The sequence below is a fragment of the Meriones unguiculatus genome, chromosome 4, assembly GCF_030254825.1.
Source record: "Meriones unguiculatus strain TT.TT164.6M chromosome 4, Bangor_MerUng_6.1, whole genome shotgun sequence".
Lineage (NCBI taxonomy): Eukaryota > Metazoa > Chordata > Mammalia > Rodentia > Muridae > Meriones > Meriones unguiculatus.
The window spans coordinates 45,863,184-46,007,362 of NC_083352.1; positions in this window are offsets into that span (position 1 = coordinate 45,863,184).

Below are 144,179 nucleotides of genomic sequence, written 5' to 3' on the forward strand. Positions count from 1 at the left end.
TATTACAAATAAACATGGTTGAACAAATGTCCTTGTTGTGTACTTGAGCATATTTTGGATGTATGTCTAAGAGTGGTATAGCTGGATCTTGAGATAGCACTATTCCTAATTGTCTGAGAAAGTGCCAGAATGATTTTCAAAGTGGTTATACAAGTTACCTTATTTTAATAAAAACAGTTGAGTTCATACAGCATCTAATGGAGTACTCCTAATGCATACTCCTATCATTTTTTTCTTTTCATGCACTTCTGTCTTATGTAGGATTTTATTGCTATAAAGAAACACCATGTCTACAGCAACTCTTATAAAGAAAAACATTTCATTGGGGCTGGCTTATATTTTCAGAGGTTTGGTTCATTATCATCATGGCAGGAAACATGGCAGAGTGCAGTCAGGCATGGTACTAAAGAAGGATGTAAGAGTTCTTCATCTGCATCAGCAGACAGGCATCAGGAAGTTAATCTCACACTGGCTTGAGCATTTGCGACCTCAAAGACCAACCCCCTTTGACCCAATTCCTCTAGCACTGCCCTACTTCCTGGCAGGGCCACTCTTTATGACCATCTTCTATAAAACCACACCTTTCATTCTAGACACTCTCATGGGATCCCTACACTAAACAAAAAATGACAGGCAACTAATGAATTCTGGGAGAAAGATAATTAACTCTCCCAGTAATTAACAACCTCTCTATTGGCTGTTAAATGTAGAAACCATTTGTACATAGCAAACAAATAGATTCAGGAGGTTGTGTGTACATATATTTGCATATGCATATATATGTATATATGAACACAAATGGTATGTGTGTATAACAATAATAACCAAAGAATTTGAGGTTATTAACTTGAAAGTGGCTGTGGACATGGAGGGTGTTAAGGAAAGGTAGCTGGAAGGAATTGGAGGAAGGGAAAAGAAAGGGCAAGTAAGGCAGTTCTATTTCAATTAAAAAACATTTTAAAATTAAAATAAATGATTCTAAAATGCAGCAAGCAATGTCTGAAGGCATGAGAGGATCCCCAGATAAAAACCCAGTGCAATAGTGTGCTATCTGTTTACATTAGTAGGTAGTATATGAGGCATCTAGCTACAGTAATAACAGGCTCCAGTTATAGAAAATGAAAGCTCACAAACATTCTCCTACATATATTAAGACTGTCAATTCACTTCTGCATAATAATTATATGTGTGTGCGTGTGTGTACCTTATATATAAAACCTAGGACAAAAACAACTAGCATTTTATTAGTCTCAAAACTGGGAATAACTATAGAAAAGGTATACGAAGTTGATGTTTTTGTTTGAAGATATATATGTACACTATCACAAAAATAAAACCATTTATCTGAATTAAAGGCATGATTCTCACAGTACTAGAGAAAAATCATGCTATCCTCACTAACGAAATTCAGACATTTATTCTGAACAATCACGGGAGAGCTTGAATTTTTAGTATTTTAGTTTTGAGAATATAATACAATCACAAAATTTCTCCCTTTTTCATCATCACTTCAAACCCTCCCATACACCCCTCATTGCTCTCCTTCAAATTCACAACCTCTCTTTTTTTTTCACTAATTGTTTTGCCTGCAAATATGTCTATGTATAAACATATATTCCTAAATACAGTCTGTTCAGTCTTAATAATATTACTTATATGTTTCTTTCCATCAATGCTAATCAATTAAAGAAATAAAAGGTAATGGAAGGAGTATGGAGACATAGGTAGGTGGGTCTCTGAGTTTGAGACCAGCCTGGCATCCATAGTGGATTTCAAACCAGCAGGGATTGTAAGTAGAAGCTAACTAAATAAGTTAATAAAAAAAAATTTAAACATAAACTAAAGATAAATTTAGTAACTACATGAACTAATTAAAGGGTTCCCTGAAGAAAATATTTACATTAAAAAGTAAGCAGTACTAAACAAAATATTTATAACCGTCTTTCTAAGGTCCAGGGAACATTGCAAATGAAAGGTTGGGAAGTATTAAGACCCCAAAGACAATGTATGAGGCTATGAAATCACATTCCCTAGACTTGATACTATTGTGGTTATTATCTTGCAAAAACAGTAGTCTCTGAGCCCACACAACTGACTCTATCATTAATAAGTCAAGGAAGGTGGAGGGGCTCATGGGCCTTACACTGTACCTCTGAACTATTGGCTCCTGAAAGACTGTGGGAGAAAAGATTTCACCATGTGTACTTGTGCACCCCATGAGTCTACCAGGCTCCAATAGAGAGCTGTCAACCTATAGTCACACAGACAGTCTTGGTTACCACATAAAATGAAGAGTCATGAACATAAGAAAGTTTTTGTGGCTGGGAGGAATGTTGACACTGATATAGAGAGGCAGAGGATGGGGATGATCAGCTGTATTATGTACATGTATGAAATTATCTTAGATCATAACTTAAAATAATGAGTATGTGTCCTGGGGTATACTTACCATAACCCTTAAAGTATTTTTAGTGATTTTTGTTTATCAATAATCATGAAAAAAAATAAAACTATCGAATGAGAAATAGTCTCTAAATACCTTATAATAAAACTGGGTGTGATTTGAGGTAAGTTATTTGTGGATGTACAATGTGCTCTAGGAATGCACCAAGGCAAGACAGAAGAGCTAAACTTTAAAGCACAGCTTTAGCATAAGATCCACTTAAATTTATCATGCATCTGTCACATGCTAGGATTAAAAAGAATGTATATCCTTTAAAGAAGCTGACCTTCTTATTTATATGACAGGAATTTCAGGCTCAGATTCAAGAATCTGTTTCAAGCTTCTGATTCTATAGCAGTTAACAACTTCTTAGCTTTCGGGTTTCCAAGAACACTATATGAATCTCTTTCAGTCCTATATGGAAAATGTTAACCATGTAACCTAAATTTTTATTGTTTATCTTTCTTTGATTCTTTAGAAACAATTATCCTTGAACAAGAATTAATGTGTCCACATTTTAAAAAATATCCACATATGATAAAATATATCTTTCTGCAAGTAACAATATTCAGCATAGCTCTTTGGCAGAACATTACTTTCATTTGGATCTCACATGGTACAATTTTTAACCAATATACATTGATAATAATTAACATAAAACCAGGCACACTAAGACTGCTAGAAAAAAAGTGGGAAAGAACTTTGAACTCTTTGGCACAGAAGAAAACTCGCTTAGGCTCTGAGATTGACAATTAACAAATGGAACTTTCTGAAACTGAAAAGCTTCTGTAAAGCAGAGGACACTGTCAACAGAACAAAACGGCAAGGCGCACACTGGGAAAAGATCTTCACCAACCCTACATCCGACAGAAGGCTAATATGCAAAATATATAAAAAAAAAAACTCAAGAAATTAAACACCAACAAACCAAATAACTCAATTAAAAAATGTAGTACAGAGCTAAACAGAGAATTCTCAACAGAGGACTATTGAATGTCAGAGAAACACTTAAAGAAATGTTCAATGTCCTTAGTCCTTAGGGAAATGAAAATCAAAACAACTTTGAGATTCCATCTTACACCCTTTAGAATGGCCAAGATCAAAATCTCAAGTGATAACACATGCTGGAGGGGATGTGGAGAAAGGGGAACCCTTCTCCATTGCTGGTGGGAATATAAACTTATACAACCACTTTGGAAATCAATGTGGCACTTTCTCAGACAACTAGGAATAGTACTTCCTCAAGATCCAGCTATACCACTCCTGGGCATATACCCGAAATATAGTTCACCATACAAGAACATTTGCTCAACTGTGTTCATAGCAGTTTTATTTAAAGAGCCAGAATCTGAAAACAATTAACAGAGGAATGGATAGAGATTGTGGTATGTCTACACAATGGAATATTACTCACTTATTAAAAAGAAGGAAATCATGAAATTTGCAGGCAAATGGATGGAACAATAAAAGATCATCCTGAGTGAGGTGACCCAGAAGCAGAAAGACATGCATGGTATATATTCACTTATAAGCAGATATTAGCCATATAACATAAGAAAACTATACTAAAATATACAGACCAAAAGAAGCCAAATAATAAGAAGGACCCTAGCGAAGATGCTTAATTCTCATTCAGAAGGGCAAACAGGGTAGGCAACTGAAGCAGTAGAAGAGAAGGAATAGGATGGGAGCCTACAACAATTGTCCTCTGAAAGACTCCTCCCAGCAGAGAATCGAAGCAGATGCTGAGATTCATACGCAAACTTTGGGCAAAGGAGAAGGAGTTTTATGAAAGAGTAGAAGGATAGAAGGACCAAGAGGGGACAAGAGCTCCACAAGGCGACCAACAAAGCTAACAAATCTGGATCTGGGGGATTATGCAACAGAGTTACATGGTGGGTCCACAAATCAGCCATGTGACTGGTTCCACCACGTGGGAGGTTTATTAAGGGATGGGGGGAAGGGAAGGCCAATCAGTTCATGTCAGAGACAGGTCCTGTTCCCATTACTATGGAACCCACTTGGACACTGAACTGCCATGGGCTACATCTGTGCAGGGGTTCTAGGTTATCTCCATGCATGGTACTTGGTTGGAGTATGAGTCTCAGGAAAGACTCCTGTGTTCAAATTTTTTTGTTCTGTTGCTCTCCTTTTGGGTCTCCTGTCCTCTCCAGATCTTACTGTTTCCCACTTCTTTCATAAGATTCCCTGCATTATGCCCAAAGGGAGCAGCCTTACCAGGCCACAGAGGAAGACAATGCAGCCACTCCTGATGAGACCTAACAGACTAGGATCAGAAGGAAGAAAAAGAAGACCTCCCCTACCAGTAGACTTGGGGTAGGGCATGCATGGAGAAGGGGAAGGAAGGGAGGGATTGGAAGGGGAGGATGGAGGGAACTAGAGGGGGATACAAAATAAATAAAGTGTAATTAAAAATAAAATACAGAAAAAAAAGTTGTTTTTTTTTATTTATTTAAATGGGCATTTTTTTTTTCAATGCAGTTTATTCAGGAACCTTGAACAATCATCTGACCCCTGGGAAAGCCAGCCCACAGCTTAAATAGCATCTGGGTAGCCAACCCCAGCATGCCACGTGGGCAATGCAGATAGGTCCACATACATGGAAGCAAGCCAGATCCTCAGCCTTAGTCAAATGTGGAGTTGTTCGTGACAGAGAGCACTCACCATCGGGAAGGTGGAAGGCAGAAACCAGCTCCATCTTTAAGGCTCGGCATTCCGCAGCTCTCTACAGTTCCCCCTTTTTGTTTTAGACGCATCAGGCAAGAGTAGAGGTCTGATCTCTGATATTAGAAATAAATTGGGACTTTGTACTGATGTTCATTTAGGTGTCATCCACCCAAAGAGCATCAGACCCGTCTGATACCTTTTTCTCAGAGGCGGGACCTGGGGCATCAACCCGCATGCAATCAGACATGCTCTTCTCTGGGTCCAAAGCAGCTGACCCTGAGTGCAGTGCTTAGCCTCGCATCCTGAGCATAACATTTTAGCTTTTTATGGTAGCCAACCATGCTTGGGGAGACTGTCCTGCTTCAATGGCTGTAAAGGCCTGAATGGTCATGGCTGCATTACACTGTTGTGAGACTCTAATCTTGCATACATACCACAGGCAAACCAAGGAGACCAACACCAGAAGGCCTACTAACGCTCCCATGCCCGCCCATTTCTTCAGATGATTCATGGCTGCAGCAATCCATGATGATAATCCTGTGGCTAGTCCTGCGTCCACTCTGGTAGAATTTACTGTGACAATGGCCACTCTCAGCTGCTCCATCGTAGTATCGAATTCTCCAGTCCAATTACCTAAAATATAGCTAGACAATTGTTTAGACAGATTCAGAAAAAAAGTTTTAATAAAAGGATTAATCTCCTGGAGTCATGAGTGATTTGGGAGGGTAATTTTGCAAAGCAATACACACACACACACACACACACACACACACACACACACACACACATGGGCACATGAATCAGGTTTTCAGTGGGGGCATTGTGTGTGTGTGTGTGTGTGTGTGTGTGTGTGTGTGTGTGTGTGTTCTGGTTTCTTATCTTGCTGTGTGTTTTTTCCTTCCATATACATTGCCACTACTGTCATTTCACACACCATTAGTTCTTCACCATTGCCGAACTGCACACAGTAACATGGCCTTGAACCAACGGCACTGTGAGCTAAATAAACAGCTTTCATTTATAGAGTAAATATAAATAAAAGTAAATACTTCTCCCCTAGAAAGCCGAGTGGGCACTGTCTATGACATGGACTCTGTTGCCTACTTCGATCACTTTGCCCTAGCCAGCCTGCCTTCCGTGGTCTTGGTAGATGAGAGGAGCTCAGTCCTGAAGCGACTTGATGTGCTGAGGAGAGTTGGAGGGCTCCCTTTGCTGAAGACAAGGGGAGAGGGAAGAAGGTGAAGAGGGTTGGAGGGAGGGACCAGGAGGAGAGGAGGGAGGGGGCTGTGATCATGCTGTAAAGTAAATATATAATTTAAAAATATTTTTTAATGGCTGGATCTTGAGGAAGCACTATTCCTAGTTGTCTGAGAAAGCGCCAGATTGATTTCCAGAGTGGTTGTACCAGTTTACATTCCCACCAGCAGTGGAGGAGGGTTCCCTTTCTCCACAACCTCTCCAGCATGTGTTGTCACTTGAGTTTTCATTTTGGCCATTCTGATGGGTGTAAGGTGAAATCTCAGGGTCGTTTTGATTTGCATTTTCCTAATGCTAATGACGGTGAGCATTTCTTGAAGTGTTTTTCTGCCATTCAATATTCCTCTACAGAGAGTTCTCTGTTTAGCTCTGTTCTCCATTTTTTAATTGGATTATTTGGTTTGCTGCTCTTCAGCTTCCTTAGTTCTTTATATATACTGGATATTAGCCCTCTATCAGATAAAGGGTTGGTGAAGATTCTTTCCCAATCTGTAGGCAGTCCTTTTGTTTTGATGATGGTGTCCTTTGATTTACAGAAGCTTTTCAGTTTCATGAGGTCCCAAAGTGGCTCAAGTACAGAATAAGGATATTTGCTTAACCATGTTTGTTGCAGCTTTATTTGTAATAGCCAGAAGCTGGAAACAACCCAGATGCCCCTCAACTGAAGAATGGATGCAGAAATTGTGATACATCTGCACAATGGAGTATTACTCTGCAATGAAAAAAAAAAAATCATGAATTTGCAGGTAAATGGTGGGACCTGGAAAGGATCATCCTGAGTGAGTTGTCCCAGAAGCAGAAAGACACACACGGTATATACTCACTCATATAGACATATAACATAGGATGAGCCTACTGAAATCTGTACATCTAAAGAAGCTAATCAAGAGAGAGGACCCTGACTAAAATGCTCATTCCCCATCCTGAAAGGCAAAAAGGATGGATATCAGAAGAAGAAGAAGAAAACAGGAAACAACTTAGAAACCTGCCACAGAGGGCCTCTGAAAGGCTCTGCCCTTCAGACTATCAAAGCAGATGTTGAGACTTTTGGCCAACTGTTGGGCAGAGTGCATGGAATCTTATATAAGAAGTGGGAAATAGTAAGATTTGGAGAGGACAGGAACCCCACAAGGAGAGCAACATAACCAGAAAATTTGAACACAGGGGTCTTCCCAGAGACTCATACTCCAACCAAGTACCAGGCATAGAGATAACCTAGAACCCCTGCACAGATGTAGCCTATGGCAGTTTAGTGTCCAAGTAGGTTACATAGTAATGGGAAGAGGGACTGCCTCTGACATAATCTGATTGGCCTGCTCTTTGATCACTTTCCCCTGAGAGGGGAGCAACCTTACCAGGCCACAGAAGATGACAATGCAGCCACTCCTGATGTGATCTGATAGACTAAGATCAGAAGGAAGGAGAGGAGGACCTCCCTTTCAGTGAACTTGGGGAGGGGCATGCGTGAAGAATCAGGGTGGGTGGGATGGGGAGGAGAGGAGGGTGGCGCTTATGGGGGATACAAAGTGAATAAAGTGTAATTGATAAAATTAAGTTAAATTAAAAAATATTTTTTAAAAAGTGACAAAAAATAAGTACTTCAATACTTCATTAAAATAGGGAGATATAACTAATTAAAAATATTTGACTGTTAGGACATTTCATACTTATTCTATCTTTAATTTTCTTCAACAATCTTGTTCAAGTTTCAGAGTACAAGTGTTTCAACTTCCTAGTTAAATTTATTCATACATATTTTACTCCTCATTTTATAAATCAGATATCCTCTTAATTTCCATTTAGTTGATTTTATAAGCCTATATAAACACATTTGCCTCTCATAATTCGATTTTAGATTTGACAGCTTTTTAAATGTTATTAATGCTAATATATTTGGTGGAATTATCAGATTTTCTGTTATTTTGGATAAAATGTGCCTTTATTTTCCTTTCTTTGTCTTGCCTTATGGCTCTTCCTAAGACTAGCAGTGCTGCCGTGAGTCACCCCCACCTTATTCCTGATCTTAGAGCAAAATCTTCCAATGATTTTGCTAATGACTAATTATGCTATTGACTGTGAGGTTTTTATATATGTTCTTTCATGTGTTTAAATAACCTTCCATATTCTTGAAATATTGGTTTTATATTGCAAAGTCAGTGAATTTTCTTATGGACTGTTTTTATAAAGTTCAAGGTTATCCTGTAATTTTTAACCCTTGTTTTATGAATATAATATTTAACATTTTTATGAGTTGAACAAACTTTGCATCCTAGGCTTAATTCTTGATAAATTTTTGATGTGCTATTGGATTTGGCTTGTTATTGTCTTGTTGAGGACTTTTGAATCAATAGTCATCAAGAATATTGACTGATAGTTTCGTTTCCCACCATATCATTTGAGAAGTAATTTAAATTTATTATCAAGTCATTCACATACTCTAGAATCTCATTCCTGGAGATTCCTACTTGCTTGTTTGCTTGGGTAATGTTTTCTCTTTCTTTGCATTCTTTGTCACTCTGTGTTGGTTACAGAATCAAATCCATGCATTTGAAATACATTGCAGTGTTGTGTAAGGAGTAGGTCGATGCCCAGAGGTACTATGAATTTTCTTACTAGCTTTGATGCAACTGTTTCCTAGATTTTTCTCAAAGAAAATTGATATATGTCATTGAGTCATTCTTTTCATGAGAGAAAAGAAAGTCTCAGGTTTCCTAGTCACCTACATTGTTGCTAAACATGAGTGGTATTATTTTTATTGCTAAGAAAAACCTCACTTACAGTAGCATTTAAGCTAAAAACAATTTATACTACAATAACTGAATAACCAATAAAACCGCCTGAAATATAGTGACAGAGAGAACATTTCAATAAAGCTATATTAAGTGAGTTAATTCAAAGCTCTTTTACTTCATTGTGTGGATTAGAGTTCCTAAATGAAGAAGGTAAATCACAGTTTAGGATCTTGAAGAAAATATTCAGTCAAGCCCTCGTAGAGAGGACATTACCCTGGTTTGCATCAAACACCTTTCTGTGAGCCAAAAATACTCTCTTGGAAAATAAGATTGTATTCTAAAGTCCATGACTGTTTTTGCTCACCCATGGGTATCATATTCATTTCACCTGGTGGTGAAATGGATTCACCTCAAGAAATGGGCTTCTGTTTGTATGTGACAAAAAAAAAAAAAATGGATATTCTTTTTCTGTCCTACTTATGGAAAGTTTTATAGCACCGAAGTATTTAATGCACCCTTAGTTCTGCATTCCAACAGAATCACACAAACCTAGACATTTTCTGGAAGTGATCAGCTAAGCCGTGTTGCTGGATTAAAATTCCTCTACAATGATCTCTTTTGAAACTGTTAAATTGTGTATACAAATAGTTCTTTTCAAAATGAGACTGATGAAATAAGAATATAAAAGAATAAATTGATTGATCTCATTATAACTATATGAAAACCTATAAAATGAATAGGACAACTTCTAGAAAACTAAAAAAAAATAATATGTTAATATATTTGGATAGTAATGAATTTTTTTATTTTCTAATATTTTTTTTATTTTTACAAATGAGCATCGAGTAATTTTACTTATATTATAGACAAAATGTGATAATCATTATTTTGAGATAGGTTTTCCAATAAGATACCAGAAACTCAGGGTTACACTAGATGTTAAGCATAATAGCAAGGATTTAAACAGGTGAATTGTGCTTCAAGCCAACAAATTAAACTTTATTTATTTGAAAATTAAAACATTATCAAGCATTGTGGGACTTGAAAAAGGTTCAATAGATCACACTTACATATTTTTTCTTATTTCTGTTTGTAAGTAATTCAGAATAAATTGTCATATCACTTAAGTATGCAATATGTGCTACTTGACAAATAGCTTGTGGTCAGGTATCAATTGCACTAGAGAGGAAAGGTTTTGCTCCTTAACTAAACATGGCTCCTTGTTGGCCAATAACTTCAAAAAAATAAAATAAACAGAAAATAAGTATGACTGTGAAATAAAACTGCACTAGCACTAAAAATAGATTCGTAAATCAAAGGGTATAATGTTGAATTCTTTTTAAGCTCTCTTTGTTTTTACATAAAGTCAGAACTGAGGCATCTACAGATGTGAAAAGCCCACAGCAGCTTCATCACATTATTTCTAACTGGGACTTGTTGTAACTAGTCTTGGTATTTTGATTTCAAAAATCTATGTTGGTTTGTTTCTTTACTGTAAGTAGCAGTTATAGCTCAGAATTTATTTTTACTATTGGAGTTGTTCCATTGTGAAGATTCTGTCTCGCTCTTTTCCTCTATGCTTCACAGTGAGCTAGAAAGGCAGGCTGCCAGTGGCTACGTGCTTTCTTGTACAATGTTATCAGAGTAATAAGGACGCAAACAAATGATGACTTAACATGAACTAATTTGGCAGAGAAGATCACATGTTTTAAAATTCTAACTTAGAATTTTTATTAGAGTTGTAAATTCACTGCTATGAGTGCTTCCTAGTCATCTGTTTTAGTCAACCCGATGTGATAACTGAGTCCAAAGAAAGAAACATGTTTGGCTCCTAAGTCACTTATACCGCAGTTGAAGAAATGAGCATATAAGCCAGTACTGTGCGGCACATTGTGTAATATATATGTATATGTATGTGTACATATATATACAAATTTTGCAATGAATATATATGGACAATAATAAGAAAATTTTCAAGTCAAGTATAAAAATAGTAAATTTGCTTATATCTGAAGTACAAAAGGCTTGGAGAATTTCAGACTTAGAGTTCACTTTAGATAAAACAAACAAACAAACAAAGCATGGCATAAAGATTGTAAAAGCCATAGAATAGGGGAAATTGCTCTGACACCGTGTCACCTAGTAACATAAGAGCCTATATGTGTATCACCAAAACACCATCCAAAGAATGACACCAGCAAGCATGGCAAACTAGATGGGGGGAAAACCTCAACCTTACATAAGGAATTACAACTGAGCCTGTAAAACTGGGAGCTGGGGCAGAAGTCCTCCCAAGGAAGAGCAAACCAATTTGTTGTCCAGTGCCAAATAGCCCTGAAAACACATATACAATAATATTTGAACTAATATGATGACTAAAACATGAACTACTGTGCCCAGATTTTCTTTGCTCTCCTGTGGAGCTCCCCTGTCCCCTCCCAGTCTTTCTGTCTCCTCCTTCTTTCATAAGATTCTCTGCACTCTGCCCAAAGTTTGGCTATGAGTCTCTGTTTTAATATCCTGCTGGGTAGAGTCTTTCAGTGGCCCTCTGTGTTAAGCTCCTGTCCTGTTGCCTGTTTTCTCCCTCTTCCGATGCCCATCCATTTGCCTTTCTGAGCGAGGATTGATCATCTTACCCAGGGTCCACCTTCTTGCTTAGCTTCTTTAGGTGTACAGATTTTAGTATGTGTATCTTATATTATCTGTCTAATATCCACTTATAAGTGAGTCTATGCCATGTTTGTCTTTCTGCTTCTGGGATACCTCACTCAGGTTGATCTTTTCTAATTCCCACCATTTGCCAGCAAATTTCATAATTTCCTTGTTTTAATTGCTGAGTAGTATTCCATTGTGTAAAGGTACCAAAAAAAAAAAAAAAAAAAAAAAAAAAAAAAAAAGAAACTGGGCACAGGGATCTTTTCTGAGACTGATACTCCAACTAAGGACCATTCATGGAGATAACCTAGAACCCCTGCACAGATGTTGCCCATGGCAGCTCAGTGTCCAAGTGTGTCCAAGTGATTGGAACAGGGACTGTCTCTGACATGAACTCAGGGTCCTTCTCTTTGATCACCTTCCCCTGAGGGGGAAGCAGCCTTACCAGGCCACAGAGGAAGACATTGCAACTAGTCCTCGTGAGACCTGTAGACTATGATCAAATGGAAGGGGAGGAAGACCTCCCCAATCATTGGATTGGGGAAGGGGCATGGGTGGAGAAGCGGAAGGGAGGATAGGATTGGAAGGGGATGAGGGAGGGTGCTACATTTGGGATACAAAGTGAATAAACTCTTAAAAAAAAAACATGAACTACTTTGGCATAAAAGAACTCCTATGAGCTGGAGAGATGGCTCAGAGGTTAAGAGCACTGCTTGCTCTTCCAGAGGTCCTGAGTTCAATTCCCAGCAACCTCGTGGTGGCTCACAACAATTTTTAATGAGATCTGGTGCCCTCGGCTGGCAGTCAGGCAGAGCATTGTATACAAAATAAAATAATTTTTTTAAAAAAAAGGAAAAAAGGGAGGATTTATTTTTTTAAAAGCTCTTATTTTAGAGTTTTAACTTATATTTTTTTAATTAAGGTTGTAAATTCATTACTTTGAGTGCTTTCTAGTCATCTGTTAATATATATATATACATAAATATATATAATATAAATATATATATTTGGGAATATATATGTAGATACAAATACATATATGCTTGTAATGACAATTAATGAAAGAAGAGTTTACAAATTTGGAGAGTGAGGAGGGCCATATGTCGAGGCCTAAAGGGAGGAATGGAGGGGAAAGTTTGTAATTAAATAACAATTGCAAAAATAAACAAGAACAAATAAAAAAGTCATGGGCTTTTGCAAGTGCCCTCAGGAACAGTGAATGGTGGTAGTAACAGTGTTTCTACAGCCTAAGTGTGTGAAGAGGGAAGGAAGTTGTAAACAGATTACCGAAGACACAGAGTGTCCCACTAGGAAGTAAGCATTATCTCGTAGACCCAGGGGAGCTGCTGGAGCATTAAAGCATTAGACAGTGGGCCTAAATGTATCTGGGCTTTACTGAGATAAATCTTGTGACAGTATGAGTGATGGATTAAGGGTTGAGAAATCATAAAGAAGAAGGTCAGTCAGAAAGCAGTAATCCACACCAGAAGAAAGAGGGAATTAAGGAAAGTCAGTGTGGCCTTACATGTGAGAGAAAGCCCACAGCCAAAAGACAATTCAGATTTTTTTTTAATGTGGCAACAGTAGCTGCATATATCTGTGAGCAGCACTGAGGTAAAGGGATTATCTGTGTTTATCTCATGCAATCTTCATCACAGTACTAAGAGACACATTTTATTTGCCATGCCTCTATTACAGGAAAGAAAAGCTAAGAGAAGTTAAGCAGCTTGGTGAGAATCACATTGCCAGTAAATTGTAGAACTGGGATGGAGCCTAAGTCTGATCCCAGAGAGTGACAAATCCCTCACATAAATAGTGGTGATTAGCTTAAATGACCAGAGGAAATGAGGAAAAGCAAAAACTACAGATGACCAGGCTGTTCCTGCCTGAGTAAATCAAAAAGCACAAGTCTATGTAGGTGAAAGCTATATGAGAAAAGCAGGATATGGTAAGAGGAAAAAGGAAAAAAAAGATAAGAATAAAGAAAATAAATAATGTTGGACCACATCACTTGGAATATTGAAAGACATCTATATGCTCAATAGGAAGTTGGGGTTTCATTTATGTTAGCAATACAGGACCGAGCTGTTATCAGGGATACAACTGAGGAAACGAGGTCAAAATGGCGCAGAGCTATATGCTGTATGGCTTTAACCAACAGAGCTGGAAACAATTTCCAAAGAAATGACTTTTTCTCCAGAACTTCCAAGAATGGTGTCCCTAAGAAGACAAAAAGAAAAGCCATTTAGAAAAGATGAGAACATTCAGAGTTAAGGAAGGCAAGGAAGAAAGAAAATCTTGAAAAAAAATTTGAAGAAAGAGGAAAAAAAAGACTTTCAAAAAGCATAGTTTCAAATATCAAAGACAGACCATGTTGGAAGGGAATGAGAAATGTTTGTTGGATTTGGCTTTTCAAGAGACTATTGTTGACATTTAAGAAAAATGGTTCAGGCAAAGAAAGGGGTTTGAAAGCACATCATTGTGATGTGAGTATTCAGGACTGCTGAAAAAGAGAGAGAGAGATTCCCTGACAAAAGTGTTTCTTTCCCCTGTTTATCTCTTCCCCAAATCCCATAGAAAAATGTCAAAAGGTTAGAGTCATCAGCTATAGTTATACAGAAACACTCTACATGATCCTGGGTAGAGGAGATTTTCTTCGTTTCTAGAGTCTGTTACTAGCCTGTAAGAAAAATCTCCATGCAACAGTGAAGAGAAAGCTTTCTTCTCACTTGTTGTGTTTTTCTTTTTGTGGAGGGTATTCAGTCATGATAGCCTACTCTATGCTGGTTTCTGTTCTTTCTCTAACTTAGGTACAGCCTATTTGTCTTATTTAGGAGGTCAGTCTGAAAGAAAAACCAGGCGCATTCACTGAGTCTTTGGGAACCAGTCTCTGGAGAGAAATAGTACTACTACAGCTGTTGTCCCCCGCCCCCAAGCCAGGTTTCTCATTTTCTTTTAAAAAAATTGTTCAACTGTTTCATGCATTTATCTAATAAATGTTAGTCAGTTTCACTCTTCATCCACAGTCTGATCTAGCTGAAAGCCTTCTTGACAAGTTCCCCACCACCACTATTTTCCCGTCTTCTCTTTGTATGTGGGCTTCTGAGTTTAGAGTTTCTTACCTGAGTGTGAGTGGGGACTTATTTCACAGACTCAGAGCACTTTTCCTGAGTGCATCTAAAGCACTCCAGGAGAGCAATTTAAAACTGAGGGATTGTTTTGCTCACAGTATTGGAGGGTACAATCTGAGACCACTTGGCCCCATGTGATCAGGAAAGCTGGACTATGTGTTAAGTGAGTTTCTCATAATAGCAATCAGGAAACATAATGAATACAAGAAAACCTTTAAACCCTTAAAAAAATGAATGAGTGGTATACTTCCTTCAATCAGGCCACATATTTCAGTTGCTAGCATGACTCAATAGTCTGTTCAAATTTTGAATCCATCAATGTATTAAACTTTTCATGAGAGCCCATGGAACCTAAATGGCCTTCAATACCCCCCAACTCACAGACAGAGGAGTGATTTACTATCTTATGGGCATTTTCAATCAAGTCAAGTAGAAAATCAAGATTAGTTATCATAGCAGCTGACCCAGCATCATGAAAGATACACAGTTTGTGGTACAGCTTTGAAGAAGACATTTGCCACCAACATTGAGAAATGAAATGTAATGTTGTAGCAATGTACAAACAAACCTGTAGCTGGAACTTCGTCATATTTTTGTTTGTTTGTTTGTTTGTTTGTTTTTGAGTTACTGAATTACAACCAAATGGCACTTAACCACTGGAAGATTATAACATGGGACTCCAAGTATTTTAATCTGCATCTGTGATACAGATTATGGTGTGTTTCTCTGTAGACAAATAGGCTTCAGTGGAGGTGTGCCATGCAGAAGGGTCTGGACAAAGAAGCTTGAAACTAACCCCCCCTATTAGTGGGAGAGAAGTCACTACATTTTGCCTCAGCCTAGAAATATCCTTGCAGGGGGTATGTGAGAGGACAGTCACAAAAGATGCTAGTGGTGCACAACACTTAGAATTCCATGGCAGCTAAGGTGAGAATTAAGTTTTAGAAAGACCAAGAGTTTTTCTGTAAGTTTGCAGACTGAGAGTTTCATGTGCACTGTGGGGTACAGCTCACTTTCTGTCTTTAAATTGCTAGCACCAGGTTCCAGAAGGCAGAAACAGACTAATAGTAGTAATAGGACACAAGTTATTCCTTAGACTCAGGAACAAGTGAGAAGATTGTAGCTTTATGAACCTTGTCTCCAGGCTTGAATGCAAACTACCCAGAGAAATACTGGATGGATTTCAAGCTGATATGATTATTGTAGTGCTAATGGGCAAAGTTTTCTTGGTACTTGACTAAGAAGTCTTCTCTAAGAGACACAAACGCTTTAGGAAGAGGTTTATTTAACACAACACAGCAAAACTGGGGCCCCGTAGACGGAAGTGGGCTGTTGTGGAGAGGCATGGCAGCATACAGGACTCTGCATGGTGGATCTTTAAGGAGCATTTCAGTTTATGAAGCATGTGGCATATTCGTAGGGATTAAGTACTCATTTTGCCCTTCAATGTAGGATAGACTAGGTCTCCTTTTTAGAGTATTTCTTCCTATGAATATTTGAAATGACCGTAAATGTGGGGTTGGGAATTAAAGAATGTGAAAAAAAGCACTGCAAGTGAAATAATGATGCCAAAATTGCTTCAAAGTGCAGACTCTGTTGGCATGTGTGGCACATGTTTAAGTACCCCGGTGTCTTAGTTTCTCAAAAAGTAGGAAGAGCCTAGCTATAGCTTTCAAGTGCATGTAAGCACAAAGCAGCATTTTGAGCATTGGGTATTGAGATATAGCTGCAGTTACCCTGGTTTCTTCACGTTAAACACCCTGAACATAGCTGCCAAAGTACTGCTGCACTTTTCCTCAGTTCTCTCATTTCTAACTCATCGCCTACTCAGTCCAGTAATAGGTTTTTGTTGGTTCCCTCTATTGAGGGAAACAACTGAGAAGAGTAAAGTCAGTGTCTTAAAGAACACTTGGAAGAGTCTTGAGTTCACCAAAACTGAAGGGAGAATTGGCTTCAAGGGAATCCACCCACACATCAACTCATGAGTACGCTGCAAATGTTTTCCTCGTTAAAATGAAGATGGAACATGATGAGAACCATCACCCGAAAGTCGGCTCTTAAGACAAAGCAATCCTGAGGGAAGTATAGTGTTATTAAGCACTGCATCACCAGCTTTAAGTATTTTTGCAGTTATGTGTGTGGTAAACACATGGGCAGACCCTCTCGGAGAGGCATCATTGACTTACCAATAACTCAAGACTCACAGAAAAAAAATTAAGTTGTGCTTCCTCTAGACATGGCAGGTGAAGTGCATTGAAACTGATGCCAAATATTCCATTCTTAAGCTGAAATTAGCAAATTGTAAACTGAGCTTATTTTGTACAGAGTAAGCACCAGTATCCTAGTGAGAATAAAAAAAATCAAGAAATATTTTCATTTTGTCTTTTATACAAGACAGTCCTCAATGATTGCTACCTATACCCAGCAATGCAGGCATTACTGGAGTTGCTGACTCATCACAGATGGAACAAGTCAAAAGAACCTGGTATTGAGACACTGGGATATAAATGACAACATGATTTCACTCTCTTATTTTGTCTTCTATCACTTACCTGAGGAAATAGAATTGCCATGTCATTATATAGCATTTATATAGCATATGAAGAGACTTGTGGGTGGGAAATTGAAGCCTTTACCCAGAAATAAATAGTAGGCCACCTATTACATGAGTAACTATGGAAATGAGACTTGTAACCTTTGGTTGCCTGCAGCCCTGAACAATGAACTGTGTGAGAGACACTGAGTCAGAATCAAAGAGAAAGTGCTTCTGGGAGAACTAGCCCCAGCCCTGACCCCTGCCAAGAAGGCAGCCCCAGAGAGCTGGCAAGCTGACCAACTCAGCTACCACCCAGGCTCACATCCAGGACTTTGAGTTCGTCTACCCCAGTTACTACACCATCTATTAGCTGCTGGACTGCATGAAGGGGCCGGCCAGTCCTGTGCAACCAAAACCACAAGGATGTCCATGACTGAGGGCAACAGCAGAATAAACGGGAGTCTGAGTAAGGGTCCAATATGGAGGGTGTAGCAGAATCCAGATGCCTTGAACCAGATAAATATTCATTGTACGTAAAGTTGAACAAATGAACATTATATCTGCAAGTAAAGTCGTTTGAGCAAAAGGGTTTACTGAATGAGACACTGCAGCTTCTAATACCTCTACAATGAATGCCAAGCAATGGAGAGGCTTGTAAGGTGGAGGAGGAGAATGGTTCATGCACAGCAGAACTGGAGACATAACAGCTGTGAGAGATGTGGGAGAAGGCACTGTTGATAGAGCAGCTGGCCATTGCCCAAAGGGGTTGGAGAGATGTTTGTTTGTTTGCTCTATTTTTATTTTTACTATTTTTTAAATTTTATTTAGACGAGGGAAGTTAGAAGGGTATAAGGCAGATATTGAAGGATTGGGAAGTGAGTAGGATTGGGATGCATGGTGTGAAATTCACCAACAACCAGTAGAAAAATACGCTTACAAAAATGAAAGTGCTCCCAGATTCATGAAAAAGAAAGAATACAATGCTACGAATAGGAAAGGTTTTCACACAGAAATAACTGAACCATTATTATAGTTTTAGCTAACATTAAACAGGGGATCAGCACTATTTAACTTGGAAATCTGTTCTAAAATCTGGTAATAGCAAGACTTTAAATTTGTACATGTGAGATGGTGTCATAACAGCTAGAGCAAAGACCTACTGTTAAAAATAATAAAAGCACAGTGATCTGAAGATTCCACGCCTATTCTCATGTTCCCAGATAGTTGACATAATTCTTCTAACACAGATGGAGAAGAATTGAAAAAAAATGAAATTTCTTTTCATTTCTAACTTCTAACACTTCCTGTCAAAAAAGCAAAATTTTACACACCCACTTTCTTAAAGCTGAATGGATACAGCTTCGAAACTCTCCTTGTAAATTTGAAAGCAAAAATGGGCTTCTACGAAAGCTGAGTGCTTCATATGATTATAGGATTTATGTGGTTTTTATTACATTTAGTAATAACATCATTAAATCTTATTGTGGAACTCTTGATATTTTACTTTCAAGAATAAGAATAGACCTACTGAAGTTGAGAGAAATGATATGATATACTTTCAATCTGAAATAAAATAGCCCAGCGGTAGACTTAATTAGTGAACCAGAACGCTCACTTCTGAATATCTCTCTCTCTCTCTCTCTCTCTCTCTCTCTCTCTCTCTCTCTCTCTCTCTCCAGAAAGCTTTCATTTATTTTCATTTTGGGTTTACCTTTGTAAATATATTTTTACATTATTTTTTATTTGATGCTTTCCTTCCACTAGGTAGGTTCTGGATCTTATTGGGGGCAAAAGCTATCTTTTTCATAAGTTGAGCCAAGAGAATAGAAAAAGAAGAGCTATGGCCCCTCTTTGAAAGAGCAATAAAAAATCATCTTATAAGTTGGCAGCCAGCCTGTTCTAGGAGCCTGATCTTTCACTAGGGAGACCTAATTTGGGGATTAGATGTTAATCTCAGTAAAAAAAGAGAGAGAGAGAGAGAGAGAGAGAGAGAGAGAGAGAGAGAGAGAGAGAGAGACTATTAGAGGGGATGCTGAAATTGTCCTTCCCCACAAGCATATTATTCCTGCCAAACAGGAATAATATGCTTTTATCTCTGGAGGTGTAGTGAATGATCTGCTGAACAATTTTCAAAAGGAAGTACTATTGTATTAATTACTTTTATGCCACTTTGACAAAGCTATCTGACAGAAACAACTTTATGGAAGGGAGATTCATTCGGGCTCATTGTTTTTCAATATTTTGATCTTCTATAATGGAGCAGGGTGTGGACATAGTTGTGTAGAACCAGGAGGCATTGAGGTTCAAGAAATTAGAGGCTGGACTATAACCTTCAAGGGCTCACTGTAGTAACCCTTCCACAAATTGTTTGACTCAAGCTCTTACAGGGGCTGTAATCTTACAAACTGGTGACAGCTGCTAAGGAACAAATGCTTAAAACGCAGAAACATTCCTCATAGAGGCCGTCTCTTGTTCCTCGGAAGTGTATTTTCAACATTCATGTCCCAGCATGCCTTACCAGGATGGGTGCATCTAATGCTGTAGCTGATTTACTAAATCAATTTGGCTTAGTAGGCAGCTTTTACCATGTACTTTGGTCAAACTAAAAACTCGATATTTTTATTTTCTACATATATTACTTTCTGGCTTACCTCGGCATTCATTTAGAATCTAGAAAAGAAGAAATTGATTGTATTCCCCTCAGGAAAATTCATGCTTCCATCAAAATTCAAATAACTGAGAGCATTTGCTTTGAAATGTTCAAACACAATAATATAAAATATCCTTTTAATTGTGCAATTTTCTCAAGATCAACTTGATAAGGGATTCAATCATTAAAAGAATGCTCCTTGAAGCATTGGTTTTTTTTTTTCATCATTTTTGTAACACAAATAACACGGAGAAAGCTGTAATTAATGACAGTATCTAGCCTGTGCTCGAAAGCCATGCATATATGGCTTTTAATCCCAGTTTTAGAAAAATCATTTAATAACACTGAAACCTGTTTGTTCTTGTTTCTTCAACTTTATCTGCATAATGAGAAGGACAAGATACTCTGAAGGGTTAATGTGTAGATAAACAAGATCTGTAAGCGAAGTCAAGCCAGGTGTCTTATATCAGTGAGCACCCAACTGATGGAAGCTGATATCATTAGAACATGAAGTGTATTTTGCTACATTGTATAATAATTCATTAGTCACAAAAACTTATACCAGCTTTTACCCAAAGGATTTTTACATTATAAACTTCTTGAAGCTATAATTTGCTTGAGATATTTTTACTCTCCAGAACACTTTCTTTTCTATTCAGCTTCTGGTTAGTGAGTATGTTACTTTCGGTAAGTGTCGGAGCATGTTCTTTCATTCTACTTTAAATTCATAATGTGCCATTTAAAGCTAATTCAAACATTTAGCCAGCCTTCACTACTTAATTTGTATGGATTTTGGATCTAGGAGGCAAATGGGGTCAGGGAATAGCAGACCTTATGGATGTCACCATAAAAAGTCTTTTAATGTGTTTAATATTAGGTTTGCTTGTAGGATGAGATGCTTACAGTACAACTTAATGAATTTCAGGTTTTTTTGCCTTGGTGAAAAAAAAATACTTACTATTTTAGTCCCTAAGGATTTGGGAAAGAAATTTTCTTGGTTAAATTATCTTGTTAATTGAACTGCAGATCATTAAGAAACCTGCTTTGAAAACAAAATGTTTATACTTTTGAACTTCTAAAGATGATCTCTCTCGTCTTTAATTTAGATCCGCTTTTTTTCAAAGCATAGAAGGATACCTATTCTATATTTTGTGCCCAAGGGGATTCCTTTAGGTTCAGCTTTTCTAAGTGGCTTAGGTGCTCTGTAAGAAACTTTGCTGGGTTCATGTGTTTTAATTTTCCAGTGTTGCAGACTGTAATTTTCAGATTGCTCCTACCTTCTCACCTATTATCCTCCTGTCCACAGATCTCCATTACTTTCTGCTAGGTCTACAAATCTTTAAGCAGCACAAATAACTCCCAAGACTAGTTCATATAACACAGCTGTCCAAGCTTCCAAATACAAACAGAATTTCTTGTAGAAACTACTTAAATTACTTAGCGATAGAATTTTGTAGATTCTATGACTCTATTCAAAATGGCATATAAATAATATTCAAACATAGACAATATCTTAACTGAGCATTTTTTTAATTTACACTTTCAAAGCTATTATTAGATAGATTATAATATAAATGCATCATGTACAAATTTAAAAAAAAAAAAACTCAAAAGAAGCCATTGTGGTAGCTTCAATGGAAAGAGAATAGTAGAGCACAGATGATATAAAAAAGAAAAATTGAATAATAGAGCAGGAATGATTAAGTGGGATAGGAATGGGAAGACAGGGAAGAGTAGTAGAGTATAAAAGAAGGGATAACTAAAACTAAAATTTGTTTTTTGAAAAAAAAACCATATTGTAAAAATATATAGATATATATATGTATATATATAGATATATATATGTATATATATATATATCTCAAAATGGGACAGCACTTTGTTCTCATGATGTTTAGGAGTAATCATGGGAACTGGGGAGATTTTAAGAGCCAGAATAGAGAGAAAAAGACACACAGAGAGAGACAGAGAGACAGAGACAGACAGAGATGAGAGGCAGAGACAGAGAAAGAAAGACAGGGAATGAGATTTAATGGAGTTAACCTTAACTAGACATTACATGCTAACATATTTTTATTTGTTATACGAAGTACCCAGAATGGATTATCTCTTCTTCAATTGCTGGCCAGTAGTCCCATAGACCCACAAGTATTACCGGCTCTTCTAATGATCTTTGTTTCCCTCTATAATTTGATGGCAATGACCCTATCCATGAAGATGCTTGAGCTAAAAGAAGATGGGGAAATGAAGGTGATATTGACCTGAAAGCGTCATCCCTGTTGGCTAGCTTTCATAGTGCTAGGAGGTGCTGTACATACTACAAGGGGAAAAGCAATCAATTGTACAATCGACTTGTGAGCTCTTTGAGCAACAATAATGACCACCCTGGCAAGATATTCTCACTAGTACACTAACAGCACAAGTTATATTTTAGTAACCAATTGCTTTCTGATTGGATTAAAGAACTTTTCTACAATATGGAACTCACATTGCGATCTAGTAGATCTAGAAGAGATTTTACTACTATTCCTCTGCTAAAGGAACATAGTATCAAACTATCCCTCCAAATGCATACCTTTATACAAATAGATTAGTGCTGCTCTCAACCCTCATCATCAAAGTTTCTTTTTGCAGTAGATGACTATCAATAAAGAGACAAAGACCTGATAATCCTGTAAGAAATAAAAGACTGTAGAGTATTCTGAGTAAAGTGAGACATCTATATCTCTTTTTTCTCTTGATGTTTAGGGATCATCATGGGAAGTGAGGCATTTATAAGAGCCATATGTAGTGGAAGACTACTGTGGAAAATGTTTTGCAGGCATTGCAGGGGCATTTTACACATGGATTCACAATGACTATGACAGTATGCACAAGACTTCCATAGGATCAAGCTAACCAAAATCCCAGCAGGGTTAGAGGGGGATTTCTAAAGTCCTACAGCTACCTGAAGAATCACTGGGAATTGATGGCTTCTTCTAGGGCATGGGAATTTTTAGTCTGTATCACAAATAGCACCTTTGATAGGTGGCCTATTCTTCAGTCCTGTGCACATAATGGCAGGGTTAAATGGTTCAGTAAATACATGAACTCTGTAGAAAAAAAGCAATGAGGAGCATGTGGGAGGAGTTGAAGAAGAGGGGGGTAAATTTGATCATATGTTATATGTGCCGTATGAATTTCTCAAGGAATAAATAAAAAGATGAAAGCAATAAATAGGCATTCTTGCTTTAAAGAAAGAAAACCGAGTGAAAGATTTTGTTAATTAATCATTAAGTTAAATATTTGAAGTACATTTGAATATTATAATCTTTCTCCCTTTCTAAAATTCTTAGATTTATTCTAAGTAGAACTGTTTTTTATTTCTTTGATAAAATAAGCAAAATCCTTTCAAACTCCAATAGCAATTCATTTATAGAGATAAACAAATTAATTGTTAAGAAAAAACTTTAAAGATGCTGTTTTTTTTCCTGCTGTATGGTTTTAGCTTCTTTGTAAAAAAAATAAAATAAAATAAAAAATAAAAAATCAGGTGTCCCTGGGTATGTGGGTTTATTTCTGTGTCTTTCATTTGATTCCATTGATCCACTATTCTGTTTCTATGCCTATACCATGCAGTTTTTATTACCGTTGCTCTATAGTACAGTTTGAGATGAGGGATGGAGATATCTCCAGAAGATCTTTTATTGTACAGGACAGTTTCAGCTCTTCTGGGTTTTTTTATTTTTCCATATGGAGTTGAGAATTGTTCTTTCAAGTTCTGTAAAGAATTGTGTTGGTATTTTGAAGGGCATTGTATTGAACCTGTAGATTGTTTTTGATAGGATGGCCATTTTCACTATATTAATCCTACCAATCCATGAACATGGGAGATCTTTCCATCCTCTGTTATCTTCTGTAGTTTTTTTCTTCAGAGACTTGAAGTTTTTTTATACAGGTCTTTCACTTGCTTAGTTAGAGTTATACCAAGATACTTTATGTTATTTGTGGCTATTATGAAGGCTGTTGTTTCTTTCTCAGCCCTTTTGTCTTTTGTTTTGTTTGTTTGTTTGTTTGTTTTGTTTTGTTTTCTGGTTTTGTTTTTTTTTTTTTTTTTAGTAATTTTGTAGCCAGCTACTTTTCTGAAGGTGTTTATCAGCTGAAGGTGTTCTCTGGTTGATTTTGTAGGGTCATTCATGTATATTACCATATCTTCAGCAAATAGTGTTTCTTTGATTTCTTCCCTTTTGATTTGTATTCTCTTTATCTCCTTTAGTTGTCTTATTGCTCTAGTTAGAACTTCAAATACTATGTTGAAGAGATATGGAGAGAGTGGGCAGTCTTGCCTTGTTCCAGATTTCAGTAATTGATTTAATTTTCTCTCCATTTAGTCTGATGTTGGCTATAGGATTGGTGTATATTGCCTTTACTATGTGTATGTGCCTTGATGAACATACTAAAATCTAGAGACCTAAAGAAGCTAAACAAGAAGGAAAAAACAGGATAGACACCAGAAGTGATAGATGAGAGGGAACAATACTGGAGCCAACCACAGACTAAGACTCCACCCAGCAGGGAATCTATGCAGATGCTAAGATTCACAGCCAAACTTTGGACAGAGAGCAGAGAGTTTTATGTAAGAAGAGTGATATAAAAGGACCCAGAGGGAAGAGAAGACCAACAAAGCCAAAAAAATAAAAATAAAACAAAAACAAACAAACAAACCAGGACCCAGGGGGCTGATGCATATACTTCAGAGACTGATGCATCAATCAAAGGCCATGCATACATAGGACCTTGACATCTGCACAGATGTACCCCATAGACAGCTCAGTCTCCATGTGCATTCCCTAGAAAAGGGAGAAGAGACAGTCTCTGACATGGAACTTTGTTGTCAGCTCCTTGATCACTTCTAGCCAGCCAGCCCACAGAGGAAGAGGATCCAGGGAGTCTTGGGACCTGATAGGCTAGAGTCAGACAGTAAGGGAGGAGGACTTCTCTATCAGTGGACTAGGGAGGGGGGCTAGAGGAGGTAGAGGGAGAAAGGGTGAGATTGAGAGGAGAAGAGGGAGGGGCTGCAACTGGGATACAAAAACCATAAAATTGTACAAAATAACAACAAAAACATCCCCCAAAGTCTATAGAACAAATTAAAGAAAAAGAAATAGCTTTGAGAGAATGTTAAAGATATATTTAATGTTTGATGGAAACTTTCTTTTCTGGTTCTTTATCCTCTCTCTCTCCCTTCCTCCTGCCTGCATTTCTTTCTCTTCTTTCTTTTACATAAAGAAAGCTAAGAATGCTTATATGTTGGTTAATCTTATAGGTAATAGCTAAAATATGTCTGTCTGTCATTATGTTAAGTGAAATAAGCCAGACAGAGAAAGACAATTACTACAAAATCTCAAGCATATGTGAAATACTTTAAATTATATGAAAATTTAATGATGACGATCAGGGGTTTGAGTGAATAAAGTTTTCAATCTCTGAGAACTGTAGTACTGTAGCATATAAATATGAATATGAACTTCTGCTGAGCTATTTTACAGTGTTACAACATATTTCAAAGATCTAGAAGAAAAATGGTTTTTGAATATTTTTTTCTGCAGAAAGAATAAAAGCCATATATTTTCCATAGAAAGAATAAGAGTCATATATTTAACTTGATTATGTGTAAATGCAAATACCATGATACCTCTTTACTATAAAAACTTTTGTATATTTACATATAAGTTGAAAATAACTTTAATTAGGGCCTACAGAAATGGCTCAGTTGTTAAGAGCACATGCTACTCTTCCAGAGCTATGGGTTCAGTTCCCATCCTTCAAGGTAGCTCACAACCATAAACCACCAACACACATAAAATAATAAAATAAACCTAAAGGTAACTTTAATTAATAAAATCAATATAAAGCTATGGCAGCAATAACAGAGGGATGCTAATCTTTCAAGTTCTGCTTTTCTTACCAACTTGGTCATCTACATATCAAGAACAGCATACTGTTTATAGTAGAGTAAAGCTAACAGTGGGAGAGAGAGTCCTGGATCTGATCTTGGTATTCTATTTACTGTGAGTCTGCAGGTAGACAGAAAAGTCTCAGTTTATTTCCACCAGTAGTAGATGTAAAAATGGCAATTGTAACCATTGGGTTATCAGAAAATTAAAAAGGAAATGCATGATGCCATTGACGCAGTAGCTGACATACAGTAATTGCTGAAGAAACATCATAGAAGGAAATGAACATCTACACAGTAGCAGTGTCTGATAAATACACTGGAAAACCCTACATCAATTGTCCAATTTTGTCATACCTAGTAACATTTTTCCCTGGTTTAATTTAAATTGCACATGTACCTATTCAGAAAGCTCTAATGTGCATGTTGAATTCTTCCTGATATTTCATTTTCTATTATATTCTGTGGCCAACATGGCAGGTCTTTAGTCTCAGAATTCCATGCTTCAAGCACTTTAATATATTAGTTGGGACAAGTTTTACTTTTTATTTATGTAGCAACACAAACATGCTTCAGATCAAGGTTTTCTTCTCACACGGTGAGGAAATATTTTTTCATCAGACCATTTTCAACCAAAAGTAAATTCAGAAGCATATTGACATGTTGCCGAACTCTTTTAAAGATTTCCCAGTACAAATTCAATCTGTGCTCAGCTTTTGAAGCTAATCAAAGGCTCTATCATTTTTTCTGCCAGTATTTAAAACTTTTCTTTTTTTACTGTGTCTTACTTTGCAAGATCTTTTGTCCTATGAGATTTTTCTTTTTTTTTTTATTAGTTCTCATCCTTTATTTTTTTTCATCAATTACACTTTATTCATTCTGCATCCCCCCATAAGCCCCTCCCTCCTCTCCTCCCAATCCCACCCTCCCTCCTCCCTCTGCTTGCATGCCACTCCCCAAGTCCACTAATAGGGGAGGTTCTCCTCTCCTTTCTGATCTTAGTCTGTCAGTTCACATCAAAAGTGGCTGTATTGTCCTCTACTGTGGCCTGGTAAGGTTGCTCCCCCCCCCCCCCCCCAGAGGGAGGTGATCAAAGAGCAGGCCAATCAGATTATGTCAGAGGCAGTCCCTCTTCACATTACTATGTAACCCAATTGGACTCTGAACTGCCCTGGGCTACATCTGTGCAGGGGTTCTAGGTTATCTCCATGAATAGTCCTTGGTTGGAGTATGAGTCTCTGGGAAGTTCCCTATGTTCAAATTTTCTTGTTCTGTTGCTCTCCTTGTGGAGACCCTGTCCTCTCCAGCTCTTACTATTTCCCAGTTCTTACCTAAAATTCCGTTCACCTGCCCAACAGTTGCCCATCCGGCTCAGCATCTGCTTTGATAGTCTGAAGGGCAGAGGCTTTCAGAGGCCCTCTGTGGTAGGTTCCTAGGTTGTTTCCTGTTTTCTTCTTCTTCTGATGTCCATCCTCTTTGCCTTTCTGGATGGGGATTGGACATTTTAGTTAGGGTCCTCTCTCTTGCTTAGTTTCTTTAGATGCACAGGTTTTAGTGGGTTTGTCCTATGCTTTATTTGTAATAGCCAGAAGCTGGAAACAACCCAGATGCCCCTCAACTGAAGAATGGATGCAGAAATTGTGGTACATCTACACAATGGAATATTACTCAGCAATGAAAAATAAGGAAATCATGAAATTTGCAGGTAAATAGTGGGATCTGGAAAGGCTCATCCTGAGTGAGTTGTCCCAGAAGCAAAAAGACACACATGGTATATACTCACTCATATAGACATACAACATAGAGATTTTTCTTTTCCTCGTTTAATCCAAGTCTTTCTTCTTCCATGCAGACCTGAAATCTCCTTTTAATTTCAGCATTTCTTATCTCTTCAAACAGGAATAATTTAGCTTCATAAAAGAAGCTATTCTGTCTATTTTTCTTTTTAATTGTTAAATACTGAAAACAACATTCTTGTCACTGCCCCCAGAAGATTCATTCACTTACCTGTTTTCTTCTAAATACACGTAATTACTTCATATAGTGTTCAGCACTCATTTTAAGCGTTTAACACTGAAGACATGAATCCTTTCCTCCATAATTTTTCAACCACATTTTTTTTTCAGTCTCCCAGTGGAAACTAATTGCTTTCACTCTATATTTCTGGGAACTTCATTTGAATTTCCAATTATGCTCTTAGTATGTAGGGTCTAGTATGATAGTTGTCTGGATTCAAGTTTGCCTGCTCATTTGAATATAATGCCCACAACTACAGCATCATGGCTTTTCTCATGCATCACAGATAAGTTGTAATGATGAGGAAGCAGGTATTCAGGAAACAATTGGCATTGCTCACGGCTGCCCAGCTCTGGACTTCTAGTTACGAGAGAAAGCAACAGCCTTAAAGGCTTTTGCTGTACTTTGGAGAGTTGTATTCCTCCTTCACCAGAAGGCATTGTTACCCTCTCTTACATAACAAAGGAAAAGTGACTCTAGGAAGCTTGTTGCCCAAGGGAAGAAATGTGCTACATGGCACTGGTGAAGCTCATTAGTAACTGCAAAGTCTAATTTCATGCAGGATTCTATTCTAACTATACACACAGTTCTATGGATTGTAACATTTGTATACAGTGGTCACTTTTACTACTCAATTTTAACTATCTTTTTTTGTTTGAGTAATGTGTCTTAGCAAGGAATAATGGCAATGAGTTTAATTCTCTTTATTTGTTGCTGATCTTAACTAAAAGAAAAAAAATGTGGAATCCAAGGTTACTATAAAGTCATGCTGCTTATTCTGGAACCTTCCCATAAGTGAATGTTTTGAAACAAAAGGTGTACACAACTCCCACAGATAAGGCATGCTATACAAAATACTGTGCAGTAATTGTCTACAGCCCAAACTTTGAGTTTTTTCCCTCTTAAAATTTCTGCTCCAATTCCAATCTTCAGAAAAACAATTAAACTGTCAAGCACAGGCCTTCTCATTCAGAATTTGGACCATATCCTGCCATTGATATTTATTTTAATCTTCTATTGATTTCTGTGGGAATTCTTCATGGAGAGTAAGGGCAGGATATAACTCTAAAGGAATTTCTGCAAAGAAGGTTCCCACTTTCATCTCTTTGTGTTTGATTTTTATTAAGTCGAGGTCATGACGCCATATATCTAAAAATAGGCCCATAGACTCAGGCTCTGATAAAGTCTTCTATTTTTGCATTCAGGCTGAAAGGTCAATGAGAGTGTAGAGTCTCACAGAGAACAACTCTATGGTATGTTATGTTAACCTTCATAGTTTTGTTCACTTTTCTTAAAAAAAAAAAAAAAGTGAAACAAAAATACATGTATATATTTTGAAAATGTAATTTTACCTTTAGTATCAAATGCCCACCTATTACCAGATTTGTTAGTAAAATGTCTGTCTGAACCATGATTAAAATAGGAGACCTACAGCCAATGAGTGGCCCAGCTTGAGATCCATGCCATGAGAGAGAGCTCACCCACAACACTATTAGTGATATTTTGCCGTACTTCCAGACAGCACCTACCATAACTGTCCTCTAAGAGGCTTCACCAAGCAACTAATGAAACACATACAGAGACCCACAGCCAAATATTAGATGGAGTTTGGGGAAATTCACAGAAGAAGGGGATGAAAGCCTAAAGGAGCCAGAGAGATCAAGAACACCATAGGAAAAACAACAACAACAGCAAAACAGAACCAGCTAACCTAGGCAAACAGGGGCCCACTGAGACTGATCCACCAGAGAACATACATGGGATGTATCTATTTCCTCAGCATATACATAACAGTTGTACAGCTTGGCCTTCATGTGGTACACCTGACAACAGGAACAGGCTCTGCATCTGCCTACATTGCCCACCTTTTGAACGCTTTCCCTTAACTAGGCTGCTTTGTTTTTTCACAATAGGAGAAGATGCGCTTATGTCAAGGCCAGTTGATGTCCATGGGCTGTCTGCCTTTCTCTGAGCCTCTTCTGAGGGGAAAGGGAGGACGGGAGGACAGAAGGACAGGAGAGTGAGAGAATGGTGGGGAGATGAGCTGACATGGAGAGACTGGATGGAGAGGAGGGAAGCTGCAATCAGGATGTAAAATTAATTAATTAATAAAAATAAATTAAAATATGAGATCTACTATAATACAATCATTGAACATTGTATCTGTGTTTTCCTTATTTCCTTCCAAGTCTATCTGAATTGCAGTGTTGTTGATGATCATGAACTGAATAACACGAGTTAAATAACAAAAAAGGCAAAGTATATAATATATATATATATATATATATATACAAGTATTTTCCTTTTGCAGAATGAATCCTCCTGTCTGTTATAAATGCTGTGGATAAACTTCATAATTATATATTTAACTGTTTAAATTGATTGTAAATATTATGCGGTGGAGGTAGGACTTAGTGTCTTACTGATTGCTCTTGTACCAAAGTCTCCACTGATGACTGACAAGGCTCTGGTCATCTACCATATCAAAATTTTATTCTCAGGTAGACAGTGGCCTGAAGCTCTCATTGCACTGGCAGAGACTATACAGCCAGTCCTGATGAGACCTGACAGGCTAGGGTTAGATGGAAGGGGAGGAGGACCTCCACTATCAGTGGACTCGGGGAAGGGCAAGGGAGGAGAAGAGAGAGGGAGGATGGGATTCGGAGGGGACGAGGGAGGGGCTATACCTGGGATACAAAATGCATAAATTATTACTAATTAAAAAATAATAATTAAAAGCATGCATCATGGTCCACCTTGCCTCCTGCAGTATCTTGCTTCCTTTTCATTCAGAACGAGTATTTTCAATCATATCTTCAGGCCAGCATCTACTTTCCAGAGAGCTCAAGACAGGCCTTCAGAAGGTAGTTCTCCTAAGAGGGTTATAAAGGCCTGATTTTTTTTTTTCTACTCTGGTTGCCCTACTTCCCTTTTCTTTTTCTTCTCTTTCTTTTTTTTTTCTCTAGTTTTTTATATCAAGATGTATTGCAGGTTCCCATGTGAAATGTGAATTATGTGAGCCTAATTTTCTTTGTAAGTAGTTTAGTTTTAGTTGTTGCTGTTGTTGTTGTTGTTGTTACAGTACAGAAAAGATAAGGGAAAAAGTGCAATCCTCAGAATGGGCTTTCGGCCTATTTGATAATTATTTCAAATTTCAAATAAGAAATAGAACATAGCACATATCAAAAAGAAAGACATAGATTGCTGATATCCTTAAACAGTTACAAACGGGAAAAAATGCTGTGGTCTACTCCAGAATAATTTTATTTGTCAATCTGGCCCCTAAAGAAAATGAACAGCCCTCAGAGGATATTCCAGACTTCTATTATATGACTGATCACTGCCACAATGGACATTCAATCACTGCAACAGAGGAAAAATACAGCTTCAAGAACATTGCATATGGTGTAATGACATATATGCTTACAGTGTGTTTTTCTTTCCCAAACAACAAAAATGATAAAAAATAATTTGCTCTCATTTGAAAATAAAATAAAAACCTATCTGGTGTTTATAGCTTAAGAAATACCTAACTATCTGTAAAAGTTTGGGGAGCTACAGACTGCTGACCTGATTTATCAATGTCATCATGTTAAACTTGGCAATGTGAGCAAAGGAAACTTGTAAAAATTGCTGTACCCGAAGATACAAAACAAAAGACTCACCAACAGGACATTTTTGTAATTCTTTTGCTTATTGTTAAGAAAAGATATTTCATAAGACCTTAAAACCTCATAAAAGTGTCAGTTCCCTGTGCCTGATGAAAGTTTTGCTTGAGCATTATTACTTACCTATATTTTAAACATAGTAGTAACTCTCATATGTTTCATAATGCTACTAGCATAGAGGTCATTGTAATGTCCTGAGCATTCAGGAGATTTCCCAAAAGTATGGCACGAAAGACAAAAGTTTAAAGTTGATATAACTTTGTGGTTCAGTAACTAAGGTGTACTATTTTTCTATCAAATGAGTAATAAACCTTTGCTATTGCCAGCTTTGGAAAATAGAAGAAAAAGCACAGGCTAAACCAGTACCAATGAAGTACACTTTATGCCAATGAAGAAACAGCATTCTGTGCAAAATTAGAATATAGAGTTATCAATTAAACTTTTGATAGTATATTCCATTCTGTATGCTTAATTTGACTTTTGATATTTCCAAGCTGAATAATTGACTATTAAACTGATAGGAGTTTCTACTGCTACATATTTTAAGCCTTGAATGATACTGGCATTTTTGTGACATGAACAGGCATCTTTTACTGCTTTTCAGGAGCTTTTATATGATCAGATGTGGTGGTCCACTCTTATAATATCAGAACTTAGCAGGCAATGATGAAAAGATAGTGAACACAGGAACCACCCATGGTATTTAGCAAGATCTTGTTACAAAAAAAAATTTTTTTCAGCAAAATACAGCAAAAATTTATCCCACCCTCAACTCATCACAGCAGCTTTTCCTGTAAGCAGATGGAAATGAACACAGAGACCCACAACTAGACAATGAGTAGGGAGAGACTTTAGAGCACGCAGTTCTAAATGCCCTCTTTTCAAGATTTGAGGATCTATGTGGAAAAAGAGACAGAAAGATCGTAAGTGCCAAAGGTAGTGGATGATTCCAAGGAAACAGTCTTCAGACACAACAGGACAAAATGAGCACGTGAACTTTTAAACATGGTGGCAATGCCCATGAGACCTGCACAAATTCAAGCTATGTGGGGTCCTAGCTCTGAAAGGAGGAAGTGGACATAGTGTCACACTTTTATCTAAGGAACTATTTTTAATTGATACCTGCTAGCAAAGGGGAAAAAAAAATTTCTCCAATGGAGTGTCATTGGGTATAATAATCACACTCCAAGGCAGGCTCCTAGTTGACCAACACAAAACAGACTCCATGTTTTGTTTTGCATTCTTCTATGTGTAGGCTCCTTTTATGTTTTGTCATTTGTTATATTTTTTATTTGATTTTTGTTTTTTAGGGGGCAGTTCTTTAAAGAGAGAAAGAGACAGAGCATGAAGTTAAGTGGGTAGGGATACGTAGTGATGTGGGAAGACTATGAAAGGAGCTGGGGAACATTATTAAAATGTATTATATGAAAAGAGTTTTAAAAAGATAAGAAAAGTAACAAAGCAAACAAGCAAAGAAAAAATTCAGTAGTTGTACTTCTCTATTCCTAAAAATTATGTTAATAGTAGCAAAACTTTACATAAGATTATATACTGAACAGAGAAACTCATTTGAACATTTTACAAATATGGCATTCACTTCTCTTACCACATAACAGTTAAGGAGCAAGAGTCTTTATATCTTGTTTTTAAAAAGAACAGTTGTTTATTATCGTCATCACCATCATCAAATCACTATTATTTGTGGTAGGTATTGCTTACAAAGTTGATTCAACATTGATTCAGCAAACACTGAGCCATTCTTGAAGAAATATGAGTATATTTGTAAATATCTTACATAGATTATGTTACTCAATATAAAATTTCAGGCCGTTTTCTTTGTTCATACATAAAAGAAAGAAAAAACCAAACACACACACACACACACACATACACACATACACACACACACAAACACACACGCGCGCGCACGCAAATGGCTCAAATGTTAAGTTAGGGGATGGGGAGATTTTTCGGAGAGTAAAGTGCTTGCTGTACAAGCCAAAGACATGAACACCATCCACCTAAAAAGCCTGGCATGAGATTTGCCTGTACTCTCAGTACTGGTAAAGAAAGAAAGGTCCTTGGGGTTTGTTGGCAAACCAATATAGCTCATCAGTGACTCCAGGCTTAAAATATAAGGTACATCAGAAGAAGAAGAAAACAGGAAACAACCTAGGAACCTACCACAGAGGGCCTCTGAAAGTCTCTGCCCTACAGACTATCAAAGCAGATGCTGAGCCTGATGGGCAACTGCTGGGCAGAGTGAATGGAATTTTAGGTAAGAACTAGGAAAAAGTAAGAGCTGGAGAGGACAGGGTCTCCACAAGGAGAGCAACAGAACCAGAAAATTTGAACACAGGGAACTTCCCAGAGACTCATACTCCAACCAAGGACTATTCATAGAGATAACCCAGAACCCCTGCACAGATGTAGCCCAGGGCAGTTCAGAGTCCAATTGGGTTACATAGTAATGTGAAGAGGGACTGCCTCTGACATAATCTGATTGGCCCGCTCTTTGATCACCTCCCCCTGGAGGGGAGCAGCCTTACCAGGCCATAGTAGAGGACAATGCAGCCACTTTTGATGTGAACTGATGGACTAAGATCAGAAAGGAGAGGAGAACCTCCCCTATCAGTGGACTTGGGGAGTGGCATGCAAGCAGAGGGAGGAGGGAGGGTGGGATTGGGAGGGGAGGAGGGAGAGGCTTATGGGGGGATGCAGAATGAATAAAGTGTAATTGATAAAAAAAAATATATATATATATATAAGGTAGAAAGCAACATAGAAAGACATCTGGTATCAGCCTCTGTCTTCCACACCCAAAGCCACATGCATCCCTGACACACATTTGTACACACATGTGTAACACACCCCCACACACATTTTTAAAATGTGAAGTTACTTGATCAAGGCCACCCACCTACAGGCTGCATATTTGTGGTTTAAAGCTCACACAACTTGTCCCAGAGTTGGAGTGCCTTATATAAAACTAGATTGCCTCCTGCCATATCTATTCACTGTCAACTCATGATAATTGCAATATTACAGCACATATGTTTTGGATTTCCTACAGAGTCCTGGATCATAATTCTCTTCCCAAGACAGGTTACAGAGACTAGAGTATCATTTTTCCCAAGGTTATTCACAGAAATGTTAATCTACCTACCTGTGTCTAAGAGTAAAGCGAAGACCTTGCTCATTCTAGATCCTGCCCCATACCTTATGATGGAGTGCTATAGAGGAAGGCCAGGGAGGACCTGAGTAGAATTGCCTTGTTGTTTGTAGTTTTCCCATGAAATCTATTCTTCAATGAATTCTTCCTAAAAATTTCTAAGGGAAAAGTTCCAGGGTCATTTAGAGGGCTGAATAGATGGCCCTACCTGGAGATGGAGCACAGGAGAGGCACATCAGCTTTGTGTGTCTCCATCCCATCAACCTTTCAGTTGAATCCCGCTGTAATGTCATCAGTAATAACCAGCAAATATTCGTCCTTGAGTTCAACCAGCCACTTGAAAAAATCAATGTGGTGGGTGTTGTGGAGACCTCAATTAATAGTTGGTATTCAGAAGTATTGGTATTGCAAAGCTTGTGACTGGCATTTGAGCAGCAGAAGCAGGGTTCTTACAGATGAGAACTAGACCTTTAGTATCTCATGCTGTTTCTGGGTACAAAAATGTCAAAATGGACTTATATTAGAGGCCCTCAAACTGTGTTGTGGAGGCATATTATTAGAAACTGAGTTTCATTTTGGCATTGATTTTCATAGGTATACACATTGCTGAAACAAGGAAGCAATCCAGGAATGTCTTTGAAATGTAACCAGTATAGATTTTTAGAGTCAGAAATACATGTAGAAAGTAGGAGATTTTATACAAATATTAGCATAGAGAAGAACTGCATTTAGTAACTGGGGAAATACCCATGTGTGCGGTTGTAGCCTTCAGTCAAACAAAATGCTTGGCCTGCACGGGGCCCGCTCTTGGAAGACCTAAAGGCATTAGAATTCTATACATCACCACATATTAGACAATACTGTTATTAGACAAATAAGGATCCAGATTCCAAGAATGTACACCGTAACTTTGTGAAACAGTACTAATTAAAAAGTTCCAAGGGATGAAATCAGTAGCAAGTACATGATCCTCAGTGACCTTTGAAACTCATGAATAATCCAGATGTATCTTAAACGCCCTCAGATCTCACCATGAGTTACACCATCATTTGGGGCCTTTAGATCATGTGGTTAGAGAATACCTGTTCTTCTTATCACACAAACAAAGGCTGGACTCAAATGTTTTTGGAAAAAAGCAAGTTACTCTCCAGGTGTGTCAGGAGCTCAGGGGAATAACCAAAGCAGAATTCAATCTTGGATTCTACTGTCTTGGCAATCTGTTAGCTTTGATTGCTATAAACTATAAACATGTGTCTATAAACACTTCTGTAGAAATCTGAAGTCAGGAGGCAGAAATATGCTTCAGTACATCAGGACATGTGCTAATCCTGAGGACCCAAGTTCAGTAAGCAGGACCCTCATCTCATAGTACAAGGACAGAACCAACTCCTAGGAGTTGGTTTCTGATCCTCTGACCTTCACATAGAGAGAGACAGAGACAGAGAAAGAGAGACAGAGGAGATAAATACATAAAGTAACTATTTAAAAATCAAATGAAGATTTGCAGTAGGCTAGCCATCAGGAATAAGTTTTAGCTATGTTAAAGCTACCCTTTTACCATGAGGACTTTGTTAATACTTTTTTGCAAGGTTATTGTTAAAAGTCACCATGGTGCCTTTGAGAAATCTCTGTAAGAAAATTCTCAGACCATTATTAAGTAGCTATTGCACTGTTTTGTATGTCTCTCGTCTCCTTCCCTGCAAAACACTCTGGGAATTTAATGAAAGGTTGCAGGACTATTGTGTCTCAAGCAGATATATCACCTGACCTGTCCTTTCTCAGATGTACAGATCAAGTCAGGCAGTAATGGGCTCACCATCTGTTTTCACCACAGGAATCCCAAGTTATCTAGCTAGCACCAATAGCCTTACAGATCAGCACAGACCTCTTTGATTATCACATAGTGCCTGATGCCACTCATCCTAATCACAGCAGTCTTACTTCTGATGATTGAGTGTGATCACTTGGTTTCTGTCACCCCAGGGGCTTCCTTTACCCATTGAAATGAGGTAGTATTTTCCCTTGCAACATCTTCCTGCAGCTTTAGCCACAATCAGTCAGGAGAGGTCACTGCTCTCAGCAGTATAGTTACCATGGCAGTGATGGATGGTTGCTCTTTCTTCATAACATTCTTTGGATCAAAGTCCAGTGGGGAGAAGCCAGCCACCCATGTTAAGTTTACTCTGTTTTACCTACTGATGTTTTTGGGGTTCTTAACTCATACAACTCCAAAAAGGTTTGCTTTTTCCATGTGATTTAGCAAGGGCTACTTGACACCAAACACTTATAATTACTTCCAGCTGTTAAGGTCATGTCAGATACAGAATCCTGGCACTTGAACGGATAAATTTAACCCAGTATAAATCTATGCTTTTCCCTTCCTGCCAGATAACTTTCCCTTAAATCCAGATAAATGTCCCAAATTTTTTTGTTGGTATGAATTAGAAAATTGTTCCAATTCTTTGGTAGGTAAGTCACATGACTGTAGTCTTTACTATAATCTCTCTCTCTCTCTCTCTCTCTCTCTCTCTCTCTCTCTCTCTCTCTCTCCCTCTCCTCTTCACTCCTACTTCTAGGCAAGAACTGGATATAATTTAGTTGTAGATCTCTAGTCAGCTTAGTGTGGTAGGGTTAACTGCTTCCTATTGAAATGAAATCCCCTGTAGCCAGTGGGATTCTGAGCCTTTAAACAAGACATAAGAGCCTCTTACAAAGTGAAAATGGGTTCTTTCAACTAATAGGGAAAGTTCACGGGGCTTAGAATACCTGAATTGCTTTTATCTCTAGATGATTCCCTTTTCAAGTCTAGTTAGTAATTCCATCACTATTAGCTATTGACCTAATATTCCCACAATAATTTTGTTAAATATATAAATTCAATTCTTGTACAAATTGGCTAAATATAATATATTATATATTTACTGCGTATTATAGTGTGTGTAAGAAACAAAACCTTAGGTCACATCATTGTCTGTGTGTGTGTGTGTGTGTGTGTATAGAAACATGAACCTCAAATCATTTAATCACACAAAGCTGGAAAGCTACAATTCTAAGGTTATCTATATTCTAAGGCTCTTTCACCTTAAGACTCTTAGAAAGACATCAATGTAATAAACACAGATAAATCCTAAAGATAAACTGTCTCTCCTCAGCCTCTTTATGCCATGTGGATGTGTTAGACAATATGACCTAGCAATCATGGATTCTGCTTAAATTACCTTTTGTATTTTTACTATCACTGTGCAGAGGGAATTTTTACTTTTTCTCTGGATCTTTTGCTTTGTTTTGTTGGGGTTAACGTATGTTCTTTTTATGCAGGCATGTAGCTTAACAGCTCTTCACTGTGGTCTTCCTAGTATGTCCCTGCTACTCAAAATCCATAGGTAGAGTGAGTGAGAAAAACTACTACTTAGAAACATGCACTATACCAACAGCACAGGCTCTAAGATCAACAATCAATAAATGGGACCTCATGAAAATGAAAAGTTTCTGTAAAGCAAAGGACACTACCATCAGAATAAAATAACAGCCTACGGATTGGGAAAGGATCTTCGCCAATCCTGTATCTTACAGAGGGCTAATATCCAGAATATTTAAAGAACTTAAGAAGTTAAACAGAAACAAATCAAGTAATCCAATCAAAATATGGAGTACAGAGCTAAATAGAGAATTCTCAATAGAGGACTACTGATTGGTAGAGAAAAACTTAAATGTTCAACATCCTTAGTCATCTGGGAGATGTAAATCAAAATAACACTGAGATTACACCCTTCAGAATGGCCAAGATCAAAAACTCAAGTGACAGTGCTGGAGAGGATGTGGAGAAAGGGGAACCCTCCTCCATTGCTGGTGGGAATGTAAACTTGTACAACGACTTTGGAAATCAATCTAGCACTTTCTCAGACCATTAGGAATAGTGCTACCTCAAGATCCAGCTATACCACTCTTAGACATACATTCAAAATATGCTCAATTATACCACAAGGACATTTGCTCAACCATATTCGTAACAGCATTATTCATAATAGTCAGAATCTGAAAACAATCAGACGTCCCTCAACTGATGAATGGATACATTTCGTTGTGGTACATTTACACAATGGAAAACTACTCAGCAATTAAAAACAAGGAAATCATGGAATTTGAAGGCAAATGGTGAGAACTAGAAAAGATCATCCTGGGTGAGGTATCCCAGAAGCAGAAAGACACACATGGTATATACTCACTTATAAGTGGATATTAGACATATAATATAGGATAATCATACTAAATTCTGTACACCTAAAGAAGCAAAGCAAGAAGAAGGACCCTGGGTAAGATGATCAATCCTCATTAAGAAAGGCAAATGGAATAGATATCACAAGAAGGTGAAAACAAGTAACAAGATAGGAGCCTATCACAGAAGGCCTCAGAAAGACTCTACGGAGCAGCATATTAAAGCAGATGCTGAGACTCATAGCCAAACTTTGGGCAGAGTGCAGAGAATCTTATGAAAGAAATGGGAGATAGAAAGACCTGGAAGGGTCTAGAGATCCACAAGGAGAATAACAGAACCAAAAAATCTGGGCCCAAGGGTCTTTTCTGAGACTGATACTCCAACCAAGGACCATTTATGGAGATAACCTAGAACCCCTGCACAGATGTAGCCCATGCCTGCTCAGTCTCCAAATGGGCTCCCTAGTAAGGGGAGCAGGGCCTGTCTCTGACATGAACTCAGTGGCTGGCTCTTTGATTACCTCCCCCTAAGTGGGGTGGGGCAGCCTTACCAGGCCACAGAGAAAGACTATGAAAGACAGCCCTGATGAGACCTGATAGGCTAGGGCCAGATGAAAGTCCCTTATCAGTGGACTGAGGAAGGGGCATTGGAGGAGAGGAGGGACGAAGGGATGGCAGGATTGGGAGGAGATGAATATGGGGGCCACAGCTGAGTTATAAAGTGAATAAATTGTAATAAATAAAAAGATATTAAAAAAGAAATATGCACTATAATAGTGAAAAATGAAAATTGCTTGAATGGTCTATCTTAATGAATAACTTTCAATCTCACAATATAACATGCTCTTGTTATATCATCACATAAGTTAACTATCCCTTGGATCAATTTTGGTAGGCTTATTTTTCTTTTCATCTTATGGTTCAATATTTTTCTTGGTGGCCAAGGTTTCGATATGAATGAAAAAGAAGGACATGAGCTTATTTTTAATCTAAATGTTCTGACTCTTCTTACCCTATGCAAGCGCAGTCAACACTTCTTGGATGCTTTCAGCAAAGGAGAAGTGATTATATATAGGAGACCAATAAAGATGGAAGCTCTAAAAATACTCTGATTCTGGACTTGGCCAGCTATACATCTTCTTCATAATACCAGTGTGCACATGCCTGGCAGCATAGGAAGTGCTGTGCTTTCCTTATTAGCTGAACTTTGTGCCAAAGTTAAATTCCAGTGAGTGAGGTTGAATCATGTGGTTGTGCTTTATTTTTCTCAAATTTGCCAAAATCTAAATACTCCTAAACAAAATGACATATAAAGCTATTCTTCTTCACTCAAATCTTAAACCCACGTCTCAAAGTGACCAAAGCCATACTTGCCCAGACCAGAAACAGAGAAGATGTTTCTGTTACCACAGGTAAGCTGCTGAAGCCTTTGCAAATGTGGCTTCAACTACAGCACTGGAATCCAGACAATTCAAAACCCTACTTGTCTTCCCTAACAAAATCGGGGAGTGGGAAAAGAAATAATGTTCTTTCTTCAGATCCAGCTCAATTCAACTAACAAGATCCATTAGCTCATCCTAACTACTGGAAGCCAGAGATTTACAATAATTAACATGATTTGGTTTTGATAATTTCTCCTGTCCATATTATCATGAATCCCCTAATAACAAAGGCAGTGTGGGTATGGTTTTGGGGATTCAGGATTCCAGCCATATTACTACTTTACTCTATGTTTGGAAACATGTAAACAGGAGACATAAATTTCCCTTGACATCCATATAAAATACATTGCTATATATTTGGAAGTACAATATCAAAGCTTAAGACAAAAGTTAAATGCATACTTTTTCCAAGCTTCTGGAAAAAAAAAAAAAAAACACTCATCAAATTCCCTTCAAATTAATGTCATTTTTATGTGGTTGGGGATTTTTGGAAGAAAGCAATGCCTTACTTTGGAATTTCTGTGAGAAACAGATGTCAACAGTAAGATAAAAGAACGAGCTGTTGATTTGGAATCTCAAAGACGAATGATAAGGCACACAGAGATTTGACATGGGATGAAAGGATCCAAATGGGTAAAATGTTCTTAGCAGGTTGCAATTGGAGACCTCCTGGAAACATTAAAAATGCAGAAAAGTGATTCTACCTTGGAGGTGAGACACTTGGTTCTACATCATGGGAAACATGACACACCATTGCCTTAGGGACTATCCCAGGAGTCATCAGCTTCTTATACTGAGAATTGCCAGGAAAATCCATATTTAGGCAGGTGTACGGAAGGTTGAAAGCCCTCGATATGGCTAGATGCACCAAGAACCCTGGTCATAAAACTATAAACTTTTGGTAAAGTTAGCGTGGAGCAATCAGTACCCCTGACCAAGCAAACATCACCTTAAAAGCTATTCAGTCCTTTTTGATAACTTTTATAAAATGTCTGATATCTTTTTAAGGCTATAAGCGTTATGCTTTAATCTTTGTTTTAGAAATAGGACCCATTTCTTTATACATAGTTCTTACTAAAGGTCTGTCCTCATTCTTCATGGAGACATTTCAAAGGGAGGTAATGAGGACTGCTTGTTTTACACCTACATTGTTGTGTTGTCAGTTTGGCAATCTGCCACATTTCATTCCCCTTTCCTAGAAAAGGAGCATTACATAATATTTATTGAAAGTTGATTAGGTCTCAGGCATTGTTTTAAGTGTGTAAATGTTTTAAATGACTAAATCCTAAAAATAATCCTGTCAAATCAACATTATTATTATTATGATTTGTTTACAGAGGAGGAAATATAGGGCGTAAGCACACTTTTGCAAGTCAGTGTGTGTGTGTGTGTGTGTGTGTGTGTGTGTGTGTGTGTGTGTTCTGCCTTCCTTTAAGCGCGAGGCACCCAGACTTCCATCTTTCACTGTGATCCAGAAAAAAACAACCTTTCACGACTATATCTGTGCAGACTGGCTCTTTTGTCATTTAGTCCTTTCTATTACATTCTATTTTTATCAGACAATGTTGTCGGCATACACTCTCTTTTGACTGACATTGGTTTTGTTTTGGAAACATGTTCCACACTGGATCTTCCTGTTCTGTGGCAATGACAGAAGATTAGACCCCCTTCTTCAACTGATTTTAGAATTCATGCTGCTGGTGTCTTAGGGCATTGCATTTAGATGATAAGTGAGGTACAGAGTTAACCAAATGGCTATCTTTTTATGGATAGACCCAACTGGTTTAGAGGATACTTAGAAAATGATAAGCATTGCAAATCCTCACCTCCAAAGAAATACAATTAGTGTAAGAAGAAATAATCTGAAATAAGATGTTTTGAACTATTACACAATTTTTAAAAACCGTATAATCAATAACACACATAGAGTTGCTCATTAGGAATTACATGATCTTTATATATTTTAAATTTTGATTTTTTTTTTGCTTCATCTCAACTATTTGCACTATATATTGAAAGGCAAAATTGGAAGTTTACAAAATTATGTATAATTTATTGTATATAAATACTATTAGCTAATCTATTTCTACAATATAATAATAAATGTTTAAGCATTTTGGGAGATACTTAAAATTTTCAAAACTATTTTTGAAAATTTTTGGAACATTCTGAAATAACAAATACTGTCAGAATCATTTTAGCTCTGATTTCTTTTTTATTATTCTCATTTTTATTTAAGGAAACATTAAAATTAGTGATGCTTTTGACTTAATTTTTAACAGGACAAGAAAGTTTTTTTAAGTTTTTATGTTTATAGAACAGCAGCAATCGAGAATTTTGTCTCTTGTCATTGATTTCTAACTAGTGACTAGACTAAAGTTCTGTGAATTAAAGAGGTTATGTGTCAGTAACTGATAGTAACATTTCTCTTGAGGAAAATGAAGTAAAAATTGTTAAATATGGCAAAACCAACAAATGTATATGTAGTCTGATTTTTGCTCAGTTTAGGTATACTCTCAGAAATGTTGAGTATCCACTCTGCTTTGATGAACCAAGTACAAGAAAAGTTTGTATGATGGTGACCAATCTGCAACTACAAGTGCATAGATCAGTGTATGGCCTGATTTTTGACAACTGTGTTTATTGTAATTCATCCTTTCAAAACTGTCAGAAATTCTTCTGCTGTTCACCAATTATAATCTCTAAATTATCATTTGTAATGCATACAATGTTGTCATTGTCCTTTTCTGTGAGTATGTGTACACGCATTCAAGATCTCATTTAGCACAGTCTATCTTCAAAACTCACTATATAGCCAGGGCTGGCTTGAATTACTAATCTTCCTGCCTCTATTTTCCCAATGCTGAGATTGCAGGCATGATCAATCACACACTGCCATCTTATGTTCTATGTCTAGAAAATATTTTCAGTTTTCCATTTCAATCTTACCACTCATCATACCCTTTCTGGTATTTGAAATAATAAAACCATTGAAAGTACATTACTAGTAATTATGAGCTTTAGAAGGCAGACACAGTTTGGAAGATTTAGAATCATCAGGAACAACTCTGCAAATCCCCAGGCAATCAGCAAGCAAAACCACAGAATGTTTATCAGTGTATCTAGACATGGGCAGGACCCTCCACCTACTAGTGTTTAACAGCCTTGGGTGAATACGTGCACCAGTGAACAAAGGAAAGTGAAATCCGACAACATGATAGGTTTTACAACGCTTGCAAGCAAAGAATGTGAGAAGAAAGGCAACTGGAAAGAAAGACCCCTCCCTTCTTCACTTTGATCATCCTGCAATTATTGTGGTATATGTTTCATATACTGTTTAGTTTGTTTCTATGCCCAGAGGACAAGAAGACATTTGGTAATATTATATTTTGTTCACAGAAAATATCACAACCTTGGTAATTCATTTGTAAACTAATGACATGTGGAGGAGAAGCTAACTTTTTTTCTTCTTGATGATTCTTCTCAATCAAACTAAATTGACTTATCTATCTAACTGTCCATGTTGCTTCAGTATTCCAATCATTTCACATTTATTTTAGTTAGGTTTTCTTGGGGTGGAAAATGGCTTATGTATTCCTTTTTTGTCTTTATTGTTTTGTAATACATTGTATTGTTCTGAAGTCAAAATAAAGAGACAATTATATTTAGAATACTTTTGCTACTAGCCCAACCTCTACTCCCTCTGCTCTCCCTACCCACATAGTGAGTACTTTATTTGCTCTTTTGATTTGCCTTCCATTTTTTTGTTTCTGACAGTATGAGCAAGTATATACACAAACACAGAGATCTGTATATATCTTCACATATACAACACGATTATTTTATGAACACTTGTGAATCTTTCACTTCATGCATCCTGTGATTATACGTGGCACTATATAAAGAGATACACTTCATTTTACTTTTATAACTGTGTAGGTGCATCATAATTCACCCCATACATTTCCCTGTAGAGACAATTGAGCTGTTTCTGGTATTTGCTATGAAAATATTGCTGCAAAGAATAACCTGTAAATATAGCACATTTTGTTAATTTTCAGCAAGTTCTAGACAACATATTTTAAAAAGAAAGCCGCAATTTGCATATAAAACTTGCAGTTTGCAATTTATCTAGGATAATGATCTTTTTATGCCTAGAGGGGATATTTCATGATTTAATGCAGGTATTTCTTGAAGAGCCTCACAGGGCCTATGCTCAGTGGGGAAGTGCAAAAGTAAACTGAGTACAAAAAGTAACCAAGACTCTGTGCGATATTCCTCACTGGGTGATAAATCCTGTGAAAGATGTATCACCGGTGGCCGGCTGAAGACATGAGAGAGTTAATAAGCATTAAATAACAACTATTACAGCACAGATGCAGAGAAGCTGTTTGCCTCCTAGCAGCCATTGAGAAGCAAACTGAGGTTTCTCAGATGCAATGGAAACTTTGCTGACAGAATGTGCTCAGGGAAGGTTGTAGGACCGAGTTTGAGAGATCTGTGTTTTTATCGTCTTATTTCATTTTTACTCAGTATGTCCTAAAATAGAGTTTTGAGGAAAGGAGCACGAAATATATGGTTCTGTGTTTGATGTGCTCCTAAAACAAAACTTTCTATTCAGGCTGCCTCTGAATTAAAGACACTGAGGTTAAATAATGTACAACTTTTATCTAATAGTGGTGTGTGTGTGTGTGTGTGTGTATGTGTGTGTTTTCAAGACAGGGTTTCTCTGTGTAGCCTTGGCTGTCCTGGACTCACTTTGTAGACCAGGCTGGCCTCAAACTTACACAGATCAACCTGCCTCTACCTCCCTAAGCGCTGAGATTAAAGGCATGCTATCTAATGGTTATTTTAAAAGGCTAGGAAACATTCTTAAGTTTGACTTACTATTCCATTTTGTTGCATTATTTATTTTTGCTCTCATAGCCCTCCCTGACTAGCTTTCATGGTAACAGAACACATGCAAGATTCCAAAGGAGGAAAGCAACCAATAGTTTTGTCCAATGAACTACAGCAACCACCAGCATGACACAATATGTCTAACAGTTCAATAGAAGCACACTTACCTTGACTGTCTGAAAAAAATAAAATAAAATCTCTAATTGTACTTGAAACCCAGAGAAACTTTTATCTTTTTCTCCCTACTCCACCCCAGTCCTTCCTAACACTTCAACACCACATAGGAGAGAAAGAGGGTTAGTGGGAGACGGGGTGCAGTTCTTTCTTAGCTGCTTCCTGCTGGTCAGGGTCACCAGGTTCTTTGGAGACTGTCCAATCCTCATTTCAGGAGATGGTTGTCTTCGTTTTTTCACTACAGCAACTAGGAGCAGCCTTGTTCTTTCTTTCTCTTGCTCTCCACAGTCTCTGGGCTCTGGCCCTTATTCTCTCTCTAGAGTCATCAGATTCAAACTATCTACAACTGGCAAAGAGCTCCTCTCAGAGCCCGCATGAGGCAAACAGTCTGCTGCTGTGGACCATCTTAACCAGTCTCACATCCCACATCTGGGACCAAAACACAAACGTTTATATCCATATTTTTCCCCTTTCTGTTTAAAAAACAAAATAACAAAAAAAAACCCTGCTTTTCTTTTAATATAAACAAAACTTCCTGTTGCTTTCATAAAAGGAGATAATCAAGGAACCAAACATTTTTATTTTTTAATCTTATTTTTATTTTTTTTATAACCTGATGACTTCCGGTTGCTCTTGTTTGGATCGACTCATACTTTTGCTGTTGAGCCTAGAGCTAGGTTCTTGACTGCCAGGAGTTACCCAGATGTTCTCGCAGAGAACCCAGAGCTGCTAGAAATAGCTCATTCGCTTCTCTGGCAGAACCTACCATATTTCTGAGTTAACACAGGGGCCATTTTAAGCTCTGAGGCAGCATTGAGCATTTCCATATCTAAAACATTCGGCAGCTACTGGGACAGCTAAAGGGTGTTAATCTCTTAACCTGAGGCTGCTCCTCTGGCAGCTCAGTTTGTTTAAGATTAACCTGTTTTCTTGAAACAGGCCTTTTGCCTTCAACCTTTTTGGCCCGTAAGCTTTCTGCATCTTTGGGCTCCCCAGTCTGCCCAGAGACTGTGGAAACCTGAAAGGGGGAACTTTAGAGAGCTGCGGAATGCTATGCCTTAAAGATGGAGCTGGTTTCCGCCTTCCACCTTCCCGATGGTGAGTGCTCTCTGTCACGAACAACTCCACATTTGGCTAAGGCCGAGGATCTGGCTTGCTTCCATGTATGTGGACCTATCTGCATTGCCCCCGTGGCACGCCTGGGTTGGCTACCCAGAGGCTATTTAAGCTGTGGGCTGGCTTTCCCCGGGGTCCGAGGATTGTTCAATGTTCCTGAATAAACTGCATTGAAAAAAAAAAAAAAAAGAAAGAAAGTGCTCAGAGCAGGGCTGAGCACTTGCGGAGAATTCTGGCTCTTAGTTGGCAGGTATTCTCCCTTTACCAATGATGCTTTCTGCCTTCCAAACATCTCAACGTCTACCGCTAATTTTCAAGTCACATTTTGCCAACTCTGAAGTGAAACAAAACCAGAGATTCCCCTCTGGGAGTAAAGCAGGAATGCAACCAGCGTTAGCAGCTGCAGTAAACCTTATGCTCCTATCCTGAAACGGTATACTCTCTCCATACCCTACTGTCTCCTGTATGGCATTAGCCATTATTTTAAGCCTGATGTCTAGGCGCCATATTACAGATTTTTAATTATCTCAGAACAGAAAACATCCAGGAAGTATCAAATAGGTAAACGCACTACACAGGAAGAAATGAAACTGACTCTGAAAACCATATCCAGAATTACAGGCAGTTAAGAATTCTCTTGAAAAAAATGAAATCACTTCAAAGAAGACAGAATTCATTTTCACCATTCTTTTCTGAAGTCATGTGCAGTTTACTTTTCCAAAACGTTTCTTTGGTGAAAGTTTAGGACTATGTTTCGTTTTTAACAGTACCAATACACGCAGCGCTCTGTGACTTGAGAATATTTCTGAAAATTGCTTGTATCTGATATTTGCGTTTTAATTTGATATGACAATCTGAATACATGAATAGGGTCACAAATTAGATCAAACTCTCAAATGGCATCCCTAATAAGTTCTCTACACAACATAAAATGTGAAGCACAGTATATGAAATAATATTAGCAAATATCTTTTTGTCACCATCATATTCTTCTTCCCTAGTTAAAACACTGTGGATTATTTTCTTATTTGGTTCCTTTTTTTAAACCTCTTTATCTTCTATTTTTATGAAAGGAGTGCAGTATAAATAAAATTCTTTACTACATCCAATTACAATTTATTATGTTTTATTTTCCTTTTTTTGGTCCTTTTATTTACTTATTTAATAACTTTACAGCCTGATCCCAGCCCCTTCCCTCCTCTCTTCCCAGAACCACCTTCATGCTCTGCTCCCTCCTACCCCCTCTTCTTCTTCTCAGAGAAAGGGAAGCCCCCAAGGAGGAGTGAGAGGAAGGATAGATGGCACTAGAGGGGTCAAGGACACGACAAGAAGACTTACAGAGTAAAGTAACCTGGGCCCATGGGGGCTCACAGAGACTTAACTAAAAACCAAAGAGCACACATGGGTTGAACGTATATCACATTGTATTTTAAATTCTTAGTATCCATTGGAGGTTGAGAATCAAGGCTACACTGACAAATTTCCATCTGTTTTCTATTTATATATATATATATATATATATATATATATATATATACACACACATGGCGGTATATATACCCATTTGTATAACAGAATATTTATAGTAAATACTCCAACAAATATTTTTAAATTTTCTGTTGATGTTATAGAAGTGCCTATCAAGATATAAATGATAGACAATCCACTTGTTCTATATAGTTTCTTTTTGGGAGTTTGTGGCCACTTACTACCTACAAAATACTGTTGCTTTAAAGAAAAAAATATTTTCTAAAATATGTATATTCTTGACACTTTATGGATTCTTTTAATAAAATACTTGATCTTATTTTTCTTTCAATTCTGAGACTCTCTTTTATTCTTCTTATGTTCCTAATAGTTACATGTTATAACTATTCATCTTCTTTTCCAAAATTTTTACCTCTTCCTCCTACTCTGTCTGCTTTTATGTGTTTACATATATATTTTTTAGGGAAAGAAAATGCATTACACAGTGCCAGACTGCAAGTCCAAGCACAAATTGATAGATTGGTTTTTTTCCTTCCACAGTGTTGTTCACAGGGAACTCAGGCAATCAAGCACAATGGCAAGTGTCTTTACCTAATGAACCATCTTCCAAGCCTTATGTACTTTTTCTCTAAATGTGAAGTTTTCCTTCTGGGATTCATTAAGTAACTCCTTAATGGTACTACACTTTTCCAGTTCTTTGGCACTTTTCAATAATTTGTTTTCCATCACATTAAATTTCTAAATTCAAGTATAGAAGATCATGATGTCCAATGTCTAGACTGAGTGATCTACTTTTCATAAGATTACAATAAGAAACATAAGAAAAAATAACAAAGGTAGCTTGGTGTGAGTGTACATGTATGCTCCCAGATTCTAGGAAGGCTAAATGAACCCAACTATTAAACCCAACTATCTGAGTACAGTATAAGCAACATAGAATGGCATGGTTTCTAAATTAATAAATGAATGATAGAGAGAGGAAAAAAAGAAAGAAAGAAAGAAAGAAAGAAAGAAAGAAAGAAAGAAAGAAAGAAAGAAAGAAAGGAAGGAAGGAAGGAAGAAAGGAAGGAAAGAAGGAGGGAAGGAAAGAAGGAGGGAAGGAAGGAAGGAGGGAAGGAAGGAAGGAAGGAAAATGAAGCAGTAATGATAATAACTAAAAAGCAAGATGACCTAGTCATATTTCCTGTTTTCTATATATTGATTTAATGATGTATATTTTCATATATATTATTTATTATCAAACAATAGTATGCCACAAATAACTACAAATCTTCAGTGAGGTATAACAATAAGCACTTATTGTTTACACTTGCTAGAGTTTCTTGCTTACCCACTGAAGTACCAGCAGTGATTTGGCTCTGCTTTGCCTTCAGGTAATTCAGGTACATGCTTTGCTGACCATGTTCTCATAGCAATACCAAAGACCTAAAAAATGAGAAGGTCGTTACTTGAGAATTACTTGTTTGCTGGTAGTATGTCTACCAAGACCCTCACTGGTCAAAGCAAATCACATGATTGAATCAAGGTGAGAAGGCAATATACTGAAAAGTCATATGGGGGCCTGACAATAGAGAAGTTAAAGAACTGGAACCATTATTGCTGTCAATCTACAATAGTTCCAATATACACTATTTCCAGAAGTGAAGCTCCAAGAAGGAGAAGTGAGAGAAACTCTAAAGTAGCTTTTTAAAAATTCTCTAAAGTTCTGTCAGAAAAAGAAACACAACATGAAATTCAACTTGATAAGGGAAAAACAAAGCTAATTTCTTGAACATATTAGTATTAATATAGAGATAGTCTTAGCTCTTGTCAGTAGAGTGCATAAACTAAAAAGATGGGCTCTGTGATTAAAATGCCTGGTGTCCGGTACAAAATCAGTTACTTATTGTCTATGTGGCACTTACAATTTGATTTGATCCTTTAAGTTGCACTGGTTTGTTTTCAAACTATGGATAATATAGCAGCTGCTTCTGCTATACCACAATGTGTATAAAAATAACTTACTTCTGTGTATGTGACATCATTGCAAGCCAAGGTTTGGTAAGCTTTTAAGTAAAAGACCAAATTGTAAATATATTAGACATTGCCCATCAGCAAACACCACAACAATATTTAGTCATACTGTGTTAATGCAAAAACACCCATAGACACTAGGAAATTAAATTGACAGGGGCCAGATTTAGTTCATAAAGCATAATCTGCCAACCAATGTTAGCTATAGTTTTACCTTTAATTACATTCCAAATTCCTGGGAAGCAGGAACCATATTCTTATTTTTTTAGGTTTATTTTCTACTGTTTACACAAATGTGGCATACATTGGGTGTTCAATAATCGGTGTTGCAAAATAATTATGTTTTAAACACTTACAAATAACAAAGCAGTAGTAAAATGCCTACTCGTGTTTCGAGGTCATGCTTGCATAGTTTTGCTTTTTCTACCCTAGGAATCAGAAGGAAATGCTAACTGCAAGTTAGAAAGGAGCGCACGTTCTTTACTATGGACCACACTACTAAAGCACGTGTTCTCTCCCACCCTAGAGATCACTTATGCTGCCTTTGCACACTGCAGACATAGTTTACCTTATTCAAAATACCAACGGACCATTTTTTTTTTAAATCTTCATTATCTCACCACACTCCCTAGACAGGACATTACAAGTTTCCTTGCTTGATCATTTCACTTTGAACCTACCGGAAGGGCGTGTTCAGTTTATGATCCCCTAAGTGTTTGAGTTTGGACAATCTGTGTGACTCACTGAGCTACTGATGAGGAAAGCAATGTATAATGTTTGATGAAGAGGATATCCTGCCCTACCCTATCCCCATCCCTGCCTTCACACACCCATCACGCAACTCTGCCACTTCAAGAAACACACCCTGATGGGATTTAAGCTCCCCAGCTTCATCCTCTGCCACAGAGCTCTACTAACTTCTATATTGTCATGTTTCAAAGGGCATGGGAGGAAATCCTCACCCTTCTCATCTTTCAGACTGAATAAGATAATGAAAATATTATAAAACACTCATTTTTATCCAAGCTAAGAGAAAATGGAAGTAATAAAAAACATCAAATTACATTTATTATTATTTTGGCCAATAAGACAATGATTTTTAATTCCTTATAAATATTTTGTAGATGTTCTTTTGAAAAAAAATAGCTAAATTATGAGCAAGTCTGTGTGTGTGTGTGTGTGTGTGTGTGTACATGCATGCATGTAAGCATGTGTATCTGTCTCTCTACTTGTGCAAGAGGAAGTGGGAAGGATCTAATATAAACACATTTAAAAAGCACTGTATCTTAATTGAGGTCAAGTTAGCACCACTTAACTGATATGAATCTGTGGTAAAAATAACTGCTCTCCTTGTTTAAAAGCAGGGCTTCCGATGTTGGCTGCTGATGCAAATCCTACCTCTTGAAGCAATAACAGTGAACTGATAGCTGAGACATTAGGAATGGGTGTTGATGAAAAGATTTCCTTGTATTATTTTCATTAGGCTTCCTGTTTGCCTCATCAATGCTTGATGAGCTTAGGTGCCAGAAGGGTACAGACTGCATTGATGGAGCATCTTGTAGATTTATTTCCTCTCCAACCTGATGATGTTTCACCTCGGTGATACAACAGAGTGCAATTAGGAACCAAAAGGTTGGGATGTGCGTAATCACAAATGCCCCCAGAGACATGGCTATGAGGCAAGCTGAGATAAGATCCCGTCCATCTGTGGTCATTGTCCTCCAAGTTTGCACGTGATGCCACCCACCTCTGGAATTATTCCTATTATCAGCATTCCTCAGATAGTTATCTTTGTTCCACTCTAAGAATGGGATATTCATTTCCCACTCTACGCAGGCAGATTCTGTATTCACTTGTTCATTGTTCAAGGTATGTTTTCCCAATTGGCCTCATCCTAACATCTGAGCAGAGCCATTTGTTATATACTTTGGCTTCTCAGCTGTAATATTTTTGACATTTTGAGTTGGATAGTTCTGTGCTGGAGGGAGATTGCACTGTTGATGTTCGCCAGCGTCCTTGATTTCTGCCAACAAGAAGTCGGCAACACACACACACACCTCAGAGCTACAACAACAATGTCTCTAGACATTTCCCAGAAGATCTCTGACAGGGGTGGGAGCACTACATCATCCTTGCTTGAGAATTTATTGTCCTGTACTAATATGATTTTTCTACCAATCACATATATAACCTTATCAACTCTGTCAAATTTTATACTTATTATTCACATAAGAAAGTCTTTTGTTCAATACACAATTTTATAGGAATAAAATGGAGACCTAGCATGGAGAATTCAGATTTTTTTTTTTTTTTTTGCGCCACCATCTAGTATAACCCAGGCTGACCTCAAAATTACTATGTAGATGAGAACAGGGTAGATTTACAATGTTCTTCTGCCTCCCTGTCTGGAATGTCGGGATTACAGGGCCACCAACTCAGCTGGTTTTGTGCAGTGCTGACAACCAAAGCAGGAAGAAAACAAAGGAAGTTTACCTTTAGAGAGGTAAGAGTTGTGTGCTAACTACTCAAGCTACAATAAATGCTAGAGAAGCCAGTGCTGAAATGAAATGACAGCATGTACTTTTGTCAATAAATATAACTTTCCAGAATAAGGATGAAATAAGTATATATTCAGGTAAAATTTAAAAACAACCTGTTACTGGCAGAAATAAAACTAAAGAATTATCAAATGAAGGTGGGCAAAACAGCTCAGTGAGCAAAAACATTAATTACTAAGCATGACGATCTGTGTTCAAACCGTCCCAGAACTCACAAGGTCTAAGCGGAGAATCTCATCCAGCAAGATGTCCTCTGACCTCCACACAAGTGCAGTGGCATGCACGTGACCCACACTGTCCCCACATAACACAAATATGTTAACTAAATTAAAAGAAAAAGTAAAGTGAGCTGATCAGGAAAAACACTAACATAAGATAAAAGTAAGTGTAAGAAGGACTACATAACAACACAAATAATGATCCCATCTCAGATAACTGATAGTGATTCACAAAGCAATAATTATATTGTAGAGCTTTTAGTAATACCACTAAAGTACTTTTCAAAACTAAAGGTGTAATACTGGGGAAAAGATAGGAAAAATCAAAGATACAAGATGTCTTTGCTTTCTGTACAAAAGAGGAGAAAAAAAAAAAAAACAAATAAGACTTCACTTTGGTTAGTCCGAGAGGAAAGAGAATGTCATGAATTACAGACTGTGTGAAGAAAGAAGTGAGAAGGCCGATGTGGAATGATGAAAAGTTATATTAGCAGATGAACCAAGGAATCACTAGGTGTTCAGGCACCCGATGTTCACCTAGAAACAGGAAGCAATGCTTGAAGAAATAGAAATCTTCACCAAATGTAAGTGAGGAGACATTCCTAACCAGGAAACGTTAGTATGTTCAAGGTCAAATCAGCTACGTCAATCTTACAATTCATGAACATTGGATCCCAGGCATCATGAAACAAAATTAATGTTCATTTAAAAGGCTTCTGAATAATTCTAATGGTCATGTTTCATCATGCCCATTAAAGAAAACTATGTAATGACTGTCTCTGACATGAACTCAGTGGCTGGCTCTTTGACAACCCTCACCCCAGACCCTGAGGGAGGAGCAGCCTTGCTAAGTCACAGAGGAAGACATTGCAGCCAGTCCTGATGAGACCTGATATGCTAGGGTCAGATGGAAGGGGGAGTGGACCTCCCTTATTGGTGGACTTGGAGAAGGGCATGGGAGGAGATGAGAGAAGGAGGGTGGGATTTGGAGGGAATGAGGGAGGGGGCTACAACTGGGATGCACAGAGAATAAAATGTAATTAATGTAAAAAAATAAGAAAAATTTAATTAAAAAAAGAAAGAAAACCCTGTAACAAATTCTACTCTTTTTTGTCACTGCACAAATTCTTGAAGGTGGGAGGAATCAATGATGAGAGACTGGATTTAAAATCCTTCCATTACCCTGTTTCATACTCCATACTAGAAATGACCCCCTCACCTGTGTACTTGCCACAAACTTTGGTTACAGCTCCTATAAAACTTCATCTCACCACCTCTGTTTTTCTTCTGAGTGTGTGTGACATAAAAACAATGTACTCCTTAAAGTTCTAAGATTAAACATTGATGTCTACCATGGCACTTACCTGGCATTTTCACTCTAAATAAAATGCTCTGGAGTATTTATTCTTATTCATCCTCTCCTACTACCACTTTCATTTGCAAATGAACAAATATGTCTACCCTCTGAGGAAGGGACGAAGCTAAAGATTTAGCCTTGAGACCCAACAGAAAATAGCTGTACCTGGTGAGAAGGAACCAAGGTTGCAATGGTAACAGCTATTACAAAAGAAAGAAAGAAAGAAAGAAAGAAAGAAAGAAAGAAAGAAAGAAAGAAAGAAAGAAAGAAAGAAAGAAAGAAAGAAAGAAAGAAAGAAAGAGAGAAAGAAAAAGAAAGAAAGAAAGAAAGAAAGAAAGAAAGAAAGAAAGAAAGAAAGAAAGATTAATAAGAGTTCTTAATAACACCTTAGCAATGCAAGTCCAGTAACATAAATACAAATTTATGGGTGTGATCTAGAAAGTGATCTTTCTTACTATTTAAAGAGAAATGTAACATATGGTTTCAAAATGGATATTTGGTACAAATGACAGTAATCTCTGATATCTGTATTCATAAGGTTAACATTAACACTTTACTAACCTCTCATCTTAAGATGTTATTTATCTCTGTTACTTTTATAAAAGAAGAAATTAAAATTTGGCAAGAAACTAGAAACAATGATGCTCGCTTGGACCTCTGTTTAAGTTCTGCCAAGCACCTTGGATTTCTAAGTTCAGCTGCTTATCCGTATTTAGGTAGTCATTTAATCACCTACTTGATTTAATGAAGTCACTTATTACCGTCAAGGTAGCCATAATCAAGGGCATAATACAAATAAAGGATGAAAAAACTGAAATTAATTCATCAGCCAACATGAGCTCTTATTACAAAGGAGACATTTAGTTGTTTTGAGTCTGGTATTGAGATTAGCTTGAGATGGCTTTCTGGCTTGGAGTCAATAATCTATTATCTCATCTTGAAATAAAATAAATCTAGTGAGGAAAAAGTCATTGAACCATTTGTTTTGCAGGCACAATGAAGGGAGGGTGTATTTATTCACCCTTTAAAACACCTGGAAAAACAAATTACTGAGGCAAGACAGAATGTGCTATACTGTTATTGCATTCATTAAGCTCCATTCTGCACTAAATTTCTGTTCTGCTGTAGATTTTAAAAAGCAAGGCTTAGAGTTGTCTGATCATGTTATTTAGCAGCGAACTCGTTTCTTTCACATTAAAACACACGGCAGTAAAGCAGAAAGCTTGGAGAATGCTTACTTAAAAGTTAAGAAAAAAAGGATTTAATTTTGACTTTTTTGCCTATTTGTTTTCAAAAAGAAGATGAGAAACATAGACTGAAAATCATTAATATGGCACAGTTTCCATAAGAGTTTTAGAACCATCAAACTGATATATACATACATATACATATATACATATATATCTGTGTGTGCCCATAAAGCCAAGATAATCTGTATGTATTTTAGTATTATTATTATTATCATTATTACTGTATTATACATATATCTCAACTTCATAAGAGATCATGTGAGACAGGTACTCCAAGGAATTATTATATGTATTTACATATATGTATATGCATATATGTATATATATTGTATATATGTATATATGTATATATGCAATAGAAATAAACTCAACATAGTAAAATATAAACCTATTCAAAAAGTTTGTAGTATTATTAAATACAAAAATAATGTTTTTATTAGATTTTTAGAATAATAATCATTGGGTATAATAATTAATAAAAATATCATCAGCCTCAGGCTGAATAGGTGTTACTCAGTGGCTAATTGCAAAGTCAGTTGCTAGACAGATGTCCTGGTAGAAGATTCTTACTCATTTTGTATAAGGATATGGTGGTTTTATGTTAGTTCATGGCTCTGAAAGGCTTTTTTGATAATCACAATCAGGAAGTCATAAAACAATCTGTATAACGTTGTTTCTCTCTTTTTTTCTTCCTCCTCATCCTGGTCCTCTTTCTCTTCATTTTCCTCCTTGTGTTTGGTTTGACACAAGTGATTCCACTTTGATTGAGACAACTTCTGCATTTCTTTTACAGGTACTAATAATTATCCACAGAGTAACTGTCTAAGTCCTATGATTATATAGCTATATAGTAAGTAAAAGAAGGACAAGAGAAAAGACGAAAAGTGGGCCAGCAAAATATCTCAGCTGGTAAAGGTGTTTTCTGCTGACTCTACATATCTCCACTCAATCCCTAGGATGAAAATTGTAGAAGAAAATAACTATCTCCTGCAATTTGTAGGAAGTCAGGGACTTCCATATACATACCATGACAAGCAAGCCCACGCTCACGTGTGTGTGTGTGTGTGTGTGTGTGTGCATGAATGCAAAAATCAATAAATTTAATTTGGATATTTTTCTCATTTTTATTAAAATTTTCCGAACATTGTTTTTCTCTCCCGCAACTCCTCTAGATCTTGCACACCGGCCTTCTCACCCAACTTTGTTTTTTCTTTCACTTGCCCTCTCAAAACACAACAGAAAAATGAAAATCAAAACTGACAAGTGAAAAAAAAGCAAAAAAAAAAAAATGCCTGAATGAAACAAAATGCCCACAGAAAAACAACAAAAACCAACAACAAAACCTGTTTTGTGCCAGTCCTCTACTCCTGGGCATGGGGCTGCCCTGGAGTGCTGTCAGTAAGCCCAGTAACAGGTTGCAAGAGAAAACTGACTTTCCCTTTGCCAGCAGGTATCAGCTACATACAGCTTCTTGGTTAGAGATGGAATCTTGTGTCCATTTTACCTTCTCAGTGTTGGGACCTTGTCAGGACCTTGTCTGTCTTGAACCTGTGCATATATGTGTGTGTGTGTGTGTGTGTGTGTGTGTGTGTGTGTGTGTGTGTATGAGAAACAGCACAGGTTTTATATACATATATAATATATGTATATATGTTTTAATTCTGGCAATCTGGCTCTAGGTTTTAAAATGAATCTTCTTTCTATATATATACATCAGATTATATATGTTAAAATTATGATTTCCCCCTATATTTTATTATGAATCATCAATACTGAAAGGATTTAAGATGAAAATATATCAGGTTTTTTTATTTTTGTAATTGAATCAAATGAGATGGTTCTAGTCATAATTTGAAAAATCATATTTTGAAATCTTCATAAAGGGCAATCAAAATGTATAGCCTTTAATTAAGATGAGACCTTTGTAAATTACATCAGTACAAAAGCTTGGAGTATGAGAGATACTTTTGGATATGAGTGTGTTTTAGATATTCAGAGATTAGTGAGATATAGGGATGAAGTTACAAATTTAAAAAAAAAAAGAAAAAAGAAACATGCCCAACAAAATGAATAAAACAAAATGCCCCTGTCCCAATACTTGACAAACAATATTCTTGTATTAAAGTTCTGGAACATTCAAGGAAATAGTGTAGGTTTAGTCTCTGTCGTTTGAATAGCAACCTCTTTTTGAGTTCTTACAATTGGGTAGTAATATAATACAGAAGTCTTCTTTTGAGTCGCATTGATTACTTACTTCTGTAATTTTAAAGTCCAGTTTAAAAAAAAAAGTTTCTCCAGAATATTGAGTCACTTTTTGGAATTTTGATGAACTGAATTTTTAACATAATATTTCTTGTGGATGGCAGAATGAGTTAAGTATGGGTAGGAAAATCTACCTTGGTTAAGCCATGGTTCAGATGAGATGTTGTTGGTGCTTTTGGTTTATAGCCACAGGGTATAGGCCCAACTGAATGGTCATTGTGTAAAGGGGTTGGCACTCAAAGGGATGGGATGAGATAAAACAGGCAGTGGTGAGACTTGTCACTACTACTGAGAAAGCAGACAGAATTATTAGTATGGGTCATGCCATTTATGTGAACAACAATGCCTTTGAGATGCCAAAACAGAGGGTACTAGAAAGTCACAGGACAGAACTTTGCTGATGGAAGCCAGAGTATGTTAAACTATAAAAAGCATGTGGTTCACATTTTGGTGACATAAGACAGTCTGCATATTTCGATGTTTTTTCCTTAGATATTTTTCCTATTAAATGAGACATTTGACAAAGCAGAACAGTTTACACAGGCAGAGAACCAGCAGAACTCCATTGCATTGAACAAGCTCTGACAAGGCACACAGTTGTCTTCAAGCCCTCCTGCCAGGTTCCTAGAAATTTCAGGTCTGGAATAAAGATAGAGAACTATGAAGGCACCTACCACTTTATCTAATTCGGGTGACTTTGAAAGAAAAAAGTGACTTTCATAGTCAAGTAAATATGACATCAACAATGACTTACAGATATTTGCATTATGATAAAGGAGATGGATATTAATGAATATAAAGTCATGGAAATGAGATCCAGAAACCAATGGAAATGCAGATAGAAGACCAATGAGAAAACAGGGAAAAGTGTGTGATTATTTCCAACTGAGGAAATCATAAAGGGTGAAATTATAAAGCTTTTAAAGACTGAGTGAACTTAAATAAGTTTAGCTTGAAATTGAAGCTGCCCATCTGCTTCATCTTTGTAGGGTGCCTAGGTCCATCATGCATGGTCCTTGGTTGATGCTTCAGTCTCAGCAAGCCCCTCTGGGCCCTACTTAGTTGGCTCTGTTGTTTTTCTGGTGGAAGTTCTGTCACTTCTGGGTCCTTTTCTCTTTCCTCTTACTGTTCGCCAAGACTCCCTATGCCTCCTCAGACATGGACCCACTTGCTAGCTTTTAGATCACTTTCTTCGGGCAGAACTGCCTTGACAGGCTTCAGGGGAACAGGACATCTTCAGTCCTGATGCAACTTGATGAGCTGGGGTGGATAGGAAAGGGCGTTTCCCTTTTCTAAGGAAACGGGTGGGGAGGAAGGAGGGAGAGAGGGAAAGGTCTACAAGAATGTGAAGTGAATAAAATAAATGAGAAAAAATAGGTTTAGCTTATTCATTTGTTTACTCCACAATCAATTTGATCAATGAATATTTTGAATTTTCATGCTGTACAAATTATATTTTAGGTGCTACACTAATGAACCATGCAATTATGGGGTAGGAGCAGACTTATAATAATAAATAACACATTAATAAGAATTGATGTGTGCTATAAAAGAAAACAAATTGGATGTATAAAATGTGAGAGAAAACCCAATTGTAAATTACCATCTCTGAGAACCAAATGTTTTGACATCTAATATATGCCATTTTATATATAAACTCTGATTAGGTGAGTGGGCAGGAGTGAGTAGGCTGTGGTGCTCAGATCTGGTAACTAACTGCAAGCAAAATCAAGCCCAGCTTTCCACAGCTATTTGTGAAACAAGGAGTACGGTCAATATGTGATAGATTTCCAGCTCTAACCCCAGTCCATGAGCCTGCACTATCATGTTCTTTAATAGTGTCTGGAGCTATACACTGGATTCAGCCAAATTACAAATAGCAAGTATATCTCTGTCGTTCAAAAGGACAGTCTAGGACAGTGTGAAATGGAGAAATGGAAAGCACAAGTGCTGTGTGCAATCTGGAAAGGTAATTTGCTGCATACAGAGTCTACTATCAACACTGCTAGTTTTCCTGCTCTTCCAGTCACAGAGTCCTTTTGGTACATTTGGAAATAGTTTTGTGGGTCTCCATTTTAAAATATGGTCAAATGAACACAGTTCAGAACAGAAGTCAGGTAAACTGCAATCTTGACACAGTAAGTGATAGTTTAAAACTATGTCTTCTTGATACGGTATATACAATACTAAATATTTTTATTTTAAATATTAGAACATATGGTCTGATGTTTACGGAAAACTTCTCTCATGTAATACTTAATATATCACTCTTTACCTTGGTTCTGATAGAGGTGACAGTGAAAAAGCTTATCCCTGGTTTGTACTGCAAATTGTGAGTCATTCGCAGCAGTGTATTACAGTCACAGGATGAAAGTATATAATGTTATTATACCATGTGAGAAATAGCAGTGTCTGGAGAATCATTTCTTTCCAACCAAATATAAGAGCCCCATTTTCATCATTAATAATATTCAAATAGCCAAACTGCATTGTGCCACTTATTTTCAGGTCCTATAAAAACTGGTGAAGGTTGCTGACTGAATTATGATATGATTTATCTATATTCAGGGCCATTAACAGATTTCCTCCAGAAAAAAAGACATTAATTAAGCATAGTGGAGGTATCATAAATATTCCAAACTGAATTATGATAAGTACTCTATGAACTATTACAGGAAATATTGGCTAGTAAACAAAGGAAGTAAAAATTTAAAAAGCAGCTTCATATTTCCTATTTTATCAGCCAATCAAAATATTTTGGTCAATAAAAAACTCTTCAAGATTATAAACTCAGAGGTGAAAAATTAAAACCAACGTACATTAAGAATAAATGGAATATGCCATGGAACTGCTTAAATATATTGTTTTTAGATTTTTAATTTTGCATATGTATGTGAATTACCATAACATATTATGCATATTAATTCTGGCATAGTTATTAACTCAAAAGGTGTAATTATTTTAATCAAATTACTTGGGAATAGTGAAATGTCCGAAGATTAGTGGCTACTGTGTTGTGGGGCTTCCTTAATAATTTTAGAAATGACCCATTATCAGATACATTGTTGAAAAGTTATTCCTCCCATTCCATGGGTGGATAGAATCTTTAGCTGTACACAGTTTTTAGGCTGACATAATTCCACTGGGTTATATTTCCTTTGACTGACTGCGCTTAGTGTTATATCCAAAATAATAATAATAATAATAATAATAATAATAATAATAATAATTCTCAAGAGCAACAAAAATGAAAAGAAAACAAACAATGAAACACAGTAAAACCACAGACTCCAATACAAAAGAAACTAACATTTATTGGTCACTATTATCTATCAACATCAATGGACTCAACTCTCCAAAAAAAAATAAATAAATAAAAAGACACAGACTAACAGAATGGGTGGGGAAACAAGATCCAACATTCTGCTGCATCCAAGAAACGCACCTCTGCAACAAAGATAAACTCTACCTCAGAGTACAGGGCTAGAAAAATGTCTTTCAAGCAAATGGACCCATAAAACAAGCTGGGATAGCTATCCTAATATCTAATAAAATAGACTTTCAACCAAAATTAATCAAAAAAGATGAGGAGGGACACTACATTCTCATTAAAGGAAAAATCCACCAAGAGGACATCACAATTCTGAACATCTATGCCCCAAATACAAGAGCGCCTACATTCATAAACGAAATATTACTAAAACTTAAATCACACATAGATCTCAACACCTTGATAGTGGGAGACTTCAACACTCCACTTTCACCAAGGGACAGATCATCTAGACAGAAACCTAATAAGGAAATAAAGGCATTTACAGAGGTCCTAAGTCAAATGGACCTAATAGATGTCTACAGAACTTTCCACCCAAACGCAAAAGAGTATACCTTCTTTTCAGCACCTCATGGAAATAACACCTCTCCAAAATAAACCTTATAGTTGGTCACAAAGTAAGCTTCAACAGATACAAGAAGATTTAAATAATCCCCTGTATTCTCTCTGACCACATGGAATAAAGCTGGACATCAACAACAATGGAATTAGAAAAAAGCCTACAAGCACATAGAAACTGAACAACTTGCTGCTCAATGATAGCTGGGTTAAGGAAGAAATAAAGAAAGAAAGTAAAGACTTCCTAGAATTCAATGAAAATAAAGGTACAACATACCCTAATTTATGAGACACAATGAAAGCAGTGCTCAGAGGAAAATTCATAGCACTAAGTGCCTTCAAGAAAAAATTTGTGACATCTCATACAAGCAACTTAATGGCCCAACTGAAAGCCCTAGAGAAAAAAGAAGCAAATGTAAGTTGATTTTAAAGGTGGTTAAATAGCATTCTGTTTGAGTATGAGTCTCAGCATCTGCTTCAATACCCTGCTGGGTAGAGTCTTTCAGAGGTCCTCTGTGATAGGCTAACATTCATTGGTCACTATTATCTATCAACATCAACTCTCAACTCAACTCTCCAATTAAAAGGCACAGACTAACAGAATGGTTGCGAAAACATGATCCAACATTCTCTGCATCCAAGGAACACAACTCTGCAACAAAGATAAACACTGCCTCAGAGTAAAGGGCTGAAAAAGGCTTTTCAGGCAAATGAACCCAGAAAATAAGCTGGAGTAGCAATTAGCTGAAGGCACAATTTACCCAAACTTATGGGAAACAATGAAAGCAGTGCTCAGAGGAAAGTTCATAGCACTAAGTGCCTTCAAAAAGAAGTTTGAGACATCTCATTCAAGCAATTTAGTGACACACCTAAAAGCCCTAGGGAAACCCAAGAGGGAAAACCAAGATGATTGTCTTAATTTGTAATATTTCATGGCAGGTATGTTTGTTTGAATGACTAAAAGACGTGAGGTGGATCTTGAGAAAGAAAAGGAACATTTTTCTCTTGTTTTTACCAACAGGATTTTTGTCTATCTCACAGACCTTGAAAAATCATAAACTCATATATACTGTTTACTAAACATATCAGGTTTGATCTTAGTCTGCAAACAACTTGCAAAAATGAAAAATAAAAAGATCAACTCAGAAAAAAAACAGCTAAAGTAACACATGACAAGAATAACCAGAATTTCTATTCAGCAAAAACAAGTCCTAAGTGGTTGTACAAGTTTACATTCCCACCAGCAAGGGAGGAGGTTACCCCTTTCCCCACAACCTCTCCAGCATGTGTTGTTACTTGAGTTTTTTATCTCAGCTGTTCTGATGGGTGTAAGGTTAAATCTCAAGGTAGTTTTGATTTGTATTTCCCCAATGACTAAGGATGTTGAGCATTACTTTAAGTATTTGTCTGGTGCTTTCTTAGAAAACTGGGAATAGCCATACCTCAAGACTCAGCTATACCACTCCTGGGCATACACCCAAAAGATGCTCCACCATACAGTAAGCACATGTGCTCCACCATGTTTGTAGCAGCTTTATTTATAATAGCTAGAATCTGGAAACAACCTAGGAGTCCCTTCACCAAAGAAGGGATAAAGAAACTGTGGTACATTTACACAATGGAATACTACTCAGCCATTAAAAGCAAGGAAATCATGAAATTTTTAGGCAAATGGATGGATCTGGAAAAGATCATTCTGAGTGTGGTAACACAGACCCAGAAAGATATGCATGGTATATACTCACTTATAAGTGGATTTTAGTCATATAGTACAGGGGTAGACGTACTACAATGTACATACCCCAAGAAGATAAAAACGATGAGAATATTAGGCTTCATGATGGTCCACTAGTTAGGAGAGTGGGGGATATCTCTGACATAGACTATGTTCCCCGCTTTATGTTCATATCCTCCTGATGGGACTTCCCTATCAGGCCACAGGGGAGAAAGACAAACTCAGTCCTCATATGAATAGATGAGCTGGGGTGTTGGGCAGGGGGGGGGAAGAGTGATACAGGAGAGGGACTGAGAGGAAAGGAGGGAGGGTCCTATGACCTAGATGTAAACTGAGTTAACTGATAAAAAAAAAGCTAAAGTCATATCTTTCTATGCTGCCTTCCAGTTTTAAGCATGTACCAAAATAAATCTTATTTAATGTCTTTACTAAAAGATTCCATGAAATGAGTGAGCCTGTCTCCACTCAAAAGTGTGACAAAGGAGTTGTAGTTGGTGTTGGGATTCCCCTGAAGCTTTCATATATCAAGAGAACTAGGCTCAGGGCTCTCATCCCTGGGCATTCTGTTAGTATTATAAATTTTAATTTTTATTTTTTATATTAAGTAGAGTTCATTGACTTTGTATCCCAGCTGTAGCTCCCTCCATCCTCCCCTCCCAATTTCACCCTCCCTCATCTCCTCCTATGCCCCTCTCCAAGTCCACAGATAGGGGAGGTCCTCCTCCCCTTTCATCTGACCCCATACTGAATTTCGGGGAGGGGGAGCAATACAACTTCTGCACTTCCTAATCAAGATAAAAAATGCATTGTCTTCACCAGATTTGATAATTGAGGGTTTTAAGAAGTGTCACATTGTTGACAAATGTGACATTCCTGTGTCATTGCAGAAAAGAATAAACAGGTAAATCTCTATGAAAATTTAAAGACAGAATTCAGCAACTTGGGAAACCACCTTTAATGCCTATGCTCTAGTTCCCATTTCTCCTTTCTTATAATTTTCAAAATTCACCTTTTTAATATTTCCCAGTTTGTAGTCATGAAAAGTAGGAGAAAGAGAGCAGATTTAAGTGATAAAAAAAAAGAAAGAACATGTTGTGTACCTTTTTCTTGGTCTTTTTCTTCACACATCAAGAGAAAGAGGCAGTCCATTTTCACTATCTGAGCACAAGCTGCTAAAAGTGGGTAGGTGAATGATGTCATCAACATAAAACCTAGTGACAAGGATGTTATTTTTAGCCTAATTGACCAAAGTACTGTTTCTGTGTCTTTTATATCTATTTCTCTATAAATATAGAAGCTAAGTAGTCACAATTTTAAAATCTTGACTTTTTTTTATCCATCAGTCTTTCTGAGACTTACTTAAACTCACAATCCTCTCTGAGTTTTATATTTATACTCCCCCAAATGTAACTGTATTTATAACAAGAGATAATTACTTGTATTTAGTGACTTCTACCCAATTCAGTCATGAATTACTGTATTTATTTGTGAATATGCTAGTAATTAATATCTGCCTACAATCCATTCCAAAAGAAATGAACTATGAGGTGTTACAGCTTTGGTGTAGAACTTGTTCACTTGAGAAGTTGCTTTCTTTGTGCCACAGCTTCTTTAACCTATTAATCCAGTGTCTTACAAGAACCCATGCTGCTTATGAAACACCCAACACCTGCGTGTGCTTTGTCCTATCAGGGCTGGAGAAAACAAATGTTTCCAAATACTTTGAGTTTTGTAAAGGAAAAAGAAAATCATGTCAGTAAATTCAGAGAATGCTGAAAGCAATTAGTCACAAATTGTAACTCTGCAATGGGGCATACTAGACTGGCAACAGCTTTTATAAACATTCCACGAGCAGATTGCTGACAATCCGTCAAGCTTTGCTGGTCAGATTGCTATTTAAAATAAATCTACTCCCAATGTTGACTCAGAGTTGTTTTTTTTTTTTTTAAAGACAATTCTTTATGACATCAAATCATCCTTATTTTTAAAACAAAATTTGCTATTGTACTTTCTCCTTAAGCAAAGGGGGCAGAGATAATGCTGGAAATCTTTTACAGAGAAATGAGATTTCCGTTTATTGTAAAGATGAAAACACTGCCTCTTAGTCAGAGTGAACAGGGGGAAAATATCACTCAGTCGATTGTTTCTTGGTTGTAGGTGTGCCTTCTAAATTGGATGAGATTAGCAGACATTCAGGATGTAAGACAAGGGCTTTCTTTAAACAATCCTCAAATAGTAAAATATAGACCTCACAAGATGCAGTTGGACCTTCTTGATTAAACGATGAATGCTGAAGAGTGAACAATATTTAAAATGGCTCTTGATTGCTTGTTACTAAACTCATCCCAAAGAACTAACTGAACTTCGCTTCTCTAAGAATATTGTCACTAAATGTGCATTTGCATTTTAAAATAATATGGAAATCATCTTTGCAGAAGAAAGAAACTTTGTCTCATAATGCAAAGTAGTACTACAATGGCAGTAATGTATCTTCATTTTAAATAAAAATGACACAAGAATTATTTTCTCAACAAAAAGCTCTAGTTTTCACAAAACATGCCTCTGCGTGTGTCCCAATATCTGATTCATCTGAGGAAGGGTTTAAATAAACCAAATTTACCTCTCCTTCTTATTTCATTTGATATGAAATATGTGCATGTAAATATATATACAATGCTCATATTTTGCTTATATATTTATAAATATTGACCAATTTATGTATAATATATAAAGTCAGATAAATTAGCAACAGTTCAAACAAATAAATTGTTTTGTAAAGGAACAGTGACTTTTTTATCAACCGACAGAAGTAAACAGTATAAACTTGTTTTTTAATTTTAACATTTTTATTTATTACAATTTATTCACCTTGTATCCCAACTATAGCTCCCTCCCTCATCACCTTCCAATCCCACCCTTTCTCCCTTATCTCCTCCCATGACCCTCCCCAAGTCCACTGATAGAGGAAGTCCTACTCCCTTTCCCTCCAACCCTAGCCTATCAGGTCTAATTAGGACTAGCTGCACTGTTTTCCTCTGTGGCCTGGCAAGGCTGCTTGCCCCTCAGGGGGTGGGGGGGTGATCAAAGAGTCAGCCACTGAGTTCAGCCCTTGTTCCCCTTACTAGGACACTCACTTGTATACTGAGCTGCCATGGGCTACATCTGTGCAGAGGTTCTAGCTTATTTCCATGCATGGTCCTTGGCTGGAGTATCAGTCTCAGAAAAGACCCCTGGGCCCAGAGTTTTTTATTCTGTTGCTCTCCTTGTGGAGCTCCCGTCCCCTCCAGGTCTTTCTATCTCTCTCTTATTTCATAAGATTCCCTGCACTCTACCCAAAGTAAGTTTGGCTATGAGTCTCAGCATCTGCTTTGATAACCTGCTGGGTAGAGTCTGTCTCTTGAGTCAGAGGTTGTCCATCAGGGATACTAGCACCTAGTATGCTCAAGGTCCTGGATTGGATTATTAGCAATATACATACCATCACAAGTTTCTACTTATTATTTTACTTATTCAATTATTGTTTTAAATATACACAGTGTGTATGCATGTGTGAGTATATTCTGTAGTATATATGTATATACATGCATATATATACATATATATATATATGGATACATGTATTTGCAGGTGTGATTCCTTGTGAATGTATGTGAGTAGCTATAGATGTCAGAGGTAGAGTTTGGATGCTTAAGCTTCTCTAACTTTATTTTTTTAGAACCAGGTTTCTCACCTGGAGTTCACTATTTTGACTAGGGTGGTTTGCCGAAGAACATCCAAGATCTACTTGTTCTGGCTCTATATATCATGCCCAGTGATGGGTCACAAACATTTGCCACTAAATAAGCTTTGAGATGCTAACCCAGATTGTCTTGTTTGTACCTCAAGCATTTTACCCCATGAGTCGTCCCCCAGCCCTCAAATTAATCTTATTTTTGAAGCCAATTTGAAGCCAGTGACAGAACAACATTTTAAGGCATGAAGATTGGATCTTAATTATTAACTATCTATATACAGCCATGTCAGTAACAATCCTAGTCTACTAATCTACTGTACTTTGCCACAAGCCTAATTACATTTGTCTAACACAGATTCATTCTGAGAAGTAAATAAAAATGCATGTGGAAAACATTTAAGTCACATCTAGTTTCATAGGCTCACGGCTTTTCAAGGATTGATGAAAATACTAACTTGGATTTGTCTATGGTTATTTTCTTTAATATGCAAGGAAGCAGCAAATCAACAGATCAAAATGAGATCAAGAACTCACAGTGATGTGACTAGATTCAGCAGGATCTTGGCAGCCCTCATGAAATGGGGCATCCAGCTCACCAAAGAATCACAAATGTGTCCGATGAACCTTGAGGACGGCAATGTTGTGTGCACACCACATCCACACTTAGGATTTACCTCAACACCTTGATGAACTTAGAACCGTTCCCTCGTTAACATGCTAATTCATAGTGCTTCGTGTCCCCCTATATAATTAGGCCCACTTAATATTTCGCTATGTAGCACTGAATGCTGCTTCAAATTGCTGTATAATGCAATGTCATCTCATGCATCTAAGAGATAAATCAGAAACAGTCATTTCAAGAGATTGTCAATTGCTTTAATGCCACAACTTAAGGAAATTTTTGCATTTATTTAGTAATCCATGAGATTTTCAGCTTAAAGAAACTGGACTTTTTTCTAATACTGCTAGTAGACACAAGGAGTTATGATAATTATATTTTCTTGTTTTTTTAATATAATATTACGGAATAATTGAAGAAATTAACTCCATCTAGCTATCCATTCATTCAGAAAGAACACACTATATGTCTAGCAGAATATAGTCAAAGAAAATTATCTGTACCTAAAGTTTTTGAAGAAATTTTGACACAAAACATAGTTCTCAGACAATATCAGAGAAAAATACAAATCAGAAGTAGAGTCAGAAGAAATCTGTGTCCTGGTTTGCTTCTCATTTAATGGGAACGATGTCTGACAGGAAGCCCACAACTTCTCACGTAACCATTTCCCATGCTCAAACCAAGAACATTCTCTTTCCTTTCCGAAAACTTGGAAAACATGCATGGATTTTCAAAACATTTGGATTTTTCCATTCTGGAAGTTTCAGGTAAATAGAATAATCAAAGTGTAAAAATCACCTCCTTGCTACTCCTTCAGCTCACCTGCCTAACCTCAGTTACTTGCCTCTGCACTCCCTGCTTCAGTACCTAGGAGTAATGCATATTTTTTAAGACAGGGTGTCTCACTATGCAGTCCAATTTGACCTAGAACTTAAGATCATCCAGCCTCAGATTTAGATTGGTTGATCACTGTAGATATGTACCATCACATCTAACAATGGTAATCTATCTTCATGCATTTTAATTTTCTTGCTGATAAATGACCACATGAGGGATCTATGGTGGAAAAGAGGATACAGGGAATAGAAGGTAGTGTTATAAACAGAAGGGGGGAATTTGGATTTCCTTCATGCATACTTTTAAATAAAATTAGTACTTAATATAAGTATTGTCTATTTATCACAGACATATTTCGTTCTTTGTTTTTAAAACATGATAATGTTTATGCAAGATTTTTTAAAGAAGTTAGTTTTGGCAGTACAATAAGAAAGCATAAGCAAGTCTCCGTTGCAAAGTGAGAAGTGTGTATTTGAGCATGCCTCTCTTCAGTGGAGTCCTGAGGTTAGCATGTCCTGATGCCTGAGGAATCCTCCAGCAGTTCTTCTCTATAAATGATCTTTAGATCAAGTAGGCACTACTTGCCCTTCTCAGTCTCTTTCCTGAAATGCAGAATGCAGTCCAAGAAGGTACCATCATAAGGCCATTCTGCTTCCCATTAAAGAACAATTTCCTAATTGACTAGGATCAGAAGGAAGGAAAAGAAGATCTCCCCTATCAGCGGACCTGGGGAGGGGCATGCATGCAGATCGTGGAGGAAGGGAGGGATTGGGACGGGAGGAGGGAGGGAACCACAGGGGGGATACAAAGTGAATAAAGTGTAATTAATAAAGAATTTTAAAAAAAATCAACCTACATAGGCACCTTTTTCAGATTTCAGGTAGAAAAAATTTGTTGATAGGCAATGAATTCATACCTCTGAAAATACAGTTCAAGAATATTGGACAGTACTTCCAAAAGCAACACATCATTGCCATTTATGGGAACACAGCAGAAGTAATACAATCTAAAGCCATGATGAAGCCAAAGCCCTTTCTATCCTAAGCTTGCTATTCAAGTCTAGCTATACCCAGGCATATCACAGCTGGGTCTCCATTCTGCTCTGCTAGTCAAAAAGTTGCGTTTGTTTTTATTTCAGTGCACTGTGGTCTCTCTGCTTTTGCATCTCCTGTTTGGTACCACTGTGATCATTACCAGGACTTTCCTAAGGTTCATCACTACTCTTTCATGATTATTAGCCACAAGTGCTAGGATATAGACTAGCGTTTCTCAACCTGTGGGTCGTGACCCCATTAGTGATTGGATGATCTTTCAATAGGGTTTACCTAAGACCATCCGAAAACACAGATAATTACATTATGATTCATAAGAGTAGCAATGTTACAGCTGTGGAGTAGCAACAGAAATAATTTTATGGTTAATGGTCAAAACAACATAAGGAACTGGATTAAAGGGTAACCACATTAGGAAGGGTGGGACCCACAGTTATAGATCATCTTCCCCTTCTCTAGCTTCATCAGCACTTTCAAAACTTTGATCTTATCCTTACCCACTAGCAACTTAGTCTCCATATTATAACTACATTGCATTGATTTTTTTTTTTACTAATAAAAATTTATTTACTTAAAAGCATTCAGGATGTCAACAAAACAGCTGCAATTTTTTTTTGCAATTGCAAAGTGGTATTAACAGAACAGTTATCTTCATGTAAGCTGCATCACAGACAACTGAAGATGAAAAAGGAAAAAGAAAAGAGAAAGAAAACCTACAATCCCCATATAGAACTAATTTGTGCTGTGCACTAATAACCTCCTTCAACTTTCCATGCCAATTTACAGTCCCCAGACCGTACCAGGCAAGGTTAGTGGCCATATAGACATATAATATAGGATAAACCTACTAAAATCTGTACATCTAAAGAAACTAATCAAGAGGGAGGACTCTGACTAAAATGCTCAATCCCCATCCTGAAAGGCAAAGAGGATGGACATCAGAAGAAGAAAACAGGAAACAAGTTAGGAGCCTGCCACAGAGGGCCTCTGAAAGGCTCTGCCCTGCAGACTATCAAAGCAAATGCTGAGACTTATGGCCAACTGTTGGGCAGAGTGAATGGAATCTTATGTAAGAAGTGGGAAATAGTAAGATCTGGAGAGGACAGGAACTCCACAAGGAGAGCAACAGAACCAGAAAATATGAACACAGGGGTCTTTCCAGAGACTCATACTCCAACCAAGTACCATGCATGGGGATAACCTAGAACCTCAGAACAGATGTAGCCCATGGCAGTTTATTGTCCAAGTGGGTTCCATAATAATGGGAACAGGGACTGCCTCCTACATAAACTGATTGGCCTGCTCTTTGATCACCTCCCCCTGAGGAGGGGAGCAGCCTTACCAGGCCACAAAAGAAGACAATGCAGCCACTCCTGATGAGATCTGATAGACTAGGATCAGAAGGAAGGAGAGGGGGTCCTCCCCTATCAGTGGACTTGGGGAAGGGCATTCGTGAAGAAGAGAGAGGGAAGGTGGGATTAGGAGGGGAGGAGGAAGGGGTTTCTGAGGGAATACAAATTGAATAAAGTGTAACTAATAAAAGTTAAAAGAAATAAAAACAAACAAAAAAAAAGAAAGTACAACCAGGACAGGGCTATCTAAAGACACATTCAGTAATGTGTTAACTATACAAAAATAAAAATAAAAATTAAGGAATTTAAAAAGACACAGTATGGTTTAAAAACAAATCTTACACAGCCTTACATTTTAATTTTTTTTTTTCTTGAAAAGGAGTGAGTTGTGTACCAGAGTGGAGGGGGAGGGTTAAATGTTTGACAAACAAGGAAAAAAAAAACTGTGCTAGAACCAATTTATTCATCATCATCAACCTCTTCTGTTTTCTCTTCCTCCTTTCCCTACTTCTCATCCTCTTCATCCTCCTCCTCATCTTCCTTTTTTATTTATTTTTTATTTTTTTTCTTGCTCTTTGTGGCCTTGACCACTCCTTGTTTTGGCGGTGTGAGGTTTTCCTTTAGCTCTGTGGGCAGCAATATCCTTCGCATATTTCTGTTTCAGCTTGGCAGTCTTCTCATACGGCTGCTTGTCGTCCACCCATAGTGTTGCTCCACATCTCCCCTATCTTCTTTGCAACATTACCAATGGATAACCCCTGGTGCTCTCCTTTGATTTGGGGGCGGTACTCCGAACAGAACAAGAAGACAGAGAAAGCGCCAAATTGATTTCCAGAGTGGTTGTACAAGTTTACATCCTCTCCAGCATGGGTCGTCAGTTGAGTCTTTGATCTTAGCCATTCTGATGGGTGTAAGGTGAAATCTCAGGTTCGTTCTGATTTGCATTTCCCTAATGAATAAGGATGTTGAGCATTTCCTTAAGCGTTTCTCTCCCTTTCGATATTCCTCTATAGAGAATTCTCTGTTTAGCTCTGTACCCCATTTTTTTATTTGGATTACTTGGTTTGTTGGGGTTAAATTGTTTAACTTCTTTATATATTCAGGACATTAGCCCTCTGTCAGATGAAGAATTGGCGAAGATCCTTTCCCAGCCTGTAGGCTATTGTTTTGTTCTGTTTACAGTGTCCTTTGCTTTACAGAAGCTTTTCAGTTTCATGAGGTCCCATTTAGTGATAGTTGATCTTAGAGACTGTGCTGTTGGTGTTCTGTTCAGAAAGTTGTCTCCTGTGTCAATGAGTTCTAGGCTCTTCCTCACTTTTTCTTCTAACAGGTTTGGTGTCTGGTTTTATGTTGAGGTCTTTGATCCACTTGGACTTTAGTTTAGTGCAGGGTGACAAATATGGATCTACTTGCATTTTTCTACATATAGACATCCAGTTAGTACTACCTTAAGATCCAGCTATACCACTCCTAGGCATATAACTAAAGATGCTCAACTATTCAACAAGGAAATTTGCTAGACTATGGTCAGAGCAGCTTTATTTGTAATATCAAGAATCTGGAAACACTCTAGATGTCCCTCAACTGTAAGTGGATATTAGCTATATAATATAGGATAAATATACTAAAATCAATAGTCCTAAAGAAACTAAACATCCTAGGAAAGATGTTTAATCCTCATTCAGAGGGGCAAACAGGATAGATATCAAAAGCAGGAGAAGACAGGGAACAGGACAGAAGCATTCCACAGAGGGCCTCTGAAAAAAATCTACCCAGGAGGGTATAGAAGTATACTGAGACTCACAGCTAATCTTTGGGCAGAGTGCAGGGAATCTTATGGAAGAAGAGAGAGATAGAAAGACCTGGAAGGGACAGGAACTCCACAAGGAGACCAATAGAGCCAAAAAAATTTGGGCCCACAGGGCCTGAAGAGTCCAATGCTCCAACCAAAGACCATACATGGAGAGGACCTAAACTCCTTGCTCAGATGTAGCCCATGGTAACTCAGTCTTCAAGTGGCTTCCATAGTAAGGGGAACAGGGGCTGTCTCTGACATGGACTCAGTGGCCAACTCAGGCCACAGAGGAAGATGATGCTGCCAGTCCTGACTAGACCTGCTATTCTTAGCTCAGATAGTAGGGGAGGAGGACCTCCCCTCTCAGTGGAGTAGGGAAGAGGATAAGGAAGAAACGGGAAGGAGAGTGAGACCTGGAGGAGATGACAGAGGGGGGCTACAATCTGGATATAAAGTGTATAATTTGTAAAAAATTAAAATAAGTAAATTAATTAATTAAAAGTATATCTTCAGCAGTCTTGTGTATGCTGCTTAATATTCTTATGGAGACAACCTCCCTTAGAAGTATGAGCTATTGGCATTTTCTTATTACATCCTGAAGTTTCAGAGTAAGAGTCTTCTGGAGGCACCAGCTTATAGCTTTTCAATATTTATCACCTCTAAGGAGGAGTCAGTAACCTCCTTGTCTTGTCCTGGCTTCTCCTCCTTTCAGCTGAGCATCTCATGTACACATAATATGCACATATGAAAACATACTATTTAAAACATAGTATTTAGCTTCTATACCTGAATACAATCTTAAATAAAATGTGAGTCAAATAACGTTTTAAATTGAAGATGATATGAAGTAAATATTTAGGAATTATGAGTGAAAAATAGATAATTCAATAGCTGGAAATGATCCTTGTGATCAATCACTCAATTAGCTAAATGGGAGCAGCTATGCTACCATGTGGTTAATTAGAAGAAAAACATTTGATGAAATTCAACACCCATTTATGACAAGGAATTTTAACAAAATTGATACTTTCCTTCCCACAATGTAAACTATTTGTAAAATCAATAATAAAGTATAACAGAATTGTTTTTCCTCTGGTTATGCTGAATTCAGAAATATCTGTTATCACTACTGTTACTAACACTTTACTGGCAATTCTAGATAAGGACTGATTACTCGCACTCTATAGAAACATAGTTTCATTTGGATATTAATTGGATAAGAAATGATGAATGTTTTTTTGGTTTTTTTGCTAACACTGTCAATACCAAAGAAACTCCACAATACGCCTGAGTGTTTTTCAACACAACAAATTTCAAATTAAGTAATTATTACCACATGACCCCATTTCCTGAAACTCTAGAGAAAAATGGAGAAAGGTCACAGATTATGTTTAATTTTGGGCTTAAAAGGTTTCCCCTTTTTATTTTTAGGAAGAATATGTGTAGTATTGGCTTTTACATGCTCAAACATCAGCGGCCAAACCGTGATTTATTACTTAAAGACAAGTTTAGTGAACGAAGCAACTTCTCCAGTTTACTGTTCTGGGATCTTGCAGTCTGTTCATATAGGGAAATGGAGCCAAGACTTAGCAAAGGCTTTCCCCAAATTTGTGAATATAAAGTCAGCTGTAAAGGAGTCCAGAACTGCTGAACGTAAGAAGAAAATACTAGAAAAGAAAGGGTTCCATAGAAATAATCTAAAAGAACTTTTGTAATAGCTCATGTGTGAAGCAAAACTACTTAACACCACGAAAAACCTCCAACAAGATTAGAGCAGCAGGGCAGGGGGTGGTGGGAGAAGCAGGTGCATCTCTGTGAGTTCAAGGCCAGCCTGGTCTACATATGGAGTGCCAGGACAACCAGGGCTACAGAGAGATATCAAGAGAGAGAGAGAGAAATAAAGAAAAATGTTACCAAGGCTGAAAAGAATACACATTCCTCACAGCCCCAGTAAACTTCATAATGGATGAAGTATAAAGTACAATAGTCAGAATGAGTCTTGCCTTGACAATAAATACTCTTAAACACTGCTGTGTTATATATATATATATATATATATATATATATATATATATATATATATCAGTTTCTGATAGATCGAGTATATCCCATACAAAATATTTTAAAAGTATCATTAGAAGGTACATTTTTCATTTTATTTTTTACTTAACAATTTTGTACATAAGTACTGTATATACATTATTTTCCCCCTTCCTCAGCTCCCTCCAACTCTTCTGATGTCCTCTTCATGCCCTCCCAAATTTATAACCTCTTCATCTCTACTTATTATTGATACAAATATCAATAGTATATGATATATATTTACAGATACACACATATGTACATATACACACACAAATACACACACACACAAATACACACACACACACATATATATGAAAGCTTGATGAGTTCATTTAGTGTTTGTTATATTTGTGTATATATAGGGATTATCACCTGAGATTGGTTAATACATGAAAGGACTGGTCCCTGGGTAAGGCTGATTATCTCTCTCTCTCTCTCTCTCTCTCTCTCTGTGTGTGTGTGTGTGTGTGTGTGTGTGTGTCTGTCTGTCTGTCTGTCTGTCTGTCTCAGCAGCCGTTAATTGCCTATAGCTTTCCATCTAGGGATAGGACAGCGTGAACCCCTCCCTTCTCCCCCCCCCCCCCCGCACATACTGACATATCAGCTAGTGTTGTCACTGTGCTGATATTGTTCAGGCTAAGTAAGATTTTATGCATGCAGCCTCCTGGCCATATATAGAAGACACTATCACACAGCAGGCATCCTGGTGCTCTGACTTTTACATTCTTTCAGTTCCGTCTTCCATGTTGTTTCCTGAGCCTTGGGTGTAGATGTTACGTTGTAGATAGATCAGTTGGAGTTCAGCTCCTCACCATCATTTGCTATCTAAATTTTGACCAGTTTGGGTTTCTGCAATGGTCTCAGTCCACAGCAAAAAAGAAGCTTCGTTGATAAGGAGTGAGATCGACACTTTTCTAGGGGTATAAGGACAAATATTTAGAATGTAATTAGAAATTATATTGGTTAGGGAAATGGTTCTTTTAGTAGGTTCTTTTCTGGAGCCCATGAGTAGTGAGTGGCTAGTTTGCTGTGTCAGGCACAATATTTTTCTTTTTTTTTTAATATTATATACCTTTTATTTTTCAGATAAGTACAGTCTTTGATATTCATGGAAACTATTTTACTCCCATGCAAAATCCATAGCCAAAGAGCATTTCATAAACTACATTGGGCCCACTTTTCCACTCATGTATGTAAAGTGACAACAGCTCTCAGTCATGACATGAGCCTCATTCTTACGAGACTAAGCATGCCCAGAAGGAGAATAAAATCTTATTAGAAATTTTCTTCTACCCCAAACAGGATTCATTTGCAATTTTCTGATAAGCCTTATATTCAACCTCATGGTTGCTTAAGGCTACAATTCTTGCTTTGGCTCTGATATTTAAGTTGATTAAGTTTTTTTGGTTTTGTTTTTTTTTTTAATTTTTCATCAATTACACTTTATTTATTCTGCATCCCCCCATAAGCCCCTCCCTCCTCCCCTCCCAATCCCACCCTCCCTCCTCCCTCTGCTTGCATGCCACTCCCCAAGTCCACTAATAGGGGAGGTTCTCCTCTCCTTTCTGATCTTAGTCTGTCAGTTCACATCAAAACTTACCAGGCCATAGTAGAGGACAATGCAGCCACAATATTTTTCTTAATGAATGGGCATTAATTCCAATGCGGTGGCAGTTGTTGGCTATCACCAAGGTGTAAATTCTACTGTTGCACCTTTGAGTGAGTATTGATAGTCATTTTGTGATTGACAGTTTACAGCTAGATAGGACTATTAATTGCTTTTCTCTCCTGGCTGCTTGCATAACACCTTTGAATAAAGTTCTAAGGGAGGAGGCTTCAATATCAGCTCCCATTTAATTCTTCCAACTCTGTTGTTGGAAATATGTCGTATTTTCATCATTAGAGGCTTATCTTTAAGCCCTTGATGGTAACCAGGGGCAATGGTGATAGCAGATATTCTTTGGGAAGTCTCTTGGACTGCTCTGACTCAAAAATAATATCCCATGCTTAAAACTGGGTTTTGTTTTGTTAGTTTGGGTGTTTAGGTTTTCTTTGTTGTTGTTGCTTTTGTTTGTTCTTGTTGTTGTTGTTGTTATTTTGAGACAAGGCTTCTCTGTGTAGCCTTTGCTATTCTGTACTTGCTTTGTAGACCAGGCTGGCCTCAAACTCACAGAGATCCTCCTGTCTCTGACTTTTGAGTGCTGGGATTAAAGACATGTGCCCTACTGACTAAGCACTGGAGTTTTGTTAGGTAATCTATGGCTCTTGGGGAAGCACTATTATACTATTGCTCCAACTGGAATTATTTCATATTATACATATATATGTATGTATGTATGTATGTGGATACATATCTAATATATTTGTATATACATACATGTATGTACATGTGTACATACAGTATATTTTTAAGGAAACATAAAATAGCATATTTTCCTATTGCTTTTTCAAACATCCCTAGTGTTATTCATCTCATCTCACTCAGTCTCTCTCTGTATTGTCCTCTCTGTCCCATAACATTTCCTCCTCATGGATGGGGATGCCTCAGTCATTATAATTTCTTTTAGTTCCAATCATTCAACTCCAAATTTCAGTCTTTTATTTTTTTTTCTAAATAGAATTCCATTGTGTATATGTACCACATTTTCATTATCCAAACATTAGGTAAAAGACATTTAAATTATTTCCATTTCCTACATACTATGAATGGATATGGAGAAGCAAGTATCTTTGTCATAGGATGTGAAGGGCTTTGATCATAACCCAAGAAGTGGTATAGCTGGGACATACTGGTAGATTTGTTTTTAGCTTTTTGAGAATTTGCTACATAGCTCAGTCTGCAAGTCCACCAATGGTGAATGAGAATTCTCTCCCCCCCCCCCCCAGCACTTTTGTCAAATTTTTTTTTTTGTCATTTTTTTTTTCTTGATTTTGGTCATCCTGCCTGGATAAGATGAAATCTCAAAGTAGTTTTAATTTGCATCTGCAACCAAAATGCTCTGATTACATTTGGGGGTGGGGTCACCAAGTTTGGCTTTTCATCAATCATGAGCAATACTGAAGAGCCTTCTGCAGCCCACCCTGAGTGACCCTGAAAGTTTTTGTTGAGTTAGCAGGAATGATTCCAAGAGGAAATAGAGGGAGTAGACCAATACTGCATGTGTACTTTTTGTTTCCTAGCTCTGTAACCAAGTTATGAGAGAAATTACATTCATCAGAGAACGAAACTAGAAAAGTTTTGCTATCAGAGGTCATTTTTGTAAAACAGAACAACAAAAGCTGTAAGCATGACTGCCATAGTGAGCTGCTCTGCACAGCTCTCCATTGCCTATCCTCACATCCCACCCTGGCCCCTGACCTCCAGCAATTAGCCTTCCTGATATTTCCACTGATCCACTTGCTGGATATCTCCCAGAATTGCCTAACAAAACATCAACACTTCCCCCTAAGTTGTCATGGAAGATTAGAAGTGCATTCTGTTAAATTCACTTTAAAGGCAAAGTCAAAGTCGGCTTTGACTTTTCCCAAAGCCAAAGTCGGCTCTCTTTGTATGTCCTGTCCTAAAGCCTATCCAGCTCTAAGACAAAAAGGATGACCTAGTTTGACCTGAGGATGAGAGATTATAGAATGGAGGGCCATACTAAAACAGACAGTGCCAGGTAATCCAGGGCAAGCTGATTACCCGCAGCGTCATTAAATCACAACAGAGACAAGAATAGGTGTTGAGTTTTAATGTAAGCTTCCACCTAATTATCATTCTAAGGAGGAAATTTACTCAAAAATAAGAAATTATTTCTCTAAAAACATAGTATAGTCCATAAAAAGTCATGAGTTAAAAACTAAAGAAAATTAAGTTCAAAATTTTATTGCTTGAGGATTTCACAAGTACATTTGCTGTGTTTTAGTCAATTTTGATTCCTCGTCTCTTCCCTCCAATTCCTCCCCTGCCCTCCTGCCACTATTCCCACATGCATTCATGTACTCATTTACCCTTTTTTGTAAAGTTGTTGAATTCTCTTAGTGTTGCCCAAATGTGCACAGGTGTGAGCGTATCTACTGGAAAAACAGAACAGCCTCTCAGGAACCCTCTCCCAGCAACCATCTGTGTCCCCATCCAAATCCAGGCTAGGATTTTGTCTGGCTTGATCATTCATTTTGTTCTGTGTCAGAGGAGCCGTCAGTGAAGCCGTGTTTTCTTTAGGCCCCAGAGCCTGGAAAGCCCCTCACTGGAATGACTCATATTCCCTGAGAGTTTCAGAATTTGTGTTTATTGGGTTCAAAAGCTGTTCTGGGGCTCTGTATAGAGAATCTAGGGATTATCACGATTACACATAAGATGTATAATGGAACAGGGCCATGCATCACACCCATACAATTTAGCAAACAAGATAAGCTTCAGACTCAAAAACAATTATCTAAAGAGAAACCATGTTCCCAGAACCCAGGAAGTGTGTTGATAAGTAGCATAGCAGTGTATTTCTCACTTAGTGCAGGCAGGAACTGTGGCCAAGCCTTCCTTCTGATCTCTTCCTAAAGGGAGGTACATGAAGAAAGCCTCAGTGTTAGTTTTCCTAGGAGAAAATCCAAACCTTCTGAAAAACTCGGGATCCATGATCTGTGGTCTTGAACTTTACCAGGAGCAATCGCTGAGCAAGAGGCAGGTTTTGACAGATATGCACATTTCCTGATTGAAAATCCACACAGTTTACTGACTTCGCCCTCAGGGAAAAGGAAGACATTACTGTTGTGTGGGAGAAAAAAAGAAGAAAGAAAATAGCAAAGGAACAATGCAGCCTCTTTTCATTTGAAGTGCCTTGATTTTTCTATCCATCACGTTAAAAATTGCTCCATTTTCCTTTTCTTCTGAGTCCAATGTTCCTGGCACTGCTGCACTGTTAGCATGCACACTCTCGTTGCAATGTGCTTTCAGCCCCATACTGCAATGGCTGTTTGCGTCATCCCATGCTGCTATAGCTCAGGCCTAACACAGCTGTCTGAGGGATGATTACTCTCCTCAAGTGCAATTCACCATCTATTTTTAATTTGAGGCGAGGTACCACACAGATGCAAAGCTGATGTTTTCTCCTTCGTGGCTCCTTCCTTGAACCAGCACACAGAGCAGTTTACATTACAACTGATGTGCCACTGCTAACCTAGGCCTGGCACTAGTTGTTTGAAACTTAATCCTCACTGCAGCTCTATTCCAGGAAGGTCTGCTTCCTACAGTCTTGGCTATTAAAACAGCCTTTCTACTGCGGGTAAGACTGCCATCATAGTCAGTAGCCAAAATCAAAACATTACATGGCTGTAGAATTAAAACCGCCTACTAGGGCCTTTGTACAGGAGAAGCCAACTGCAGAACTGTGGCTGCACGTCAGTTTAATGTCCTCAGGAACACTGAGCCCAGCATAATTCCACTGGCCACATGGATCTCTAATTTCCTCCCAGCTACACCCCAAGCTTTCCTACCCCAGATGTGAAAAATGCAGTCAGTTTCCTGAATGGAGCTGCACGTTCACACAGGGTCCATCACTGTGAAGCTTACCACTTACAAAAAGAAGAACCCAGATAGAAAAGATATGAAACATTTTAGTCACCTCACACAAAACTAACACAAGCTGTCACTTGAGGGAACTGGACACTGTAAGCATACACTGCCCTCAATCATTATTGAAATGCAGTGAATAATTAAAAATCACATACATTTCCAGCCCTGGTACTTACACCTGAAGTCTTAGCACAGGCAAGGCAGCAGCAGTGGGAGGATCATGACTTTGCGACTTCTGTGTGTACTCAGGAAACCTATATAAAAAAAATGTAAATATTCAAGGTATACACAGTACTTTCATATTTGTATATGCTGTCAGAATATTACCACAAACAAGCTAGCTAACATAAGAAGCCCGTATACTTTATCATATGAGTAATGGGGAGAAAGGTGGGAGAGGACTTAATATTATTAAAGGGTCATTTTGTTCACATTAGCTCTCCAGAAGTCGCGTATCTCACACAACTAAAATTTTTACTCATTGGTGTACATTTCCCAATGCCTCTCCCAAGGTCTAGTAACTACCATTTGAGGATGTTTCTATGACACTTTCAGATTTTATACATGCATAAAATCATATGGTATTTATCTTTCTACATATGCGTTGCTTCCCTTGGCTTAATGTCATGACAGTTCATCTATGTTATTTCAAATAAGATTTTCTTCCCATGATCAAATAATATAGCACTTGATATGTGTGTTTGTGTGTGTGCTGTGATTGCAGAGCATGTACCATAATCCCATCATTGAAAATAGTGTTGAAATGAAGATGAGAGTACAAATATCTTTTTGAGATACTTACTTAATGCCCTTGGGTAGATAATGCACACAGAAAAATTATTTATGGATTGTATATAGTTCTACCTTTTTTAGTTCTATTTGGGAGAAGTAGCATTTAGTTCATATTGCTTCCTATAAGCTATTTCAACTTACACACCCACCAACAGTATTGTAAGGTTAATACCACCAGCTTTTTCCCCACGTACTTGATAATTGCTATCGCTTCTCTTCCTAATAATAACCATCTAAGCAGATGTGAAGTCATAATTCACTGTAATATCAGTTTTTATTCCCCTTTGTTCAGGTTTGCTTTTCTGTTGCTATGGTAAAACAAGCCAAGAGCAACTTAGGGAGGAAATGGTTTACTTGGCTTAAACTTCCAAGTTACAATCTATCACGGAGGGGAGTCAGGGCAAGAACTCAAGGCAGCAGCTTGAAGTAGAAACCATAGAACAGAATTGCTATAGACTGGCTCCTTGGTTTGGTTCAGCCACCTTTCTTAGACAGTCCAGGGAAAATAAACTCTTTGTACCTTTGTACCACCATTAGCTTTTGGTCATGGTGTTTTATCACAGCAAAATAAAGCAACTAATGCAGCTCATTTTCATGTAAGTGCTTTGGAAGAACTTTTTTCCATTCCATAGGTTGTCTTTTGATTCTCTTGCTTCCATTGCTATGCAATTCTATTATTGTGTTGTTGCTCATATATGAAAACACTGTCTTTTCCCCACTGCACGTAATAATACATGTGGACTTCTCATAAGTGGCCTTTATTGTATTTAGGCAAATTTGTTCTATAATTATTTTGTTGAGGATTTTAGCAATGTGTGGATGCCACATTTCTGTCAAATGTTTCGTCTCTATTGACAAATGCTTGTTATATTTATATTGATTATATATTTTATAAGAAAATGAAAGTGACCACAAAATTTCTGTCAGGAAACTTCTACAGCTCATAAACACCTTCAGCAAAGTGGCTGGTTACAAAGTTAACTCAAAAAAATCAGTAGCCTTCCTATATGTGTGTACCTCACACATATCAGAATGGATAAGATCAAAAACTTAAGGGATGAAGCATTCTGGAGAGGTTGTGGAGAAAGGGGAACCTTCCTCCATTGCTTATAGGATTGTAAACTTGTGACACTACTTTGGAAAACAAGAAGGTACTTTTTCAGAAAATTGGGAATAGTACTACCTCAAGACTAACCTTTACAATTCCTGGGCATATATCCGAAAGATGCTCCACCATATAAGGACATTCTCTCCTCTATGTTCATAGCAGCTTTATTCATAATAGCCAGAATCTGGAAACAACCTAGATGTCCCTCAACTGAAGAATGGATACAGAAATTGTGGTACATTTACACAATGGAATATTATTCAAGTATTAAAAACAAGGAAATCATGAAATTTGCAGGCAAATAGATGGAACTAAAAAAGATCATACCGAGTGAGGTGACCCAGAAGGAGAAAAATGTGCATGGTATATACTCACTTATGACCAGATATTAGCCATATAATACAGGAAAACCATACTACAATTCACAGACCTAAAGAAGGTAAATAACAAGGAAGACCCTAGTGAGGACGCTTAATTCTCACTCAGAAGGGCAAATAGAACAGATACTGGAAGCTGTTGAAAAGCGGGAAGCCTCCCATAGATGTCCTCTGAAAGACTCCACCCAGCAGGGGATCAAAGCAAATGCTAAGACTCACAGCCAAACTTTGGGCAGAGTGAATGAAAGTCTTATGGAAGAGTGGGGTAATAGAAAGACCCAGAGGGGACAGGAGCTCCACAAGAGGACCAACAAAGCCAAACAATTTGAGCCCAGAAGTCCCTGCAAAGACTGGTGCATCAAGGACCATCCATGGAGAGGACCTAGATCACCTACTCAAACACAGCTGATAGGAAGTTCAGTCTCCATGTGGGTTCCCTAGTAAGTGGAGCAAAGCCTGTCTCTGCCATGGATTCTGATGCCTGCTCTTTGATCACTTCCCTCTGGTAGAGGGACCTAACAAGCCACAGAGAAAGAAGATGGGAACAGTCCTGATGAGACTTGGTAGACTAGGGTCATACGGTAGGGAGGAGGGTTCCCCTTTTCTAAGGACTACGGGAAGAGGATGAGGGGAAAACGGGACTAGTTGTGGGAGGGGGTTACAATCAGTATGTAAAGTGAATAAATAATAATAAATTAAAAATATAAATAGTTTTTAAAAAGGAAAAAAAATAGTAAAGTGGGCTAGGGTTATAAGGCCATGGTAGAATGCTTGTCCCAGTGTGTCTAAGAAAATGTAAGAGAGAAAAGCAAAGAGACACACAAACTCCAAACTATGTTTTCTGGCAATCCTCCTAAAATAAAATTTTATACCATGACCACAGCTAAAACCTAAAGTAACTCAAACCTAAAGGTGTGTATATTAAACACACAAACAATGTGGCAACAGACTGAAGAATCAGTTCCCAGACATTTCATTAGCCCCAATGCTGCAGAGGACCTACAGAGAAGGAAGGCTTTAGTCAGCATGAATCACCCTTTAAGTTATTAGCTTTGAAAACGTATCTTGTGCACAGACTGTGTTGTTTCAGATTTTTTTTTAATTTTCTATTAATTACACTTTATTCATTTTGTATCCCCCACAAGCCCCTCCCTCCTCCCCTCCCGATCCCACCCTCCCTCCCTTTTCTGCATGCATGCCCCTCCCCAAGTCCACTGATAGGGGAGGTTCTCCTCTCCTTTCTGATCTTAGTCTATCAGTTCTCATCAAAAGTGGCTGCATTGTCTTCTACTGAATGGTTTTTATATCTTGCCACCTTTTCAAGGTATAACCAAGACAAGCATGTGCATATATTTTTTACTTCTATATGAGAACTTGATGTAGGTGTACATTGCATTATGATTACCATAATTAAATTAACTATATCCACCACTATACGTAGGTACTATGTGTGTTCAGAACACTTAATATTTGCTCTCACCTGTTTTTTTATAAAAAATACACTATTATTAACTAGACTGACTATAGTGCATATTAAATAGACAGTATTTGCACATCAGAAAACTCCAAGTGAAGCTACTTTTGAAATTGTGATAATTGACTTCCACAGTGGGGTGCAGTTAATTAATAACAATGCCAGTTGACTTTGCTCACTAAAAGTTATACGACATGTCATAGCCAGTAGGGTTTTACACTGACTTTTCTTGTCTTCCACTTGATGTACTTGGAAAAAAAACATCTGCTTAACAAATATGTAGTTGCAAGTAATATGAACTGCAGATTTCTTTAAAAACCAAAGGAACAATTTTCCAAAACTGTGCTATGAACACTCAGTTATGTTAGTCGTGACTAACAGAAATGTTCTGAAATCAGAGTCTCTGCCTTCAAATCTGGCTTTGAGTCATCTTAGCTCTTAGTGTTTTGATTTCTTCATCTAAAAAACAGTGCTAGTGATGTAAGGACATTGAAAAAACTTCTATGATATTAAAATAAACGAAGGTTAAGTTGCATTCCTATGGAAAATAATGTTAGAATCATTTATTTTTACATTAAAAATATGTAAATATAGTTAATACATCAGCTTGCTAATTTCAGTCGCCTCATTTTTATTAAATATGTAAATGATATTTTCTACTAATCATAAATTTTTGAAGATGCTTATTTGTAATTAAATTGTATCATTTATATATTTGTGAGCAAATTTGAAAATTATTTTACAGCAAAAGTGTTGTTTTTAAACACGAGCTATAGAAATATTTCAATATGAATTATAAATTCTAACATTAAGCATAAATAACATGGAGATTTGTCAAGATCTAGATGAACAAAAATAATGATGGGGTTGGTGGGAAATTATATATATATATATATATATGTATATATATATAAACCAAAAAAAAAAATATATATATATATATATATACAAATGCATGTATGGTTCCATAAATGATGGCCTGGTACCAGGAGTAAGATAAGGGCTAATGGAAAGGGGACTTTCTTACTTTGAGATAAGATAAGAACAGTTAGGTTGACATGGATGCCACTTACTATAAACAGAGAATGGAATGGAAGAGTTCACCCCAAGTCTGAAGCTTGTGAAATACACAGAGAAGATCAGGTGAGGGGTCAAATATGTTCATGAGCTAACCAGAAGATACAACTGAGGTAGACATGGATATCAAAATCATGTACATGCAATATGACAGTAAGCAAAAATACCAAAGAAGAGAGACAAGGAACGGGGCCAGTGGGTTAAAATCGAAGTAGCTAAAGTTAAATGTGAGGCTGCTATGAACATGTAGGAAAGATGCTGCACCCTAGTCTATCAGGTCTCATCAGAACTGTCTGGATCCTTTTTCTCTGTGGCCTAGTAAGGCCACCTCACCAGGGGAGGTGATCAAAGAGCAGGCAACAGTGTTCATGCCAGTGACTGCCCTTTACTAGGGCACCCATATGGAAACTGAGCTACCTCTGAGCAGGAGTTCTGGGTTCTCTCCATGCATGGTCCTTAGTTGATTCTTCAGTCTCTGCAGAGCTCCCTGAGCCCAGAATTTTTGGCTCTGTTGTTCTCCTTGTGGAGCTCCTGTCCTCTTCATGTCTTTCTATCTCCCTTTCTTCCACAAGATTCCCTGCACTCTGCCAAAGTTTGGTTTTTTGTCTCAGCATCTGCTTCAATACCCTGCAGGGTGGAGTCTTTCAGAGACCCTCTGTGATAGACTCCTGTCCTGTTCCAGTAGAGTAAAAGCAAATCTAAGACTCGATAACAAAATATACTGCTTCCCTTAACACAGTGGCAATTTCAACTAGATTATGCAATTGAAGGTAAGACTGAAAAGATTCAAAGAATAAATTGATTACAAAGAATGTGCAAACATCTCTAGGCAGTTGTTACCGGAATAGATGTGAAGGAGCTAGGGAAAGAGAAGTGACAGGCAATTGAATTCAGAGAAGTAAGCTTTGTTTGCTTTCTAGTTTTCTTCTTATTATTTTTTGAAATTCAAATACAATTCCTTTTCTTTCCCCAAGCCCTCTCTATGTCCTACATCATTCTCTTTCAAATCTGTGGCTTCTTTCTTTGTTATTATTGCATACATACATTAAAATGTATGTACATACATACATATTCCTAAATACATAAATATAACCTGCTCTGTCTGTACAACATTACTCATTTGAATGTGCTTTCAGGGATGGCCATTTAGTGTATTCTTCCCTGGAGAAGACTATTTCTCCCACTTTTAGGATGTCGTAATTGCGTGCAATTCTTTGCGTAGGGTTGAGGCCTCCTGAGCTTACCTTGGGCTCTAATATTTTTAGGAAAATAGTACTGAAAAATTATAGTTTCAACAGTACTGATAAGACAGGGAAACCAAAACCACATTGCTAAGGTCCTTCATGATGCTTCAACCTAAGATTTGAAGCTCCACTAGGACAGAAACTTTTATTTTTCCCTTTCTCCTACAATCTTGATTTAGTGAGGTATTTTCTCCCTCAAGTTCACTGTCAGAATTGCTGCCAGGAGACAGTGAAGAAACCAGTTCCTTTGATTTAAGCACGACTGTACTCCAGCAAACAACTTCCTTATACCTCTCTTGGAACTGTGAAAATCCAAAAGTTATCTAAGAAAATCTAAAGATTAAATTAATGGAAGCTTGTTTGAAAGGGCATTACAGATACCATGCAATGATACTTATTAATAGCAAGGTACCAACCTGCTGAATTCCCATATCTAACTTTCATTAGTCCTCTGGGATTGAAAGAATTAGCAAGGACAAAAAAAAAAAAGTTTTGACATTACAGTTTTAATTAACTAAATCCATAGTTCATATATCTCTCCTTACTTTTTATCTTTCTATTAATTAAGCTATTCATCACATTGCATGCTTAAATAATTCTTGTTTGTAACAATATACTAGACTTTCTTTGTTTGGAGTTCCTTTGACAGTTTTAAGGAATCTTGTAGATCACATTCATTTGAGATGTGTCTGATGTTTTTCTCATAATTATAAGGGTAAGGACTTGGATTAAAATACACCGGGAGAAGTAAGATAGTATTCCATCACACCATACTACAGGTATGTACTGTCAACATAGCTTCCCAACAACTGACAGGAGTAGTATTTATGAGATTCCTGCTCTCCAAAGAAATTCTGTCCTCTCAACTACATTCTAGAATATTTATATGAAAGCAACTCTTTTCAGCCTCTATGTGAGGAATGATAAGTTATGCTCTGCTTCATTGATATATGATTACAAATTATTAGGCCACTCGTAGGCATATACCCGAAAGATGTCCCACCATTCAATAAGGACATTTGCTCAACCATGTTCATAGCACCTCTATTCATAATAGCCAGAATCTGGAAACAACCTAGATGTCCCTCAACAGAGGAATGGATAAAGAAATTGTGCTACACTTACACAATGGCATACTACTCAACAATTAAAAACAAGGAAATCATGAAATTTGTAGGCAAATGGATGAAACTAGGAAAGATCATTCTGAGTGAGGTAACCCAGGAGCAGAAAGGCACATATGATATATACTGTCTTATAAGTGGATATTAGCTATATAATATAGGATAAACATGCTAAAATCTATAGCCCAAAATAAGCTATATAACAAGGAGGAAGCTAGGAAAGAGGCTGAAATCTCACTTGGAAGGGCAAACAGGATAGACATTGGAAGTAGGAGAAGACAAAGAACAGCACAGAGCCTTCCACAGAGGACGTCTGAAAAACTCTACCCACGAGTGTATTGAAGAAGATATTGAGACTTATAGCCAAAGTTTGGGCAGAGTGCCAGGATCCTTATGGAAGAAGAGGGATATAGAAAGACCTGGAGGGGACAGGAACTCCACAAGGAGAACAACAGAGCTAAAAAACCTGGCCCAGGGGGAACTGCAGAGACCAATATACCAACTAAGGACCATGCATGGAGAAGACCTAGACCCCATGTTCAAAGGAAGCCCATTGGCTGCTTAGTTTCCAAGTGGGCTCCCTAGTATTGGGTACAGGGACTGTCTCTGACATAAACTCAGTCTTGGCTCTTTGATCACTTCCCCTTGGGGGGTGCAGCCTTGACAGGAAGATGATGCAACCAGCCTTGATGAGACCGGATAAGCTAGGGTCAGATAGAAGAGGAGGGGGTTCTTCCCTATATGGGGACTAGAAATCTAAAAACCCTGAAGAGAAATAAATTGGAAAGAATATAGAGGAAAAATACCATGTCAAGTAAAATTGAAGTATAGTAATAGACAAAAATGGCCCTCGATGAAAAGTAGTATGGGGAAGTTTTGAACATTATTCAGGATAGGTTAAGTTGGGCTTTCGTAACAAACAACTCAAAGGTTGTCAGAACTTAACAATGCTGCATTTCTCCCTCTTGAAACATGCCCTCCAGACAAGGAGTCTCAGTTTCTATTATGCTACTTGCTAGGGGAACGGGTTTGAGTAGTGAATTATTCCTCATACAGAATAGTGCTGGTCTTATGCTAGATGAAAAGAAAAATAAACACATTTGAACAAAAAAAATATTTATAAATCTAAAAAATGCATATTTATTTATTTCATTACTTTACTGCCTGATCCCAGCCCCTCCCTTCTTTTCTCCCAGTTCCACACTCACACACACCCCCCACCATTCCCACCTTTCCTTCTTCTCAGGAAAGAGGAGGTCCCCAAGGGGTACCAACCCACCCAGGCATCCAAGTCGCAGCAGGACTAAGTGCATCTTCTCCCACTGAGGCCTGGCAAGGCAGCCTGGCTATGAAAAAGAGATTCAAAGGCAGGCAAAAGACTGAGAAACAGCCCCTACTCTAATTGTTAGATGACCCATATGATGACCAAGCTGCACATCTGCTACATATGTGTAGAGTGTCTAGGTACAACCCATGCACTCTCTTTGGTTGGTGGTCTCTGTGAGCCTCCATGGGCCCAGGTGAGTTTACTCTGTAGGTCTTCTTGTAGTGTCCTTGACCCCTCTGGCTCTCTCGATCTTTCCTCCCACTCTTCCACAAAACCCCCTGAGCTCAGCCTGTTGTTTGGCTGTGGGTCTCTGCATCTGTTTCCATCAGCTGCTGGATGGAGCATCTTAGAAGACAGTTGTGGTAAGCTCCTGTCTGAGAGCATAGCAGAGTATCATTAATAGTGTCAGGGAATGGCTCTCAAACATGGGGTGGGTCTCAAGTCATTTGTTGGCCATTCTGGATTAGAAAAACATATCTTTTGCTGCTATTTATTTATCCACTCAGGGTTTATTTGCAAAAATGTGGAGTTATGGATATTTGAGTGCTACCTTGGCTTATAAGTTCATATATTTTATTGGCTCTGTTACTCAACTCCATCATGAGTTCCTGAATTTAGAACTTTAACTTCAGTCTTTCTTGCATACCTACACAATTGTGGAAACTTATTTTATACATGGTTTTAGTTGGCTCTATTTTGTGCCACATAAGGTATTCTAGGCTTACTTTCATGCCCCAGCCATGTTTCAAGGAACTCTGATTTCTCTTATCTGTGTCTCTGTGTCTGTCTCTCTCTCTTTCTCTCTCCCTCTGTGTGTGTGTGTGTGTTTGTGTCAGAAAAGTGTTAGAACTAATATTTAGGTACTAGGAATGTATGCTACTAAAGTTACTCTTTCTAACCCTGTCAATGGAAAGAACCAAGAAATATATGTGTGATTCTATGGTAACTCATCTTTGGATACATATATAAATAATATATCTGTCTACAAATTTTAGTATCTATATTAACTCAAAAATGAGTTCATACTAATTTCTGTAACTATAATCCATTATATACAGATCAATCTGTTCTTCATGACTATCAGTGACTCTCCACTCCTAAAATAGATATCTGTTGTTCACCATTATCCATCATTCACTTAATGTTTAATTTCTATTTAGCGTTATCAGCAATGTCTTTCTCGTCCCGTGGGAAATGGTATTATCATGAATGACCTTGTGTGAAATTGTTCCCCCGAGTACTGCAAACTCATTTCCAAAGTTACTTGGGTAGCATGTTCTATTCCCTCACATCAATGCTTCACACATTCATAATGTAGTTACATTGTTTTGCCCTACTGCAACTAATTTCATCCGGAAATTATCCAAATTTCTAAACAATTTAAAAAAAAATGCATCTCTACTAAGGTTCACTTCATATGCACCAAATGCTTCTGTGTTCTAACACACACAGTACGGTGTGCTCCCAATTAAGGCTTTCATACAGAACTGTTTAATAACATCTAAAAGTCCAAATATACACCAGGCCTCTTCAGCATCTTCCCATTAATCTCTAACAAGAACAGATTTTTTTTATCATCTCAATAGTTTTTTTCCTTTTCAGAATACCAATTGTAGTTTCATATTATGTAGCTTTTCATTTTGGCTTCTTTTATCGACACTATGAATTTAAGACTTAGCCATGTCTTTTCATGGCTTAACAGAATGAATACATAGTCACTTTTTCTGTTATTGGTTTGTTTGTTTTGAGAGAGTGCAGGATCTTATGTGGTGCCAATATGCTATCTTTAAACTTACTTTGAATCCCAGGCTTCCCCAAAACTTATAGAGAGCCTCTCAAATACTGGAATTACATGGACAGCCATCATGTCCAGCTTTTCCTTTCACCTTATAATTAGGATATTGCTTCCTCAGTTTTGACATTTATGAATTAAGCCATGTACAACTGTGTACCTAAAATATTTTTGTGAAAACATGCATTCTCACATCTGTTTGCCAAGAATCAAGAAATATGATTTCTGGATACATGATAAAACTATATTTAGTTTTGTAGAAATGACAAATGATTTTCATGGAATTGGTACCACTTTTTCATTGCTCCCGGCAATGAGTTGTACTGGCTGCAGTTCCCAGGGGACAGATGTGTGGTGTCGTCTCCTTGTTTGTCTACATCTGCACCTCTCTAAAGAGACGTGACACTCCGCATCCTTTCCTGTGCTTATTTTCCATCCGTATTTTCATGAGGTGTCTTTTCAGATGATTTGCCCATGTTTAATTGAGTTGTTTGTTTTCCTTTTGTTCAAATTTGAAGAGTTCTCTGTGTACTTTGGAGGAGAGTCTTTAATCAGATATTTCACAAATATTTTCTCCCAATCTTTGGCTTGTCTTTTCTTTGTTTTAATATTTTCCCTCACTGAGAAATAACTTTCTTTCTTTCTTTCTTTCTTTCTTTTTTCATTTTAATGAACTCCCACAGAAGACTTTTTATTTTTTCTTTTGTGGATGATTATTTTGGTGTCAATCAAACAAGCACAAATCCAAGGTCTTGTAGAACATTTCCTATTGTGACTACAGTAATTGTATGGTCTTTCCTTTTAAAGTAGGATCTACAGTGTATTTTTGCTTTTTTGTAGAATGTGTATGGCCTATGTTGCTGTTGTTTTTGTTTTCATTTGTCCATTTTCCCTAACACCATCCGTTAAAATTTTATTCTTTGATTTCATTTACACCAATAAGTGTCAATTATTTCACTAATGCTACCATGTCTTGCTTTCTAGTACTTTGTACTATGATATGGGATTGAGTCTATATGAATAGTCTCTTTTTGTTTTATTTGGATTTGTGATGTGAGCTCTAAAATTCTTCAATTTTCATAAAATCTTTAAAATTATTCTGTCAGTTTCTCAGTATCTATAAAATAATTTATGATTGTGTTTAGGCTGTACTGATTTTTTTTCATTCATTTTGTAAGAATTCACAGGTAAACAATGGATTTTCCCAAGCTGTATACAAAGACTTGCTTTCCATTTACTCAAAGATCTTTACAGAGTTTTGTAACTTTCTACATGGGAAATGTATTTTGTGCAGATTTATTTCCAAGCACTTCACTGCGAAAGTGCTTTACTACAGCACTTTGTTAAGTCCTCAAAGTTTAATTTTTAGTTGTTTGTGGTTAGCATATAGAAAGAAATATTTTGTGTTTGCTTATCCTATGTCATTACCATACCTAGTAGTTGGAACAAAAATTTATTTGTCAGTTCTTTTGGATTTTTTGTGAAGATAACCATGCCATCTGTGAATTAAAGTAGGTTTCATTGCTTAACCAAAATGAAGGGTATCCATGTCTGGAAACATGTAATCTTGCAAACTATGAAAAAAATTCATTTAGAGGGGACAGTAGGATAGATAACAGGAAAGGAAAGGAAGAGGAAGGGATATATTTGAGGTATTGACAGCTGGTGGATAATTTGAGGAGAGGAGAGCCATTCTCCCCTGGGGATGTGGCTACTGGTACATGACCTCATATTCACGTGCATATGTATATTCTTTCATGTTTAGGTGGTACATTGTGTAGATTTCTGTTGGGTCATTTTGATGGATGATGTCATTTAATTCCTATTTTCCTGTTTATTTTCTATCAAGTGGCCTACTGGATAAATAAAGTAAAGAATTGTTCTATTACTGAGGTGTATTAATCTGTGGCTTGACTTTCGATATGAGGTTTTTTGTTTTTTATTTAATTTAGTCGCCAGGTTAGGGTGTTCATGTTTAGAATTGTAGTTTATTTCTGGATAGATTTTTTTTTCTTTATTAGAATGAAACACACTTTTTTATCTTATTTATTTTATTATTAATAGTTTGATTAATTTTAAAGTTTATTCTGTCAGATATTAGTATAATAATGCTTGCTTCTTACCTGGTATTATTTGCTTAGAATACTTTCACTCTAAGGTGATAACTATCCCAGAAGATGAGATTCTTCTGGGATAACAGAAAAATAGATTATTTTTTCCTAGTGCAATCAAACCTGTGACTTTTGTTTGAGGAATTAAGGATAGTAATATTTAAAGACATTATTGAAAGATGTGGTTTGATTTCTCTTTTTGTTACAACTTTTCTGTTTCTGTTTTTTGTTCTATTTTGGTTTTCATTTGTTTTTTGTTTTTGATTTGTTTGTTTTGTTTTTTAATTTTTTTTCTTTCCATGGCCTCTTGCTTTCAATATTCTTTCTAGGGCTGGTTTGGTGGACATGAGTTCTTTTTGCCTAGACATTAATCATGAATATTTTTTCTTTCTTTTTCAGGTGTTGTCCATAGTTTCTCTGAGTAAAGAAGCTAATTTGGCACCTGTGATATTTTAGAACTTAGGATACATTGCTCCAGACTCCTATGGCTCTTAACATTTCTTTGGAAAAGTCATCTCTTATTCTTTATATCTGGCCTATGCATTATTTCTTGCAGCTTTTCATATCATCTTCTGTTCTTCATATTTAGTGTTTAAACTGTAATATGCCACAGAGACTTTCTGCCCACGCCTTTCTGATGCTATGTGTCATTCTTATATCTGTATGGTATGTGTTTTCTTAATCTGGGAAAGTTGTTTTATTTTTCTATGATCCTGTTGAAGATCTGGTCTATGCCACTGATCTGACATTCTTCTCCTCTGCTTTGAAGATTTGTCTTTTCTTGGTGTCTCAGAGTTCCTGCATATTCCTTTTTTCTTTTAAAAATTACATTTATTCATTTGCTGCATATTACTTTTTTGTGGTTAATTTCTAAGTTTTTCCTCAAGTGACCCAATTCCTCTGCTTCATCAATCCTGGTATTTAAGGTTCTACTTGATTTGTTCTACTGCAAGGCTTCCCATGAGTTTCTTTAATTGGGTTGTTGAGTTTTCAAGTCCATCTTCCTTTTCAGGTTGAATTTCTTCAGTACTTCTCTTTATTAAATTTACTTTTTATATCCTGAATGAATTCTTCATCATTTCTTTCAACTCTATAGCGGTTTCTTGAATTTCACAAAGGAGTTTACTCTTTTCCTAAGCTTTTTGGAGTGTTTATTCCTGTCTTCTTTGAACTCCTCTGTGAATAATTTGTTAATGTTTATTATTGTTGTGTTTTATTATTTGTCCTGAGGTTCACCTAGGTAGTTCTCATTAGAGAACTTTCCTGTGGGATTAAAGAGGATTTTTGAGGGAAGGAGTGTATTGTCTTGTCCTTTCACATTGTTTTTCTGTGATGTGACCTGGGCATATAGGTTTACTTTTTTGGTTGTGTGTCTGAGTTTGAGGTTCTAATCTGGGACAGTTGAAAGTAAATTTAGTCTTTTGTTGTCATCTAATTTTGATTGCTTTCAGATCAGATATGAAGATTTGGTCAGTCAATCCCTCAAATAGTTGGTTTTTATTTCTTTTTTTTTTATTGGAAGGGCAGTAATGATTTTTAGTAGTAACCAAGAAAGAATGAGAATGTGACTCAAGACTGGGTCTGTGTAGGCTGGCATGCATGTTTAGATACCTGAACGAGGCCTGGTGGTATAAAGGTGGTGTAGATTAGTTGGAATTTGCATCAGTGTGGGCTGCCTGGCAGCAGTATCCAAGCAATAACAAAGTATGGGGACATCACAGGTGGGCAGGAGTCTGGGTCACTCACCAGGTTTGGCTGATATACAAGCTGCAGCACCCTAGTTTGGCCTGGGAGTATGATGGTGTAGATGAGCAGAGATCTCCCAATTGACAATTGAACTTTAAAGAAATTCCTCTAAATGCACAGAAAAATGCGGGAATATCTATCTGTCTGTCTATCTATCTATCTATCTATCTATCTATCTATCTATCTAGTGATTGAAGAGCAAAACAGTCTAGATGCAGAGCTAATGACAAAGACTGTACAAGAATTTTAATCCAGCAACATGGCTGCTCTGATCAAATCTGAAGACCTTCTAGGTCTGTGTGCTCAGACTGGAATGCAGACATGCCACACACCTTTAACCTCTTTGGTTGGAATACAGACACATGCTTAGTTAACACCTTTAACCCCAGTGTAGGTAAGGTTAGTTGGTAGAAGGAAGCAGCCATTTTTCAAAGTGATGTCTAATTGAGAGGCAGACAAAGGTACAAATTAGAGAAAGATTTGGCAGAATAGGATGTAAGAACAGAGAGGAAAGAGCGGTGATTTAAGAGAGAGCAGCACAGAGGGAGAGAGAAAGGAGGTAGTTTTTCCGAGAAAGTTTTACAGAGACAGGTTAAAGAAACAACAAGCTAGACACAGGTGAAGACAGAATGAGCCAGAGAATAACCAAAAGATTACAACAGATTGCTAGAGTTAGTATGAGGCCAAGGAGAGCAATTCAGTCAGGTGCTGAGAGAAATCCGACTGAATGAGTGATCTTAGAGGAGTTTTGAAGCAGAACAGCTGAGTAGAACCAACCAGCCAGAATTCAGAAAGAACTGGAAGAGGTTAGCTTATTCAGCAGTAAGCCTCTGAGACGACAATTGCATTAGGCAAATAAAAGTTGCAATTACAAAAGACAGACAAAGAACACAGTCGGCTGTCATACTGGTTTATTTCTATAAACTTGGCACAAACTGAGACCTACCTGGCAAGAGGGAATCTCAAATGAAGAATTTCCTACGTCATATTGGCATGAAGGCGAGTATGTGGAACATTTTTATGATTAATGGTAGATATTGGAGGTCCCAGCCCACTAAGCACTGACACTCTAGGCAGGTGGTCCTGGGTTAGATAAGAAATCAGGCATGATAAGGCATGAGACACAAGTCAGTAAGCAGCACTCCTCCGTAGTTTCTGCTTCAGTGATGCCTTGAGTTCCTACCCTGACTTCTCTTCATGATCAACTATAAGTCTTAAGATGAAATAAATATTTTCTCCCCGAGTTGATTTTGTCGGTGTTTTATCAGAGCTATAGAAAGCAAACTAGGACAGTAATGAAAAAATAAAATAAAGATAGAAGCTTCATAAAACATGTGGCCTTGGTTTCATATGTTCATATAATCGACTCAAAGTAATGATTATCAGTATGATGTTTGAGGTATCTCAAATGCTATTTATTGTTTATATGTTACAGAAATAGTATTAGAAAAAATATCACTATTAAATATTTTATCTCTTTGTAAATTCTTACACTCATTTTCAGGGCTGACTAGATAACATTTGCTAGATAAAATAAAAAAAGAAAAATACATATGAGCATTAAATTAGTGTTGCCCTTTTTGTATTAAGGGTACATTATGAGGCAATATTAAATCCCCAACAGTTCTCTACCATCTCTTACAGATACAAAGAAGATACCAAGAAGAAGGAGAAGAAGAGAAAGAGGAGGAAGTCCCCAGTGTTTTCATACAGAAGGTCCTGTGGATAGTCCATAGATATTTTGTTGTTGCTCAGTATTTTACATTATCACCAAACTTCCTAAAGGTAGTTTCTGAAAGATGAAAATGGACTCTCACTGAGAATTCCACACAAATGGAATAATTTGTGTCACCATTTTTGGCATGTTTCCATGGATACAGCAGTCTGAAGGTCTCGGTGCCGCTGTGAGTTGATTGATGGTCCCTTTGCAAAGCTAGGCTTTACAAAACCACTAACATGAAAGGATTCTCATTAGTGGACAAAGGATTTACACACCCATTTGGGGGATGCCTTAAAGAATGAATGTTACCTTTCTGTAAATCTGACCTTTATATTAGTATTCAGAATTATAGCTTGAAAGGACGTTTTAATGAAGTCAAAATATTTATTTGTTATGTAGTCTCAGTTTGCTTTTATATAAATCTAAAGAACAGACAGTAGGATGACTATACAAACAGAAGAAGATGTTAAAATCCTGTTGTTTTTTTTTCCTTAAAAACACCAGAAGATGTGTTTGAGACCTATTTATTTCTCATGATGAACTTGTAGACTGTGATATACATAGATTTTTTAAAAAGGAATGTTTCCATCCATTACATGAAATAGATAAAACAAGCAGGTTTCATACTCAGTTTTGTTTCAGAAGCATCACACTGGCAATTTATGTGATCACATCGCCAATTGTACAAAGATGTACATGTATTTCTCTGTACTTAAACTTAGGTCATCTCGTGATTCTTGGTAATAAACTTCCTCTTATGTTTTCAAAGCAATTCTACCAACTCCAGTTCAATGTGCCAGAGAATCTTTAGTCACTTTACAATGCTTCCCATTTAATGCTTCTATTTCTTTCCTCCTTGGGTGTAGTTTGAGTCGTGAGTTGGCTTGTACCTCCCTGTTATCAAAAGAGAGGAGACTGGCTTGGGATACCACTGACTCCACCAATACCTCCAGACCAGTCTCTGGTGGTGTTACACTATTTGTGGTGTACATTATTTGTCTCCTATCTTGTTACATTATCTGCTGACTACTGATGTCCCATATTCAGTTGTCGGCACTGGTACTATCTACTTTTCAGACTTGATGTCAGTGTCTTCCATGCATTTCTTATGGTGTTCAGGGCTGTTTGTCAGATTTTTCCATGAAACATGAAAGACCATGTGGCCCTATGAAGCTCACTGTAGACCTGACTGTGTAGATATCCCAACACATAAAAGCGTCATTCAATTTCACTGCATCTTGACTAAAAGTTTTTTTATTCATTTTTTGTCTTTTTCCATATCCCGCAACTACAAGATATAATATGAATATTTTATTGAGCATCCTAAGAACAAGTGGTCACTGATAAATGTAAAAACACATAACTGAAATATCTATTCAACCACAAGAAAAAAATAATCAAGGTCACAGACATATTGATTAGTGAAAAGTTTGTTTGCCAAAGATTGATTAGAGAAAGCTGTGTTGTTATGATCAACCTCTTCTGATTAAGTATTTTAAAAGTGACTAAAGTTTTAACTGCCTGCGCCTCAACAGACTAAGTTTTGATGATCCGCTTACTTTTATTAAAAGACCAGAAACAACAACTCCTTCAGAGGTTTCAGCTCAAGATTCCTGCTGTCTTATTTGAATCAGAATAAAAAGCAATCATTTGGCATTTACCATACAACCCACTTATAATATGAGCTAATCCAAAAATATGACAAAAGGAATAAGATGGGAACTCAACTGTTCTCTCCTCCACTGACAAGTTCCGTAGAATTTACAATACAGTTCATTCTTCTCTTTCTTCAATTAAATTGGGCAGAAAAGACAAATCAAAATTAACAATTGGAACTGATAACTTAGAAATATTTTATGTGGATTAAAAATTTAGCACCTAAATGAATCAGAACACCAATGAACCATGAATGCAGAGATATTTACACACTTTTGTACAGGTTCATCCTAAGGGAAACTATTCTCAGTCATAAACTGAATCATGTATCGTATCTCCACGGAATTGTATAAAATAATATGAGTCACAAATGGAAGTAAGCCATATGAATAAAGTGTGGAGCTGGAATGAAGTAGTGTTATAAAATAAATCATTACATAAAAGATTTATATCTTATCTTTCTATGTGTCACAGCTTATAATTTATCCAAGCTCATTATTTTCTGGCAGAGCAAGATGCTGGGAAAGAGAGAAGCAAGCAGGTGAGGAGTCTAGACCATGTGTTGAGAAGGAAGGACAAATAATTAGGAAAAGCTATTTCTGTTTTTTAATTGTTTATTAATTATACTTTATTCACTTTGTATCCCCCCCTGTGTGGTTCCCTCCCTCCTCCCATCCCAATCCCTCCCTCCACCCTGTGCATGCATGCCCCTCCCCAAGTCCACTGATAGGGGAGGTCTTCTTTCCCTTCCTTCTGATCCTAGTCAATTAGGTCTCATCAGGAGTCGATGCATTGTCTTCTGTGGCCTGGTAATGCTGCTTCTACCTCAGGAGGAGGTAATTAAAGAGCAGGCCAATCTGTTCATGTCAGAGGCAGTCCCTGTTCCTATTACAATGGAACCCACTTGGAAATCATGAAATTTGTAGGTAAGTGGTGGGATCTGGAAAAGATCATCCTGAGTGAGCTATCCCAGAAACAAAAAGACGCACACGGTATATGCTCACTCATATAGACATAATATAGTATAAACCTACTAAAATCTGGACACCTAAAGAAACTAATCAAGAGGGAGGACTCTTGTTAAAATGCTCAATCCCTATCCAGAAAGACAAAGAGGATGGACATCAAAAGAAGGAGAAAAGAGGGAACAAGTCAGGAGCTTGACACAGAGGACCTCTGAAAGGTTCTGCCCTGCAGACTACCAATGCAGATGCTGAGACTTATGGCCAACCTTTGGGCAGAGTGCAGGGACTCTTATGTAAGAAGTGGGAAAGAGTAAGATCTGGAGAGGACAGGAACTCCACAAGGAGAGCAACAGAACCAAAAATTCTGAGCACAGGGGTCTTTCTTGAGACTGATGCTCCAATCAAGGACTATACATGGAGATAACCTAAGACCCATGCACAGATGTAGCCCATGGAAAAGCTATTTCTTAAGATACAACCTTGGCATGCATTCCTCTCCCCAAGTCCACTGATAGAGGAGGTCCTCCTCTCCTTCCTTCTGATCTTAGTCTATCAGATCACATCAGGAATGGCTGCATTGTCTTCTTCTGTGGCCTGGTAAGGCATGCAGAAAGGGGAGGAAGGGTGGGATCAGGAGGGGAGGAGGGAGGAGCTTATGGGGGGATACAAAATGAATAAATTGTAATTAATAATAATAATAAAAAGTCACTTGGTTTTAGTGGGAAAAGATACAACTTTTGATGGCAAAACTCTGCAGTGCCACATTAGCATTCAGATTGGTTACTAGAAAGAATAAAAACTATAGACCTAAGAGTTTAGATAAGTCTGGTTGGTAACTATTACAAAAGCCTCTTTAGTTTTTTTTTTTTCTTACCTCCTTTCAGATAATAATGATAGCATCAGATCTGCTTCAGCTTACCTAAATTTGTGTTTAATACTCAATTATGGTTAATTTTGAGATATATTTTGATCAGAGATGATTTTAAAAAACTATGAATTTGATATTCAATGAAGCTTCTATTGCAAATCCTGAAAATAAGAAGAACCAGGAACAGGTCAAAATTTTCAGGCTTTGAACATTTTAAAGGATAATAAAGAATTAGCAGCTTTGGGAAAATGAATAACTATTTATAAAACTTGATTATAAAAATCAGTGTCATTCAAGTTGAAGCAATGAGTACAAGCTGTTGTCTGAGCCTGATTTAAAAAAAAGAAAAGTGTGCAATTTGTGAAAAGGCACAAATAAGCAAGTTGTGCTTAACCTGAGCAGGGCCTTGCATCTCTAAATCCACAGCCCGTGAATCCCCTCAGGGGTCTTTTTTAAAAACCTTAGAGTATTTTTTATATGTATGAAACCTTTTGATATGAACTTAAGAAAATTAATAATAGAAATTTTCAAATGCTTTGCAAATATCAAAGGTATAGAAAAAAGAAGCCCGGGGCCACCTCAAAACCTGCAACAGTGAAGAAAAGAAAAATGTAGACTGGGAAAGTGCTGACATTAACTTCCTATGTCAAAGGGTGGGGATGGGGACTGGCACTGGTTCTCTACTCTGTCTCCACGTGTTCTCCACCAAATCCTTAGAATTCTGGGTTTCAATGCTTTTTGTTCTACTCCAGCCACATCTACTTGCTTATTTCTTGATGGTATACAGAAGACAAAAATAAAACAAAAGATCCAGAAACCATATTTATAGTGCAGGTAATAATATGTGTTAATCCATTTTCTTTTGAGACAGAGTCTTCAAGCTCTGTTGTAAGATGACCTTGAAATCCCTGATTCTATGTTTCTGAGTTACAGACTTGTCTCATCATGCCTGGCTTTATGCATTGCTGGAGAACAAATCCAGGGCTTCATGTATGCTAGGCAAATACTCTCCCAACTGAACTATATTCCCAACTCATGTGTTAAGTCATTGAATGATGACCATATATTAAACACTGTGCTACATACTTTATTACTTAATCTCATTTAAACTTTGCAGCATGGGTTTAAGTTGGCACTGTTAACATAGTTTTACAGATAAGTATATTGAAGCATAGAGAGCTTAAGTAATTTCCCATGTATTAAACAGTAATAAATGTCACTGTTAAGACATGAGTCCAGTTTTGGTTATAATTACCACTTTCAGACAATATGTTTTAATTTCTTAGATCCTCTTTTTTGTCTTATTAATATTGTGTATTATTACTTTTTGATAAAGAACTTTCCAAAGAGTTTACTCAGACAAAATTAAATTTGAAAGTTGTTTTTCAGTTAATCAGCATCAAAAGGCAGCAAGAAGAAATTTATTTGAAGAAATTAACTGCCTAGGAGCCAAAATAGAGTTGTACAATGTTTGGACTGACAGTGAGCTACATGAAAGAAACATCTGCTGTGACAGCACAATAGTCCAGAGTTCCCATTAGGATAAAAACTGTTCATAACAAGATAGCAGATTAACAGGATAATTTTATGATCTAGCAGTCAACTCTTATTACAATGTCTTCTTTCTAGTGATTTTTGGTTTGCACATAGTTTGCATTCCAAGTTATGTTTTCCAAAGCACTGACTAAAAATCGGAACACTGATTTTCTTCTTTTTAAATCTACAAAGAGTATGAATATTCATATATGGATGCAAGAGAATTGGACTAACGATCTGAGAGTAACAGAGAAGTAACATGTCTCCATCCTAACAATCACATTTATAATAAATGTTTCCAATTACTAAATATTTTCTGGTTTTGTGAGGGCCTCAATGAGTTTTCCATGTCAAATACAAAAAAAAAATCTGAACATGATTAATATGTACCTCACTACAACAGAACTGTCTTTCCCACAATGAAAACCTAGACATGAAGCCAATAAAGTCTCAAAACCATAAACACCATAATTGCGACCACTCTTTGAGCACTCCACGTATGCTAGCCAGTGCAGAACAGGAAAAGTGAGCAATCATGCCAATATTTAAAAGAAAAAAACAAATAGTAGCATTATTTGAATGTTACATTATTTTCTGCCAGACAAAAATCAGGAGAACTGACTGGGAATATTACATAATGAACTAGGAATAGGTGAGTAACAAATATTTCTGTACAGGTTAATAGTTTGTTACAAATTCACAGAAACTTGTTTTGAAAACATGACAAAATCCAATAAATTATTGTCTTCATGCTTTCAGACTGCCATCATGAAACATCCAATACAAGGTGTCTAGTGGCATCAACTGCTGTGAGAAAACACTGTGATCAAAGACAACTTGGGGAGAAAAAGTTTATTTCATTTTCCAGCTCATAAGCTGTAATCCAAAGAAGCTGGAGCAGGATCCTGGAGGCAGGAGTTGATGCAGAAGCCTCAGAGCAGTGCTGTTCATTGTCTTGCCACTTGTGGCTTGGTCAGCATCCAAGACTACCTGCCCAGAGTTGGCACTACTCCCTGAGGGATGAGCAACTCACATGAATCATCGATCAAGAAGGTGCACCACAGGCTTGCCTACAGATCATTCCGGTGGGGTGTGTTCTCAGTCGGGTTGTGGGGTGTGTTCTCAGTCGGGTTGTGGGGTGTGTTCTCAGTCGGCTTCTCTCTTTGAGAATGATTCTAGCTCAACTGTGTTCACAGCAGTTTTATTTTTAATAGCCAGAAACTAAAAACAACCTAGATGTCCCTCAACCAAAGGGTGGATTAAGAAAATGTGGTCCATTTCAACATGGAATACTATTCAGCTATTAGAAATAAGGAAATCTTGAAGTTTGCAGGCAAATGGAAGGAACTAGAAAATATTATCCTAAGAGAGATAACCCAGATCCAGAAAGACACATGGTACGTATACAGAAAGAGTACATGGTATTTAATCACTTATAAGTGAATATTAGACATATAGTACAGAATGACCATTCTACAATCTACAGACCCAAATAAGCTAAGTAACAAAAAGGGCCCAAGGGAGGATGCTTGAATCTCCCTCAGAATAGAAAATAAAATTTTGGTGTTCCTCCAAAAGTTTTTCTGCCATGATTTGCTACATAAAAGAATTATGTCGTTCCCCCTGGATCCAGGGGTCTTTCCTGAGACTGATACTCCAACCAAGTGCTATGCATGGAGATAACCTAGAACCCCTGAACACATACAGCTCATGGCCCCTCAGTCTCCATGTGCATGTGAGTTTCCTAGTAATGGGAACAGGGGCTGTCCCTGACATAAACTCAGTAGCTGGCTCTCTGATCACCTCCCCCTGGGGGGAGCGGCCTTACCAGGCCACAGGAGAAGAAAATGCAGCCAGTCCTGATGAGACCTGATAGGTTAGGATCAGAGGGAATGGGAGGAGGACCTCCCTTATCAGTGGACTTGGAGAGGGGCATGGGAGGAGATGAGGGAGGGAGAGTGGGATTGGGAGGGAATGAAGGAGAGGGTTACAGCTGGGATACAAAGTAAATAAACTGTAATTAATATAAAAAAATTAAAAATGTATCAAAATATTTTTAAAATACAAAAAAATAATTATGTCAGTTTGGTCTCTAAAATTATGGTGCTTTTCGTTTTTGTTTTATGTGTACATTGTTATATGTGTCCAGGTACCCATGTGTGCCTATGTATGTGAAGGCCAGAATAGTACCAAATGTGTCATTCCTCAAGCAACATCCACCTTTTATATGCTTTTGAGAAAGTTTCTGTCCCCGGACTGAGACTCTCTGAATAGGCTGGGTTGCCTGGCCAGCTAGCCCAAGGGGTTCTTCCTGTCTCCATCTCCACTGCACTGAGACTAGAATCATACCAAGAATTTGACGTGTTTTTTATCATGGGCTCTGAGAACCAAGCTCGGGTTCTCATCTTTTCAAGGAAGGCGTTTTATCATTTGTGCCATCTCTCTAGCCTCCCATGTTTGATTTCATACAAACGTTTATTAGTAACCTAATGAGCCACAAGAATAGCACATCAAAAACTTGTCTAATTAATTTGCCTGAATTTCAGCAAGGTTCAGGAAGATACACCAGAGGAACAAAGGGAATTTTTTTGTCAAGTCCACTGTTGAAAATTAATATTTATTTCTAATATCTTTTACCATTCTAAACATGTATATCCCCTTTTCTTCTTTAAAATATGAATAAGTAAACATGTTAACATGTGGGATACGAGGAAAATGTTTAATAACTTTTCATATATAAATGACTGTATTTAGTGCTTGTCATTAATCCTAAAATACACACACACACATACACATATAATATATATATATATATACTATAAATTGTTTAAACTATAAATACTTTAATCAATTCACTTGATACAGCAAAATATCCTAACGCTGAACAATATTTTTTTCTAGTAACTTTCTTCTGATTCCTGGTAAAGATGTAGACAAATGATCATTCGTAAAGATAATAAACTAATTAGATTTTCATGTTATTCTAATGTTCTTTTAAACATAATCTTCTCTCAAAAAGTTCATGATGATTCCAAAGTAATCCAATGTGTAAACATCTATGATATCATGAACTTTAAACAAATTTCAGCATTAGAAATTAATAAACCCATCTAAGTTCTATTTCAAGGGCTCATCTTAAGAGCAATTTGAAAGTGCTATGAAACAGTCAATTAGAAGTTTCCATGAGCAACTTGGAGCCAAAGTACTGTGGTCTTGGCTTAATGGTACTCCAGTGGAATGTCCAGTCCAATCCATCATGTGCAAAGTTCCTTTTTTTTTTTTTTTACATGATACTTGGATACTTCATCAAGGGAAATAATAATCAACAAGAAATCACTTGTACTTCAACATTTACAGCTTAGAAAGGATAAATCAGTAGTGGTTCTTCCAAATGATCTCCAGGACAGAAAAAAAAAATGAAAAAAGAAAGAGAAAAAGAGAAAAAGAGAAATCTGAACAAGCAATACAAACTTGTTAACCTACCAATGACCTTTATTTCAAGCTACAGTTACATGTTGATGTAGATGTTGGAGATGGCTCTGTTTCTGTGTGACTTTGATCCAAAACAGCTCCCTAAAACTAAGTAGAAAAGAAAAGAAATTTTACATGTTGAGGAACACAGGGAGCAGTAAAATCTGATGTAGGCCACTGCTGAACACAACTCACCAGTGAGACTAGTAGGGTGTTACTTCCCTACTCTTGTGTGAAAATAAAGAAGGAAAGACTGTGCTATTTATATCCAAATTCAAGTATCTTCAATTCACCTGTTCAGTAAAAAGGTTGAACAAGTAACAATTTTTTTTCAAGGCAAGAGAGTTCTTCAATGGGAACATTACTTCCAAGAATTATTCTTAAGCTCTGAAACAAAGTATGCCTTTTATTTATTGTTTTGTGTGTTAATGGATAGTACATGCATTCTGTGGCATTCACATGTTGACTGAAAGACACTTTAAGTTCTCTTCTTCCACTAGGTGGTTCCAGGGACCTTATCAAGTTTGTCAAGCTTGAAATATGTGCTCTTATCCATTAGCAGTCACATAAAATGTGTCTTTAAAGATCTTGTGACTGTCGCAGAAGAAGCTAAAATAATATCATAGGCATAGAATTTTCTTGAGGTGTGTTGTTAAACTTACTTTAAATCTACGGAATGCAAATCAACTAGCCTAACCATAGCTTGTACTACATCCTGAAAAGGAAAAATTTAAAACCAATCCTTCAACCACAAACAGGGTGTGAAGATGACAGCCTCTCATATGTATTTCTTCATTACACTTTGGTCTACTGCAATTGCATTCTTTTCATTTTTCCCTAAAAATAGTTTATTTAAAAAAGGGGTGAAAAAAATAAAAATAGGAGTAAAAATAGGAGAAAAGAAACTTAGCGGTATTACTCATTTTAATTATAAAAAATTAAAATAGTAAAAAGGGGGAAATTACATACATATTTCAATCTTGTTTTTCAGGAAAGGCAAGTCTTAGTGTCAACTGTTTAATGAAATATCAGATGTAAAGAATCTCTACTTTAACAGGCAGAGCCAAGATGGCAACTCACAGGCACGGTTTCTGAGCTGGGGAAGAGCTGAATGTCTGAGTTGGTGAGTGGAAGGACTTCTGAAGCCAGGAAAATGACTGTGAGGCTTTCTAAATGACAGGGAACATCACAGGAGATGAGAACTTTGGTCTGGGTCACCCATGGACGTGTTTGGGGAAGGAGAGAAATGATGCTTTGATCTCCTGGCACTCCCCTTTCTCGGACAACCCTCTTCCTCTGCACAGCCAGCTCACCAAGATTTTCAGCTCAGAGCTCACTACCTGGGGACTCAGCAGTGGCTGAGGTGGGGATCCTAGCCCCTTAGCGGCAATTGCCAACTGCACTGGTCTTGGAGTCCCAGATCCATGGCATCATCCTCCCAGGGTCCCAGGTCTGCTAGCTGCCATACTCACTCCACAGGGTCAGCCACTGACTGTACGGCCCGCCCAAACCTTCAGTGACAGATAATACACTATATACCCACCAAATCCCAGCAGACACGCCATATAAGCTAGGCACACCAGACGCTGGGCTTCCCAGACCTGGAGAGCACAGTGGAGGGCACCCAGGACTTCCTAGAAGACATCTGGACCTGCATCCCACTCTCCACCTGCAGCTGGACTTTCTAACCTGGCGGCTGCAGCACTGAAGTAGCAGAGCACTTCATTCCTCCTACATAAGACCAAGCAGGGCCAAACCACAGAGCAGAGAGTCCGGATACCCAGATCCTTGCCGAGGTGACCTGCTTGAGAGTGAGTATGCCCTTGAGTGTCTACAGAGCCCCAGATCCAGGGTCCTTCTAAACTAGAAGCCAGGCATCAGATCCCTCCCACCCACCTATACACTGTGGGAAACAGAGGGTCACTTGGGAAGCCCCTGCTCTGCAGGTCCAACTGAGGAGTTAAGGCGGATAATGCCAGAAATTGCTCCATGATGATCACCGGTGCCTGCTACATATACAGTGCATGCACAAGTAACCCCTTAGATGCCTGCAAGGCAGAGCCCCTCCCACATACTCAAGGGTTCAACATTCTCTATCACTCTGTCCCTCAAGGCACACTTCCACACACACTTCCACACACACACAAACACACACATGCCTGCATTTGCCCTTTTGCACCAGTGTACTTTCCTCCCACAGGTACAGATAGTACACCAACGCACATGCTGAGGTCATGGGACCTCTCTCAGCTTCCTGAAGAACTCTCCAGATGCCAGAGAGAGACAGTACCAGGCTGAACTGCAGAATCCAGAAACAAACAGGGAAGGTTTCAGATAAGCCAATGGCCAGGGGTAGGCAAAAGAACATATCCAATATGAATCAGGACATCATGGCTTCACCAGCAACCCCCCAAATTGATGGATACTCCAATTCATCAGAACCACAGGAAAATTACTTTAAAGCTATGTTTACCCACTTATTTGAGGCTCATGAAGAGGAAACAAACAATTCTCTCAGAGCAATAGCCATGCAAATTCAGACAGTAAAAGAGGAAATGAACAAATCTATCAAAGATTTGGCCAGTAAGTTAGAGGCAAAGAAAGAGGAAATGGACAAAATTCTTAAAGAAACACAGGCAAATATAGCCAAACAAATGGAGGCACAAGTAGAGATACAATTACTGGTATATAGAGAGGAAATGAACACACAAAAAAATAGAGCCCTTCTTAGAGACACAGGAATCCACATTCAAACAGATGAAGGAAATGGTGCAAGGCATGAAAACAGAATTAGAATCAATAAGGAAAACACAAACTGAGAAAACCCTTGAGCTGGAGAACTTGGAAAAAAGATCAGGAACCACAAAGGGAAGCATCAACAACAGAATACAAGAGATGGAAGAGAGAATCGCTGGTGCTAAAGATACACTCTCAGAAATTGATACTTCTCTCAAAGAAAAAATAAAATCAGAAAAGTCCCAAACACAAAATATACAAGAACCGCATAGAAGACCCAGAAATAAACCCACACAACTATGAATACTCAATATTTGACAAAGAAGCCAAATCTATTCAATAGAAAAAAGACAGCATCTTGAACAAATGGTCCTGGACCAACTGGATGTCTACATGCAGAAAAATGAAAATATATCCATATTTATCACCCTGCACAAAACTAAAGTCAAAGTGGATCAAGGAAATCAACATAAAACCAGATACTCTAAATCAGTTGGAAAAAACAGTGGGAACAGCCTAGAACTCATTGGCACAGGAGACAACTTCCTGAACAGAACACCAACAGCACAGGCTCTAAGGGCAACAATCAATAAATGGGACCTCATGAAACTGAAAAGCTTTTGTAAAGCAAAAGACACCATCATCAAAACAAAACTACTGCCTACAGATTGGGAAAGAATCAACCCTTTATCTGACAGAGGGCTAATATCCAGTATATATAAAGAACTAAAGAAGCAGAAAAGCAACAAACCAAGTAAACCAATTAAAAAATGAAGAACAGAACTAAACAGAGAATTCTCGAAAGAGGAACATTGAATGGCAGAGAAACACTTAAAGAAATGCTCAACCTCACTAGCCATTAGGGAAATGCAAATCAAAACGACCCTGAGATTTCACCTTATACCCATGAGAATGGCCAAGATCAAAAACTCAAGTGACAACACATGCTGGAGAGGTTGTGGTGAAAGGGGAACCCTCCTCCATTGCTGGTGGGAATGTAAACTGATACAACCACTTTGGAAGTCAATCTGGCGCTTTCTCAGACAATTAGGAATACCGCTTCCTCAAGAACCAGCTATACCACTCCTAGGTATATACCCAAAATCTGCTCAAGTACACAACAAGGACATTTATTCAACCATGTTTGTAGCAGCTTTATTTGTAATAGCCAGAACTTGGAAACAACCCAGATGTCCATCAAGAGAGGAATGGATACAGAAATTGTGGTATTTTTACACAGTGGAATACTACTCAGCAATCAAAAAGGAGGAAATCATGAAATTTGCAGGCAAATGGTGGGATCTAGAAAAGATCATTCTGAGTGAAGTATCCCAGAAGGAGAAAGACAAACATGGTATATACTCGCTTATATTGACCTACAAGATATGATAAACATAATGAAATCTACACACCTAAAGAAGATAATCAAGAAAGTGGACAAGGGCAAAGATGATCAATCCTCATTTAGAAAGACAAATGGGATGTGCATTGAACATATGACAGGAGTCTACTGCAAAAGGCATCTGAAAGACTCTACCTAGCAGTGTTTCAAAGCAGACACTAAGACTCATAACCAAACCCTCGGCAGAGTGCAGGGAATCATATGAAAGAAGGGGAGTTAGTATGATATGGAAAGGATAGGAGCTCTACAAGGACCAAATATATCCGGGCACAGGGTCTTTTCTGAGACTGACACTCAACCAAGGACCATCTATGAATATAACCTAGAACTTCTGCTCGGATGTGGCCCGTAGTAGCTCAGTAACCAAGTAGTTTTCCAAAGTAAGGGGAACAAGGACTATTTCTAACAGGATCTCAAGGGCAGGATCTTTGACCTCCCCCCCCCAGGGGAGGAGCAGTCCTGTTAGGCCACAGAGGAGGACTTTGCAGCCAGCCCTGAAGATACCTGATAAGACAGTGTCAAATGAAAGGGGAGGGGGTCCTCCCCTATCAGTAGACTTGGATAGGGGCAGGGAGGAGACCAGGGAGGAAGTGTGGGGTTGGAGAAGGAATGAGGGAGCGGGATACAGCTGGGACACAGAGTTAACAAAATGTAACTAAAAAGAAAAATAAAATTAAGAGTATAAATTAAAAAAAAAAGAAATCAAGGACACCATGAAAAGATGAAATCTAAGAATAATAGGAATTGAAGAAAAAGAATCTCTACTTTAAAAATGTGACATTCTCTTTTTAACATTAATCATAGAACAGTACCTGTGAAAGATGATATAAGCTTCACCAGAATTATGTGTGTGTGTATGAGGAGAGAGAGAATGATATTTTATAAGCCTACGAAAGCTAAATATAGGGAGAATGTGGGATGTGCCTACAAGAAGGATCCAATTGATTTTGATGAGGAAGAGATATATAAGAGGTGAATGAATGTGGTAGTACTGCAGAGAGAGCTTGAAAACAATTTAGAAAGAGTGAGCAGCTTTTTGTCATGTAATATGAAGAAGCAATGTGTATTTGTAGGACTTGAATAATCAATACCTTGTCTTCAAATAACTCAGAAATGTGGCTTGATTGCTTTCTATTTGTTACTTTAATAGCCATGTCCATACTTGGGACAGATAGAAGAATTTCTCCAGGCTTATGACATACTAATTTTTACTCATATTTTAAAGGTAAGCAGACCAATACTGAGTCAATTTGTTGTCAAAAATACTCCATTATGAAAAATGAAATTGTTATCAATGGCAGTGATAACCAGCTAAGGAAATGTGGAGCTCAAGAAATTAAAACATAGAAATGGCAATTTCAATCTCATTATTATCAATTGATTTATGAAGTGTCAGGTTTCTTAAATTGTTTATGATATTCACAAGCCAACAAATTATAGGACCAACTCCATGTTAATTTTTACTTTTATGAGGGCATCAACACTGACAGTATGTTTTCTGCTCCATCCCTACATATTCTCGTGTACTTATGATGGATTTCCACCATTTTTCTTGTTGTTATGGAATTTGCTTTTTTCCCTCTTATACCAAACTGGAGTTTTGAGACTTTCTGAGGTGTTTGACCTTTGTTGTTTATAGTTTTCTTTGATACATAGTGAGTTCTTAGTAACTCACTTAGTAAATTAGTGGGATTTAATTGACATGGGCATAATGCTTAATATAATGGTAATATATGTTACATTATTGTTTTCTGGGCACTGTTTGTACTTTCCTATGTGTTCCACATGTTTCTAAAGCATTTGCTCTTTAGAAAAATGTTTCATTATTAAAATGTTGACAGGATAGGTACAACACTGTTTAAGATAGTGAGATGGCATAATAACAGAAACTTCACTGTGTGGATATATGTAAAATGGTACAATTTCATTTTCTAACTTTTCATATATTGCATAAGCTACTTCCTAAAATCCCTTCATTCTACTTTGACCCTTCTACCTTGGCTGGAGGAAAACTGCTCTGCACTCAGGATTTGAAGCTCATCTTCCAACAATGTCATAATTTACCTAAATTCTTATTGATGATATTAAATGTTGACCCCCAATGTCTCTGATGCATGGTGCACTTGTACTGAAACTCATGGTACATTTAAGTTGAAAAAAAAAGTGTGTGCATATGTGTCCTTAATCATGTAAGAGGCTGGATTGTTTCCTTTTATCCTCATGATTATGAATATATGTCACTGCATCTAATCCAGAGCAGATTTTTAGAAGTACTTTATTAGCTGGGCATGTTGGCACATTCCTGGAACCCTGGCACTTGAGAGACTGAGACAGCAGGGTCAAAGTTGAAGGACAGCCTCAGCAACATTATTTAAGGCAAGCCTGTGCTACATGAGACCCAGTGTCACAGAGAAGAGAGGGAGAGGAAAAGGAAGAAAGAGAGACAGACAGACAGAAACAAAAAGACAGTGAGAGGTACAGAGATAGAGAAGTTTATTATATTGTTAATAATGTGCATAAGATGAGATTTTTTTAAATTTCCTTTAAGATAGCTTTCAACAGTAAAACAAGATTATCTAAAAATAATTTGACTAGAGTTCAGATTAAAATATATACTTCCTCTTTATTAATGTATATCCATAAATGAAATCATATGCCTATTTTACTTTATAACCATGCTTAAGACAAGCATTCTATAAAATAACTCTTGGTAAGAGAAATTCTCAGAAGCTTGACTCCCTCAGCCTTGCTATTTAAGTATAATCATGGGGCTTGGCATTCCCTGGCCACTTAGGTGGTGGCTCACTCTTACTCCTTCAAGTCTCTCTGTATTACATACATGTTCAGTTCTGTGCAGATAAGAAAACCTCTAGCAGCTCAGCACTGGGATTTGGTTAAGTGGATAATCTAAAGCACTAGATGCTTTGTTAAGTCTTGTCTCAACAATCCAAACCTCTGAAGTTCACTATATTGGGCTAGAAATCTTAGAAGAAGATATGTTCTCACAATATTTTTCAACATAATTTGTGTCATATTTTTAGCCAAAAATAATGTAAAAGAGATGTGTCAACACATTGATGATTGCCCTTAGGGTAGAAGAGATGAAAAGGTGGGAGGAAAAACCAAGTCTTGAAAATTTATGAAGGTCCATTCTGATTTGTAATTGCATGCAGCAAAAACAAAGTCACAACCACAGTGGTGAGCATGGCAGAAATTCACCCCTTGTTTTAACAGATTATTCTGTGGTTCTTGCTCAAATGTGAACCATCCATTCAGTTTTCTCTGCCTCTGGCAAAGCCCTCTCAACTAAAATGGCTAAAATGGTGATGGAAAGATAAGAGTTCTAAGAGGCCAGCCTATAATAAGAAACACAATAACAGGAAATGGGTAGTGGCCACACAAACTGTAAAATGTGCCTTAAGTGTGAACCTGGGGGAGAAGTGAAAAGAAAACAATGACTGAGTCCAAAATGAGAGCAATTCTTTCACTGGGAAAAAGCAAACCTCATGTACGTGCTTCAAGCACATTGGTTTCTCCCTGTCAGACAGTGCTCATTGACTCTGCTGTCCAGGAGACAAAGAAAATGAAAAGGGGAGAAAGAAAGAGAAAGAGAGAGGAAGAGAGAAAAGAAGAGAGAGATTAAAAATAAAAACAAAAATAGGGGAACATCTACACTTGAACTTCTTAGAGACTATTTTGCACACCTGAAGATAATTCAACATCTCCAAATGCATTTTAAATGTTTAATTTAATACAAGAGATACTTAGCTTTTTTGTATTCTGAAAAAGCAAATCACAATTTAATTAGTTTAACCACATTTGATATAATTAAAAACTTGTTCAAAGTAGAATAGAATTTCAGAAAACCAAGCCAGATGTATTACCTAAATTCCTAATTCCAGGCAACCCAGCATAAATAAAAGCACATTACATAGAGAGCATGCATGAAAAAAGAAAAGTATGCTGTCTAGAGTCGGTATCTGAAAGTGTCATTTTGTTGTAAATATTATTCTACAGGGTTTCTGACAAAAATTTCATATGTAAAAGTATCATCCTCAACTGCTATGACCGCCAACTTATTTGCTGGGTCCTTTCTGCCCTCTGGGTAGTTACCTAAATTTACAGTCTATCCTCAGAAAAGAGATTCTAATATCACAAAAATATTCAAGATTTTAAATGTTATTTTTAAAATAGAGCCGTGAGTCTTCACAGCAGAACAAAGTATGTAATACAGCAAGGTGGAGAAGGTGTATGAAATAACCTCAGAATGTGACTAGCGGTCATTCTATTATAATATTTCTTCATCCTCCACCAGCATGTCATAACCGTAAGGTGGTATTTAAGCTCCTGATTTCCAACCAATTCGTTTACCTCAGCTCAAAGGAAGTCAAATAAAGGTGAGAAATACGCATCTGCTGACCTCACTGGTCCACTTGTGAAACACAGTGTTCATTATTAATGCTGGACCTGCTGCAGAGTATGAAACCTGCTTAGAAATGGTAGGAATTATCTCAGGAGGCGAAAGACCTAATTTTGGACTGAAGCCATTTTCAAAAATCTGAGGAGAGAGAAAAAAAAAGGCTCAAAGGCAAGGCTGATGCTTGCTGCAGTCACAGCACAGTTGAGTATTGGATGTCTCCTCTTCTCACGGAAGGAAACAAGTTCATTGAAAACAGTGATGATAAGAAAGGCAAATGGGATGGACATTGGAAGAGGAAAAAAACAGGGAACAGAATAGGAGCCTACCACAGAGGACCTCTGAAAGACTCTACCCAATAGGGTATCAAAGCAGATGCTGGTACTCATAACCAAACTTTGGGCAGAGTGCAGCAAATCTTAGGAAAGAAGTGGGAGATAGTCAGATATGGAAAGGACAGGAGCTCTAAAAGGAGAGCAACAGAACCAAAATATCTGCGCTCAGGGGTCTTTTCTGATACTCCAATGAAGGACCATGCATGGAGATAACCTAGAACCTCTGCACAGATGTAGCCCATGGCAGCTCAGGGTCCAAGTGGGTTCCCTAGTAATGGGAACAGGGACTATCTCTGACATGAACTCATTGGCTGGCTCTTTGATAACCTCCCCATGAGGGGTGAGCATCCTCACCAGGCTACAGAGGAAGACAATGCAGCCAGTCCTGGTGAGACCTGATAGGCTAGGGTCAGGTGGAAGGGGAGGAAGACCTCCCCTAATAGTGGACTTGGAGAGGGGCATGGGAGGAGATGGGGAGGGGTATGGGAGGAAATGAGGAGAGATTCAGAAGGGTCAAGGGAAGGGGGCTACAGCTGGGATACAAAGTGAATCAAATGTAATTAATAAAAATAAATAAATTTTTAAAAAGATAACTTACATGGAAAAAAGAAAACAGTGAAGAGTATTCCATTGTGTAGCTATCCCTCAGCTTCCTTATCCATTCTTCAGTTGAGGGACATCTGAGTTGTTTCCAGTTTCTGGTTTTTACAAATAAAGCACTATGAACACAGTTGAGCAGCTCAGATGTAGCCCATGGCAGCTCAGTATCCATGCTAAGAGGACCAGGAGCTGTTGCTGGCATGGACTCTGTTGCCTGCTCCCCAATCACTTCCACCTGACAGGCAAGCCTTCCCAGGCCACAGGAGAAGAGCATGAAGGCAGTTCTGATGAGACTTGGTTGGCTGGGGTCAGTTGATAGAGGAGGGAGGGCTCCCTCTTTTTTTTTTTTAATTTTTTTTTATCAGTTACATTTTATTAACTCTGTATCCCAGCCGTGTCCCGATCCCTCATTCCCTCCCAGTCCCTCCCTCCCTCCCTCATCTCCACCATGCCCCTTTCCAAGTCCACTGATAGGGGGGACCTCCTCCCCAATCATCTGATCCTGTTTTATCAGGTATCTTCAGGACTGGCTGCAAAGCCCTCCTCTGTGGCCTAACAGGACTGCTCCTCCCTTGGGGGGTGGGGAGACCAAAGAGCCAGTCATTGAGTTCCTGTTAGAAATAGTCCCTGTTCCCCTCACTTTGGGAAACCAATTGGTTACTGAGCTACCACAGGCTACATCTGAGTGGAGGTTCTAGGTTATATCCACACATGGTCCTTGGTTGAATGTCAGTCTCAGAAAAGACCCTGTGCCCAGATATATTTGGTCCTCTGAAGAGGATAGGGACAACAGGGAGGGTAGCACTAGGAGAAGATGAGGGAGGGGGCTAAGACCAGGATGCAAACTGAATAAATTATTTTTAAAAAGAAGAAGAATGATTGGGGAATCAGTCTCTTCAGGGCTCCCAGGGCTCAGTTTTTTGGTTTTTGTTTGTTTGTTTGTTTGTTTGTTTGTTTGTTTGTTTTCTTTCTTGGTCTCCTTTTGGAGTTCTGTCTCCCCAGGTCTTTCCCTCTTCCCCTTCTTTCATAAGATTCCCTGCCCTCTACTGAAAGTTTGGCTATGAGTCTCAGCCTCTGCTTTGATACCTCATCAGTCTTTCAGAGGCCTTCAGAGGCCTTCTGTGGTAAGCTCCTGCCCTATTCCCTGTCTTCTTTTGCTTCTAATATCTATCACTTTTACACTTCTGAGTGAGAATTCAGAATTCCCTAGGGTCTTCCTTGTTGTTTAGCTTCCCCAATCAAGGACAATGCATGGAGAAAATTCCAGCTCAGATGTAACCCATAGACTTAGTCTCCAAGTGGGTTCCCTAACAAGGGAAGCAGGGGCTTTCTCTGGCATGAAATAAGTAACAGGCTCTTTGATCACCTCCCCCTAGAGGGTACAGCCTTACCAGGCCACAAAGAAAAACAATGCAGCCAGTCCTCATGAGACCTGATAGGCTAAGGTCAGATATAAGGGGAGGAGGTCTTCCCCCATCAGTGGACTAAGGGAAGGGCATAGGGGAAGAGGAGGGAGGGTGGGTGGATTTGGGAGGAGACAAGGGAGGGACACAGCAGGGATACAAATTGAATGAATTGTAATAAGTGATAATAATAAAAAATTAAAATGAAAAAATATATTTATATAACAATTAAAAGGAAAAAAAAGAATGACAGAAAACTGAAGAAATGTTCTTCTAGCTGCCTGCTTTTCTGCACTAGGAAGAGCAGAGAAAGCTTTAGAAGCCTGTTTATTTGAAAGATTTCTTTGCATTCCCATTGCACATAGAACCATGATCTCATAGTAAAATTGGCTGCCATTTCCTTATTTTGAATTCTGGTTTTTATCTCCTCTTCTTTTACAAATTAGTTCTATGAGAGTTTTATATCATATTGATCCTATTGAACACCTGCCCCCAAGTCCTCCAAAAACTATTCCCTTCTGTATCACACAACTTTATGTTCTTTTTGGTTTGTTTTCACAGAAAGGAAAATATGTTTTACTTTAAAAGAATATAGTACTTACAATTTTTAATTTAATTAAAATCTAATCATAGATTTCCTTTCCTTTCTTACTCCAGCCCCTCCTGAATCCCTTCCACCCAACCCCTCTCATGTCCCTCATTTCCTCTCAAATTGATGTCCTCTTTTTTTATTATTATTTTAAAATTATTATTATGTGTATTTATGTGTAAATATATCAATAAAACATACTGAGCCATTTTGTGTAGCACATGTGTATATGATCTCAGGGCTGACCACTTTCAATTGTATCATCACTAAGGGATCTCGTCCCTGAAAGACACTAATTCTCCCTTTCTCAAAAGGCATTAGTTTTCAGTCACTCATTATCTGGAGATCATGAATTTTCCTCTAAATTCATGCTCATTTGATACACATAGTTGACTGTGTTTCTAATGCTAGTTATTATTTCCCTCTTGTTACGTAGGCTTTAAGCCCAATTAAGCTATAGGTTACAGCCAAGATAAGGGTGCCACTCTTGCACTTTTAAGTATATATTTCCATGTTAGTCAGTATTGTGTTTCATAGATAATACTAGGATAGGACAGACATGGACAGGACTATTGATTGCTTTCTATCCCTTCTGGGTTATACAGCACTGGTGCTATGAAGGCTTGGCCACAAGATAGAGATTTTCAAGTCTGATACTGCTCAAATTTTCCAAGTCTTGTGTCAGAAGTGTGCAGCATCTTCCCCAACAGGAACTTACCTTCAAACTCTGAACGGCGACAAAGGCAGTGTAATAGCCTCTATCATTTTGGGAGTCACTTGAACTACCATAATGAAAAAGTATATTACGCCTGTCATCTGTTAGTGTTTTTGTTAGATTATCTTTGGCTTTGTGGAGAACATTTTCAGCTCATAAAGCCCAACTTGTGGAAGCTGATGCACGCTATTAGAGAGGAAAAGTGATCATAAACTTTGAATTGTTTTCAATCTTATGTGAGCTGAAAACAATAATGAAAAACAAAGATAAAAAAATAAAGAAAATATTCAAGAAAATAAAAAATTTCAGTATAAGTCACTCTGTTCAAAGTGTTTAGTGTTTAATTAACAGCAGTAACTAGGATTTATGATACTAAACAGTCCAGCTGCCATTATGATTGTGTGGTAAATATAATCTGGGCCACACATAAGAACAGATCAAACCAGATTGTGTTAGCAGTCTGTCCAAACCACTCTGGGAAATGAAGCATCCAACTGCTTCCTGATTCTAACAACTTGGGGATTCCCAGAAAAAAAAAAAAAAAAGATGTGTCATTACGGTCTTGTGGTGTAGACAGAGGAGGGCATGACTCAGATAAAGCAATCATTGGGTTTTCCCTCTGCTGGATTTGAAGAACCTCCAGGGAAGCTTCCTGGATGCTATAGTTGGTGATCCTTACAACTGACATAAGCTGCTCCTTTCTCTGTGCATCTGGAGTCATTTCTTTTTTTCTATGGAGATTCTAAAAGATAAAGTCAAACATGCACCCTGTACCAATGGATATGAAGGAGAAAAGGAAGACAAAATGCAAGCAAGATGTTAAACAAATAAAATTCAAACAATTGTTTCTGTTACAGTTGTGATAAAAGGCAGTGAGTAGAAATGCATGATCTTAGGAAAATGCAGTTCATTAAACACTGAGTGTATGTGCTTAATTACTTTCTACTGGTAATACATTCCTTCATTTTGACAAATCTGACATTTTAAGACTGTAAATATAAATTCACAATAGGTAGGACCAAGGCCTGAGAAAACACTATTTCAGTAGAGATCTTTGTCAATAGCCTTTCAGAATGCATGGTGGTGTGCACAAACATTCCTCCTGAACCATGCATGATCTCTTCACAAGTGTCTGACCGCTTACCTTTTATTCACTCGAACATATTGAAGAACACACTGATGTAGCAAAGGAGAGGGAAAGTTTTGCCAAACATGCAGCAGATAAAGTCTGGAATTGCTAGCATTACTGAAGAAAAAAGTCCTCAGTCTGTATATGCATCTCAGTTACTATCTGAAACATATAAGGAATAAATTGAAATACTGAACTCTTAAATCCTCTACCTTCTGTAATACTATGAACTTTCAAATAAGAAGTTATTGTGAAACTGAGTAGGAGGTGAAAAGTTAAATTGTTTAACCAAAAAAGAAAAGTTAAGTTGGGTAAGGTAATGATTGTAAAGAATGAGAGCTTTCTTCCTCAACTCTTTGTGTTATGTGTTTAATATAAGTGATGCTTTAGAAACATTTGGGGACTTTTCCCCAAGACAAAGTGTACAATGATTTCTGTAAAGGCAGAAACCGAGCTAATCCTAAATCATCCTAATGCCATGTGGCAGGTCCTCTGAACTTTTCTACTCAGTTTCTGTCCCTGCCTACCATTGTTTTCACAACCATAGACAGTTTCTGTGAGTACCATGCTTGCAGGTTTTTACTCAGTGGGTATTGGTGATTAGTGGCAGCTGATATGCTTCTCAGACACGGCTTTCCTCTAAGTAAGGGCAGTCAGGATCTTAGTTCAAGGAAATCACTCTATTATGATGGGTACCAGAAGTGAGGTATTTGAATAAGACCTTTTACCCCTTCTCAAATCACATCAAAGGTGAAGATTACACTCACCTGTCCAGACTATAAAATGATAGCTCTGATCATCTCACCCATGATACCTCTGCAACAATAATCCAGGTCAAGGCCAAGCATATAAGCAAAGCCCCATGGTATCTGTAGTCCCCAAGATATCTTCCAGCTGCTGGAAATAATGCTTCCTTTCCCTATAGCATAAAGAAGATTCAGTTCCAGAATCACTGTCAGTGAATATTCAAACATTATGCAAATGAGAAAAATTTATTCCGAGCTTTGCTCCTTAATAAAAAACCATGACAACAACCACAAAAATTTTCCATAATTCTGCTTACAAAGCTTTCCAGAAATAGAGTGTCTATTAAGTTGGATTTCAGAGTGTAACATTAGAAAGATCAAGTCTTTTTCAAACCACAAAGTGAACAGAGTTGAGGAGCCTGGTATTGCCAAGGCAGGACTCCAGACTCCCTGCAGGGTTCTACCTTGTGGTAATAGCTGTTCTCTTTTTTTCAGGTTGGCTCTGAACCACAAGGCCTTTTCTGCACACATAATGTTTACCCCCCCCCCATTGTTCATGACTGAGACTGCTCTTGAAGGCAGGTGTGGGAAATAAAATATTATTGAAATATAAAGTGGGGCTAGCCATTAGGTTTCAAGCTAAATTTTCAAACCAGGGCATAAATCATTTAAACTTCAGAGCATTTTAGAGACTGTCTTTTTTCCTAAAGGAGAAAGAAAACACCTGGCACATTATTTGGAGAATGCATAAAGAAGAAAGAACCAAAGAAAATTATCTTTGGCTGGCTACAAAGATAAGTGGTTATATAGTTTAACTGTATAATATAAATATTCATGTAAATCCTGAATGTCAACTACACCTTTCTCTCTATCCTCTCTTTTAAGCTCTCTCTCTCTCTCTCTCTCTCTCTCTGTGTGTGTGTGTGTGTGTGTGTGTGTGTGTGTTCCTGTGTCTCTCTCTGTCTCTGTTTTTTCCTGTGTTTCTCTCTGTCTCTATTTTTGTCTCCCCCTCTGTTTCTCTGTCTCTCTTTGATTTTATTTCTGTCTCTGTCTCTCTCTTCTCTCTCTGCTTAATCTTTTTCTTCCCTCCCTCTCCTCCATCACACTATTTTTCTATTTATTTCACTTCTTTTCTTAATTTGGAAGGTATCAAATACAGTATATGATGCTTATTTGATTTAGCACCATCACTTAGGAAACAAAATTGGGGCAAATATTAGAAAAATTCTCAGATAGTTGTGCAAAGTAAAGGTAAATCATAGAATATCAGTGACCTTTACAATAAGAGTAAAATTAAATCTAAATACAGAGAAGAAACTGTAAAATTAACTTTTAATAACCAGATGTAATTGTTGTCTTGACGGTTTACCGCTGAATAAACTTACCGTTTCTAGTTCTTTCTGAACTCTTCCTGGCTGGTTCAACTCAGCTGTCCTGGCTACAAACTCCTGTCCAAGTTGAGTGTTTCACACTGGCTTCTCTCAGCTTCTCATGCATTGCTCTGTTTCTGAACAGCATGAACTGAGTAGAACCAAAGTACACAAACTCAACTGAACCCAACTTTACTCAGCTGAACTGTACCAAACTTCCTGTACTGTACTGTACTGAACTCAACTCCACTGTACTGTCTTCTCTACTGTACCCTACTCTACTGTATTGTCCTCTCTCTCTCTCTCTCTCTCTCTCTCTCTCTCTCTTCCTCTCTTTCTCCTGACTGCTGACTGACTGACTGATTGAACTTAATTCACTGAACTCAACTTTCTGAACTCAGCTCATACTTACAATGCCTTTGTGGCTGTATGAGGACTGGTCTAGTTCTATCATGGTAGGCATTATTATGATCTGGTTATAGTTTTCATTTGGGCATAAGGAGATAAAAAGGACAGATCATTTATCAGACTGGAAAACCGTGACGCGAAAATGGACATTTGCTGGAGGAGAGATGATGAAGACTGCAGTCATGGAACATCACATCAACAAATCTCATAAGGACAGTTATGATTATGTGATTGATATTTGTTTCTGTTGAAATAATTAAGCTGTGTACAATTTTTAGCTTAAAAAGAGAGGGAGAAGACTCAGAGGAATTTTAATCCAGCAACATGGCTGCTCTTGAAAGGGATTACATTCAAAGACCTGGGTCTGTCTGACTTGGCTGGAACATACACCTTTAATCCTTCTGGCTGGACTACAGACACAACTTTTGAACACACCCTTAATCCCAAACAATGCCATCTAACTGAGGGCAGAAAAGGCAATGTGTTAGAGAAAGGATTGACAGAATGAGTGAAAGCTAAAATACATCCAAATCTCATGAGAACAACAGAGGAAAGAGGCTACTTAAGTACAGCACAGGGAAAGAAAGAGTACTATTGTAGTGTGGGTGTGGGTGTGGCAGTTTTACTGGGACAGTTTTACAGAGACAAGTCACAGAGAGAACAAGCTAGAAATAGGTAAAGGCTGAGAAAGCAGAGAATCCAAAGGAGCCAAAAGATTATTAGAGCATATTGCCAAAGTAAATATGAGGCCAAGCAGAACAATTCAGTCAGAAGCTGAGAGGAGGCAATTTGAATCACTCAGCATGGAGAGGAGTTTGAGCCAGAACAGCTGAGTTCAGCCAGCCAGCAAGAATCCAGAAAGAACTAGAAAGGCTGTGTTTATACAGCAGTAAACCTCCAAGATGACAATTACATCTGGCAAATAAAATTTACTTTTACATGAAACTTTAGAACAAGTGAAAATCTGACTTGCTTGCCTGTGGACTTTCTTTTTTTTTTTTTTTCAATGCAGTTTATTCAGGAACCTTGAACAATCATCTGACCCTGGGGAAAGCCAGCCCACAGCTTAAATAGCCTCTGGGTAGCCAACCCAGGCGTGCCATGTGGGCAATGCAGATAGGTCCACATACATGGAAGCAAGCCAGATCCTCAGCCTTAGCCAAATGTGGAATTGTTCGTGACAGAGAGCACTCACCATCGGGAAGGTGGAAGGCGGAAACCAGCTCCATCTTTAAGGCATAGCATTCCGCAGCTCTCTGCAGTTCCCCCTTTTTGTTTTAGATGCATCAGGCAAGAGTAGAGGTCTGATCTCTGATATTAGAAATAAATTGGGACTTTGTACCGATGTTCGTTTAGGTGTCATCCACCCAAAGAGCATCAGACCCGTCCGATACCTTTTTCTCAGAGGCGGGACCTGGGGCATCAACCCGCATTCAACCAGACATGCTCTTCTCTGGGTCCAAAGCGGCTGACCCTGAGTGCAGTGCTTAGCCTCGCATCCTGAGCGTAACATTTTAGCTTTTTATGGTAGCCAACCATGCTTGGGGAGACTGTCCTGCTTCAATGGCTGTAAAGGCCTGAATAATCATGGCTGCGTTACTCTGTTGTGAGACTCTAATCTTGCATATATACCACAGGCAAACCAAGGAGACCAACACCAGAAGGCCTGCTAACGCTCCCATGCCCGCCCATTCCTTCAGATGATTCATGGCTGCAGCAATCCATGATGACAATCCTGTGGCTAGTCCTGCATCCACTCTGGTAGAATATACTGTGACAATGGCCACTCTCAGCTGCTCCATCGTAGTATCGAATTCTCCAGTCTAATTACCTAAAATATAGCTCGACAATTGTTTAGACAGATTTGCAGCACAGGAAAAATTCTCATGTTGTATGCTAGTGACTCAAAGTCCAGCATATTTTCATTGACAGCCAAGTTGAGCGATTTGCCATAGGGTATCAATTTGCTCCTGCACGAGGTCAATCCTCTGATTGAACACCATCAAGCCTCCTTTTAGTTGAGCATTAATTCATTTTTGTACATCTAAGGCATGAGCTACATTGGCTAAATGATTATTCAGGATCTGAGCAGTCTGCCCAGTATGACTCATGGCTAATGCCCCGACGGTAGCTCCAACAGCCGCCAATGAGATGGCAGTAACAATGGTGGCTGTAGTTCCAAGATCCCTTTTCTGTCTGAAGAGAGTCATAGCATGAGGGGCATCAACGGGCACAGGTACCCAGCGAGGCATGCGAGTAACCAGGGCATACCTAAATTTACTAGCATTCCAGCATTGGGCAAAAAAGCAAGTATCATTACCACAATTACTTGACTCTATCTGGCTAATAATGAATAAAAATGGGGGATATAAATGAACAGGTGTGGGCTTATAGGAAATATTATGAGAAGCCTTAACCCCCTCGTTGGAACATCCTGCATCAGTTCTAGAACTAGCAGTGGTGGTGTCCGAGGTCTAAGTAGGTTCAGGAGACGATTGCCCCCAGGGTCGAGACGTGCTCCATGCCAATTGACTAACTCCATGTTTTCCTCCACTTTTGAAAGTCATTTAAGGTTCTTAAATTATTTTTTCCCTTTTTTTTTAAATTTTTCATCAATTACACTTTATTCATTCTGCATCCCCCCATAAGCCCCTCCCTCCTCCCCTCCCAATCCCACCCTCTCTCCTCCCTCTGCTTTCATGCCACTCCCCAAGTCCACTGATAGGGGAGGTTCTCCTCTCCTTTCTGATCTTAGTCTATCAGTTCACATCAAAAGTGGCTGCACTGTCCTCTACTATGGCCTGGTAAGGCTGCTCCCCCCCAGGGGGAGGTGATCAAAGAGCAGGCCAATCAGATTATGTCAGAGGCAGTCCCTCTTCACATTACTATGTAACCCAATTGGACTCTGAACTGCCCTGGGCTACATCTGTGCAGGGGTTCTGGGTTATCTCTATGAATAGTCCTTGGTTGGAGTATGAGTCTCTGGGAAGTTCCCTGTGTTCAAATTTTCTTGTTCTGTTGCTCTCCTTGAGGAGAACCTGTCCTCTCCAGATCTTACTATTTCCCAGTTCTTACCTAAAATTCCATTCACTCTGCCCAACACTTGCCCATCAGGCTCAGCATCTGCTTTGATAGTCTGAAGGGCAGAGGCTTTCAGAGGCCCTCTGTGGTAGGTTCCTAGGTTGTTTCCTGTTTTCTTCTTCTTCTGATGTCTATCCTCTTTGCCTTTCCGGATAGGGATTGGACATTTTAGTTAGGGTCCTCTCTCTTGCTTAGTTTCTTTAGATGAACAGGTTTTAGTGAGTTTGTCCTATGTTGTATGTCTATATGAGTGAGTATATACCATGTGTGTCTTTTTGCTTCTGGGACAACTCACTCAGGATGATCCTTTCCAGATCCCACCATTTACCTGCAAATTTCATGATTTCCTTATTTTTCATTGCTGAGTAATATTCCATTGTGTAGATGTACCACAATTTCTGCATCCATTCTTCAGTTGAGGGGCATCTGGGTTGTTTCCAGCTTCTGACTATTACAAATAAAGCTGCTACAAACATGGTTGAGCAAATGTCCTTATTGTGTACTTGAGCCTCTTTTGGATATATGCCCAGTAGTGGTATGCCTGTGGACTTTCTAAAAAGCAAATGTCAGTGGAATGATATGCAACTGCACACCTCAAACCAGCTATAGCAACCCTAGCAACACTTATAAAGGCAGCTATGGTAGTTAGTAGTCTCCATTTTGTCTACACAACTAAGGTTCATTATGAAGATAAAAGAACCTTAGTGGCTTTCAAACTTTGCCTTGATAAAACATTCACTTTCAGAATCCAAGAGGGCAGAATTTCTGATGCTCAGAACTGTCTCCACCACGTCCACTTTCATTTCATCCTATTTTGTATTCCATGCACCAGCTCCTTAAACAGTGTCAAGCTTGTAACTCACACTTAGTAACTACTTGTCGAATGGCAGGGAAAAGAGTAAGTATTTGTTAAAAATTGAGATCCTGCATAAGATTACATATTTTAAAAAGATACTACTTGATAAAAATGAAACATAAACAGAAAAAAAATGAGAAGGATCAAACACTCTAATATAGTTCCATATCCTGAGGGGTAAAGAATATCAGAAATCCCTGTGTGTTCATCTACTCTGATCACCTGGTACTCAGTAGTTTTCAGGGCCCCTGCTTTCCAGCCCATTTCCTCCATAGGTGAATAGGCTATGCAATTAAGATGCTTTGTTTTCTTTTTATCCTGAGAAAGCCCTACTCTTTGAATGAAATAAAAGAAAGTAAAAGAAATAGAAAGGACATGACTGCTCCTAGCTATGATGGAAGAGAAAATTTATTGCAAATAAAAGGGAGAATGTAGGCAGAAATAAAGACATCTGGAAGAGACCAGAATGGACATGAACAGACTGAGCTAGGCCACATAGGGGAGAGGAGGAGGGGAAGGAAGAAGGAACAGAGGGGGAAAGAACAAGTTACAATAGCCAGAAGGGCAAAATGACTGGATTATATTAAAAAGAGCCTCTTGGGGAAGCACAGCCCAGCCCCTGGGCTGAGAGTTCAGGGTAGAGGACATGATATGCCATCCATACCCTTAACAGGAACAGACTGTGGAATGCTGGGAGAACCACTTTGATATATTGAATAGGCACCTCGGCAATTTGTCCCAGGTTTGACACTTAACAGTCTTTTACAGTCTTGCCTTTATCTTCCAAAATCTGAGTCAAGCACTGGGTAATGAAATTTCGTCAGTGATGTGTTAAATGAGCATGTAATGGAAGTAGCCAAATACAGATTTTTAATATGTGACCAGCTGAGGAATATACTCCATGAGCCTTTAGTTTTAAATGCAACAAGTTCTGAAACACTGAAATTATAGTTTGGCAGTTTCAGCTTCTTTTACATCTTAGATCTGGAAATTGTAGGTATAATAGACTAAATCTTTTGAAACATCCTCAATTTTCATTTGACTCAAACAGGAAATGCCAGAGGACCAGGAAGCAGTGGATCCTGAAGAGATGTGTAGCTCAGGTTACAAATTCTAGGGGTGTAATAGTATTGGATAATACTGAGAACAAAATGATAGTAAATTATTTATTTTTATACATTGAAATTATATTAAAGTGCTTTTTACTAGCGTTCAGACTTTGTTTTGAAAACCATCTGCTGTGAGTCCTCAATTTTTTAATCTTTTATCCCATTTTTTTACTTTAAAGTCACTCTTATCTTGATTAGGAATTTTTATTAAATTATCTTAAGACAATTACCATTGTATGAGTACACTATTACACAATTATCCTAAGGTACTGGCTGTGTAATGAATAGCCCATAATGAACTTATTTTCCTCAGTTACACCTCATTATATTATCTCACAGCCATAATTATAGTACCAATGTAGTTACTAGTAAGCAACATAATGGCTAAGAGATCATATAAGTGCTAAAATAGGGAATTCTTTAAAATTTGAAATGTAGCATGACTTACCAATACTGGATGCTTTAAATTTACTGGAGTTTCTGTACAGATAGAGTATATTTAAAAATTATTTACTGGTGACAGACATACTTATTTTAAATAGTTATTTTCGTATTCGTTACAAAATAAATAAATCGTTTCTCTCTAGAACCTAAATAAGATGAAATAAAACTAATTTAAAATATACATATGAATCTGGAAGAAGTAGATTCTGGTATTTTAGGGTATGGGAAAACATACTAATGTCCAGGTATGTACTTAAGCAGTATTTTCACTAATGTACTCTTGTTTGTAGATTGTGTATCTTGGCTAAACAACTTATGAGAAAAGGAAATGCCACTTTCCCTCTGGATTCAATTTTCCAGTGTAATGTTTAGTTCAAAGGGAAGCAAAGTTACCTCCCCTAGTTCGAGGTAGTTAAAATTACATACTAGCAGAATCTCTCTCTTTCTCTCTCTTTCTCCCTTTCCTTCTCTCTCCCCTTCTTTCTCTCCCTCCCTCTCTTCTCAAGTAATTAAGCCTTTGCAAGCTGTTTTTTACAGTTTGTTAAATATCATTAGTGATGCCATAATATAATAATAATATATTAATAACATATCACTACTATCATTAAAGCAGGTACAAACCAGGAGAAAAGCAAAATCTCTGTGCTAGATTTCAAGTAATCCAGATGCAGAGCAGACTGCACAAAATCAGAGTACTTACCTCCTGAAAACTCTTGTATGTTATCTCTCCAAGCTATTCTTTATACACACTTTATTTGGTTTTCATACGATTGAATTACCTGAAAGACCTGTAAAACCATCTGCAATGGTATGCTGATGAAATACCCACTCACCAAGCAGACCCCTTCTAAGTGCTATGATTATTATTGTGAACAAGGCAGTGCCCTATACTCAGAAAACAAAGTTTATGGCATGGATGAAGTGACACTATAAGGAGAAGGAATTAGAATTGATAGTGAACAGGCAATTTCAATAAAGATACAAGTTATCCAATCATTATTCAAAAAACAGCAATGGGCATACAGGAGCAGCAGGTGGAATATTCCATAGGAAAATAATTGTGTCAGAGAAGAACTATGGAGATGAAAAGAAACAGAATTAACAAGTTTCCATAGCTATAGCTAGAATTGTATGAGTATTTGTGTTTAATAGACGTTATTTGAAAAAATTCTCTCTTTATGATAAACATATGGAACAAAAAGATACAAAGGTACTCATCTCAAAATAATGCAAAGTGTACATGACAAGTCAATATCTAACAGTAGACCAAATGTAATCACCCTCAAAACTTTCTGAAGTCTGAAGCAAGACACAGAAACTTACTTTCACCACTGTTTTATATATCTATTTCTCACAGTTAGCCTAGAAAATCCAGATCAAGATGGCAGTATTTTCAATGTCAGCTTATGGCTGGACTTTAATTCATAAAAGTGTCTTATTGTACTCTTCCCTACTAAGGTAAGGTCAGCTCTGTGGAGCCTCTTTTCTAAGGATACTAGTTTTGCTCATGAGGTCAAAGGCTCTACATATTAACACCATCAAATCATTGATTAAAATTTCAATATATAAAATTTAGCAGAACACAGAGATACAAGCAGAAACCATCAATATCTGCACACATATAATACTTTTCCTTTTTTTTGTTTTAATTCCTTAGGCTATATATGATGATTTAGAGAAAAAAACAATGTGAAGGGAGAGAGTTAATGACGCCCAACCCCCCTTAAGGAGCTATGTGCTTCTACTAACTACTGGACAATAGGGAATAATTTCTTCAGTGGTGTTGCCACCAGCAAGTTCTCTACACAATCCTATATCCAGACTCATGGAAAGGACCACAATAAATTTCAGTAAGCCCTTTAAAACCCAACATGAATATGGAAAGGGGACTTATGCGGGAAGAAGAAATGGGGGCTTAATATGGTCAAATACATTATATACATAAATAAAATTCTTAAATAATGTGTGAAAATAAAACCCTATCATTGTTTGATGCGATTGTTGGAGCAAGTCAATACAGTGCAGCTGATAACCCTCACAGAAGGAAGATAAAGTGAGTACTTCACTACAGGTGTTAAAATACACATTCAAAAACAGATTGTGGACGCTTAAGGGTGTAGAACAGAGTAACAATGAGTCAACGTATAAAAGCCTCAACAACTAGCATAGGATGATGGGAATAAATCAGGGCTGGAGAGACGGCTCAGCCATTGAAGGCTCGGCTCACAACCAAAAACATAAGGGAGGAATAAATCAAAGCACTAAATATATCATAAAAGCCATACTCCAAAATATCAGAGTACTACTTTACAAAGAGATGGCAAAATTTTGAGAATTAAACTATGTTTTCTAAAGCCAAAGGAAGTAAGATAGACTGCCAGAACCTTCCTGGCAGGTGATGGCTGTTTAGATTAGATTAGACTAGATTAGATTAGATTAGATGAGATGAAATGGTGTAGATGTGACCCATTGTCTTCCTCTGGATCAACTCCTGTCAGCTTTTCTCGACTCTATGGATACCAGGGGCCACAGTATAGATTTTGATACAGACAGTGCCAGGGAGCCTGGGAGTCTGCTCTGAGGAAAACTTTGATGCCTCTGCTGGTCTGAGAACAAGATTCTCTTTCCTCTTACACAAATTCCCTTCAATTCTTTAGCTTCTTTTCACTGCCTGGTTAAATCCAGACTCCACAATAGGCAAAACAGAGCAAACTTTTCGAAAAGGAGGAATTTGATTGATTTCAAAGTGGTCCCCAAAGGGAGATAGGCCTTTGCTTTAAAGTACAAAGCACACTAGATGAGGCTGAGAACAAAAGGATAGTTACCTTTTCCATTAGTTTGTCTGATGAAAAATAAGCAGCAGATCTTCCATTAAAAAAACAAAACTAGGGGGAGCCAAGATGGCGGTGCCGGGAGAGCACAGCGTTTGAGAAGCAGGACAGCACTCGCCATGCAGAGACCAGGAGACTGAACTCTGGGCCCTGAAACTACATCAATCGTGTTTCCCAGGTGAGGGGAGGCTCCCACAGTGTGGGAATAGGTCGGGTCCACTCACGGCTACCCAGCCAGAACCCGGAAGAAATCCCGGGTAAGGCAGGCTTTATGTCTCCAGGCTGGAGCCGCAAGCGTCCGTGTCCCAATCACTTTCCCAGGCTGATCCGTGAGCATAAGGGTGCCTGAGGCTGGGAGTCCCAGCCTCGGGGGGACCCCACTGGGAAGCAAAGTTGCCAGACTGATCACGGGTCACCCAGTCTATCCCCGAAAGGTCACTAGGACGGCGGGTACCCACCGCCAACACAACTGAGCTCCTGCCGCGCAGAGATCTGCGCGCTCAGCTCAGCGGTACAGACAAGCTGTGCGCCCCAGTACAACAGGGACTGGGAACCCCTGTCCAGAGAGGACCCCACAGGGAAGGAAGAAACCGTGCTGCTGGGGTCACCTAGGGAAAGTCTAGCAGCCTGCAGATCTCAGACAGGTGAGTACACCCAGCCATCACAGATCTGGGCCCAAACAGGGAGCACAGAGTGATCGGGAACTGAGCTTCCACCGACTAGCAGGCGGGCGCATGCTCCACCAGCCCAGAGGCCTGCATTGTACCAAATACACCTTACAGGCAGAACTGTGCGCCCCAAGACACCAGAGCAGTACTCACCCGCCACAAATTACCTCTTGGGTTCTGGGGCACAGAGCCCCAACCTCAGACCTACAAAAGACCGGGAACCCTGAGATCAACCCTCCAGATACTGCTCCAAGGGGCAACCAGTTATCCCTAACAAAACCGACCAAACCACGGGACACACAGGTTACAGCAGTTGATCACTAAATTTACAGCAAGAAACCCAGAAGGAGGGCAACTGTCTCCAGGACTTCTCCCAGTGAGAGGAGAGCCCTCTCGACTAATCAGGACCACAGTTACTACCCAGGTCTCTATGCCTGAGGTGAGCTGTAGCAACTCCTGAAAAACACCGGACATCCAGTGACTATACCCAAAAAGCTGGAAAGGCTTCCTTCAGGAAAAACCATCTTCCTGCCAAAGGGATTCTCTCCACTACAAGAGTCCAGGAACAACCAGAAACTAAATTCAAACAACTAAGATAGCCCAATGGGTAGAGGACAGCGTAAAAGTCCAACCAACAAAAGCCAGAGCAATATGGCATCTCCAGAACCCAGTTATCCAGGGGCAAATAGCCCTAGACACCCCAGCATAAATGAAATTCAAGGAGATGACCTAACATCTATGCTCATGAAGAAGATAACAGAGGAAACAAATAAAATACGAAAAGAATTAGAAGAAGATAAAAACAAACAGATCATGGCTATCCGTAAAGAAATGGAGGAAATTAAAGACAAGGAGATTATGGCCATCCGTGAAGAAATACTGGAAGCTGCAGCCAAACAGTCTGTGGCCTTTAGAGAGGAAATGCTTAAATCACTGAATGAAATAAAAGAAACAGTGGATTTTTCAAACAAACAGCTGAAGGAATTGACGGAAAAACATGAAAATACAGTCAGACAAGGGAAGGAAACCAACAAAATAGCTCAAGACCTGAAGATAGAATTGGAAAAATAAAAAAAAAAAAACACAAATGGAAGAAATTGTGGAGAGAAAGAACTTAGGGAAGAAAGCAGGAACTACAGAGGTTAGCATAACCAATAGGATACAAGAAATGGAAGAAAGAATCTCAGGTGTGGAAGATACAATGGAAGAAATAGATGTATCTGTCAAAGAAAATGTTAAATCTAAAAAATTCCTGACACAGACCATCCAAGAAATTCAAGACAACATAAAAAGGCAAAACCTAAGAATAATAGGAATAGAGGAAAAAGAAGATTCCCTGCACCAAGGCCCAGAAAATATTTTCAACAAAATCATTGAAGAAAATTTCCCCAACTTAAAGGAGAGACCAATAAGAATACAAGAGGCCTATAGAAAACCCAATAAATTAGACCAGAAAAGAAAATTCTCCCGCCACATAATAATCAAAACCGTAAGTATACAGAACAAAGAAAAAATACTAAAAGCTGCAAGAGAAAAAGGCCAAGTAACATATAATGGCAAACCCATTAGAATTACACCTGACTTTTCAACAGAGACTATGAAAGCCAGAAGGGCCTGGACTGATATCATGCAGACCCTAAGAAAACACAGATGTCAGCCCAGGCTACTATACCCTGCAAAACTCTCAGTCCTCATAGACGGAGAAAACAAGATATTCAATGACAAAAACAAATTTCAACAATACCTACAAACAAATCCAGCATTACAGAAGACACTGGAAGGGAAAATACAACCCAAGAAAGTTAGCTACATTCAAGAAAACACAGAAAATAAATAACCCCACTACAGTAAAACAAAAAGCAACCAAGCACACAACCATATGACCACAGCCAATATCAAATTCAAAGGATCTAACACCCACTGGTCATTAATCTCTCTCAATATCAATGGACTTAATTCTCCAATAAAAAGACACAGACTCACAGAATGGATGTGTAAACAAAACCCAGCAATCTGTTGTATACAAGAAACACACCTAAGTCACAAAGATAGACATTAACTGAGGGTAAAGGGATGGAAGACGGCTTTTCAAGCAAATGGACGCAAGAAGCAAGCAGGAGTAGCCATTCTAATATCTGATAAAATAGTCTTTCAACCAAAATTAATCAAAAGAGATGGGAAGGACACTTCATACTCATCAAGGGAAAATTCCACCAAGAAGACATCACAATCCTGAACATCTATGCCCCAAATACAAGGGCACCCACATTTGTGAAAGAAACATTGATAAAACTTAAACCACACATAGATCCCCACACACTAATAGTGGGAGACTTCAACACCCCACTCTCAACAAAGGACAGGTCAACTAAACAGAAATTAAACAAAGAAACAATATCTCCAACAGAGGTCATGAATCAAATGGACCTAACAGACATTTACAGAACCTTACACCCAAACACAAAAGAATTTACCTTCTTCTCAGCATCTCATGGAACCTTCTCCAAAATAGACCACATAGTTCGTCACAAAGCAAGCCTCAACAGATACAAGAAGACTGAAATAATCCCTTGTATCCTGTCTGATCACCATGGAATAAAGCTGGACCTCAGTAACAACAGAAATAGCAAAAAGCCTACACATAAATGAAAACTGAACAACTTGCTACTAAAAGACAGCTGGGTCAGGGAAGAAATAAAGAAAGAAATTAAAATCTTCCTAGAAATCAATGAAAATGAAGACACAACATACCCAAAATTGTGGGACACAATGAAAGCAGTGCTAAGAGGAAAGTTCATAGCACTAAGTGCTTTCAAGAAGAAATTTGAGACAGCGCATTCAAGCAACTTAGTGGCTCACTTAAAAACCCTAGAAAAAGAAGAAGCAGACACACCAAGAAGGAGCAGATGGCTGGAAATAATCAAACTCAGGGCTGAAATCAATCAATTAGAAACAAATAAAACAATTCAAAGAATCAATGAAACCAAGAGCTGGTTCTTTGAGAAAATCAACAAGATAGACAAACCCTTAGCCAAGCTAACTAAAAGGCAGCGAGACAACATCCAAATCAACAAAATCAGAAATGAAAAGGGGGACATAACTACAGACACTGAGGAAATCCAAGCAATCATTAGGACTTACTTCAAAAGTCTATATGCAACAAAATTTGAAAATTTAAATGAAATGGACAATTTTCTTAATCGATTACACTTACCAAAGCTAAATCAGGACCAGGTAAATCAATTAAATAGTCCTATATCTCCCAAGGAAATAGAAGCAGTCATCGAAAGTCTCCAATCCAAAAAAAGCCCAGGACCTGATGGTTTCAGCGCAGAATTCTACCAAACATTCAAAAAAGAGCTAACTCCAATTCTCTTCAAACTATTCCACAAAATTGAAACAGAAGCAACATTACCAAACTCATTCTATGAAGCCACAGTCACCTTGGTACCTAAACCTCACAAAGACCCAACAAAAAAAGAGAACTTCAGGCCAATTTCCCTTATGAACATTGATGCAAAAATATTCAACAAAATACTCGCAAACCGAATATAAGAACACATCAAAGATATCATCCACCATGACCAAGTAGGCTTCATCCCAGGTATGCAGGGGTGGTTCAATATATGGAAATCTGTCAATGTGATCCATCATATTAACAAACTGAAAGAAAAAAAACACATGATAATATCCCTAGATACTGAAAAAGCATTTGACAAAATCCAACATCCATTCATGTTTAAAGTATTGGAGAGATCAGGGATACAAGGCACATATCTAAACATACTAAAGGCGATATACAGCAAACCTATAGCCAACATCAAACTGAATAGAGAGAAACTTAAAGCAATCCCACTGAAATCAGGGACAAGACAAGGCTGCCCACTCTCTCCATATCTCTTCAACATAGTGCTGGAAGTCCTTGCTAGAGCAATAAGACAGTTGAAGGAGATCAAGGGGATACAAATTGGAAAGGAAGAAGTCAAATTATCACTATTTGAAGATGATATGATAGTATATGTGAGTGACCCCAAAAACTCTACCAGGGAACTCCTACAGCTGATAAACACCTTCAGCAAAGTGGCTGGATACAAAATTAACTCAAAAAAAAAAAATCAGTAGCCCTCTTATATACAAAAGACAAAAGGGCTGAGAAAGAAATTAGGGAAACAACACCCTTCACAATAGCCACAAATGACATAAGGTACCTTGGTGTAACCCTAACCAAGGAAGTCAAAGACTTGTATGAAAAAAATTTCAAGTCTCTGAAGAAAGAATTAGAAGAAGATATGAGAAGATGGAAAGATCTCCCATATTCATGGCTTGGCAGGATTAACATAGTAAAAATGGCCATTTTACCAAAAGCAATCTACAGATTCAATGCAATTCCCATCAAATTACCAACACAATTCTTTACAGACCTGGAAAGAAAAATTCTCAACTTCATATGGAATAACAAGAAACCCAGAATTGCTAAAACAATCCTCTAAAATAAAAGATCTTCTGGAGGTATCTCCATCCCTGATCTAAAGTTGTACTATAGAGCAACAGTTTTAAAAACTGCATGGTACTAGCATAATAACAGAATAGTGGATCAATGGAACCAAAGAGAGGACCCAGAAATAAACCCACACACTTATGGACACCTGATCTTTGACAAAGGCGCCAAAACCATACAATGGAAAAAAGATAGCATCTTCAACAAATGGTGCTGGTCCAACTGGATGTCTACATGTAGAAAAATGAAAATAGATCCATAAATATCACCCTGCACAAAACTGAAGTCCAAGTGGATCAAAGACCTCAACATAAAACCTGACACATTAAATCAGCTAGAAAAAAAAATTGGGGAATACCCTAGAACTCAGTGGTACAGCAGAAAACTTCCTGAACAGAACACCAACAGCACAGGCTCTAAGAGCAATGATCAATAAATGGGACCTCATGAAACTGAAAAGCTTCTGCAAAGCAAAGGAGACCATCACCAAAACAAAGCGACTGCCTACAGATTGGGAAAGAATCTTCACCACCCCTTTATCTGACAGAGGACTCATATCCAGTATATATAAAGAACTAAAGAAGCTGAAAAGCAGCAAACCAAGTAATCCACTTAAAAAATGGGGAACAAAGCTAAACAGAGAATTCTCTGTAGAGGAATACCAAATGGCAGAGAAGCACTTAAAGAAATGCTCAACCTCATTAGCCATTAGGGAAATGCAAATCAAAACGACCCTGAGATTTCACCTTAAACCGATGAGAATGGCCAAGATCAAAAACTCAAGTGACAACACATGCTGGAGAGGATGTGGAGAAAGGGGAACACTTCTCCATTGCTGGTGGGAATGTAAACTTGTACAACCACTCGGGAAATCAATCTGGCGCTTTCTCAGACAACTAGGAATAGTGCTTCCCCATGATCCAGCCATACCACTCCTAGGCATATATCCAAAAGAGGCTCAAGTACACAAAAAGGACATTTGCTCAACCATGTTTGTAGCAGCTTTATTTGTAATAGCCAGAAGCTGGAAACAACCCAGATGCCCCTCAACTGAAGAATGGATGCAGAAATTGTGGTACATCTACACAATGGAATATTACTCAGCAATGAAAAATAAGGAAATCATGAAATTTGCAGGTAAATGGTGGGATCTGGAAAGGATCATCCTGAGTGAGTTGTCCCAGAAGCAAAAAGACACACATGGTATATACTCACTCATATAGACATACAACATAGGACAAACCCACTATAACCTGTGCATCTAAAGAAACTAAGCAAGAGAGTGGACCCTAACTAAAATGTCCAATCCCCATCCGGAAAGGCAAAGAGGATGGACATCAGAAGAAGAAGAAAACAGGAAACAACCTAGGAACCTACCACAGAGGGCCTCTGAAAGCCTCTGCCCTACAGACTATCAAAGGAGATGCTGAGCCTGATGGGCAAGTGTTGGGCAGAGTGAATGGAATTTTAGGTAAGAACTGGGAAATAGTAAGAGCTGGAGAGGACAGGGTCTCCACAAGGAGAGCAATAGAACAAGAAAATTTGAACACAGGGAACTTCCCAGAGACTCATACTCCAACCAAGGTCTATTCTTGGAGATAACCCAGAACCCCTGCACAGATGTAGCCCAGGGCAGTTCAGAGTCCAATTGGGTTACATAGTAATGTGAAGAGGGACTGCCTCTGACATAATCTGATTGGCCTGCTCTTTGATCACCTCCCCCTGGGGGGGAGCAGCCTTACCAGGCCATAGTAGAGGACAATGCAGCCACTTTTGATGTGAACAGATGGACTAAGATCAGAAAGGAGAGGAGAACCTCTCCTATCAGTGGACTTGGGGAGGGGCATGCATGCAGAGGGAGGAGGGAAAGTGGGATTGGGAGGGGAGGAGGGAGGGGCTTATGGGGGGATGCAGAATGAATAAAGTGTAATTGAGGAAAAATTTTTAAAAAAGGGGGGGGGGAATAATTTAAGAACCTTAAATGACTTTCAAAAGTGGAGGAAAACATGGAGTTAGTCAATTTACATGGAGCACGTCTCGCCCCTGGGGGCAATGGTTTCTTGAACCTACTCAGACCTCGGACACCACCACTGCTAGTTCTAGAACTGATGCAAGTTGTTCCAACGAGGGGGTTAAGGCTTCTCATAATATTTCCTATAAGCCCACACCTGTTCATTTATATCCCCCATTTTTATTCATTATTAGCCAGATAGAGCCAAGTAATTGTGGTGATGATACTTGCTTTTTTGCCCAATGCTGGAATGCTAGTAAATTTAGGTATGCCCTGGTTACTCGCATGCCTTGCTGGGTGTCTGTGCCCGTTGATGCCCCTCACGCTATGACTCTCTTCAGACAGAAAAGGGGTCTTGGAACTACAGCCGCCACTGTTACTGCCATTTCATTGGCGGCTGTTGGAGCTACCACCGGGGCATTAGCCATGAGTCATACTGCGCAGACTGCTCAGACCCTGAATAATCTTTTAGCCAATGTAGCTCATGCCTTAGATGTACAAAAATGAATTAATGCTCAACTAAAAGGAGGCTTGATGGTGTTCAATCAGAGGTTTGGCCTCGTGCAGGAGCAAATTGATACCCTATGGCAAATGGCTCAACCGGGCTGTCAATGAAAGTATTCTGGACTTTGTGTCACTAGCATACAACATGAGAATTTTTCCTGTGCTGTAAATCTGTCTAAACAATTGTCTAGCTATATTTTAGGTAATTGGACTGGAGAATTCGATACTACGATGGAGCAGCTGAGAGTGGCCATTGTCACGGTAAATTCTACCAGAGTGGACGCAGGACTAGCCACAGGATTATCACCATGAATTGCTGCAGCCATGAATCATCTGAAGGAATGGGCGGGCATGGGAGCATTAGCAGGCCTTCTGGTGTTGGTCTCCTTGGTTTGCCTGTGGTGTATATGCAAGATTAGAGTCTCACAACAGCGTAATGCAGCCATGATCATTCAGGCCTTTACAGCCATTGAAGCAGGACATTCTCCCCAAGCATGGTTGGATACCATAAAAAGCTAAAATGTTATGCTCAGGATGCGAGGGTAAGCACTGCACTCAGGGTCAGCTGCTTTGGACCCAGAGAAGAGCATGTCTAATTGCATGCGGGTTGATGCCCCAGGTCCTGCCTCTGAGAAAAAGGTATCAGACAGGTCTGATGCTCTTTGGGTGGATGACACCTAAATGAACATCAGTACAAAGTCCCAATTTATTTCTAATATCAGAGATCAGACCTCTACTCTTGCTTGATGCGTCTAAAACAAAAAGGGGGAACTGTAGAGAGCTGTGTAATGTCGTGCCTTAAAGATGGAGCTGGTTTCCGCCTTCCACATTCCCGATGGTGAGTGCTCTCTGTCACGAACAACTCCACATTTGGCTAAGGTTGAGGATCTGGCTTGTTTCCATGTATGTGGACCTATCTGCATTGCCCACGTGGCACGCTGGGGTTGGCTACCCAGAGGCTATTTAAGCTGTGGGCTGGCTTTCCCCAGGGTCCAATGATTGTTCAAGGTTCCTGAATAAACTGCATTGAAAAAAAAAAAAAAAAACATCAAGTAAAGGAAAATTAGCCAAACAAAGATAAATGTCACATATATTCTCTTATATGCAGAATATGGGTTAAAATTTATATGTAAGAATAATTTGGTCATCTATATGTATTAAAATGTCACAGTAAAACCCAAAAAAAAACAAACCTACACTTCTAATTTAAATTTAGTTCTCCTAAATTTCAGAGTCCATTTCAGAGAAATATAGTGAAGAGAGTTCAGGCTTGAACCTCCATCTTCCTCCCTAAAAGTCTTGCAGACCTAATTAATTGCCTAAGTATGTACTATATATATTTATTTTATCTACAGAAGGAGTTTTTCTGTTATAATATCTGTGATGATTAAATTTCATTTAGACATGTTTTCAAGTAGTATAAAAAATATTTTATTTATATTTTCCAGACAGTCACATTGCAAAGTATTTGAAATTTGAATACAAGCTTAGCATTTGTTAAGTACATCATCCTTTAGAAGTATTCTGAAAAACAACTGCCAAGCTTTACTCCAGACTGAATGTACAGGTGTGTGTGTTCTTGGAAGCTAAACAACTATAAAGTTTTAAAATATCGGTGCTCAACCTTCCTAATGCTGCAGTCCTTTAATACATCTTATTTGTGGTGGCTCCCAACCATAAAATTATTTTTGTTAATACTTTCATAATTGTAATTTTGCTATTGTTATGAATGTTAATGTAAATAGCTATGATTTCTGGTGATCGTAGGCGACCCCTGTGAAAGGGTTGTTCTATCCTCAAAGGGATCTTAACTCACAGGTTTAGAACAACTGTTCTAAGTTAAATTCAATTGGAATTAATGAAGCATGTGTGTCTCCTCAAGTAATAGAAAAATCTAATATTCCTCTAAGAATTATGTGTAGAAACTTTAAATACTTGTAGCAAAAAATAAGTTGTAAACATGTCAAAATATTGCGGATTGACATGTCCTTATAAATTTTAGGAAAAAGATGATTAAGTATTGCTCGATTATTTGGTGGAGCCTGAATTTTAACCTGAAAAAAAATATAACTCCATACATTGATTTTTTTTCCAGTGAACCACAACAGTAACCCAAATTAAAGAAGTATCAGTGCTAGCTGATTTAACATTTTAAGAAAAGACATACATAGTAATCACTCCTATGTTCCTCCATGTCTCAGTAAGCATTAGAAGATGCTTAGTTTTTCAGTCAAGTAATTAGTAACCAATTACGTTAAAGGTTCTAGAAATGAGAAATTAAGAATCTTTTTTTTCACTATAAGTGGTTGTAAAATGTAGATTGTTCATTGCTGCTCATTATTCCATAATGATTTTTTTTCCTTTCTTCCAAAAAATAGCATTTGTCTCAAATAGATTTTTCAGCAACAAAAACAAAGAATCTTACATGATAGACAGTGACCCTAGTCAAAGGTAAATAGATTCATAAGATCATTAGAACTCTCCTCTTCCCATCTTGGACATCAGTTTGTCCCACCCAGCCATAGGATCTGGTACTACACACCCATGCTCTGTGGTTGGGGAAGTCACCTTGTCATTTAGTTTTGTTGAAAACATCTTTTCTGAGTCTTTTTTAAATCCCTTTTACAAATACTATACTGTTGTCACTGTTTTAATTCTTGTTCTTGTTGTTGTTTTTAAATATGTTCCTTAAAATGCTATAGCCCAAAAAGTAACTCTTCTACAAATTCTACCAACAGATTTTTGACAAAGTTAAATACTTCTAGCTTGATTGCTACTCAAGAGTACTTCTTAAATAACTCTTCAAAACATTTCACTCTAACAGGATTGGTGACCATGAGTTCAAAGACAAGGTGGGCTACAGAGTGATAACCGAGTTTGTCTGGGCTAGAGTGAAACTTCTTCAGAGAAAGGAAGAAAGAAAAACAAAAACAAGAAAAACCCACTCTTCTTATCTTTTTATTTGGTTTCAGGCTTAATTTTCTTAGACTCTTTGAACATTCCTTCACATTTAGTGAAAGTGGAGAAAAATGTTCCTTGACACTGAGTTTGGCAACAACTTTTGGATTTCACACCAAAATCTTAGGCAGCAAATGGAAAAATAACCAGCAATACTAGTTCAAGTTTAAAAGTTTCTATACAAGTATGAGACAAAATAAAAAGAAAAGGTTTGATAATATAATACAGTGATTAAAATCTTCCTGAGTGAGGTATCCCAGAAGCAGAAAGGCACACATGCTATATACCCTAAGTGGATATTAGACATATAATATAGGATAATCATACTAAATTCTGTACACCTAAAGAAGCTAAGCAAGAAGGAGGACCCTGGATGAATGATCAATCTTCATTCAGAAGGGCAAATGAGACAGACATTGGAAGAGGAAGAAAACAGGGAATAGGAAATGAGCCTACCACAAACGGCCTCTGGAAGATTCTACCCAAAAGGGTATCAAAGCAGATGCTGAGATTCATAGCCAAACTTTGGGCAGAGTGAAGGGAATCTTATAAAAGAAGGGGGAGATAGAAAGACCTAGAGGGGACAGGAACTCTACAAGGGGAGCAACAGAACTGAAATATCTAGGCACAGGGGTCTTTTCTGATACTGATGCTCCAACCCAGGACCATGCATGGAGATAACCTAGAACCTCTGCACAGATGTAGCCCAGTGATGTTGGCAGCTCAGTGCCCAAGTGGGTTCACTAGTAAGGAGAACAGGGACTGTCTCTTACATGAACTCAGTGGCTGGCTCTTTGATCACCTCCTCCTGAGGGGGAGAAGACTTGCCAGGCCACAGAGGAAGACAATGCAGCCAGTCCTGATGAAACATGATAAGCTAGGGTCAGATGGAAGAGGAGGAGGCCCTCCCCTATCAGTGGACTTGGAAAGGGTCATGGAAGGAGACAAGGAAGGGAAGCGGGGATTGGGAGGTAATGAGGAAGAGGGCTACAGCTGGGATACAAAGTGAATAAATTGTAATTGATATAAAAATAAAATTAAAATTAAAAAAGAGTGATTAACATTCAAAAGATAAAATATGAAATGCAATACCAAAATATATAAATTATCTGATTAAAATGGGAAAATGTCCTGGGTAAACATTTCTTCAAAGAAATCTTTGACCTTTTGATACAAATGGACAGCATGTAGAAACCACCATGAGGTTTCATCTCAGTTAGGAAGACTATAATAAGTAAAGCATAAGACATAAATAGTATGACAAAAGTTGAATGGATAAAGACCAAGTAAGGATGCAAATATTTTACATCAAAATCTATAATATATAACAATGGCATAAACAAACTGTGAAAATCAAAGAAAAAAATTGTCATTGAGAGAATAGGGAAATAAAGGCAGAGTATAAAATCAAAGTGCATTGCTTTCATGGTGGAAGGATAAAGTTCCAGAGTGACAGAGATGCCACGTACCAAAGGTGGAGGTGAAAATAAGTAAGAGGAAGTAGTAATTTGGTAGCTAACTGAAGGAATATATATGTAGAAGAAATCTGTAGTTCAAACTATTGAAAGCAAGATTTGAGGTATATATTTGAAAAGTTAGCAAAGCAAAACTTATTAAGTAACTATCAGATAAAAGATATCTGTATCTGAGACTTAAATCTTAATTACAGAACACTGAACATCTGTGAATAATTTTCAGAGAATTACAGTGTTAGAATGGGATACAAATTAAACTGTGCTATAACTAAAATGAGAATGTAGGTGAGTACATAACCTGTGTGCTGCACCACAAAGAGGCTTGAGGGACTAAATCATACCATGCCCAATAGCAGAGAATCAACATAAGGCCTGAGTTTGGTGAGAGCCGGCTAAACTTGGTCCAAGGAGATGTAGAAAGGATAGAGGGTCACTAAAGGAAGCATGAAAGAGGAAAGAGAAGTACAAGTCAAGCCAGAAAGATGGAAAGGATTGTGAAGGAGGGGATTCTATTAAAGCACTGTGTTAGAAAGTACCATAATGAGATCTATCACCTTGTCTGTTTCTTTAAATAATAAAATTAAATAAAAAAATAAGTGAAAGGTGAGGCATAATACTAGCTCAGCTAACTGTACTTTTATAAACCTTTCTTTAGAGTCAATTTGTTCCAGCAGTACTCCGAGTTCTACAACAGTAAAGATGTGTCAGAAAGCTTCAGCTTGTATCCTGTCAGCCCCTTCTCTGTAGGAACGAAAAATAGAAATTATATATGTCTTCTGATGGTCAGCTTTAAGTGTCAACTTGACTAGGCTATGGGCCCCAGTTTCTGAGTTAAACGCTAATTCCAGGTATTATGAAGATCGTTTTCATAAATATATACATGTATGTGTATATTAATTGACTGAATTAAGATACCTGACCTAGATAATCTTAGTGGACCTGATTGCATCTGCTGAACGGCTTAAGGTAGAACTGACTCTCCCTTGAGAAAGCAGTAACAACAAACCCCTACCTCCTGCCTGAGAGTCTATGCTAGAAGCCTTTGCAGTAGAATTCTGACTTGCCTTAGTCAGCCCCCACAGACATGTAATTATGTGTGATTTATATCTCCTAGTGGCTTTGTTTCCCAGATTAAACCATGAGCAAGATCTATACAATGCCAGACACAGATAAAAAAACAAAGCTGGACTGGAGTGATAAAAAGTAAGTCGGGGAAAGATGTTGCTGTGTTATATTGAATGGCCAGGAAAAGCTCACTGATAAGATGCTGTGGCTGACTGATTGTCTTGCTGGTATAATTCTTCATCCCTCCATTATCCAGGCCTTTTACCATGTGACTTTGCAATGCCTTTTACTAAACAAGATCAATTTTCCCAGTCATTGACTGGGAAGAGCAAGATCTGCTTTTCCCAGCCATTCCCACATGACTGGCTTCGTTGTGAGCATTTTCTTTTCGATCACTGTTGTTTTTCCCAATGAGAAATTTAAAAATGAGCAGAAGCTTGAGAAAGACTTGTTCATAACATCACATGCTTCTTGTCCTTTGGTCACAAACAAAGGTACACCAGGGCTCAAAGATGCTTAACAGCTACTAACCTTAATTATCGTAAGCAAGGCCTTGGGTTAGCTAAAAGCCACATGATGCTTAGACCTATGAGTTTGAACATCCAAAATAAACAAGAAAAGCCTAGCTGACCTGTACATGAGAAGAAGGCATATGGGGGATGTTAAGCGTGAACAACAAGCAAGTCTGCTCAGATTGGGTGATGCTCAGACATTACATGCATCTTTGTTGTTGGAATACAACCAGTGTTTGTTATCGCTTGAAACTCAGCATAATGGAAGCTAGCAGTAACTGTCTGGTATGAACTTTGAATAGGCTTGAAGGAGGCAGAAGATAAGGCCATAATGAAGCTACAGCATTACAAGCAATAAAAACAGCCAAGAAGTGCTTTCATGCAAAAGTCTGCTTGGCATGACATACGGGTCTGCAGACATACGTGTGTTAGGAGTACCAAGAGAAAAGTATCAGGAAAAAATGCATATCAAGTAGCAAGTAATCAAAGTATATAAAGCTTTATAAGATGAGGTATGGTTTAATGACAGGAAATTGATAGAGGCTTTTAGACAAATTGTTATTAGGACCTGACTTTTAGTTTTAAATATGACCCTCAGTTGTGTAATGGAGAATACAATTATAGTGGTTTGGATGGAAAATACTCACCTTTGGTTCATGTGTTCAAATGCTTAGTTCCCAGCTTGAAATGACTTTTAGAGAGATGGGACCATTAGAAGATAAGGCATTATTGAAGAAAGTTGTTTCAAGAAGGAATTAAAATTAAAACATGCAACCCAGAGCATTCTTTGAATATTTGCCCCCTTAAGGCAAACTCTGAAGGTACTTCCAGCAACAAATACTAACTGTGGTAGTTCAATATCAGTTACAATTCATGCTACTAGTGTCAGAGACTACTCACAGAGACACATACACCCTTTGCCTGAAAATTTCCAAACCTGAAAACTGGTATGTGTAAGAAAGGCTTTTCAGAGTTCCCTCTGGAACTGGCTACTGGAATCATCCATCAAATCTGCTTCTGTGTTTACCCATTGATTACTCACAATGGATATTTTACTTCACTTGCCTTTCAAACCAACAGGAAAATGGCTTTTGTAGCCCCAGAGTGCTCTTTAAGAGAAAATGCAGAGCAAATCCTAAAGTCACAAGTGACCAGTATCATCAGTCTTAGGAAGTGTGCAATACCAATAGGATTTCAATTCTATTATTATTATTATTATTATTATTATTATTATATTATTATTTGTATTAGTAATAGTAATAGTAGTTAGCATTCATTAACTTTGTAATTTGACAATTTCATACATGCATATTATGTATTCTGCCTATTCTCCCCCCCCTTATTGTTCTCCTATTATTTTTAGGTGTAATTTATTATTATTATTATCTTTTACAGTTTTTCACTTCTAT